At 39.8% G+C, this 117,730-nt stretch overlaps 2 protein-coding genes and 1 long non-coding RNA gene across 4 annotated transcripts; 1 reads left to right on the top strand and 2 right to left on the bottom strand.

The window, feature by feature from the left end:
* Positions 1-12,267: 12,267 nt before the first annotated feature.
* On the bottom strand, positions 12,268-25,366 carry LOC130594252 (uncharacterized). The gene is made up of 3 exons (XR_008971030.1): positions 25,148-25,366; positions 19,398-19,521; positions 12,268-12,470 (listed from the first exon to the last, which is right to left on the bottom strand). It is a non-coding gene; the product is annotated as an uncharacterized LOC130594252 (long non-coding RNA).
* A 12,165-nt stretch (positions 25,367-37,531) lies between these two features.
* LOC130594310 (E3 ubiquitin-protein ligase SIAH1-like) lies at positions 37,532-58,774 on the top strand. 2 transcript variants are annotated; one of them, XM_057400108.1, is made up of 2 exons: positions 37,532-37,695; positions 56,424-58,774. In XM_057400108.1, exon 2 carries the CDS (start codon positions 56,426-56,428, stop codon positions 57,272-57,274), a length of 849 nt encoding a protein of 282 aa, XP_057256091.1. In that variant the 5' UTR covers positions 37,532-37,695; positions 56,424-56,425; the 3' UTR covers positions 57,275-58,774. The 2 variants fall into 2 exon arrangements, with proteins under 2 accessions (XP_057256091.1, XP_057256084.1); XM_057400101.1 differs by lacking the exon at positions 37,532-37,695 and adding an exon at positions 52,931-53,188.
* A 2,771-nt stretch (positions 58,775-61,545) lies between these two features.
* Positions 61,546-110,068, bottom strand: LONP2 (lon peptidase 2, peroxisomal). Its single transcript, XM_057400122.1, has 15 exons — positions 109,774-110,068; positions 108,613-108,847; positions 107,713-107,844; positions 106,560-106,682; positions 104,803-104,966; positions 104,033-104,127; positions 102,028-102,286; positions 93,438-93,579; positions 87,300-87,450; positions 86,674-86,800; positions 84,901-85,031; positions 69,732-69,874; positions 64,126-64,333; positions 63,203-63,393; positions 61,546-61,882 (listed from the first exon to the last, which is right to left on the bottom strand). The coding sequence occupies exons 1-15, from the start codon at positions 110,004-110,006 to the stop codon at positions 61,661-61,663; spliced, it is 2,556 nt and encodes an 851-aa protein (XP_057256105.1). The 5' UTR covers positions 110,007-110,068; the 3' UTR covers positions 61,546-61,660.
* Between the last annotated feature and the right edge of the window lie 7,662 nt (positions 110,069-117,730).

The raw sequence follows: 117,730 nt of genomic DNA on the forward strand, positions 1-117,730 counted from the left end.
CCAATTTGGTGGCCTATGGAACTGATGGACAGGGGTAGAGCAGCTGATGTCGTCTACCTGGACTTGTGCAGAGCGTTCAACACTTCCCTCAACGACATCCTTGTCTCTAAATTGGAGAGACATCAATTTGATGGATGGGCCACTCAGTGGATAAAGAACTGGCTGGAGGGAAGCACTCAAAGAGTTGTGGTCAATGGCTCAATGTCCAGCTGGAGACCAGTAATGAGTGGTGTCCCTCAGGGATCGGTGTTGGGACCGGTCTTGTTCAACATCTTCGTCGCTGACATGGACAGTGGGATTGAGTGCACCCTCAGCAAGTCTGCTGATGACACCAAGCTGTGTGGTTTGGTTGATACAGGGGAGGGAAGGAATGCCATTCAGAGGGACCTTGACATGCTTGTGAGGTGAGCTGATGCCAACCTTATAAAGTTTAACCATGCCAAGTGCAAGGTCCTACACCTGGGTCAGAGCAATCCCAAGCACAGCTACAGGTTGGGTAGAGAAGAGATCCAGAGCAGCCCTGCAGAGAAGGACTTGGGGGTGTTAGTTGATACAAAACTGAACATGAGCTGGCTTCAGTGTGTGCTTGCATCTCAGAAAGCCAACCATATCCTGGGCTGCATCAAAAGGAGCATTACCAGCAGGTCCAAGGATGTCCTTTCCAACCCTAACTCTTCTATGATTCTACGATTATTTTGGATTTTATTATTGAAGTGCAAAGGCATTCTTAATAATGCTGAATGTAAATCCATGGTTTTTAAAGGTTAATAACCACAGTTAAATCCTTCATGAGAAACTGCACATCTTTGATTTGTGGCTACTGAAAAGGCAAAATATGTATCATTGCACACAATCTGGCTATTCTCCGCTAACAGCCCTAGTGTTCCACCTATGAAAAGCTGGAACCCAATGAAACATTCTGTTTATGCAATCTATGTTATTTAATGAAGTACTAACTCCAGGGTTATTTGATCTTTGACAGTCTGGGGACAGGGATTGGAGGTAAAGTTGCATCCTTACAGGCAAAATCCACATTAATTTTAGTTTTTAACTGAAAAGTGGAGGGTCACGTCTTGTATAGCAGTGCATTCATGAAAGTGTGTATGATTGCTAGTCCAGTTCTTAAAGTAAAAACAATTGTAAGTAAAGTTATGTGAATGCAATTTTTAAATTTTCATGATCTGAAAGAGTGTGCAATGACTAATAATGAAACCAAAACCTAAATCTGAAATTTTGAATTGTCAAATAAGTTTCTGTGTACTCACTGGACAAGAGAATTCTCAGTTTTACCCCTTTAAAGCCCCTCAGCTCTGTCTGACTAGCCCTTTAAGTATAAAATTAATGAAAATTCCCCCCATCTCTCCTTGAAACTGTTTCACTGATGTTGGAAGCAAGTCCAGACAGAATGTGTACAGCTCTAGGGTTATTTCAAAGTTGTGACTTAAACTAGAAGCACATTATTGATATAAGAATATTTATATGCTGTACTAACATGCAGGGTTTTTATAGATGCTGTAATATTGATGACTGCAAAGTCTGGATTTTTTTCCTGAGATAGACCAAGTAAATATATCTAGAAGAGTAATGCTAATCTGGAGCTACACCTGCACAATGAGGTTGCATTGATGTGTTCCTGAACGTTCAGCTGCCCAGCTACCAATGTGCCAAGTCTGTGCTATAGATCTGTGTTAGTATAGTCCCTTGAGCATATACACCTACTCTTTTGATACCTAAGATATATTACTAACATATAAATCCGTCAAAAGTATAAGGTGTGCTTACTAAAAAATCATTATATTCTCACTTTACATTCATCATTGTATGTAGTGAATGCTTTGAATGAAGGTTATTTGAAACAAACAGAATTTGTCTTATCAGATTATCTAGTTATGTAGCAATCTGGGATAATTCATTGCAAGCAGAAAAGCCACATAATGGTATATATAATGGGGAAAGTTTTCTGTTTATTGGAAAAAATCAAATTAGCAGCTTCAAACATAGCCCTGAGTCAGACAGCTAGCTCTGTTATTATGTTACTTAGAAGCTAATGTATTATGAACAAGTGCCAAATATTTCTGTGTAATGCAGAAGAGATTAAATGGAAGCTTCTGTTTTTGAGATCCGCTTTGTAGCATACATGTGATCAACAGAAAGTCCTAGATAACAAGCAGTACACAGATAGTCCTGCTAATTATGAATAATTATGTAAATGGTTCTAATCTGAGCATTGTACTTATTTGAGGGATTAAGAAAACATACATATCAACAGAAAAGTTTTGAAAATGAACTTATAAAAAGTCAAATATAATTCATTTTTAAATCATGTGGAAGCATAGCTCAGCTGCGTAGTTTTGTTTAGAGTCACATTCCTAGCACGAGGAAAGGAGAACTCCCTGACAGGGCTAGACTGCATGAGTGTATAAGGTTTGAACCTGTTCAAGTAACTTACACAGTACTTGGATGTCAGAAACGACAAAAATTGTGGGTTTCTGAATAGGTTTCTGTGCTATTCTTGGCTAGTTCAGTGTGGGTTTATGCTTTCTTATTATTTCTTTACTGGAAAGGTAAGTGTGTAGGGTTGCAGAGTTGGACACAGTTAAGAGCAGTTTCTCCCCTTAATACATTGCAGTGGCAGCTCCAAAACAGTTGCTCATGCAAATATTCTTGTTTCAGAGACAAATGCCAAAATTAATTTCAAAGATCTGTGTTCTAGAAAAGTTCAGATCTAGTTAGCCTTATCCATACTGTTGTCATTGTAGGTATTTAGACTGATTTGCTTTATTTTGAGATAGGATTTGATATGACTTATTACTGTTTATAAATATTTAGGACCTAACAGAAGTATCCAGGATGAATTTCACAAGAATGAGCTTATTTAAAATATTCTTCTTCAGAGCAAGTGGATGGCCTAGCTTTGAGTGAGAGGAAGCTGCAGCAGGAGTTGACTCACACAAAACTGACCTACTGTCTTTCTAATTCTGTGTTTGTGGAGTCAGGGCGTATAAGACATCAGGGAATTTACACCTCTAGCATGAACTTAGAGGTTCTGAATATATTTGTGTTTTCTGAATCATTATTACTTGTTTAGTCTTAGGTGTGCAAAAATGTTGCTGAATTTACAAATGATAGTTTAAACTTTTGTGAGTAGCAATAGTTACTATCTTGTCTGTTTTAAAATGCCTATTGAGGGCTCCAAAGAACTTACTTAACACAGTGTTATTTTAGTTCCATATGGCACTGTCTTTAGAAGAGGATCCCACTCCACAACAGTCTCCAATGAAAATCAGAATGGATTGTTGTGGTCAGTGGAGGAAGCAATAATTAAGGCCCTGGGAGAAGTATGCTTCACAGCTACCTGGCAGAGCAGCAAGTTGGCACGTTGCTGACTCCAAGAGACCCCTAAAGGCAATTACTGCTACCTCATTAAAGGGATTAAAAACACCTTCTGTAATACTTGGAGCCTTTTCTATGTTGGCTCTGTAGACTTTCTGAAAGTGGTTGAATAAAAAACCAAGTTTGGTTTGCTTTTGTAAGAATACCATTTTAAAAAACCCTTGCTTCTAAATCAGAAGCTAGCTGTCTTTTCAATAGGTATTTATTGCTAATTCTTAAGTAAAACTTAGAGACACCTTGTTCCTGTTGACTTTCAAACTTTTGCATGCTATTTAAGAAAATGCTTCTTAGTCTAAGCAAGTTCAGTTAGGGAGACTTTGAAAGAATTTTCCCAAGATGTATTTAATTTACTGGGGATTTTTTTTTTTCCCTTATGCTATCAAATAAGTTGTTCTTCATAAAAGAATATTTTTGTACCTAAAAACAGTTCTTTATGGATTAAGTCTTAAAACTTTCACTTGGGCAAGTTAAGTTTGTATTTTAATGATTAAGTAGCTTCAGTTTAGCTTTTTAAATTTTGAAATTCAAAACACAACATATTAAATGATGAGGTGGTAACAGAATTATCACGTATATGATATTTTTAAACATTTTGGTTTTGAAATACGAAAGTTCTGGAGTTTTTCCTTCTAACACATATTCTCAATATTAGATACTCAGTATGCATTTAATTGTTTTCTTTAAGCAGTATTCATCTGAGTAATCACTGTCTCATTTGAATGATACATAAGAATTGCATCATTCTGTCTCTGTTAAATTTTGTAGAAGCTGATATTAATTTTTATTTAGCTCCAAAATTCTTACCAGCTGATTGCACAAGGTTTATTTTTATTACCAGTCTGTTCATGACTAGGCAGTACTCATGTGAACACTATGTAGTGAAATTCTGGTGTATGGAGTATGCCAGAATTCATCCATAGCATCCAACTGGGAGCTAAATAGTATGTGATAGGAACTGAACATGCCTTAGAGGAGCTTATGAGTTAACATGAAATTAATGCAATGAGAAATGGTAACAGGCAGAAGAGGAGGATCAGAGGAAAGTCACAGAAATTAAAATATTAATGCTAAGTAACCTTTTTATACCCATTTCAACTGCTTTCTTTAGCCAAATGGGCTGTTATTTATTGGGCAAATTTAGGTGGATTTTTGCTTCCTCTTTGAATGTAGTAATTCTAGAGTGCATTTCTTGAGCTATCCTCCTACTGAATGAGTCCTTGTATCTGGTTATGAGGCTTCATTTATAAAGGACCACTAATAAAGATGAATATTCTGAAAATTAGACTTTTTCTGTAGCCACCTCTTACTCATTTGTTTGGGGTTCTGGGAGGTTTTCCATTTCTGATGTCTTCCAGGGAGGCCCTCCACTCATCCCAGCACATCTGTGAGAGGGTGTGCTGATCTTTGTTTAGACACTGATAATATCTGACATTTTACTGGCTCACTGAAATTCTCCAGGGAATTTCCAAATGGTAATGTACTCCTTTAGCTGCCTAGTTGTCTCAACACAATGACTAAATTTTATCGCTCCTGTCACTGAGGCAGCTACTGTGGTGTCAAGCCAAGAAGGACCATCTGGGATAACTTTGCAGATAAGTTCCAGTGTTTTGCTTTGAGACTTGTATCGACCTTAAAGCAGCATTCTTTGTTGAGGCTGTAAAGCACTGCGTAGAGGTATTTGCATCTGAACTTGTTGTTTCCTCTTCTGTTTAACATACTGTATTACTTTAAGTTCAAACTGCTTGTGACATTGATTCGTCCCTTGTGACAAATATACTATTACAAACTGGAAGTTTGCCTCTTGTGTGATTCTTATTTACCAGCATGATTTCCTTCTCAAGAGGGCTGTACGTGCTAAACATAATCTCTAGATGTGTCTCCTGTCATCAGTCCTGTGCTTGAATTGTTCATTATTCTGTCTCTTACCCTTGTCTTATGTAACTGATGTGGCTGTTCAGATTGGTTCTAAATAAAGTTCAGAACATCTTATATTGTGGCAGTTGCAATTAGTGAAATACATATTTCTCCAGTAGTAGTGTTTGGCAAAATAATTCTGCTGCTAAATTGATTAAATTTACATATCATATTGTCTTCCAAGATTTTTTCATTAATTTGGTGACAAGACATAGTAGTTACTAGATTAAACCACAGCTACACTGAAGATGGAATTTCAGTCTCTGAAATGCTAAGACAACAGCTGTGATCCCTTGCGACAATGTAGAGTAGATCATAAAGTCCTGGGTGAAGTTTTTTTGTTTAAGTGGTTCTAGTTAGACACATGCTTCCAGGGTAGATTAAAGCCAGGCACTGAACTTCTTTGGGAATTTCTGTAAAATTTTCGTCACAGAAAGTCTTCTTACTGTTGAAATTACATAAAAAATCTGGATACCAGCTTTAGTGCTAGAAAACCCAGGCAGCACCCAATAATTATTTTGATTTAAAATAAATAAAAAAAAAAAAATTAAGTAAAGATGTCTCAAACATTCGATTTCACAAGTAAGAGACACAACAAAGGTTTTATGAAATATGCTTTGGACTTTACTAATTTATATATAGAAAGTATTCAACCACCATAATGGCAGGTGAAAGCATAGGCAGATTTACTGATGGGTCCTAAGCAAGTCACGGCTGTTTAGTCATTTCAGGATCTGTCCCAGCAAAGATTGCAAACCATTGTGCAAACCAGAACTTTGATGTTAGAGCTGAATCAATCTGATATCCTTAATTTTCATCTAAGGCTAAGGGTCTTTCTGATTGGTGATAACAGCATTTTGCATTTAATTTGTGTGCAAGTGTACGCACAAACCTGCCATCTCCTTTTTGCTAACTTCTTTGCTTCCCTTTCCTGTTTTCTGTGTAGTAACAAAAATACTGCTGGGTGGTCTAACCTCCAGATATTTTTCCTATGTGACAGTACCAAGAAGTATTAAGCAAAACAATAACCCAAAACGAGCTCCAGCTAGAAGGAATATAGACGTTTACAGCTTCAAGCATGTTTCAAATACAATCTAAGTAGGAAGCTACTAACTTGAGTGGTACTATGACTTTTCCCAGCCATTTCACAGAAGTAAAGTTCTGTCACAGGAGGAAGTTGTTTGGTCTGATGGAAAGTTTCCTGAAATATGGAAAAATTAGGCTACAGGGGGAAGTAAAATTTATTTTTCTAGTCTGTGCTAGCAAACTAAGCTGGGCTAAGGCACAGGTTCACATGCCAGCCCTTAGTCATCCACGCTGTTGAAAAGTTAGCATGCTCGCAGGGGCAGTTCAGGCCTGCCAGAGAGTGCTTACCCAGACAGCGCTGGAGTAGCACAGGCCAGGGGGAGGTAGTGCAAAAAATGAAAGTTCAGCCCTCCCAGATGTAGGCTGGCTGAGTACCATTTGCCCTGAGTCAGAGACTAGGATCTGGCTGATCTTATTTACTTGCACCTGTAGAGCCATGGAGCTCAAGAGGGGAAGAAAGAATGGAGATCTTTAGTGGGATCAAGAGTCTCTGACATGGTTGGGAATTTTGTTTACTGTCTGTTCCTTATAGATTAATTTAAAGTGACTTGACTACTTGTGCTCATTTTCTTTAAAGACTGCAAATGCTTGCCTATACCGAAAAGTCTAAATTATGATCTCTTGTTACTTGGCTCCTTCATTATTAAAGGTGCCATGAATTAATGGTCGGATAAGATATGTTGGCCTAAAAAAATTATGCTCTTTTTCCTACCAAAGCACCTGAATAAATATAGACAGATCCAGAATCAACATAAGTTATAAATGCCATATGATGTGACTCAGCAAAAGCAGAGATGTCTTCATCAGTAAATATTTTGATTTCAACTACTTTTTGTCTTTCATATAGATATAAGTGCCATTATTAGCAAAGTCAGAAATTGGCTGCTTTTCCCTTCTTATTACTTCTCGTATTTTCAGGTCAGTTCTGAGTAGCTGTAAAAATTATTCATATGTGAAAGTGCAGGTATGTTTATGCTACATTCCTGTTACTTTTATTCCATAGCACTTGCACACCATAAGTATAGTTAGTATGCTACTTCTTTGCAATTCTTAGCCCATTATTTAAGTTCCAAAGTGAAACATTTCAAAGATGCTATAAATAATTTTCTGAAACTGAATATGAATGAAGATTGATTAAACACTGAGGCTTGGCATGGCCACCTCATTCTCTAAGCTCCCTTCTTCTGATTGCATTGTAATGTGAAACTATTAAGAAAATATTATAGGAAAGATCCTGTTTCTTTTTTTAAAAGGTATGTTATCTGAAACAAGATTTGATAATTAGGAAGTGCAGAATAGCTGCAATTTAAAAGAAGTGGTGTTTTATGTCTCTGACTACAGTTTTGCAACAGGTCTAAGAGAACTAGCTAACCCCATGGAAATACATTGGGATCCTGAGCTCATGACCACCTTAATCTAACAGGCTAGGATCCTCAAGGCAGAAGAGAGGCCTGGAAGGAGTGAACTGTAATCCAGTTTTTATAGGTTTGTGTGCTACAGTTATCTCTGTAATGTCTGAGTACATTCCTGGAAGCTACTGCTTTTCTTTCTGTCAACTAGTAAGTAAGAAGAGTCTATCTTAAATGTAGGCCTAAATCTTGTTTTCCAAATGGTATAAAGATGGAATATTTTCAGCCCAGTGTATGTAGAAGAGGGAAGAATACACTCTGCGACATCTCTTCCATATATCAGTGAATGCTGGACTTTCAATTGACATGCTCGGTATCTCATTTCGGTAACTGATACGAATTTCAAGTAAAGAAGAGAAGGTAGTAGCCATATGCACATCTAGGGGCATGAGGCTTGGCAGCTTGTTATACCAGTACAGTTCTGAAAGAAATCCTCAGTAGCAAACTTAAAAGCAAGGCCAGAAAGTGCACTTCTTGTATTGTTGTCTTAGTGTGCTTAACTGTTGTTGTAAAGCAGATTGAGGAATCTAGATTCCTCACGTACTTTTAGGCTACAAAATTCATTTGATACCTTCTCCTGCTTTTGACACCAGATAGGGTCCAAAAACGGCTTCACCATCTGTGTTTGTGTTGGCTTGGTCTTTGCATATCTAGTGGGCAAGTCCCACAAGTATTTCTCTGTGACTTAAGAGTCTCAGCTGATGCATTTTTGCATGTCCCATTTTCTATTCACATGTCAAATGCACTGAAAGCTTTTAACATGCCCCAGGTATTTCCATCTCTTGTTTCAGGGAAGTATAAAATAGGATGGTTAAACTCTCCAGTGTATCTGTTGCTCTTGAGCATTCTTTGAACTTAATATTCCTCAGAGTATTTATATATAAATATGTTCTAGAAATGTCTATGTCTTACATAGAATTTCAGCTTTTCTATCAATATATTGCATTTTAACAGGCACAACGTAAACTTTTCCTGGTGTCGCGGATTAAGCCCAGCCATAACTCAGAATCACGCAGTCTCTCTCACTTCCCCCCTTCCTCTCCCCACGCTCCACCCCCCCCCCCCCCCCCCCCCCCCCCCCCCCCAGTAAGGAGAATTGAAAGAATGTAACTCCCACGGGTTGAGATAAGAACAGTCCAGTAACTAAGGTATAACACAAATCACTGCTGCTGCCACCAATAATAATAATGATAAGGGAAATAACAAGGGAAGAGAATACAACCAATCACCACCCACTGACCAATACCCAGCTTGACTGAGAATGGATCTAGACCTTCCAAGTAACTGCCTCCAGTTTATACAGTGGGCATGACGTGCTGTGGTATGGAATACCTCTTTGGTTAGTTTGGGTCAGGTGTCCTGTCTCTGCCTCCTCCCTGGCAGAGCATGAGACTCACAAAGTCCTTGGTCAGACTAAACATTATCAAGCAGCAACTAAACCCATCGGTGTTATCAGAGCTGTTCCCAGGCTGAAAGTCAAAAAGATACAGCACTGTACAAGCTACTAAGAAGGAGAAAAATGATTGCTACTGCTGAACCCAGGACACCTGGTCACAAAAATACTTTCTTTTGAAGTCTCTGGGACATGTTTGAAACCTAAGAAAATGTAGAATGCGTTTTTAATGATCAAAATACTCCTTAGTACTAAAATGGACCATAAGTTTATTTCTTGCATATTCCAAGTTTCAAATCATAGAATCATAGAATAGTTGGGGTTGGAAAGGACCTTAAGGTCATCTAGTTCCAATCCCCCTGCCATGGGCAGGGACACCTCACACTAGACCATTTCGCCCAAGGCTCTGTCCAACCTGGCCTTGAACTCACAGCCAGGGATGGAGCATTCACAACTTCCTTGGGCAACCCATTCCAGTGCCTCACCAACCTCACAGTAAAGAACGTCTTCCTTATATCCAGTCTAAACTTTCCCTGTTTAAATTTTAACCCATTACCCCTTGTCTTTCCACTACAGTCCCCCAAAAAGTAAATTAGGCCAAATTACTCAACAAGGAAGTTGAAATGTAAATAAGAAACTTGCACTACCTTCCTGTATGCTTGAATATATTGAAAGTGGATATTTGTTTCTTGACATACTATTGAGTTCCCTCAGGTCAGCTTCACATTGATTTCTATGAAATCTAGAATTTAGATTTGCATGTGTATGCGCTGTAGACGCAAATAAGCAATATGTTTCTTTAGACAGTGTCAAGTAATTTTCCCAAGGCATGTAAAGAAGAAATGTCTTTCAAGGAAATTCCTGTTAAATAATAGCCTTTCTATGAATTTAATCTTCAAGAACTGGAACACTGTTGAATAGTACTATATTGTTATAGGCACAAGATGTTGGGCTATTGAAGCAGTTTTAAAATGTAAATACAACTTTAATGCCTAGATCTCTCTGTCAAAGATATATGATTTGTGTTACAAAAATAAAAATACATGTATCTTAGGTTTATAGGAAAAAAAGAAAAAAGAAAAACAAAATTGGAACCATATGTTTAGAACTAACTTATTACTACTTTCACAAATGGTTTGTTGTACAGCTTTTTCAGAATTATCACAGATAAGTATTTTGTTAATGACAAGCTGGAATTAAATTAAGATAAGACACCCTTCATCATTAAAAAAATAAAGTAAAATAAACAAAAGTATCTTTCTGGCTAAAGGCTAATTGTCACCTTAAAGAATTTTTGGTTTAGGTTATTAAAGCATTCAATAATAATTGGCTGCCCTTGGGACACATTTGTTAATATTTTATTCCATGTAAACATCTGGATTCAATTTAGTTAAAGAACATTGTGAGTGAAAACTGGCCTCTCTCCAATGCACTGCAATAGGTGTCTGGAGGTTTGAATACTTTGCTTGCACCACTTTTCTGAGATAAAATTTACTACCAATACAGCTAATTGAGACTTAGTAAATGCCCTTTAATACCAAGTATCTTAAGAAAGAAACAGAAAATAAAATTCAGGTTCATGTGCAGAATGCTGCTGCACTGTAATAACCATAGGATTTGTAATAAAGGTGTGCAAAAACATTCAGGAATCACTTTGCAAAGATACAGCAGTAAAAAAATATCTAATCCTGGGTAGTGGAGATTTCCACTCTGAATTGATTTTTATTGTTTGCCATTTGATGTCATAACAGAAATATGATAAACTGCTCTGCAATACTTTTGCAAGCTTCCAGTTTATTTCCTCCAAGAGTAAATTAATTTGTACCCTTATGACTGACTCAGAGAAGTACCAAGCTTCTCCCTTCGAGGTACTGAATACTACATGAAACAGCAACACTGTCATGGATCCATGAAGAAAATATCCCTTGATGATCATAATATTTATGTTTTTGTCTTTGAGCATTAGGAACCATGAAGAACATCAATACTGTTGATTAGTTAGTGAACAAATTTAATTCCTTAAATGTAGCTGTAACTTCAAAATGACGGGCCTTCTTGACTGAATTTAAGTTGCATGGTCAAGTCATGTTCATTTTGCCATTTATAAACAACATGGGAAGCTGTTGCCATATGTACTAAAAGCCTTTTGGGGAGTAAGAAGATAGGGAGAGGTCTAGTGGAACATAAGCACTACAGGCTGTATTAAGCGTCTCTGGCTTTGAGTATAAACCACCGCAGTCAATTTTCTATCCTGATGTCTTACAACTCTGTAGTCATTTGTGTCAAGAAAATCAACTAATTGTATTTCAATTTGTAAAATTATGATATGCCAATAACTTACAGATAATAAAGATTAATTTTGTAAAGTTTTTGACTGTGGAAAGTGTTAGCTAAGGTTTAATTAAACACTGTTATGTTCTCATAAGCTATGCAGTTAGTATTATGCAGCTGTGTAGACTTAGACATGGCAGATTGGGCACAAATCTTGCATGCTCTATCCTACTTCCTCTATTTTGGGGGATTTCATTTTTGGGGCATGAATCAGTTGCCAAAACAGAAATGTCAATTGATCTAAGGTATTTCACTTCTACTCTGACTACCCATTCATAAGGGAACAGATAGCCTTTATGTTCTCTGTTATATCTAAATAGATTTTTCCAATAATTTGAAGCAGTATATAAATAATAATCATTCTAAATACTAAATGCTATAAGTGTGATCCTGACACCCTACACCTTAACCATGCTAGAATGCCAGAGGGATTCTTCAGAGCCAGCTGGTGAATCAGGCCAATTTCTGACACAGTTGCTAAGATGTGCTCTCTCTCTTTCACCAAAGAAGTTCCAGTATTAGGAGGAAATGTAGCATATTTACTAACCGGCAGGAGAGAGAAAATATAAAAAACTTCAGAAATTGAACACTGAATACTAATGCAAAGGCTCCATATTATGTTTTTCATAGTATCTTTAAAAATTTTATGGTATAGCAATAAAGGTGTGCAGAACATAGATACTGGATACATTTTGTATGCATAAATTATGTGAATATCGCTTGTCATGGATCTTATCAGGGATTTTCTTTGAGACTTTGTTTACAAAAATAATCAGTGTCAATTTTTTTAAAAACAGAAATACATTCACTTTTTGAGTATCCTTTTGCAATTTTCCTTGGCTTGATAGAAAGCACAGCCATCAAAGGCCAATGAAAAGGTTGTTCTTGGCCTCCTTCCCAGATTGTAGTAGGTGAAGGTCCATGTGACATTGGTATCCACATCCCTGTAGGAGGATGTGGGTGTACACATGGACTGTGTAAACCATAATAAATCACTTGTTTCAAATATAGTTGATCTTTTTTCTTGGTGTCTAAATGATTGAAATTGTGCTGTATTTATTTTATCTCCTAAATGTTGTATTGAAAAGGAACGATTCTTCCCTGCACATTTACTCCTTTGACTCTTTTGAATTAATTTCTGTATTTTTATTTCTAAGCCTTTTTCAGTTTATTCAGAGGTATAACGGACTAAGGTTCCAAAGTGGTGTGGTGAACTTGGCAAGACCAAAGAACCATTTCAACAGAACAGCATCAAGAAGACAGATATCTGTGCACCCCACAGATATTTAGTTGAAAAATAAGAACAGGAAGGTTAAAACAGTGCATTCCTTCTCTATTAATAGCTCTCCTAAAAAAAAAAAAACAAAAAAACGAAAACCAACAACAACAAAAAACCAACACTTTTCCTGCTCTCATTTTTGTTGTTTTTCTAGTTGGGTTGTTATGGAGTTTCAGGTTTTACAATGTCCTTCAGAAAGCTGTTAATAATATTGGCACTGGTAATATTTCAGAGATAAAAGTAATTTCAAGTTTTATGCATAGATTGCATTTTTTTCCTCCTCATATTAAATTGCAGTGTGGGGCTTTTTTTCTTCCAAGTTATCTTAAAGCATTTCAGATGAAAGCCCTTTTCCCAATAAATTTCACATGATGGTATTATATAAGAGCTCCACCAATTGTATTGATCAGCAACCATAACAAAAGTCTGAAATACTGGCTATGCCACTAACATCTTATTTCCCAGAAGTTAAGGGTAGGAAATAACAATGTAAAGAATCACAAAATTTGAGCTGCAGAAAACAACGCCAACTGCTATAAGTGAGTTTTGAATGTGATAGGATGACTGGCAATACCACGGTAAATGAAAAAAATTACTCTTTTGGGGAGAAAGAAAAGCAGGAGAGCTGGTTGATGATCTTGAACCACTCACTACACGTAACAGTGGAAGTGACAACATTTCTGATTATTTTCTCAAACATAAATGAAAGCAGAATAAACGGACAGAGATTCTTTACGAGTCAGATCACTTCCAGCTGTAGTCTTCCCTGTGTTTTGCAAAAGTACTTAAATTCATCTGCTCAGGGGCTTGCCCCAGTTATGCAAGTACTTGTTATGGAAAGACAACACTTTTGTTTACACTGGTATGACTTTCAACAAAGGTCAGATGATTCCATGAGACCTGTAGGTTTTATGTGTACAGTTTACAGGAGGTCTCTAACTCATCACTGCTAACAAGAAGCCTCAGCTATTTGCAGGGGGCTGAAAATCTTACCCATTGGTGGTTAAACTCTTTGAAGAATCATACAAAACAAACATAAAGAATTGTGTTGCCTACAGACAGAGGACCTAGCTGGATTAGCTCTCACTTCCTTCTCACTATATAAGCCACTGTCATTTTCAGGTTTTATGGAACTTCCTGATTCCAGCACTCTCCCCTGACAGTGAATAAAACAGTATTTAGCACATGATGTCTGAATACCTCAGTGTCTAATTTTAAATATGTTTTTCACTGCCATCTTTGTGTCTCTGTTGTTGCAGTAGCTTTTAAATGAGGTCAGAGATACTGTGCCTATAATGCAGGCTAATGTATCTGAGTAATCTAGTCAACAATTTCATATGGGATTTAAGGTGTTCAATGCCCATTTTGTCTCCAGGTATCATTTGGTTTAAAATAAACCCAAACCTGTTTGAAAGCTATGTTATTAGCTGAGTGCACATTTCAGCAGGCTCCTGATTTATTTATTGCACGTGACCTGGCTGTTGGAGCTATGGAGATCTGAGTGCTTCAGGAAACCAACTGGAGAAAATGTAAGGCATTCTGCTAGTATTAGACAGATGCAGGTGCAGTATTACACAGGGAGCTATGCAGTGTTTTCTTGGAAGGAAGCAGTGCTTGCCCCAGCACACGAGCCCATTTGAGGCCAGTGCCTTGCCTCTGCTCCCTCCATTTGCACATGCCCCACTGGAACCATGCTTTGCATGAGATATGCTATGAGCAAAAGAAAGTTTGTTTTGTTTGTCTTTTATCAATATTAACCAAAAGAAGGCTGATGTTTACACCAACTAGTTTTTTTGTTGTTTGTTGTTTTTTTTTTAAGCACAGAATCTTTTATTATCCTCTCATGGCATTTTTGAGGTGATGTAATCCCTGTGCTGTTGTTTTTCTATATATGACCAGCACTTTAAAAAAATCATTCTTTCTAAAAATGGGACAAGGTGTCACTTTAAGATCTTTGCAAGATCTGTATTTTGGGGGTTTAAATTTAGAAACCTGTTCTGTCGTTAAAAAAAATAAAAAATAAAAATGTTGCTTTTCATCAGATTCCCTCTGGCTCCAAGGAGTCAGTCTCAATGTAGCAGACACTGCATTGCTATTTCCTTTTTAAATCTAGGACAGCAAAGCTATGACACTATTCAAAGTCCCAACGTCCTTGTTAATATTTCTTTGTACTGTGAGTGAAGGTAAAGCTTACGCAGGAAGTGTCCTAGTTTCCAGTTCCTAATTCCAGCAGAAAAAGTTTAGAAAACAGAAGTTTGGCAAGCCTTTTATATTTATATATATATATTAAGTCATGTATCTTGTAGTGTGTAAAAGCTTTGTGAAAGATGGAGGGGATAAAATGCAAAAGTATGACGGTTTATTATCCACTTGTAAAACATTCTACTGCTAGTTTGGAAAGAATTTCAAAGCTTTCACAGTCATTTAACTCAGATGCATCTGTTTGGTACATGAGTGGCAGTAACCTTTTAATGGCTCTCCAGTACCAGAAAGACATTGAACATACTACAGTTAATTCAGCAAAAAGCCTCTAAGAAAACAGCGGGTTTGAAGTAAATGATACTCAAGGACAGGCTGAGAGAACTGAGTTGTTTGAACCTCAAGAAGAGAAGATGAGGGGGAAATCTTACTGCTCTCTGCATTTATTTAATGAAAATGTAGAGAAAAGATAGAGGGTGATTCTTCCCAGGGAGTGTGCAGCTACAGATGAGAGACCATGAATGCAAACTGGAACACAGGAAATTACAATTATATGATCTTTAAGGTCCTTATAACCCACACTATTCTATGATTCCATGAAGAAAATTGCTTTCACTGTGAGGATGATCAAACACTGCAACAGATGACTAGAGAAGTCATGGGATCTTTGTCCTTGAAGCTCTGTTCCACCAGATCTATTGTACTTGTTTTGAGCAGGGGACTGAACTGAAGTTCTGTGTTTCTATGACTGAGCAAAGCCACTACATTCGATGCCGGTTTTGCCACAAGAATAGAAAGTATATCTTTCATATAAAAAGGTTAATTATTTTTATAGTTTCTCTACAAATGTCTGACTCCAGATGTACCCACTATGGGTAGTATTTCCTTGTCCTCTCCCTTATTCTCTGTACTCATGCAGCATTAGTAGAAATTGAACAAATAATTCATGAACAAACAGGCTAATACCATAATGCTTGTGCAGAGGGTTTGAGCTGGCCAGTACAGCATGCAAAACCCCTATCTGTGTGTGGCATAAAGTGCATGGTGAGGAACATTGGGGTCTTAATGGCAATGTTTTGAACTCAGCAGAGGAAAGCACCAATGAGATTTTAACCACTGATGATAGGAATGTGTACCTCACCCAGAAATTCTTCTCTCAGCTGTTTCATATTACCCAATTAAAGTTTCTCACAAATACAAATATGCGCATACACACTTTTTTCCTGACTTTAATCTAAACAATGTTTTTAGCTGCTGCTGCTGTAACAGTGACCTAATTCAAAAAAAATGAAAGTGAATACAAAGGAAATAAAATCTGACATTCTGATCCCTGTGCTCCTGGTTTTATTCATGTCTGGTCAAAACCAGATACCAGATACTACTGATGTGAGAAGTAAAACTGGGATAATGTTAGTCCTTTCCCACTGACTGCAGTTTTTACTATGTTTACAACTCAAGTTAGAGGCAAAAAGTTTTGTAAGAATCTATATGCTTATAGGTATTGCTGTATGAAATTAAAGATTAATAGTTCTTACTTTCTTCCCATAAATCACCCCTTTTAACTCTTTTCCAATATAATAATTTTCTTTGCCTTTTCTACCACTTAGCATTACGGAAGGTTTTGGACAGTACCTGCAAGCCTTCTGGAAAACCAGCAGATCTTACAGAAATGTTTCTACTGAAAACTGGAAGTATAAAATGTTCAATAAGACTCTAAGTATCACCTACAAAAAGGTATATATAATTGCCATGTATCTAAAATTGCCACCCATTCCCCCAAAAACAGGTAATGTTGTAATAAATATCAGTGCTACATTTGAAGAGGAAAATTTTCAGCTCAGAAATTCTTTTTATTTATTTATTTTATTAGATTGGGATAACATTTTCAAAACTGTTTTACTAATACAAGTACTAAATCTGGAAGCAGAAACCAAGTAATTGGCAGCTGTTAAAAATATTTGAAGAAAACTGAGTGGCTTTTGGAAGTTTGTCTGTGCCTAGTGGAGACATTTTTATTACAGGTCAAATGCTGTTTTCCTGCATGTTCACTGACCTTGGTGGGACTGCAAGGGTGTTACTGAATTCTTCAGGAGATTATTTTATTGCATATTGATGTGATCTCTAATTGCTGTATATATGAAAGGTTAGAATCCAACGTCTGTACTGTGATTATACTCTGTCCTTATCTATGTAACTTAGTAAGTTAATATGGGGGTAGAAACAGAAGGAGAAGGGATACCTGCTACACTTGTTTCAGAGTATACCACGTATTTAGAAGACAGCAGTGTTATTAAAAATGAAAGTACAAGAAAAAGAGCAGAATGCCTGCCTTTGAAGCAATAGTATATGGAATGCTGAGTTTTTGGTTTTCAAAACTAATGTCTGCTAGAATACTAGCAGTGGGGGAAAAAAGAAATGCAGCTTATTGGGTAGTTTCTGGAGAGTTTTCTTTCCCCTGTACACTTTCAAAATAGAGATGAAAATATTGCTGAGTTCCACAAACCAAATACATCTCTATGCAATCCTACTAAATCACAGAATTGCATCATGATATAGTCATCCCTGCAATTTGGACTACATAACATTGAGTTCAAGGTGCTCATATATCGGGGAATAGATATGTGACCCTTGAAAGATACTGGCATGTCAGCGAGTTTGCTTCAGGATCACAAGTTGACGTGGAACAATATTTGGAAGGCCTTCCTTTGGAAAACTCCCTCCTGCGCATGGGAGTTCAAGAGGAAATATTAATAAATACATGTATTAGAGAGGCATATTCTGCTGTTCTGCAAAATGAGAAATAAAGGGAGATCTATCAGTTGCTAAGAAAGCATGTTTGGAGTGACTTCACTTTTGATGTTTTTATTTCTGCACATACTAGGATATTAATTCTAGATACCTTGTCAAAGTTATATACATGTGCATTAGAAATCATTTGCTACTACAGAGGCTAATAATAGTATATAACTATGCAATGTTACATTCCCCTTAGTATATATTTTTACGCACTGTTACATTGCACATTAGACATCATATAAATAACCCTTCTTTTAACCAAACTTTACTCATGTTCCTTGGATCATATGCTGAGGAGAAATAATAAATAATAATTGTGGCTAAAATAATAATTGTAAAGTTCTGAAGGCAAAATGTACAGAGCAGAATCTATTCAGACAAGAGGGTAAGTGGGATTGACAGAGCTTTTGCTGTGATTTGGGATAGAATTTATGTTAAAGCACGATGCAGCTTGAGTTAATGGCCATGCTCACTTAAGAGTGATCTCAATGCCCAGATTACCTCTGTTACTACATAATAACATGTTACTACACAATGTAGCTGGTGAACAAAGTTGCAGATGGAGAATGAAGTTGCTAAGCCACTGGCCATCGTATTTGAGAAATCATGGCAGTCAGGTGAAGTTCCCGACAACTGGAAAAAGGGAAATATAAACCCCATTTTCAAGAAGGGGGAAATGGATGACCCAGGGGATTACAGACCAGTCAGTCTCACCTCCGTGCCTGGCAAAATCTTGGAGCAGATTCTCCTGGAAGGCATGCTAAGGCACATGAAAATCAACAAGGTGCTTGTTGACAGCATGACCAGGGAGCATGACCAGCAGGTCGAAGGAGGTGATCCTGCCCCTCCACTCTGCTCTCGTGAGACCTCACTTGGAGTATTGTGTGCGGTTCTGGTGTCCTCAACATAAAAAGGGCACGAAACTCTTGGAACAAGCCTAGAGGAGGGCCACAGGGACTGGAGCACCTCCCGTAAAGTTGGGGCTGTTCAGGCCAGAGAAGGGTAGGCTGTGTGGAAACCTCATAGCAGCCTTCCAGTATCTGAAGGGGGCCTATAGGGATGCTGGGGAGGGACTCTTCATTAGAAACTGTAGTGACAGGACAAGGGGTAAGAGGTTAAAACTTAAACAGGGGAAGTTTAGATTGGATCTAAGGAAGATATGCTTTCCTGTTAAGGTGGTGAGGCACTGGAATGGGTTGCCCAGGGAGGCTGTGAATGCTCCATCCCTGGTGGTGTTCAAGGCCAGGTTGGACGAATCCTTGGGTGAGATGGTTTAGTTTGAGGTGTCCCTGCCCATGGGAGGGTGGTTGGAACTAGGTGATCTTAAGGTCCTTTCCAACCCTAACTGTTCTATGATTCTATGTTGCTCTTGAAAGGAAAGCGGAAGAAGAAAGTAGATATGGTTCCACCATCTATTAATGAGCTAATTTCTTAGAATCGACCAACCAATGGCAGGGACTTCTGCTCTGTGTGACCTTTCTCTGATAACGTAACACTGGAATTGCAACTTCCTGTGCAAACTTCTATCCCTGTGCATCAACATATCATTGCTGTATGTGTGAAGGGGCTTTGACCCACCCATGCTTTGCATACTGACCTTTTTCACAAGCTGACTAGAAAGAAATAAAAATTGTCTGGTGTATTCAGTTCTTCTGGTGCCTTCCATGGGTCAAGAGAAGTTTAACTGCTGTTGCATGCTAAGCTCAGGTTCTGTGAAGGGGCTGTAATGCCAGCAAGGAAAGAAACAATGGTTGAAAACATTCAGCAACAATTAAAGCACAGTTCATTTATGCATTTCAAGATAAATTAAAGGTATTTTGACATCATCTGGAGGTCCTCTTAGGAGCTCCTAGAATCTCTGCAAAATAAATCTAAGTAAACTTTAGGCTTTAAGCTTTCTCTGCAGTGGGCTGTAGAAGTGTAGCATGTTAAAGATAGCAGGCATTTTCATAGTTCTCCCTTATTTTTATCCTGTGCGTATCACATTATACAGCTGTCTGTAGCTAGTGATACAAACAGAATATATTGAATATATTTTCTTAACTATTTTATGTGAACATATTCTATCTCATTGCTAACATTTAACATATTGTTTTCATACTTGCTAGAAAGCACTTAATACTAACTTAATATGCAGATTTCTAAATATTATTGCTGTTCTTAAATCCTGATTCATACTACAATGGTGTAATAATCTAGATTAGATACTAACTGCTTGGCTTTCCAGCCAAAATAGTTTTATGAGATTCTATACTCTCTCAGCTGCTGTTGAAGTTGTCAGCTTTCACACCACTGCGCAGTTTATACCAAAGGGTTGAAGGTAGTCATGTCTGAGGTTTGGGGGCCTTTTGTATATTTGTATTTGTGACAGTAAGTGTTCAGATGCCACAAGTGCTCAAATTCCAGACAGCTGGATTTGATTGGTTTCACTGCTCACAGAGTGAATGTCTGTTAGTAGTTATGTTTTCTTCTCATATCAAGAAAATACCTACTCTAAACACAGTTTAACAAGTGTGGAAGTACAGCAAATATAACTTTCAAAATTACTATATAACAGTCCTTTCTAATGAACCAAGCCTTGCCAGGACTAAATCTTCACAAATGACATAACCTTTGCTAATGAGGCTTCAAAAATATCTAGCCAAATAATAGTGAATAATCTGAGGTAGCTAACAGTTCATTATGGTGTGGAGAAGCTTGACGGAGTGCAAATGGGAAGCAAAAAAGAGAGGCAACATTTCCAGAAAATGTGAAGTGATGACATTGTTTTCTATTGTGGATTTGACTCAGAAGACTGGAACTTGACTTCTGGCCTTCGCGTTCAACACTTGTTGGCAGCATATTGCTGTGTGTAAATAAATCTATTTAGTTCTTTTGTTCTGGTTACTTTCCCAGATCATGTCAAAGTACATGAAACACATGCTAAAAGGAAAATACCTTTAATCTTAATGATAACAATAAAAACTGCTTTAAATATTCTTCAGTCTGACATATATAAAATGAAGGAATATGCATTTGATATGACTATATTTAAGCAAACAGTACTTTCTGCGGGAATTAATGGGAAATGTTATCTGTATCAAAACACAGATGAATATGTTTCTGTTTTACATAATGTTACAAGATTAGATGCCTTTATGGTGTACTTGAATCCATCCTGCCTTATGTTTTGAACCCTTGGCACCCCATTACCCCTTGCAAAAAAAATCCTGGAAAAATACAGAGGAATATAAGTTGTATTTTGGGAGAAAATTAGAATTATGAGATGTGATTCCAAGTATCTGATGACAGAGGGGCAGATTAAGTTCACTTGTAGGCATTTTCTTGCACTACAAATTGTTACACAAACATTGGTAATCTCTTAAATTTTCCCTATAGAGGCAACATATTAATTACAGGATGTGAGCATGTTCACTTGTAACTTGACTGATGACAGAGAGAGGGAGAAGAAATGGTGATTCTAACATCAATTTAAAGTGTTAAAATAAGATAATAACAAGTAATATAATGCTTACAAGGTCTTGATGGATACTGCCTCCACATTCCCTTCAAGTTTAAGCGGGTTCCTTTCGTTCCTTACATTCAAACTCTTGTCTTACACTTGAAGATTTACGTTATGGCCATCGTGTGTGGGAGGAATTTATTAACATGACACAAACGTGTTCTCTGAAACATCACAGAGTTGTTACCCAAGAAATTACCAATTTGTATTGTGAGCTGTTCCATTCATGGGGGCTGCAAGCACAATGTAGCTAGAAAACTCTGGATCTGTTAAACTGAAGACCACTATTCAACAGAGTTGGGAAGTGATTACATTTATCATTATCTCAGCTTCCCACGTAAGCTACAGGAAAACATTCCCTTCATCCCTCATGGTTAATTTACAGATGTGCAATATATTTTACCTCTCAAAAAAAAAAAGCAGAGTTTGAAGTAACAAAATTATTTCAGATTTTACTGTGGATGAAATTAGACTGTGGTCACCGCAAAGGAGACCCCATTCAGATTATATGAAGTCCAGAACCTCATTTGATCATTTGTAAGTTCTTCAACTGTATTTTTAAGAAAAGTATTATCCTCCCATTTAAATTCTGCTCTAGGCATGGGATGTAGACACAACCACTGTTCTCTATTTCTCAAGTGATGAACCTAATGCAGAGTTGCACCACTCTGAACAGAAGTCTTCAGACTATAGACAAAGCCTATATGGTCTTTCCTGTACAAGGTCTTGCTCTAGCTTAGAAAGTCCCTTCTTACCCTGTAAACTCTTATGCTCTATTCTCCAAACTGGAATTTGCCTGCAAAATCCCTAAATAAAGGTTAGTAGGGTAAAAAAAAAAATAAAAATCTCTACATTCAGGTTAATGAATATTGATGATGATTTTAATTTCCTTCTGTGCATATCCAGATATGCAGATTTTGGATACCAGGAAGAAGTTCTTTACTGTGAGGGTGGTGAGGCATTGGAATGGGTTGCCCAGGGAAGTTGTGAATGCTCCATCCCTGGCAGTGTTCAAGGCCAGGTTGGACGAAGCCTTGCGTGAGATGATTTAGTGTGAGGTGTCCCTGCCCATGGCAGGGGGGTTGGAACTTGATGATCTTAAGGTCCTTTCCAAAACTAACCGTTCTGTGATTCTACATACATGTTGATGGTCCTTTCTGTTTCTTCACAAGTTCTCCTCATTTCCCCTTTATCTAGTCAGGCTTTTCAGAAATATGTAGAGGAAAAGAGAAGTAAAATTATGAGAGCTTTAAGACATATTATTCCACTTCTTATCCTTTACAAAATTCCTGTAGAGAATTAAGGGTATGTGCACAGTTCATAAATTAAATTACAGGTAGCAATCTCTTTTGAGTTGAGAGAGTCAAATACTTGAGCAATTAGTCTGCCTGTTAAGTTCAAATCGCTAAAGCCATGGAGATTCTAACACAGGCTTTGTTAGAAATTCTCCTGGAAATGGAAAATGTTTGAAGCAGTTCTCTTACTTATGTTTTCAGTAAAGGAATATAATAAAAAAGAACTTTTCCTGAGGACTATCAAAAAGTAACAGGGGAGTTCTCTGAAGATCTGATGGCTGACAAATTGCATCTGTGCTGATGGAGATCAAACAGGGTTAATGCCCCAAACTACTGATGTAAATTATAAAATAGCTTAACACTTTCAGCCCTTCTCTACCAGCAATTGAAACCTGGGGGAATTATACCTCAGAATATGTTGGCAGATATGTACATAAGAATTATGACAGCAGTTTCCATTCTATCCATGAAACTGCAAATAGGATGTACCCATACAGCTTTTTCTTTACCACTGCACCATCACCACTGAGACAGAATACTAATTTTAAATGCAATGGATGAATTAGCCTGGGAGATCCATTTGGCTACAGCTCAGCTATTCATTCTTGCCCCCAGATCTTACTGCATATCTGTTGCAGAAAGATACTTTACTGTCTAATGGTTCCCATAGCACGAATGGGGTACAAATGGTTTCAGCCATTCGCACAATTCTAATACTGTGGGAATTTCAAGGCCCTTATAAACCAGAATCAGTCCTGTGTATGCTCATAACGTAACTGTTATTCAGAAGCATAAACATATGGAGATCAGCTTCTTTGGAAGATGAAACTCAAGGTAGGCTTTCAGCAGACAGGAAAGGCCAAATGCAGTTTCTTCATGAGGCCAGAGATATAACAAAAGAAATAACCTAACCTTTTTCCAAACCAGAGAGAGGTCTCTAAGATGGATCTCTCCTAATGAAGGTCTTACACCAAGCATGAAAATTACTCCTTACAGCCAGCAGAGGAATACAGTGAAAGGCAGCAGATGTTCTTCTGTGCCTTGGGTTATAAAATAACAAAAGAGAAATTGTAGTACCCTGTCCTGGGTTCAGCTGTAGCAGTTATTTTTCTCCTTCTTAGTAACTGGTGCAAGGCTATGTTTTCGACTTTAGTCTGGGAACAACGCTGATAATACACCAATGTTTTTAATTGCTGTTAAGTAATGTTTGATCAAGGACTTTTCAGTCTCAAGGTCTGCCAGGGATGAGAGGCACAAGAAGCCGGGAGGGAGCAGAGATAGGACACCTGGCCCAAACTAGCTAAAGGGGTATTCCAAAGCACAGCATGTCATGCCCAATATATAAACTGGGGGGAGTTACTGGGAAGGCCCGCGTCAGGCTGGGTATCAGTCTACGGGTGGTGATCAAATGTATTGTGCAACATCTGTGGTTTTTTTTTTCCTTTCCCCTTTTAGTTTTATATTCTTTCCCCTTGCTATTTCCCTTATCATTATTATTATTGATGGTAGCAGTAGTGATTTTGTATTATACTTTAGTTACTGGACTGTTCTTATCTCAACCTGTGGGATTTACAGAAACCTTGGGAAACAGAAGCCTTGTCTTCTTAAAAAACAGTGGAGAAAATCAGTAAGGCTTCTCTGTAAGTAATGTTATATGGCTGATGTGGGCATCTCATTAAAAATGGAGTGTGTGTAAGTGAATCTGTGTGTAAGCCAGTGGTGATGCCAGGGGATTCTTCTGTTTAAACAGGTAGCTGGTGAATACGAAATGCTTTCCAAAACCACACTGTGATGATTGATTCTTAGTACCATAATTCATTACTTCTCAACAAATACAGTACATCAGTGGGGGGGTGGAGGAGGATGGGGAAGGAGAGAAAGAGAAAAAAGCTGTGTTTCTAAGATCCTGTATCTGTGCTTCATAGTAAATGAATGTATCCTGATACTTCTCTCTGTTGATGTCTGTGTTGCTAAAACATTTTTTCTTCTAGACAGTAACTTTGAGAATATGATCCCTTTCTGGGGTCATATGCTTCTGGTTTCTATACGGCATCAAGCAAACCAACAACCCCCTTCCTAGATCCATTCACAGCCTCTCTGTTAATGTCTGTCACCTCTGAACCGTACTGAATGGTTAAACCATTCCTCCAATAACCTAAACACAGTAGGATCCATGACTTTTTAGTTAATTACTCAACAAAAATACGCACATTTTTCTATGCCACTTCTCATGCTTTGGGAGAAGGTTTTGCACAACAGCAAAACTCTTGCTATTTTCATTCAAATTCTAGTAAACATTTTGTCCCCTTTTTTATGGCCATGCCTACAAAACAGAGGAGAAATATCAGGATGTCAACATATTGTAACTACTTCCTATATTGCTAGCTTTTATTGTCTTGCCACTCTCTTTTGTTCATGTTCTCCCATCTTATACAAAAGTCTCTGGAGTAGACTTTTTAACTTTATGTTTATTGAACAACTGGCATTCTGAAGCCCTGGCATATGAAAAGGATTTACAGGTATGGGTGCATTTAATAAAAGAAACATTACCTGTGTAACTTAGCCTGGTGTGAAATTGGACTTATTACTATTAAGGCTATGTAAAGGGACCTATGATCAATCAAAGATTTCTGAAAATCCAATTGACATGTATTTGTATTTTTACCTAACATACTTTAGTATCATGTAATCTGAAGAGGTGGCCAGCTGCAGTTTGAATAGAAAAAAGAATTAAATTCAGTCTTCCATCACAGAAACTGAGACAACTGCTCAGTGTTGGCTGTGCATGGACACGTTAGCCAGCAGGCTTGCATGGAGGTATCGTGTGACATCACAATGATAAGCTGTCTGTTAGCATTCTAATATTCTGGTTGTGCAGGAGAATTGCTGGATTCTGCTGCACCAGAAGTGCTGGATTTTTCCCAGTCCTCTTGTAGGTAGTGCAAATATAGCGTATCAAATACACCAGGTGTCTTTGTGTGCACACATGAAGACAAACTGGGGAAGTGCAGTGACTAGTCTATCTTCTACCAGGACTCAGAGAATCTCCTCTTAGGAAGAGACACACAGGATTTCAGGTACTAGCTTGCTTTTCTTGTTCATTGTCTGAATTCAGGGTATCCTAGAATATGGAAGACTGGTACTGTTTGTATCAATATGTACAAAAGAAGACGTATTAGGTTATTCCCAGATTATGCTTTTTTTAGGTGAATCTTGGTAGACTACTAACACAGTATAATGCAGACATTATTCATAGTTTATGTTGTAGTTAATATAATCATTTTGGTGTCAAAAATAACATCTGTTGGCTCTTCAAAACAGTAAATGATTTTTTTCAGTTAGCCTTGTAACTTGTCCAAATGGGTAATGGCATGTAGTTATAGCACCTGGGCTAAGCTAATGCATTCAGCAACTGATCTGAAAGGCAGAGAAGGCTGCATTTCTTAGTCTACTTGCTGAAATTAGTTAGCTTTATAGTGCTTTAACATTCTTAAATCAGATCACAATATTTACATCTCAGTATAATTACAACTGCAGTCAAAACTTGAAGTAAAAGCATGATAAACTGGAAATATCTTGGCAAAGTGTCTTGCTTGGACCAAGAGTTTTAGGGGCAAGATTCACTTTTTGCTTGCTTTTTAAGTCCATCAGCACAAGAGACCGCAATTTATAACCTTTTTGCTTAATTTGTAGTGATAATCTATAGAGATGTATCTCCTTTCTTGGATATGGTGTTTTCACCATCCTCTTTGGGGGAGAGTATTTTAAATATGGTTACAGGTTTGACACATGCAAGCTTAGGCTGCTGAGACCACATATTTAGCCTTACTGACCTAAATAGGTATTCCCCCACCACCCAATTCTTATTTGTGCTGGTTGTCAGTTTGTGCTGTAAAAAATGCTGTTGGAAAAAGTTTTGCATAGTAGAAGGATTTTGCTGTGGTTTCATTAAGGGTTATAACAAAGTTACAAACTAGAAAACTACAAAGACGAATTTTAAAATAGTTTGAGGATTTATGATGAGCATGTACACACTTCAGAAGGCTTCTGGCACTAATAAGCCCCAGTGTCTATCCTCTAACTAGATCAAATTCATTTCCACTAGAACTCAGCAGATACAGAAGCCATGGGTTGTTTTTCATTCCCAAGGGGTACTTTCTCCTTGATAGAAACTCCAGATACCCTTTTGCTTTTCACCATCTAATTATTAGACAGCAATCAGGAAGGTGACAATAAAATTGGGAGCTTATAGTAAACACCAGTCAAAAGAGGAGGAAAAAGTTAAAATACCCACGGCTTAAAGCAGTTTCTTAATGCATGTCCTTCCTAAGGAGAAAAATGAAATATGCAACCCTGGAAAACAACACACAGTTTGAAAAGTTGAAGCTGAATAGTGGAATAGAACTTTTCAAGAGAGAGCAGTGATTGTAAAAGGGAACTAAATTGTCAAAATGAAAATGGAAATGAGAAGGGGATGGCAGATTTGGTAGTTGGAATCAAGACATTCTTTCCTGTTTTCCAGGAATACACTGAAATTTATCACTGCCTCAAAAAAAACCTTCACAACAACACCAAAGCCTAAACTTTGGATGCAGCACTAGAGGAATTCTACAGTCAATGACTGGGAAAAAAACTGATAGGGTAAATTAGTTGGAGTTTTTTGAATGAACTCTAATTCCTTGCTATAAGCAGTTTTCCAGCTGCTTTGATGTGCAGCTGCAAAGATTCTGCTTTGGTTAGTTACTAGGATAGGTCACATTCCAGGGCTTCCCATTGTAATGCACTTCTAAGGAACATTTATTGGAAGCTCATGGATGAAATTTATTGATTGTGAAAATTGGCTGCAGTGTGATGACTAAAGGAACAGACATGTTTGTTTGAAAGTACTGGAGTCAATTTATTTGAAATTGGTCCCTGAATTGTGCAGTTTAGGATACATACAAAGATGACTGATTCTACTGCTGTGGCAGTAGCTTTCCCTACCACACTTTCAAACTTTCTAAATGTGTAGGATGCAAGAATAGTTCTGCAGCAAGAAAATCCCATGTTCTAGAGCTTATGTTCTTCTGAACAAACTAGGATTGTTTTGTTGTTTGTTTTTTTTTTTCCATTAGCACTCTCTTCATAACTTTTTAAGGAAAACTGTATTACAATAATACATTAAGAAACAGCAAGACTGAGGTTGTGGCAAGCCCCTGCTTGATACGATGAACCTTCAATTGCATACTGTTTACAATAAGAACATGGTGTCTTTAGGATCCCTAATACCATATATAAGGCATTCAGGCAGACAGGGTTATAGTATTTTATCATATCTTGAAGTGCCTCTCTGGGGTGTGCCTGTTGGAATCCAACCCTGTCCGCAGGATCCCTGTGGTGAGGGATGCACTATGCAATGCTTCTCCTTACCCCCTCTGGGCCAGCCAGAGCAGGATTTGCTCCACAATTATGAAAAAGGATGCATATTTCACTGTGCAGATGTTCAAATGATGTGCTTGCTTTCTTCCATTTAGAGAGAAATAAATTTTTTTGCATTATCACAGTGAACACAGGCACAGCTTGCACAGAATTTTTGTTTAACATCTTATTTAATGTTGTTACCATGTCACCCAAAAATACTTTGTAAGATGATATCTTTATGCAGCTGACAAGCTATAAATTTTCTCTCAGGCAGCTCTGCAAACGTGTGATCTTCCCAAGAGCTTTTCATTTTAAGCAAATGTGCAAAATAATCAAAACAAGCATGGATTTATTTGTAACTACCTAAGAGATTTTACATTTAACTTTGGACTTACTTTGGTGTATACACTTAATCTTTAATGAATCAAGACTAATAGTTTTTAAAAAGAGGGTGCTTCACCTTAGCCAGGGAGCTGTCCCCTCCACACCACTGAGAGAACTGAAACAAAAAAGCCCAACCTCCAAGCCCAAACCACCAAACAATAACAGGAATTAAACCCCAAATATCTTTAGCAGGGAAAATCACAGTGATATTATTGATAGTCAGTGTCACGACGCTAACTGGGATGGCAAACTTGTCCTGGTCATATTACATTCTTTGAATTATCCTGTTGCAAACCAGGCTGTGTTGGTTTTGTTGTTTTTTTTCTCTTGAGACGAGGTATAACACATACAATGACCTCATTGAATAAAAGGAAGCCTGTGACTCGAAAGCTTTCCTGTGCAGCACTAGCAATCTAGGGGGAGGGCTGGAAACAAGAGGTGCTACAATGGTAAATGATATTACGGTAGGAAGTAAAAAAGATGTGTGCACTATGAAATAGGCATTCATACCAAAGAACATTATAACACTCCAAGTTTTCTGGGTACTCAGGTGTGGAAAACAGAATGTTGTCTTTTGCAATTTTCCCTCTTCACTTGTAAATCAGAAGTGTCAGTGATAATGCATGTAATCAGATTTCTTTGTGGCAGACAGCTTCTTCAGTGAGGCGCCCCTCTGTTATAACCCTCATTACACTCCTAGTGTTTGCTCAGACTAACTCCCAGTACCATTAACAGGATGTTGCATGACAAAGGATATCTGATAACAAATTTCCTTACTTTGTACTGTTCCCAGAACACCTAACATAAGGTGTTATATCTAACCAGTATCTGATTTGCTGATGTATTTCTCATCACAAGAATTTGTTGACAGTGATAATGATTTTTAAATGCATTTTAAACATAAATAGGAATATGAATGAAGCAGACCCTTACTGTACCTGCTGTATTGACACCTTGGTGACCACCAGGACTCTACTTAAAAATTACTGCAAGAAGAAAAATGAAAACTCCCCAATCACCCTTTATTTAAAGCTGAATGCAAACCTTGCTCCTTTGTCCAAGCTTCCCCACAGTAGTGCTCTCATTCTTACTGATTCATGCAGAAAACGAAAATCAGGAGACTGTCCCAGTTTGTATGGATAGAGGAAGGAGAGATAAAAAGGGTGGAAGCATGACCATTTTCTTTGGAGACGTTCTCAAAATGCGCTTTTTTTTGGCAAATGTTTGCTACTGTGCTCAGTCACAGGCCTGAGTAGTACAGTCGGTAAGTAAAGGCTGAGCAGGAGAACAATGAAACATTCATATGTACTGAGAGATCTACAGCAGTGAGAACTGGCAGATGTGGCAGGATCTGAGCAAGGTGTTAATCATGTATCTCAGGAGATTGGTTGCAAGTATAGAAATGGGGATTAGTGTGAGTTTTCTCATCAGAAAACTTGAAGAACAGCCATGAGCCTCTGTCGGAGGTATTTCACAAAGGCAAAAAAGGGATCTTTAATCAAGGAAGGTGATACCACTCTCCTTTTTCCTCTAATATGTTCAAGGCAACTATTTAATAAATAATTAGGCTTATGCCAAAGACATACTTACATTCTACAGGGGCCTCCTCCTTGATTTTAAGAAGACTCAAAATGTTGGTTGTTTGCCTGAACCATGAGTAGCAATACAATGGAGCAAACTGTTAAGAATTTAGATAGGAACTACCTATAAAGTGCATGGTATAGAACTATGTTTGCATACCTCTGGGAAAACTAACTTATTTGTGCCAGCTACAGGTGTTTGCATTCACTATTTGCTGTTTGTTTCTGTACGAAAATAAAGATGTGTTAAGGCTGGTTCAGAACTTTATATATATTGTTTGGGGTTTAGCTCACACCTGATTATTTGTGTATACAGATTATCTGAAGGAATAATACAGATCTAGTCATAGTGTCTGACTTAAAAAAACTGGATGACTTATTACTCGACATTGTTTCTAATTATCTGTCACTGTCCAGGAATGTTGTTCTTCAGGGCTCGATGTTAAGATAAGTTTCTTCAACTCAGACATAACCTGCCAAAAGAAACCCCTCAAAACCACCTTCTTATTTTGTTCAACCTTACAGACATGCAGATTTCAAACCTGGAAAAGTTATTATATCTGTTTCACAGTATTTTTAAATGACTTTTTTCATATCACAATTACTGAGTTGCCAAGTAGTTGTGAATTTATTTCTGTAGAGTATCATGTGCTACATGTCCACAGAATCTTTCCAGTGTTATACCATTATAATGTCATATAATTACACATCTAATTTTTTTACTTAGGAGTTAAATGAAGACCGTATATTTACATAGTGAGAAATGGATGATTCAGGAGATTTTAATTGGTTTTAAAGGTTTTTAAATTTAGTTAGAATATAGACTAGGTCAGGACTGACTGGAATTGTATTTTGTCTAATGGCTTGTTATGGATTCTTGCAAAATAACAAGCTTCTCCTTGGATTCATACTGATCCTCAGGAGGACAGAGCTTGTGCCAGCTCTTTCTGCTGCTAATAGTATGCTACTTGAAAATCAGAGCTTGGTCTAAACCAGAATTTAGATTAATTATTTCACCTGCATTGGTAGACAGTCACTTTCTTCCCTCCTAAAACTGCAAGGTAATAATTGCCTAGAAATACGCTGACTATAAGTATTTCTGTGGAGCTCCATGACCTATCAGATAGCGTACAACTGGTTGACAGGTTACTTGAATGTATTTTCTAAACAATTGCTACATAGAGAAAAATATGTGCAACCTAATCCTGTGATTCCTGTATGCTGGGATACCTAAAAAAATATCAAGGTGCTGGCTGCTGTCAGAAAGAATGAAGCTAGAGAAGTACATTTAATTCAACAGCTTATATAAGAACTTCAGCATACACAAAAATGCTTTCTTGTAGAGCTCTTCGTACCTCAGAATTTTGTTACCAGATAAAATGTGTGGTCCAATGAAACATGAAACAGCTATTGATGCCTACCTGAAAAAGTAAGATTGTTTTTTAATGAACTCCTTTAAGTAGTTGTTCTGGACTTTCTTGCTGTCAGAAAGCCCTGAAATAAACTGTTTGGAAAGAGAGATGTTTAGCAGCGTAGGAAGTGAAGAATATAGATTAAAAAAGCCAAACTCATCCTACTGCAGGACCAGTAAAGATCAGCAACTGATGTTGCATCTTCATATTATTAAGAGCCCTGAATGTCCCAGACAAACTTTTGAAAGTCTGTCATCTTCCTTCCTGTGATACTGTGAATTGTGGGCAGCAAAAACCTCATTCGTACTGCATTCAAAGTGCTAGGACGCATGGGGAAGATACTGACTGAATAGAAAATAATAGGGTTAAAAATATTTTTATTTATATTTTGATAAACAGGATGTATCATTTTGCATGTGAAGAATAGCCTTTTTATTTAGTACCCTGAGGAATGATCATCTTCAGTGTCCCTTTGTAGTTTGCGTAATCGCTAATTTGTAATTAGTGTACTATGTTACCTTCAGGTTCTTTGTTTACTCAAGTCTCAAAATAAGTGTGTTTTCTTGGACACTTATGTATTGAATTTTCTTAAGGGCTTAATGTTCTCATTTTCACAGAATCATGGAATAATAGAATAGGATTGGAAAGGACCTTAAGATCATCTAGTTCCAAGCCCCATGCCATGGACAGAGACACCTCACACTAAACCATGTCACCCAAGCCTCTGTCCAGCCTGGCCTTGAACACTGCCAGGGATGGAGCATTCACAACCTCCCTGGGCAACCCATTCCAGTACCTCACCACCCTAACAGGAAAGAATCTTCCTTATATCTAATCCAAACTTCCCCTGTTTAAGTCTAAACCCATTACCCCTTATCCTGTCACTACAGTCCCTAATGAAGAGTCCCTCCCCAGCATCCTTGTAGGCCCCCTTCAGATACTGGAAGGCTGCTGTGAGGTCTCCACGCAGCCTTCTCTTCTCCAGGCTGAACAGCCCCAACTTCCTCAGCCTGTCTTCATACAGGAGGTGCTCCAGTCCCCTGATCATCCTCATGGCCCTCTGTTGGACTTGCTCCAACAGTTGCATGTCCTTTTTATGTTGAGGACACCAGAACTGCACACAATGCTCCAAGTGAGGTCTCACGAGAGCAGAGTAGAGGGGCAGGATCACCTCCTTCGACCTGCTGATCACGCTCCTTTTGATGCAGCCCAGGATACGGTTGCAAGAGCACACAGCCTGCTCATGTTCAGTTTCTCATTTCGACACCAAAAAAGCAGTTAGGATACTCAAAACTGGGTGAAAATTATTTATTTTTTTTTCTTCTAGAGACTTTAAAATGCTGTAAATCAAATTCATTTAAGTGCGTGTATTTTTGTTAGCTTCACTGTTGTTACAGACAAGCTTAGAAACTAGTTTATGTTTGGGAGCTTTGCTGAGGACATACAGAATCATAGAATCATAGAATAGTTAGGGTTGGAAAGGACCTTAAGATCATCTAGTTCCAACCCCCCTGCAATGGGCAGGGACACCTCACACTAAACCATATCACCCAAGACCTCATCCAACCTGGTCTTGAACACTGCGAGGGATGGAGTATTCACAGCCTCCCTGGGCAACCCATTCCAGTGCCTCACCACCCTAACAGGAAAGAATTTCCTCCTTAGATCCAATCTAAACTTCCCCTGTTTAACACGTTACCGCTTGTCCTATCACTAAAGTCTCTAATGAAGAGTCCCTCCTCAGCATCCCTATGGGCCCCCTTCAGATACTAGAAGGCTGCTATGAGATCTCCATGCAGCCTTCTCTTCCCCAGGCTGAACAGCACCAACTTCCTCAGCCTGTCTTTATACGGGAGGTGCTCCAGTCCCCTGATCATCCTCTTGACCCTCCTCTGGACTTGTTCCAACAGTTCCATGTCCTTTTTTATGTTGAGGACACCAGAACTGCACACAATACTCCAGGTGAGGTCTCATGAGAGCAGAGTAGAGGGGCAGGATCACCTCCTTCAACCTGCTGGTCACGCTCCTTTTGATGCAGCCCAGGATACGGTTGGCTTTCTGGGCTGCGAGCGCACACTGAAGCCAGCTCATGTTCATTTTCTCATCAACCAGCACCCCAAGTCCTTCTCCTCAGGGCTGCTCTGAATCTCTTCTCTGCCCAACCTGTAGCTGTGCCTGGGATTGCTCTCACCCAGGTGTAGGACCTTGCACTTGGCATGGTTAAACTTCATAAGGTTGGTATCAGCCCACCTCACAAGCATGTCAAGGACCCTCTGGATGGCATTCCTTCCCTCCAGCGTATCAACTGAACCACACAGCTTGGTGTCATCGGCAGACTTGCTGAGGGCGCACTCAATCCCACTGTCCATGTCAGCGATGAAGACGTTGAAAAAGACCGGTCACAACATCGATCCTTGAGGGACACCGCTCGTTACTGGTCTCCAGCTGGATATTGAGCCATTGACCACAACTCTTTGTGTGCTGCCCTCCAGCCAGTTCTTTATCCACCAAGTGGTCCATCCATCAAACTGATGTCTCTCCAATTTAGAGACAAGAATGTCATGCGGGACAGTGTCGAACGCTTTGCACAAGTCCAGGTAGATGACATCAAGTGCTCTACCCCTGTCCATCAGTTCTGTAGCCACATCATAGAAGGCCACCAAATTGGTCAGGCAGGATTTCCCCTTAGTGAAGCCATGCTGGCTGTCACCAAGCACCTTGTTGATTTTCATGTGCCTTAGCATGCCTTCCAGGAGAATCTGCTCCAAGATTTTGCCAGGCACAGAGGTGAGACTGACTGGTCTGTAATTCCCTGGGTCATCCATTTCCCCCTTCTTGAAAATGGGGGCAATATTTCCGTTTTTCCAGTTGTCGGGAACTTCACCTGACTGCCATGATTTCTCAAATATGATGGCCAGCGGCTTAGCAACTTCATTTGCCAGCTCCTTCAGGACCCATGGATGGATTTCATCAGGACCCATGGACTTGTGCACGTCCAGCTTTTTAACATGGTCTTGAACCAGATCCTCTCCTACAGTGGGCGCAAGGTCTTCATTCTCACAGTCCCTGCGCCTGCCTTCCAAAACTTGGGTGGTGCGGTCAGAGCCTTTGCCAGTGAAGACCGAGGCAAAGAAGTCATTCAGAACCTCAGCCTTCTCCAAATCCTGTGTAGCCAGATCTCCTGTGTAAAAATAAAATACATGTCTAAGACTTAGAGAAGAAAGATTTTATTGCATCTTAATATGAAACTGAAGACTTACATTGACTAGTATGGAAATACAGTAATCTAATTAAACTATAGGACCCCATACATACATAACTTTTATCACAGTGGTATTATACACTTCTGTAGTGACAGTAGGTACTTTTCCTAGTAAACAAAGCATACAAAAGTAACACTGATAAATTAATAATTAGTAAAACTTAATTTTAAAAGGACCAACTTCAATTTAAAATTACCATATTGACAGATACTGCTAATTTAATGGTATGCCTACAGAGTCAGCCTTTATTACTCAGCTTTTAGGAGGGCCTCATTTGGAGTTCTGTGCCCAGTTGCCAGAACAATAGTCAAAAAAGAATAAAAGGAGCAGTTGCAAAGTATGCAGAGAGAAAAGACAGGAATGATCAGAGGCCTTGCAGTGGTGACTTATAGATGGAAAGGAACTGATGTAATTTACTGAAGATTAAATTCTTCAAAATCTGGAAAGGGAAAAAAATGCTTCTGTGTTCACTGGAGTGTTTCAAGAATGGATCAAAGTTATAGTGGGAGATTTAGATTATATATCATGGGGAGCAACAATGTAATGATAAGGACAGACAAACACTACTTTCAGAGGATGGTTTTAGAATTTCTACTGCAGGAGGATTTTTATGAATGTTTAGACCAACATCTGTCAGGAGTAAGGAAAGCATAATCAATTCTACCTTGGCGCAGGAAGGTGGATTAGGTGATCTTTTAATGTGTCTTTGAGACCTTCTAACCCTCATTTCCTACAGTAATAAAACTTGTGCAACCTTGCTGTGAGGTCTGTCCCAGGCAACCCCCTCTACTAACTTTTCAACCCATGGGCTAATTTCACCCGTTTGAAGGAGGAATAAGTCTCGAAGACGCTGAAGTTCATGTTCTCAAAAAGTCTGATGATGGGTAGTGGAGGACTCTTTGGTCTGCCAGCTGGAGAGTGCACACTGAAGATGTGAACGGGGTGATGGAGCACTGCGTGTGTGCCCACAGCTGGGAAGCAGCTGTGCTGGGCATTCTCTCTGGGGCAGCAGCTACAAGCCAGGGAGCTACAGAGGATTAAGGCACGTGGGCAAGCGGGAGGCATTGTAGAGGTGAGGCTGGCAAGAATACAGGGAGGTACTTGTGGTGGGAGGTACTTGTGGTGAGAAGAGAGACCAGAAAAATCCATTAGAAAAAAGGCTCAATGACTTTCACTGCTCAAGGACTCAAGGAACTAGTTTCTATTTAGTGAAAGGCAAACGCTTAATCATACTGACCATCTCTGAATGGGCTGATCTGAGTAGGGCTGTGAGACTCTGTCAGTTTGCCCTTTTTTTAGCAAGAAGTTAGTGTGTGTTTGTAGGATCAAGGCCTTAACCACAGAGATACTTTGCAGAGACTGCTGGAACTGATAAGCATTCTGGTTCTCGTATCTAAAAATAATAACTGATAGGTTTTTTTTCCTTGCTGTCTGTAGGAACCTGCCTTTTTTGAACTATTGAACAGACTTCCGTTTGTTTAAAAATACATCAAATGATTGGTCCTACTCTGTACTAAAATCACAGGTGGTAAAACCCCCCTCTTAATATTTATAACTATCCAGGACAAAAATAATACTTAATTACAATGTATTTCCTTAAGTATTCAGGAAGTCAACTGACTTAGGAGTTGGCACCCCTTGCCAACAAGGAGCATGTGCTGCTCCTTATGAATACTTAAAGGAAAAGGTTCAAAAGCCACTGCATAGCTACAAGGAGTGCAGCTAAAAAATTAAGTGCAATGAAGTTGTTCCCATAGCTGTCATTCTTCAACAACAAATAACTCACGTTATCTACACTTGGGAGGATTCCTAAATAATGTGTTTGATACCTATTGTACGGCATCACTACATGGATGTATTATTGAGAAGCTGCCTTAAAACTAATCCTCCAAAATCTCTGAATAAGAGCAGACTTGGCAGGTTCAACACAAGAATGTTACACAAAAAGAAATGCTTTCTGGTCATCAGAAGGAATGAGGACGATATTGAGAACCATCTGGATAACCAGTTAAACTAGCCAAGAAAATGCTTCAGTCATTCAAAATTGAAGTAGGATAGCAAATACATATTTTTAAATAATTTACAGAAAATAAACAGTGGCTCTCCTCTGGCAAACCTGAATAATTTCAGTAGATGCTCAGTGTCCTAATCCAAGAAAGCATATGTAAACACAGCAGTAGCTATACTAATTTCACTCAGTTTATGTGTTGAAAGTTACATGCCCTAAATAAAGGCATTGCCGGATGGGGACCTAACCTGAATTATGCAAGGCCTTTAAAGAGACTGGAAGAGGAGTTTGTACGCAGTCCCTTAGAACCACCACCATGCTTCTGTGCTGGATGTTACCGGCCTCTTTAAGACCTCGTTTGGAGGCTTTTTGAGTTTTTTTTTTAAACAGAATTAACAGCCCTCGTGTCAGGGAGCGCCCTGTCGCGCCTCTAAGGCTTTGCCGCCACCAGTGCTGCTGCGCCAACCAGCTCTTGCTCTGGGCGCACGAGTGCTCACGCCGCCGCGGCCCACCGGGTGCGGGGAGGCGAGGGCCGCGCGTGCGGCTCCTCTGGACTCGCTTGCTTGCTCTCTGGGCCGCGGGGGGAGCCGGGTAACCCCGGCGGTGCTGGGTAGCGGCGCAGGTAAGGAGCGGCCTCTCCCCAGGCCCGACAAGTGGGTGGGAGCACAGCGCGGCCCGAAGGCCCCCGGCAGCCGGGCGCCAGACGTGCCGCTGCCGAGCAGCCTTTGTTCGCCGGCCCGCGCCGCCCCAGGAGCGGGGTAGCCCGACCTGCGTGCCGCTGCTGGGTGCGCGTGCGCGCTGCCGCCCGCCCGCCCGCCTCGGGAGCGCGTCCGGCAGGCGGTAAGAGCTCGCTCCGCCGCAGCTGGCGCGCTCTCGTGGTGGTTTGTCCTCGGCCGGTAGGAAAGCAGCACGCAGCGCGCGGTCGGTTCAGGCGGTTGGGGCCGGGCACTGAGCGTCTCGGCGAGAGCGGCGCAGCCAGTCGCCCCGTAGCCCGCACGATCGGGGGAGCCAGGCCGCCTCAGCGGGGTCTCGCCCAGCCCAGCGCCCACAGGTGAGCGTGCTGCGGGGAGGAGGCCGAGGGACCTCGCAGGGGCGAGAGCGACCGGCCTGACGGGGCCCTCTCCGCGCCCGGTCCCCAGCGTGGGGCGACCCCTGCTCGGTTGCAGAAGGCCCCAGCGCGGCCTCAAGGCCGGCTCGGCGGCCGCAGCGTAGAGTCGGGACAAGGCCCCGCCGCGGCCTAAGCGCAGCCCGGGCGTCCGGTTCCCTGCTGACGGACGGGCCCCGTGCCGCCGCCCGCGACGGGGTTTGAGGCAGCGTGAGCCGGGGAAGCGACGTGCGGCGGGACCTTCTTCCGTGGCCGAGCCTGCGGGTCCCGAAGGGAGGAGGGACGGGGCCCCGCGGCGGCTGCGAGCCCTTCTGCTGTACTGTTGTGCGCCAGGCTGAGGCGGCGGCCCGGTCCGGCTGTTGCGGAGGGTCTGGGCCGCGGGGCTGCCTCTTTGTGGTCTCGGGCTCGGCCTCGCCTCGCTGTGCGCTTTGTGCTCGCGGAGCGGGCCCTGGCGCGGCCAAGGAAGGGCGGCCAGGGCGGCCCTACCACTGAGGGCCTCGGCGGCGCCCCTCTGCCTGCGCCCCGGCGGGCCCCGCCGCCGCAGGAAACAGGTTGCCGGGGTAAATGGGCCGCTCGGTGCTCCTCTGTGGTATTTCTTGGGAAGACTGCTGTCTCCTTCCTCTCTAATCCGGTGGGAGCAAAGACGGGCGGGGGGGGGGGGGGGGGGTTGGAATTCTTACTTATCCCGCGGCTTCCCCTGTAAAATTAAAAGGCTGGAGTTCTCTTACCTTCTCTATGGATTTAAAAGGACAGGATACAATACCGTTTGTAGTGAAAGGCGAAGCGTCCTAAGTATTTCTTCAGGAGAAAAACTAAGTTTTTTTTTTCCCGATAGTGAACTTTTGGCACTTTTATTATAAGCTCATGTTTCGTATGTAGCACCAAACATGCAATATTTCTCCAATATTATCTCTTCAGCTTCTATTTCAATCAGTCTGGAAGAATACTTCCTTTCCTCTATAATAAACGGTTTACTCATATGCTAAATAAATAGATAAAGTGGCTTAATTTGTTTAGTGTGGCAGATGAGTGGATGTTAGGAAGCTCATAGCTAATTGGACTAGGTCATGAAGGACATGGGATATTCCACACATGGAACATAGTTTCACTTTTCTGTTTAACTCTGAGGCTAGCACAGTGCGTTCTAGAGAGGGAGGAAAAAGGGAAGGGACTCTTCTCGAGCCTGAGATATTCGAGCTGATCTTCAAGAAGATTTGGGGTATTGGAATACAGGTGGACTAATAGAGGCTTTTAGGATAAAACATGGATCTCTGGGCCAGTAGTCTGTTGTAGAAAATAACTTTGGGGGGCATACCTAAAGAATAAATTGATTAGTTCTGCTTTTATAATACATTCTACACCATAACACTGGTGTAAAAAATGAGTGTTAGAAATAATTGTGTGAGCTTAAATAGAAACTAATGTTCTCCTATAGTTTTAGCACTTTTCACAGCACTGAAAAAATACATAGGAAAGCACAAGGAAAAAAATTATCCACTAGTTTTGGGAATCTGGTGTGACCCAAGAATTCTGAAAACGATGGAATAATGAGCATTTTAGTCCTGACAGTGCATGTCATGACAAAGTATCTGGTCCTTTAACCTGCTGTTTCTGTTGGTATGCTTTTAATGCTGTAGTTTAATTAGACTGTAGTAGAGGAGTTAGCTCAGAAATTCAGTGGCTCCAGCTAAGTAGGTGTGAACTAGGGAAAGTAATATTTTAAATAACACAAGTAATTTCCATACTTAGGTTTGAGCATAGTTGCTGCTGTCTGCTTAGTGTGAATTGTGAAAGAGGTACTGCTTAGACATCAGATACCTGCCTCTGATGTTGAAGAGTGGGAGTATGAGTATGCTTGCATAAGAAGCAACCCTTTTTGGTCTGAAAGCTTCAATAAAGTAGGATAGTTGTATGAGCTCTGATCTTACATGAAGCATTCTGGAAGACTATACATACAACTCCTATGAGAAATGTGATGTTAAGTTAGAATCACTTTGTTTTTCTTGTTTTTTCACGCTTGTAATAGCGTTTGTGGTCTGGTAACCATCAGTTTTAAAAGTTGGACTGAGTTTTGCCAAATAGACTATTTGTGTGTGTTTTGCTTTAATGGTTGTCTTATTTTCAGGAGCTAATCTGATCTAAATGAGTTAAGGCAAATCAATGGTATATGAAATTCTGGACACATGTGAGGAGCTCAGTTCAGCAGTTGTGATGCGTAAACTCAGTCTGCAGAAAGCCGAAGTGAAAATTGTCTTTCCAGCTGCTGACTGTGGTTAGCCAAGTCCTGGTTGGTACTGTTAATACCACCTGCTGCAAACAGCAGCAGCAGTAAAAGTGCTGGCAGGCTCTAGTTCATCTCAGCCATCGCTTGGGACCTACAGCTTAGGATCTCTTCTCTGACGTTAGCATTATGAACATTGTAGATGCAGAAGATAATTTTACTTGATTTTTTTTTTGTTTGTTTTTTTAAGGAAAATCAGTATTAAGAAAAGTGGCAACTAGTTGTGATTACTTCTTCACTATGAGGGTGGTGAGTCCCTGGCACAGGTTGCCCAGAGAAGCTGTGGCTGCCCCGTCCCTGTCAGCATTCAAGGCTAGGTTGGACAGGGCTAGGAGCAACCTGCTCTAGTGGAGGTGTCACTGCCTGTAGCAGGGGGTTGGAACTGGATGATCTTTTAGGTATCTTCCAACCCAAACCAGTCTGTGATTAAAAAAGAATAGTAAGATGTACCCTTTTTGATTCTAACAAAAATACACGATGGGTAGAGACATACTGTTATTTTAATATATATGCTTTGTTTCATTAGTAAGAGAATTTGGTGTAAGCAATTTACTCTTTTTCAAAGTGTGAGGTAGTTTTATGTTATGCTATAGTGTGTTTAGCTGTTAACTATACTAAGTAAAGAAAGAAAACAAACCCTAGATTAATACCTCATTAATATTCCTAAATTTTATGCTATGCTTCATACACATACATACTTTTTAGTTCTAGTCCAGACTACATACTGTGTTTCTATATAATGACCAGGACAAGAAGAATAGTGATTCTTTGTGTTATCACAGGAATAATGAGAGATTTGGTTACTAATTCCACAGAACTTTAATCAGCTAAAGTGCTAGATAATTACAATTAACCAAATGGTGCACTTCTGATTTTGATTTGTTTCTCTTTTTAGAAGCTGAATAGGGAAGCTGAGGTTGGCTTTATTTTCAGTGGGGAAGTAAAATATTATTTCAGTGGTAAAGACTGTATTTGTTCTTCTGCATCTGGAAATACCTTTTTAAAAATCACTGTGGATATATTCCTACAGCGAAATTGATATAAAAAGAGCAGTAAATTTATCTACAGGCAGTTGTTGACCATTTTCCTTTGGAACAGGTTTGTATCTTTTCTTGTAACAATTGATGACCTTGCCTGAAACATGAAGAAAAACAAGGAGAGTGTAGAGGTAACTTCTGCTGCTTAAGGAATTAGTCATCAGGTCCCTTAAAGTGAAACAGCACTTACTTGAACATTATTTTGGATGACATGAAGTCTTTAAGTTAGTATTTTTAAGTTCTTGCATACAGTGCTAAATGGAGTGAAAATTCATTTAGTCCTTGACGAAAGACCACAGTGACTTTTCAGTATTTTTTTTTTTGAATGCTGTCAAAGAAGAGCATTTAGAATGCCACACTTTTTTAAAGAGTTATTTTCAAGTACGTGTTCAGATGAAATATGTCAGAGGAAAACTACATGTGAAGTAAAATTGTGTGTTAAATTTTTCTAACATACAGATTGTCAAAAGGTTGAAGAGGTTTTAACTGGAGTAGGAGTATTTTAAAACAATTTGGTATTAAATTGGTGGAGAGAAATCTTGAAAATCGTTTCCTTTGGGTAAAAATTGCTAGAGCTGGTGTTTAACTTAGAAATATAGTTGTGTTAAGAGGCTTATCTTTGTTGTTTTTGTTTAGTCTGTATTACAGGTCTTTCATGAGGGAAGATTCTGTGTCCTCTATATTTTGCAAGAGGATGACAGCTGAAATACAAGGTTTCCAAGTTCTGTTTTGTAAGTCTTGGTACACATTGCTTTATGCTGAAATATGATGCGGGTATTAGTTTTCCTATGGTGTATGATTTTTCTAAAGGAAGTGGTTAGCTGCTGTTAACACACTGGTATTAGGAAAGAAGAAATAACAGAAGATGTAGCACTGCACAAGCTATAGTTCAGCAGTAGCTAAAGACAGTTTCAGTTCAGACTGCTAGTGGTAACTTGCAATATTGCTGTCACCAATGTGAATGTGAAATGGGCCAGTTTTAGTTCCAAGTTTAGTTGAAAACTAATTACCTGCGAGGAATGGGTAACTACTACCTGGTTCACTTCCCAGAGCAGCTTGCTCTGGGTATGGCTTAACATGGCTCATGTGTTAACCTGTGAGCCACTGCTGCTGCAAGAGCTGTCATCCTCTCTCATTGTAGGTGCTCTTGGATTTAGTCTAAGCGTAGTTTTACAGCTAAGAAAGACTGGTCTGGCTCTCTGTTGCCAGCTTGTTTTCAGTGTCTTCCTGATGTCCGATGTAAGCACTCCTGTAGATGTGGAAGACTGATCTAGCTGAATACATTACCTTAAAGAGAAAGAAAACTAATAGGTAAAAGGCACTGCAACCATTCAGTTTGGTAGCAGCTTGCTTTTGTTTGTTGTAGAAATGGTAGAATTGCACCCAGACATACTGTGTTTGTGTGCCTGGAGGGAGTCGTGGAGCCTCTATCTGGTGGATTGTTCTTTGTGCTGTATATATTTTCTTTGATTGTTTGTAGTGGTATCTGAAAGTTCTGAAGAAATACTAGAACTGAGCCATTCTTAAGTGCTGTTAAGGTGTTCCAGAACCATTAAACACGTAGTGTTGCTACTTTTCTTTGAAAGATAATCATAGAATGGTTTAGGTTGGAAAGGACCTTAAGATCATCTAGTCCCAACCCCCTGCCATGGGCAGGGCTGCCTCGCACTAGACCATGTCACCCAAGACTCTGTCCAGCCTGGCCTTGAGCACTGCCAGGGATGGAGCATTTACCACTTCTTTGGGCAACTTGTTCCAGTGCCTCACCACCCTAACAGGAAAGAACTTCATTATATCTAGCCTGACCCTCCCCTGTTTAAGTTTAAACCCATTTCCACTTGTCCTATTGCTACAGTTCCCGATGAAGAGTTCCTCTCCAGCACCCTTGTAGGCCCCCTTCAGATACTGGAAGGCTGCTCCAAGGTCTCCATGCAGCTTCTCTCCAGGCTGAACAGCCCCAACTTTCTCAGCCTGTCTTCATACATGAGGTGCTCCAGTCCCCTGATCATCCTCATGGCCCTCTTCTGGACTTACTCCAACAGCTCCATGTCCTTCTTATGTTGAGGACACCAAAACTGCGCACAGTACTCCAAGTGAGGTCTCACGAGAGCAGAGTAAAGGGGCAGGATCATCTCCTTCAACCTGCTGGTCATGCTTCTTTTGATGCAGCCCAGGATACGGTTGGTTTCTGGGCTGAGAGCGCACACTGAAGCTATCTCATGTTCAGTTTCTCATCAACCAGCACCCCCAAGTCCTTTTCCACCGGGCTGTTCTTAATTACTGCACCACCCAACACAACTTCATGCAGCACCTTAGAACAAAGATCTTAATCCAGTTCTCAAGTCTGTGAAAATGGGCTCTAACTTTTTGTGGTTTTGTGTTTTGAAACCTTACAACCTTCTGGCATTTTTTGACCAGGTGTAGGACTCAGAATTTGCTAGTCTTGTGATCAGATGTTTTAATATTCTTAAATTACCTCATATTGGTTTGGAAATCATGTTTGAAACATGCTTTGATATGTGTTTGTGTGTCAATACATATATAATCCCACTTTAAGGTGTACAAGATAAGCTTCTTATTTTTAATTGAAGTTAGTTTTTAAATTTGTGTAAAGTTGTTCACTTTTGCCTATATAGGAGCCTCAAGTCTTGTTCTCTTCCTTCTTGTTATGTGCATGTGCAGTTGTTTTCCTGTAAAAGCTATGAAAATGCTCTGCTTATCTCTCGATTTCTGTTTGTTTTGAAATACATATGCATACATGTGTATAATATATATTAATCATTAGAGGCACAAAATTACTTTGGTTCACATAAATTCCCCCCCCCCCCCCCCTTTTTTTTGTGCATAAAGGTGTCAATGAAGTTGAATTAATTTGTGTAGGGTTCATCACTACATGGCCCATATCTGTGTGATTATGCAAGTACATTAGGGATGTAATTTGAAGACTGGTTGCACAGGTGTGACTGGGGAATAAATTGGCTGGCAGATGTTGGTGGTGTACTATAAAATTTTAGTCTGGCTTTGTGCTAAGTCAAGTATAATCATTAGAAAGGAAATTTTACAAATAAAATGTATGCATTCCATAACAGAAATTGAGATAGACATTCTTTTAAAAGAGCACCTGTAAACAGTAATTTTAAGGCGCTTTTATGGGTATTAAAACCAGCTGCTTTGCATAACAGCTTTATGTTAAAATCTAGTGTTCCATTTAAGGAAAAGTTGTTCCTTGTACAATCACAATTCTTCCATGGATGTACAGGTGCTCATCTACTAGAGGAGTTAGGAGGTTTTAGGAAAAAAGGTTATTTAATAAAGGGAGTTCCTTAATAGAATATGAGGAAGTAGTCTTAGGGTTGCCTGTGAAACTTTATTTCTTAATTTTTGAATGCTTGATCTTCCAACTCAATATATTTTTGTAAAACTTCTGTAACAGAAGCCAGCTCAAAAGTACTTAAATTTACAGTTGTCCTCTGGATAGTGAGTCATTGTTAACAGTTGATGTTTGATATTCACCGCTGCAGCATAGGCTCAAGTTTTGATTTAACTGGATACCAGAAGAGAGGACAATATTTTGCAAAGAAGGACATAGTCATGGGTGTTGAATTTAGAAACTACTGATAAAAAGAGCATCAAGCAGCAGAAAGATAATCTATTCCTGTCACTTCAAAACCGTTTATAATATCTTGTATTTGTTTTCTGATGCAGAGTCAGGCCTGACTTCAGAGCAGTTACAGTTGAATTTTCATTTTGCATGCCATGAACCATTTCCCAGGCAATACAAATATGTGAAATAGTGAGTGCATTCTACTTAGCATTTGAGATATACCTAGTCAGAATTCAGTGGCCATTAAAGAACATAAGAACACTGAGAGCTGCTCTTCTGCTGATTTTGAATCACTTGCTTCAAGAGTTGGGTAGTTGGATTTTCACAAAGAAAGCTGAGGCACTTTTTTTTTTTTTTTTGGTAATACAAGGATCCCTCTAAAGAAAGATTACTTTATTTGCTTTCTGTAAAATATCAATGTGGTATTGATGTCACAGAAGCAGGCCTTCAGATTGGCCTAATGCAGTAGAATTAGTGAGAAGAGAGCTGCCCTGTCTCCCTAATTTGTCTCTTTGATGTACAAAATACTAGAATGAGTAGAGGGCAGTTACCCGTATGCAAGGAGTTGGAAAGTAAATAGTGATTGAAGTTTGACTATTTCTAACTGTAAAAACTGAGATGTTAAATAATTTAATATGGTGTCCTTTAGTGTATAATGATATTTATTTATTACTAACCTTGAGTAGATTTAGGTAGGGTCTACAGAGTTAATTTAGTATCCTTATCAAGTTAATATGTTCTCTTCTGCATTAATGTCTGAAAAACATGTGAGATATGTTTGAAAAACCTGTAAAAGGCAGGGAAGTACTTGCTTGTGGTGACTCAGAAACTTGTGACAGAGCAGGAGCTAAACCCATGTCGCCCATGCTACACAATAACGCTCTATTACCACTAAGCCTTTCATATGTATATATTATTATTGTTTTTAGGTTTCAGAGAATGCTCAGTCTTTTCATGTGACATGGTAGTCTGTGGAATGATCAGTTCAACCCATTCTGTGTCTCAGGCTGATAATGCTTGCTGGAAGAGTGCTGTTATTTCTGAGATAAAGCCACATTCTAAAACTTTCTCATGAAAAGTAGTAGAGCTGTTGCTCTGTGCAGGAGTACAACCATGGTAGAGTTGTCGGTAGCCAAGTTTAGGAATCTGAGTAACACTGTAGTAATGATTTTTAAAAAGATTTTTAATGGTGGCAGTTGAATCCTTGTGCAACAGTACTACAGAAACAGTTGATTCAGGACTGAGGAGTGGGGAAAACAAGTCATTTCAGGAAACTGGATTGGGTTTAATGGAAGCATATGTAATTCAAAGAATGGATGTTAGAAACACAAGACATGCAGCAAATGGGAGTTCAAAGAAATGAAGTGCTGGTAAGTCTGGAACCATCAGAAATGTGAAAGCACCACTCTTTTGCATTTATGTTACTAAGGTCTTACATTTGTTACAGTGTAAATAGTATCAGTGCTCTTTATTTCCTACCCGAATTGGGTATCCACAGTAGGAAAATCTTTCTTCCAAAATGTAGAAGTTACCATTTAAAAATACATACTTGATTCTTTACATTTAAAATGTTGTGTGTTTTATTTTTATGTTGTGTGTCAGAATGGCTAGAGGTTCTGTGTAGGTTAGTACAAGAAGGTCTGAAAATTTAATAATTTCTGATAAGTTAGGTTAGGCTTCCAGTGTCACTCTGTGTGCTGCTGAAGGTACATGTGTGCAGATTTCATGTTTGTCATACCTTAGGGCACCCAGATCTGTACTCTGGAATTAGTTATCTCAGTTCTTTATGCCCACCCCTACATGTTTGCCCTCTACAGGTCATATTACCATTCTTCACAGGGTTCCACTGTCAACAGGACTGCTTACAGAAATACAGAACAGATGAAGCATGGCAAGAATAAATTATTATTTATGATGGAAATATGTATGGACCTAAGCAGTGCGCTCTTGTGGGAAGATTTTAATAAACATAGTCAATATGCATAAACTTGTCCTGGCTGCTCCTACAGAGCAGCTTTGTGTGTCATGATCAGTTTCTTTTATAGGCCAGGTCCTCCTTGATCAGGTCTGGTTATTCTGATGGTCTACTCACTAACTGTTTAGTTATGCAGGAAGAATATTGATCATAAAATAGGTCTTGAATTTGAATGGGAGTAGTTATCACAGAAAGACTTTGTATGTGAAGACACATCGAAGTACAGGTTCTTCTTATAGTGTTCAGCCTTAGTGAATTAAGGTAGGCACTTCCACGTCGTACGCCACACCCTTCCCTTGTCTGCCACAGACAAGGGAATGGTGATGCAATATTGCATGGAAGTTACAGTATGCAGTGGAGAATATAGGTTTTACAAAATCAGACTGAGGAAAGAACCACAGCCCCCAAACTGTCACACTCGGTAGGATTTGCTGTGAATATTTACATAGTTTTGGTTGTTTTTTTTTTGTTTCGGGTTTTTTTCTTGAGCTAATAGAAGTTGTATACAGAGCCCATTTGTGATACAGAATAGAATCAAGTGCTTCTTGCTTCACATACTTCTGGATGGTAGTATATGTTTCAGCATGAAAACTAACTTGTTGGGTTGTTTTTTTTAGTGCTGTTACTAATTCACTTTGTAGCCGATCCTCCTGTATGCCTGCCTGCCATTTTATTGCAGCATTCTATGTCTGGAACTTTTTAAGAGGTAACTGACTACCTGTGTTTATAGAAATTACTGGGCTGAGCTATTGTTGGAAGATGATCCTGACGCAGCTTAGTTCAGTGTGTTCTGTGCACTGTGAAAGGAAATCAGATATTACTAAAAAATAAAACCCATTGTCTCTGGTATTTACTGTTTGCATAGAGTTGTCTGCATTTTCATATGAAATTTTTCTTACTTTGTTAGATTCGGTGGTTTGTGCTATCTTTATTTTGAAACCTTAACTTCTACTTTATCTCAGTTAGCTTTTCTGTGATCAAACTACAGCAGGCTGCCAAAAGGCATGTTCAGTTTGGTATCTGAGAAGGCTAGTGTAGGACAGCTGCTGGTTTGAGTTCATACCATAGTTTTTCATGGTATAGGTTCTGTTTGTAGGCATGCTGGTGGTTCAGGTGTCCTGTGTAAAAGGAAGGCGCTGACCATCGACTGACTCCTGGCACTGAGGATACAGAACTAGTGAATGGAAAGAAGACAAGGCTTTTGTCACAGAGCCCAGTTTCAGTACACTGCTAGAGTGTGCACTTACACAGCTTTGAGTGGTATTTCTGTAGTACCATCATCATGCCTCTATAGTAGATGGGATTCAGCAGTGTCAGTGAGATAAATTATTTGCTTGTTTTTAAAAGGGAAAAAAATGGTGACGTCCAATTTGGAAGTGGTCCATGATCTTTCTAATGCAAGTGTTTGGTTTTGATTTGTGTTTAAATAATGATTCTTTTTCTCTATATTTTTGTTTATATAATGAAGAAGGTTGTTTCACTGGCTAGTTTGTGGCTTAACTTTCAGACTGGTTTGGGTTGGAAGGGACCTTAAAGCTCATCCAATTCCAACCCCTGCCATGGGCAGGGGCACCTTCCACAAGACCAGTTTGCTCCAAGCCCCATCCACCCTGGCCTTGAACACTGCCAGGGATGGGGCAGCCACAGCTTCTCTGAGCAACCTGTGCCAGGGCCTCACCACCCTCACAGGGAAGAATTTTTTTCTAATACCTAATAAATTACCACATATCAGTAATTTTTGCTATTATTGTTTATGCCAGTTTCTTTCATATATTGTTGCATTTTCTTTCCCTAGTGGTGGTATTTGATAAATTGTTTTTAGTATAGCTAGAATTTTAAGGAATTTCCTTTATAGTTCCCCTATCTTTTGTTTTCTGTCCAGCTTCCTCTCCTTCCATCTCTGAGAAGATGGGAGAGATGCACATCCTATTTTGCTTTATTATTTGTTTATGGTCTGTGTTCTTATAATTGCAAGACATATGAAAGCTGAGATGTTCTTTGATAGTACAGTACAGAGTGAGTAGTCCAAACTCAGTTTTTTGCTATTAATCAGACATTTCTAGTGTTCATTCTAGAATGAAATTTGGGGGTTTATCAGTTAGTTGTTCTTTCTCTGAACTCTGGTCTTCAGTTAGCCTTTCTCTACCAGACTGGAGTGCCATAGCAGTATAGTCTCCAATATTCCATGCCAGCTTGGATCTTGATTCTTTAGAGTATGGAAAATTCTGGTTGGCTACAGTATGGGTTACTGGCTTTTTTTACATTGATGAAATTACTTGTTGCATTTAAAACTTGCATGACTACCGCATTCAAAAGTTACATGATGACTACATTAAGCTGTAGTCATGGTAGTAGTGGCTTGCTCATATGGATTTTATGTAGTGTTGTATGTCTTTTATAGGGCACTGTTCCTTCTTAATTTTACATTTTAAAGTTGTGGGAAAGAAAAACTTCAGTACCTAGGAAAACCGTCTTGGGTTGGTATTTTATATTCTGGCATTGATAGGCAGGAGAAATAGTTAGTGGTGAAGCAGAAGTCAAAGGACACTAGCCAAGACTCAAGCTTTTGTATTGGATTAGAAACAGGTCACTATAATTTGATGGACGTAATATTATTGTTTGTGTTTACATAGTGCTGTCTGGATCTGCATCTGCCATGCAGTATGTGTTGAATTTGGAGAAGACCTGGATTGCCCACTAGCAGTGACTCAACTGGTTATCATACTATGTACATGAGAATATATTTGATAGCATCAGAACACTGAGCCTTAGGGTCTGGTGGCTCACTGCAGAGGTAGCCACAAAGAGGATGACTGATTCCATGGTTATAGAAATCCATTGGGATTTCCTTTCCTGATGGTTGGGAAGAGGGGTTGGTAGGGAGTGTCTTCAGATGCAAGAAAAAAACTACCTGCACTTCCAGGCAGGCTAGGTCACTACAAGGTGATGGAAACTGTTGCAATTTTGTATACAAAGGAAATGAACTGGACAGGTGATGTTTTGGAAAAGGAAATCATCTTGTGACTTGCCTCAATTTTGTAATATTTTGAGGGGCTTGCTTTATTATCTGTTACATTGGATTGCTCTGGCTTTTGGCTGTTATGCAGGAAATTAGAAGCCCTGAGATGCCTGAAGTAATAAATAGCATGTAGTTAAAGGGCACTAAAGAAAACAGTGTCCGGAAGAGTTGAAAAAATTCATAATTCATGAATCAAAACCAGAGTGTATAGAGACTAAATCGTGTTTTGTAGTTGATTAATAATTTATGTCAGGAACTGTCTTCTGGAAGTTTTGAAGTAGGCCAGTAGGTAGAGAGGCAGTGGATAAGCTGGGATGTACTTTTCTGTGCCTGGTGTTAATCACACTTGCAGGAGCAAGCATGCATTTGATATTAAGCATGCCAAGCCTTTGTACTCTGAAATCATCCAAGAGCAGTGGGAGATAAATTGATAAACCTTGGGCCCTCAAGTGTCTTGAAATTTAAATAGAAATTAAAAATATTAATTAAAAAAATACAAGCTATTCACTGGGAGAGTTGTGCATAATGCACTTAATGTTACATGTGTTTGATTGCTGAGGTGTGGGTTTGGTGGTGGTGAGGCTAATACATAGTATTTTCACTAGAGCCTGCTAAAACCCTTTTCCCTTCTGTTTTGCTGATTATGAGTGCAAGAGAGGACATGTAAAGGTAGATTCCTTGGAGGATGACTTTCAGAAATAGTAAGTACAAGTTGTTGAAAAGCTGATTTTTCCGTAGACCTGTAGATGTTACCTCAGCCACTTAAGACTTTTCATAACTGAGCAGCCATGCTACAAAGTTATGGTATCCTAAGAATTTTTTATATGAAATCAGTGCTACTTTAAAATTTGTGAGAAAGCTCCCTACTTAAAAGATGCTGGAGCCCCTTTCTAATCAGAACCAAGTGTGCTTTATAATCACCTTCATTCTCAAGATAATACTCACTTGTGACTTCAGTATCGCTAACACTTGCAGCTTCTTGGGCGTGATATTACGTACTTAGAGTATACTTGTATATGTGCACCCATTCTTGTTCCTAAATATACACACACTTTTTTTCTGTTGCATTCACAAAACCTGCTGCTGCTGCCAAGGAAATATTGGTCACTCTTTAGTATTTTCAATTTATTGTTTATAGTATTTTACAGGCGTTACCAATCTTTATCTTCTTTTAAGATCTTATTTACACCTGTTTAATGAGTATTTTCAACAGGTTAACTTTCAGGTTTTGGCACTCCTTGACTTACATCACATCTTAGAAAAAGTAACCTATCTGTTTTCTTTACAACTTCAAACACTGTCATGAAATGTTCTCATTTGCAGTGCTCAGTAAAAGGGGATTGGTTTTTAAAAAGTCTTATTTTCAAATATGAATGTAGAGTTGAAAAAGTTGACAGATTTTGTCTAACTTTGTTGATGGCTGTAATGCATTAAGAATGCATTTTGAGTGGAAGTCTCTGAATTCAATTAGTTCTGAAACATGATTGAAAAAAAAAAGTTTATTGCATCTGTGAAAAGGCAGATCCTGTCCTTACACCACTCCTCAGCATTACAGAATCGGAGGGTTTTTTCTGTCTTCCAGCCGTTTAGATGACTCTACATCTACGTCTCATGGTTTTTTTTTTTTTCCCCAAACCAATATTCAGATACTCCCTCAAAAGCAAATTAGAATGTTAAATCTAAGTCTTAATCCGTTTGTTGAGGGTGAAGATTTTGGGTAAGTGGGTGGTATTGACTTGAATTTGTCAAAGGTACCTTGTATTTTGGTGCAGGGCAAGAGAGGTAATTTCTAGAGTGGTGTCTGGAGCCAACACCTTTAAAAGATGAGCAGCTGAAAGGGTATCGATCCTTTCCTGTGTACTGTTAATTCTGTGGCATGCGAGGTGTATCATTGTTTTGAGCTTCCTTGAAACTGCTTTCCTATGCCTGCACCTCAGCTGAGCTTTTTAAACAGTGGATTGATTGCATCTTCCTCTTTTCACTGTAACTTTTTTATCTGTCTGGAGTTTCAAAGGCTTTCTCTCTTCAGGCATTGTACATTACATCAGTCTAGCAGAGCATTCAGTAACCTATGGAGGGGCTAGTGATTTGTGTTTTGGGGCAGCTGCTTTACTGCAGAAGGGAGAGCCCAGGGTGTGTTTCACACACTTCAGAAGGCACTCTTGATTTCTCGAAAGCCATTTCAGTGCTGGTTTTCTTCAGCTTTTCTGAGTTGTTTGGAAACTTTCTTGACTCTTAGCAGGGGGGGGATGTTGTATATTGCATGTCTGGGGGAGGCTGAAGCATGTCTTGTACTGTCCTGATAGTTTTCGTTACTAGTGATGGGGTGTTATTTGTATGTAGTGGAGTGCCAGTACAAGGGTCCATGGTCTTCCTTGAACAGGACTTGAATTTCAAGTAGTAGGGATGCATTTTCAAAGATAATTTTCTTGATTCTGATACTGTATCCTTTTTATGTGACCAAAACAATTTACTGCAGTATGTTGTTCTGTTGCCACCACTGGAACTTGTACCTCCATGATCTTGCTATCCTTACGTCTGTATTCTGTAATGCTGAAGGTTTGATGAGCCCAGAGTGTGCATCATGCATCGTGTTGACTTGGTTTCCAGCTCCTTTATCCTTAAACTGTTCTATTTTGTCAACAGTCCACATGGAAATTCAACTGTCACGTTTTTCCAAGTCTGTTGGTCTTTTCCTAGGGTTTAGTATGCTTCTGCTTCATAGAAATGGTGAAAATTCATGTTGAACGGGTACTTCAGTGGAAAATGCTAATTAGAGCATTGAAATAGCGGCAACGGGAAGAGAAATCCGTGTTTTGAATGCAGTCTATAGCTTTTTAGAAGCGGTTATTTGGGGAGGATTATCAGATCCATCTCTGTATGTGAAGAGAAGTGGTTGCGGCACGTGAGAATCACATACCGGTGTTGAGGGGGGCTCTGTGTACAGGTGCTAGGAGGCGGCGGTGTGCGCGGCGGTCCTGGGCCGACTCGGGCCCTTCGGGGTGTCCGTGCTGGGGCGAGGCGCTGCCCGCGGTCCAATGGGTGCCAACGGCCGCCGGGGGCCGCCCGCGCTGCGCCCGAGCCGGGCCGCCGCGCCCTACCCTCTGCGGGCGGAGGCGGGGCGGGGCCGCCCGGGGCAGCCAATGGCCGGTGTGGGCCGCGCTGCCTCTGCAGCTGGCCCGCGGCCGGGCGCGGGGCAGCGCCGGCAGGAGGAGCCAGCTCAGCCCAGCCCAGCCCAACCCAGCCGTTGCCCGGCGCGGCCGGCCCGCGGCGAGACCGAGGTTGGGGAAACCATTTTGGGGCGCTGGGCCGGAGCGTGGGTGCAGCCGTAATGGGGGGGTGACAGCAGCGCTTGGAGCGGAGCGGGGTCCCGCCGGGTATCTGTGCACCCCGGACAGCCCAGCGGAGACGCGATGAGCTCCTCCGCTCCGCATGACGGGGAGATCGGCCTCCAGCTCCCCGCATTCGTGGAAGGAAGTGCTGTGTGCCTGCTTGCCGGGAAGTAACGCCAGCAAGGGGAAAGGTAGCGACTTGTGACTCGCGGTGTGCGCAGGGCTGTAAGCTGTTGTGTAGGAGCTCTAAAAGCCTGTCCCTCTGGAGTGTGCAGCTCACCCCTCCGCAGAACCGTATTGAGGAGTTCCCTCAACAGCTGTGTGCGTTCTGGTGTCAGGGATGGAGTTTTTCTTGCTTTAGAACTAAGAAATCTTAAAATGCACTTTTCACTCTTGATTTTGTTTTGGTTTTTTGTTGTTAGGGTTTTGTTTGTTTTTTAATTTGTACAATCTCTTGAATAATTTATGTTGTAAGAAATAATACTTTGACAATGATGCTTAGCCTTAGTTTGTCGCTGTTGTTTAGAGACTCATTCCCAGTGTATGCAAACAGAGATAGTAACACATATTGCGTATTAGGGGTTTTTACCTGTAGTAAAGCTTTTTTAACTAAAAATGTATTTTATTTCCAGTTCTGTAGTTATTTTTATGTGGTTTGTAATTGTATGGTTTTGATAGTTTAGTAGGTTAAATATATTGTACTGTTAACGCTTGTGTTTGTGATTAACTTGTAGTTTTCAAGAGAGCTATAAGAAATTCTCACTTTTCCATCATGATGTATTATTCATCTTTGAGTTAACAAGTCATGAAAATGTGGGCTTTGGGCAGGTTTAGGCTTGGTGAATTACAGTTTATAGTTTTATCCAGTTTATTCCTTGTGTGCTAATCTCAAAGGCCTGCTTCACAGATTCCTGCTCAGTTTAATTCCCTGCTCGTTTGGACAGTCCTCAGTTGTGGAAGGTGTGTGTGAAGGTTGGTCACACAGAAATGGTGATAAAACAGGGCTGTACGGTTTTCTGTAGTACATGGTTCTTTTCTCTAGTACATTGAGGTTTAGGAGGTTTAAGTGGGAAGTACCTCTGTGCATAAGGTCTCCTGCAAAGTTTGAATGTTGCTTAATTTAACTGTTGAATGGGCCCCCAGAGGTGTAATTAAAGAAAGCAGAGCTCACCCAGCCTGTCAGACTGCCCAGGGAACTGGTCTAACGCAGTGGGTTCGTTCACCAGTTATCTGTGGGTTAGTGGGGATCCCTGCATCAGGACCTGTAAGTACAGGGAAGATGAAACACAAATGTTTCTGAAATGTGTGTGTTTACAATATTCAAGGGAAACATGCTTAGAATCTGACATATGAATATGCATGTGATTCGTGATTGAGCAGCCTGGTCTAGTGAACTAGTGGAACTGCGTGAGTTTTAAGGTGCCTTCCAACCCAAATCAGTCTGTGATTCTAAGCTCTTTCCAAGTGAATACCATGATCAGAATTTGTTCTCCCATGTTCAGTTCCTTTCTGTGTATAATTTGTTCTAGATTTTAGAACTGCGTCATGTCATGAGTCTCCCACCTATAGGTGCTGAGGAAAAAAAACAGCAGTGCTCAGTTCTCACAGAGGCCTTTACCATTTGAATCCCCTAGCAACAAGCTCATGTGGCATTGCCTCCCCAGAACATCTATTTGATTTGTCACAGATCAAATAAACTTTTGAACTTTTCATCTAAGCTGGAATGCCTTACAGTAGGGAAATGAATCCAGAAGATACAAACATTCCTGTCATATCTCTACAGTATCAGTTAAGGTCCAGCATTGTTTGAGTTTGGTTAATTTTTTTCCCCAGAGATGGGAACTGTGTATCTCTAGTCCAAGAAGCCTGAGATGAAGGAAGAGATTTTTGAGGGGTGAGATGATGCTGTTGTTGGGCATGTGACTAAGTACTGAATCTCAGTGTTTTTCTAGCTCTTGACTTGGGAGAGAGGTGCTTCTGTAGAAGAACTTGAAATTGCTTGTCTGTTTACTTTTTGAATGTCAAGGGATAAGTTTATTTTATGTTCAAGTCTCTTAGTTCCTTTGCTGCATGCCCTGAACTGCGCATGTCTTGCGAAAGCATGCACAGTATGCTGCTTTGAGGTATCTAGTCCAAGTATGAGTAAGTTTGCGGGTGAAATGATGCTAAATATGGGAAGGTTGCCTATTGCCTAATATTCCCATGTCATATAGCAGGGTGATTAAGGATGAGGTTTATTTTGAAAGCTTTATACGTATGTGACAGATGCAGAGCTGGTGTACTTGCACGGAAGCAGTTAAGGTGGTTGAGAATTTTACTGTGTAATGGAAGCCAGTTTTGGATAACATTTAACTTCCTTCACTTAGGAAGGTTTGTCTTTTCAAACTGGACTGTTTATTTTTTTCTGGTAGTACTAGTAATTTCTTATGCACGGGAAGGAGGAGAGTTGGGGGGATGAATCCATCAGTACTTTAACTGGCCTGTTATTTTTATTAATGCTTGAGCAAGGTGCTTTGGCAGGCAGGGCTCAACTTTTGTATGGGGATGTTTGAAAGGACAGAACTTTAGTGTGAACTCCGCTGACTCTGAAACTTAATCAACATCAGTGCCTCTTCAAATACTGGGAATGTTTGAGCTCTAAGATGTTAAAATTAATTCTCAAATTCAAATTTCTTTTTAATTTATTTGGGAAATTCAATAAAATTCTTGGGTTTTCTTTTCTTATATCTTCACAAATGGTTTAGTTCAGGAAGCTGAAGCAGTGGATATGCTTTACAAGCCTTAGTAATAGAGTAATGAAAATGAAGATTCAGTGCCCTGTCCTGGGAACAAAGCATTGTAGTGATCTCTGAGCTATGGCTTTCCTTGCTACTGGTTTTCAATTTAAGACAAAAAAAAAAAATACAGTAAACATGGTCACTGAGAAGGTCGTATCTTTTAAGATCATGTCTGGTTTCTCATCTCACTAAATACGAGGGAACTAAAAATTCAGCCTTAGAATTGCTTTATAGTGCTCCCAGTTGTTACACCCAGTGGCCTGGGTGGAGTATTTTGTAAATGCAGTATTAACACCACCCCCTCCCCCTTTGATAACAAAACACCAGCAACAAACTTTGAGGATTTCAGTTTCGTTTTCAGTGTATCTTTACTCATCTCCCTTGGAGTTTCCAGTAAGTAAATTCTACTTCAGAATAATTCTGAGAACTTCTTCACTTGTTACATCTGCATCTTGTACAAGTGTTTGTGTTGTATGGAGCACAACTGATATTCTCCACGTAACATACCCACAGTTTGTTTTACATGGAGGCTTTGCACTGTCATTTGTATCTGGTTTCTTTTGAGATTTCTTTGTAAATCAAGCAAATCTATGCAGAGGAAAATCAAATGGGTCTGGGTACTCATGCTTTTTTCTCTGTTCTGTTGCAGAAATGAGCCGTCAGACTGCTACAGCACTACCCACGGGTACTTCAAAGTGTACACCGTCACAGAGGGTGCCTGCGCTGACAGGCACTACAGCTTCTAATAATGACTTGGCTAGTCTCTTTGAGTGCCCTGTGTGTTTTGACTATGTGCTTCCACCAATTCTTCAATGTCAGAGTGGCCATCTTGTTTGCAGCAACTGTCGCCCCAAACTTACGTGCTGTCCAACTTGCCGAGGCCCGCTGGGCTCCATTCGTAACCTGGCGATGGAGAAAGTTGCCAATTCTGTACTATTCCCATGTAAATATGCCTCTTCTGGATGTGAGATAACTTTGCCACACACAGAAAAAGCAGACCATGAGGAGCTGTGCGAGTTTAGGCCTTATTCTTGTCCGTGTCCCGGTGCTTCCTGTAAATGGCAAGGTTCTCTGGATGCTGTAATGCCACACCTGATGCATCAACATAAGTCCATTACAACACTTCAGGGAGAAGATATCGTCTTCCTTGCTACAGACATTAATCTTCCTGGTGCTGTTGACTGGGTTATGATGCAGTCTTGTTTTGGCTTTCATTTCATGTTAGTATTGGAGAAACAGGAGAAGTATGATGGTCATCAGCAGTTCTTTGCGATTGTACAGCTGATAGGAACCCGCAAGCAAGCAGAAAACTTTGCTTATCGGCTGGAGTTAAATGGTCATAGACGGCGATTGACTTGGGAAGCAACTCCTCGATCTATCCATGAGGGGATCTCAACAGCCATTATGAATAGTGACTGTCTAGTCTTTGACACCAGCATTGCACAGCTCTTTGCAGAAAACGGCAATTTAGGCATCAATGTAACTATATCCATGTGTTAAAATGGCAATCCAACCTCTTGAGGCCAGTGTTTAAATCGTTGCATTTAATTTAGCTGAAACTAGGGTAACCACCTTTGACTGTCGGATGAATTATTTGGTAGATGGAGGCTAGACATATATGAAGGTAAATAAAAGGAAAGGCTGTTAAATTACAAGAAGCAGTTGCATGTAGTAACACTAATATATTTAAAATAAGTCAACAGTAAACCACTGAAAATATATATACACCCAAAATGGGCATCTTTTGTATTAAGAATTGATTCTACAGAAAATGTTGTAAAATAATTCTAAAACCTTGTTTGTAGATTGATTGTACTGTTGAAAAGGATACTGTTTTGTGGTTTTGTTTGTGATTTTTTTTTTTTTTTTTTCCTCCACTCCTTTGACTGACAAGCCATGTTGAGTGGTCTGGTCTCTGGCCACTGCTTCCCTCCCTTCCCATCCCCCCTTTGTAAGTCACTACATAGTATTGCTGCTGTTTGTGTATATTTTTTGTGTATTTGCTAATTTTTATTAACTTCTAGTTTTTCATTAAATAAATATGACTTTCTTTTCTGTAATTCAGGTTTTTCTCTTTTTTGTATCTTTTTAAAAAATAATTACCGGTGTCATCTTTTGATATACACAATTGCTATGGTAAAACTTCTGTTTCTGTATGTTTGGTAAATTTTGTCTCTTTCCAGTAGTCAATTCTTTGGTGATGCTGTTCTTAATTGAGCTATTCTGTGAATGTACAGAACTTGAAAGAAGTAATTCTGTTGAAAGATATATCGGTAAAGAAAGCTCCTCTAAAAACAGGTCAAGATGTTGTTGTACTTCAAGTTATCTTCTACCAAAAAGGAACAATTACTAAGAGTTTTGTGAATTATTATTTTGTTTAAATTCAGGCTTCAAATTTAGAGATGTTTAGAAACATGATTGCATCCTTGTATTTGTTGTTTGCAGTACAAAGAAGGTGTTATCTTAAGCAGTATTTCAATTGCAAACCCAGACCATTTGCTTAAAAAAAAAGGCAGTCAGAATGAGATGCTTTCAGTCTTTTTATGTTTGTCATTAAGAGAATACCTGGCAAATTCAAAAACAAAACAACCCAACTTTTGCTTTTTGCATTAGCTCAAAGTTTGACATTGATACTCTTGCTTAGTTTTTTGTCTTCATGGCTTTTGGTTGTTGCTAAAGGAACTGCCTTGAGCTGATTTCTGTATATTAGTGACATGACGGACGTCACAATGCAAACAGTCTCCTACAGGTGTGACTCCCCAGACAGAAAGCCTTTTGAAGGTTACTGGGCTTACCACAGTCCATCTGTATGTGAAAGACGAAGCCATAAATGTATATGGTATTTGTGTTCCAAGTCATAGACACACAGAATAGACTAAGCTGAAAAGCTGTTTGAAAGAGATCTTTGTCAAACCTGGTGGTGGTGGACATGTGGTTGGGGAGGTAGGCTGGCTATTAACTACTTTTGTAACCCATTAAAATACAGTTATATTTACTGTGCACTGTCTTAACTTTCTTGTCAGAGGTTGATCTATTAAGACAACTCTTGCTCTTACTATTTTGATGCATGATGAGGTAAGTATGGGTAAGGAACTTAAAATCCATCTGGTTGGATTAATAAAGTGCTACAGAAATAGCTGGCTTTCTGTAGTAAAAGTTTCGCTTAAAATCTGATATCTAGGCTGTTGGAACAGCACACAGATTTGATTTAAAAGATGTAGTGATGCCTTGTGACAATAGATAAAACATTTCAGAAATCCAGCAATGTGGCATCTTTTTCTGTGTGAATATACAGTAATTATTTGCAGTCTTCCAAATTCAGTAATTACTCTCACCTAATGAAGCCTGCCTGCATTTACCTCTGGTTTGTCTCCTGGTATTTTGACAGAAACTTGGCTAAACACTTTTTGATATTTTGAGGGATACACTGACTTGTGTGTGATCAGCTGCTTGGGACTCATGTTTGCTTGCTAGGTCAGCTTGTTTCCAGCTCTCTGGTCTTGTTAAAAAATCTGTATGGAATATGGTGTGTTCATCATCAGATGGAATGATTAGAGATTATTATCCTTAGGCCCAGATCCAGATCCTCAAAAGTATTAGAAGCTTCTTTCAGTGGCTCTCCTTTAAAGAGTTTGAGGATATGGTGAGTCAACTACACTCTGAAATGGAAACAGAAAACATACTAGAAGTCTGTACACTGTACACAGTTCACTGCCTTATTTAAAATAAATGGTGTATTAAAGTCTGGCATGGTTGTGACAGTAGCTATTTATTCTAGAAAGCATTGTTTTACTTTGCTGTATTGGGAGTGAGTATTCATATTTAATAGGTGGGATGAAATGCAGTAGATCTTTCGTTTGCTAGCCCTGTTTCCATTGCTTTTCATTGCCCTTGGGGGGGGGGGGGGGGGGCAAGCTTTAAAAGGAAAATTATTGTCAAATGTGGATATGTGGATGTTAATGTTTGGGTTCTGTTTGAGATTTTTTGCTGGTTGGTTGCAGTAGTGCTTTAAATTGCAGCAGCTGAAGCAGTGCATTGGTGATGTTACCTTTGTAGTGTTTCACCAATTGTCTAGTTTCTTTGTGTATTCTGTGTTCAAGTATCTTGTAAGGTGGTTTGAGACTCAGTGGTTGTTGCCTCTTACCCTTGCAAGGTGCCTAGTGAATGACTGAAACAGAATTCTTAAAATAGTGAAACATTATGATTTTATTAGATTGCCTTCGGTGACATTTGTAAAATCTTTTGTGATCAGGTACAGAAATACATAATTTATTGCTATGGTGCTGTTATGTTCCAGGTAAATCAGCTTTCTGTCTACAGAAATGAAAGCAAAACAAATCACTACATTTGATCTATAGGCTACATCTGTACTACCTTTTGTCAGTGACAGAGTTTGCATTTCATGAGCACAGTCCAGTTTGTTTCAGAATAAATGAGCAGGATGAGACTGTAATCTATGGGGCTTCCCTTGTGGTTGACCCTAGCATGAAACAATGAAATACTCAAGGATCTTACATTTAAAAAGTTTAAATTCCTATCCACACTCACATTCAGGGGAAGCCAAGACAAAGCTGTCAGCTGAGATGGGACACTGACAGGCTTTTTCTTAAATATGCTTGATTTTTCTTACATCACTTGCAGTGTGCAGTACCTAATGCAATGTGATGATCCAGTGTTCTCGTGGCATTGTTTATGAACGATTCACTCTTTATAGGCTAACTCCAGACACAGGCACCCCAGGCTCAAAGTGATTTCTGTCAGGTAAGAAAGGCACAACATGTTGTCCCTCCAAAACATGACCAGGTTTTTTTCACAGTCTTCAAGTGTGCTCCATCTCCTGGTGCTGACAGTACAACTGCATGTACCTAGACCTGAGTGCGTCTTCTCCCTCCTCTCATGAGAATTAGAACATTTCAGTTCTTTGGAGTAGGTTCCTGGATTTAGGTTGGAAAAATGATGTCTGCATAGACCTTGCCACAAACCAGAGGTGAGGGTTGAAAGGACTTAGTAACTTAACTTGGACCATATTGCTTCTGTTCAGATCCCTTAAGCATATTTTTTAGATTTCAAACCCCTTATTTTTCCCCTGCTGCTGCTGCTCCTTAGTGTTTTGAATGGTATTTCCTAAATAAGTAAACTGTTGGGCTAAATCAGTTTACTTTTTAGCATATTGGACTCTTGCTGAGCTGAATTTGCTGCAATTTGTGTTCTCTAACTACAGCTCACAGAATTATGTATTGTAGAATCACAGAATCATAGAATAGTTAGGGTTGGAAAGGACCTTAGGATCATCTAGTTACAAGCCCTCCTGCCATCTCACCCAAGGTTCTGTTCAACCTGGCCCTGAACACCACCAGGGATGGAGCATTCACAACCCCCCTGGGCAACCCATTCCAGTGCCTCACCACCCTAACAGGAAAGAACTTCTTCCTTATATCCACTCTAAACTTCCCCTGTTTAAGTTTGAACTCATCCCCCCTTGTCCTATCACTACAGTCCCTAATGAAGAGTGCCCCCCAGCATCTCTGTAGCCCCCCTTCAGATACTGGAAGGCTGCTATGAGGTCTCCACTCAGCCTTCTCTTCTCCAGGCTGAACAGCCCCGACTTTCTCAGCCTATTCCCTGTTTATATACAGCTATGTCAGATGAGCTGAGGATTCCTTCTTGGCAGCCTCAGCTTTCTCATGCTTTAATCTTATCAGTAAAGGGGTATTTTTTCCATGATTCTTTGTTGATGTTAGTAAAATGTGGTTTTAGATTAACTGCTGTAGTAGTACACATTTACACCCACATTTAAACAATCAAGTTTAGCTCACAGTTCTACTTGATATATTGATAACTCTTGATCTCTGAAACTCAATACAGATGTAATCTTGGCCTGGCTGCTTAAAGTTTACTATTCAGAAGCTCAACTCTGGGCTTAACTGCAAAGCCTCCATCAAAAGCTGCGTTAAGAACTTCATCCAGGCAGCTTGCCATAACAAAAGTCAAATCTTGCCGTATGTTCACTGCAATTTCTTCAAGATCCTTTTCATTTCTCTGAGGAATGATGATTCTCTTCAGTCCAGCTCGGTGTGCTGCCAGGACTTTGTCTTTAATTCCCCCCACCTAATGAGAAGAAATACATACATGAAAACATTCATGACACCGATCTAATGAGGTAATCATTGTAACAAATCACATGAGGAGTTAAACTTTAATGAAAGGTTCTCCCTCCCCCAGTCATTTAGGAAAACAAAAATGCAGCTGTAGTTTTAGCTCATTATATGCTTAATGAGGGGAGTATGTTAATATGTTGCTGTATCCTTTCTATAACAGTTGAAAGAAAATTAAAATTTAATCTGGGAATGCAGGTACAAGAGCATCAATAGTGGAAGAGTCACCACTTTTCAGGATTTCTTAAGAAACAGGGCCCGGACTCATTTTTTTCACAGGATATGCTGAAACCCTGTACCTACATTAAAACTGTTCTTATGATAAGGACAGTACCAGGTTTAGGGGGAAAGTAGCCTTAAGGGTGCAATGCCACAGGATTCTAGACAACATATAGAAGGAAGGTAAATCTGGTCTAGTATTTAGATATAACCAATTTTTGCACCAACTGTAATGAGTAGGCAAAATTTGGTCACTGCTATAGTAAAGGCGATTTATCTGTTAAACTGAGTAAGCTGCATCAGGGCAGCCTCAATGCAATGCTTATTTTTCACTACAGCCTTGACCAACAGGCAATCATCGTTATCAGTCTGACTGCCACCATAATGCTGTTTCAGAGACCCTTCTAGTCAGACACCTTTCCATGTTACCTCTGGTTTACTGCATGAAACAAAATAAAAACTATTTCACACTTCCTTTGTCCATCATTTGGTATGAGAGGTAACTCAAATTCCATATCTGCCTAATCACTTATAGCAGGCTCCATTTGATACTGAGAACTAAAACTCTATTGGTTTGAAAACTTGCCTTTGACCTCATGCTTTGAAAAAGCTTCACAGGAACCATTCAACTGAACTATGTACAAATAACAATTTAAGACAACTTCAAAACCGCGCATTTGGAGATGGCTTCAAGAGTAACCTACATTCAGTAACTGCAAGAGCTTTAAGAAACAACTTTTCACATTAAACTGGATTTAGTTCTATATTAACAGTTTAGAAATTGCAATTCTGGGACCATCTTGAATTTTAAGATGTCCAGGTTTCCTTTCTCGCTAAACATTTTGGAGTGCTTTCCCCAAAAGCAGCATCAAGGGGAGCTTTAGCGTTCAATGTAAGGCCATAAGGAATGGTGTGGCACTGCAGCGGGCTGGCTTCCCCTCAGCCTGACAGCGCACCAAAAGAGACTGGATTGCTGCAAATGGCTATAACCAGATTTTATACCCAGAATAGGGAGAATTAATAAAACTTGGCTCTTTTCTGAAATGATGCTTACAGGAAGAACAAGGCCTCTTAGTGTAATTTCTCCTGTCATGGCTACATCTGAACACACCAGCCGCCCGCTGAAGAGTGAGGCAAGACAGGTTACTATGGTAACGCCAGCAGATGGTCCATCTTTTGTGACAGCTCCAGCTGGGAAGTGCAGATGGATGTCAGTGTTGTCAAGGAGATCAAAACTTCCAGAAGCTTAAGGAAAAAAAGAATGGTTTGAATGTGAAAAATCTTAAACCATTTTGTTCCCGGTCTTTATTCTAAAAGCCCACCAGAGAATTAGAAGCCTCAGCACTATTTTTTTAACAAACAGTAGACTGAAAAAACACCACTGTATCGCAGAGGCCCTAGAAAAACAAACAAAAAGACAACTCAATGTGCTTTCTGCATCCAGATTCCCAGAGAAAACCGTAACAAGTCAACCAATATGCTTTGTATTTGCATGTGCTGGGAAATTCTGAGTAGGGAGTAATGTAGAAACCAAGCTAAATCTCTTATTTACATCTTTTTACCTTGCTGAACCTGTAGGACATAACAGTGTAAACTAGAGAGATAAATGTATATGCAGTTAATACCAACAGCATGTCATGCATCAATTCCATTTAGTTTTTTAACCTGTCTAAACTTCCGTAAGTGACAGATACTGGCCAATTACTGACTAGTCAGCAGATGATCCAACCAGACCCATTTACAGAACTTTTGGGAGGTTCAAGAGTTAAAAGTGTCTTGGCTGAAGTCCTACTGCACTGCAGCTCAACAGCTGCCACACACACCCAACTAATTTTCAAGGTATGAAAGCTTAAGACTATGAAAACTGATATTTAGCATAAACTGCATTTAAATTTTAGAGAAAAACTACAGACTTGTCTATCTAGCCAACAGATGCACACCATCTCCATAATGCACTGTCATTTCTTCCCAACCTACCGTTGGTTAGTTGGTATCTCTTGGCATTGCTGCGCAGCCAGCTGATGGCAAGATGTGCTGACTCCTTCATCACATCTCCGAGCTGACCAGTCAAAGTGAGCTGACCTTCTCCATCCATGCGACTGGCTTCTACAAACATGATCTCTCCTCCTAAGGGAGTCCAAGCCAAGCCTATGGCTACTCCTGGCTGATTTAAGCGTTCAGACACCTGAAGGAAAACAAAAGGGAAACAGTTTAGGGAACAGCTGTAACAAAACTATCACAAAAACAATTTTATAGTTCCCTTCAAAACAACTGTACCCACTAAAGCACAAAAGGTAAATCCAAACATTCAGATTTTTTTCTAATGTAGCAGTGTTTCTGCTAATGTGTAAACATCCATTACAGAATCAGAGCTGTATATGGCTGCTTAGCTTAAGGCAATGGCAAACATCTGGGTATATCAAGTTTTTGAAACCTTCCCCACCCCCAAAAGTTCAATGAGAATCTTTCTTTTCAAATGACTTCAAGTATTCTGCCAATGTTTGTATGATCTAGTCCATCTGCTAGAGGTTTGTTTGCGCTGACTGTATCACCTATTGAAAAACCCAGTTTTGCTCCCAAACGTTATCTATATGCCTCTTTCAAGGTGGATACATTGCTAAAACTACCATCAGATAACACTGATTTTGCTCATTGAAACGACAATTCTGAAAAATGCAAACATGACTCTGCTAGAAATGAAAGAAGATGGGAAATCTGACTGAGTCCCATTAGTAATTACAAGTAGTTGAGCAAACTCTACCCACACCAGACTGATCTACTCATCTACAAGTCTGCCCAGGCCCAGTTATTGACAAGAGTAATGGAGGGCTCCGAGTGCCACATTAAGGGGAAGGAAAGACAGGCAAGATGTTTTCCATACAAGTTCCAGGTTTTATTTTTTTTCCTCTGTCAGAGATTCTTTAAGAATATACAGAAAGTCCCTTTGTTTTCTTGAGTTTCAAGATGCAGAAGCCCTGCTGAAAAGATCATACAGCTATTCAGCATGTTCTGAGCTAGTAAATTAGATATTTATTACAAGGCAAAAAAGAAACTGGATGAATTTTTACTGTGTGAGGCAGTGACTGGAGCAAAAGACAAATACTCCTTTGTAAAATAAAAGTATAGGCCCATTTTAAAATAATTTGGTCTCCTATTGAAATGCAGAATTAAAAGTTAATTTGAGTCATTCCTGAAAAAGGGATGAATTCCTCAGTCAACTGTTTAGAGAATTTCAATGTTTAATTTCTTGGATAGAAAACAAATCAAAGGAGCATCACAACAGAACCAAAATAAAAGAATTCCAGTTCTGAACTCTGCATTTTTTTTTTTTTGTCCCTTCTAAGCACATTTAACAACATCACATTTTATACTACTTGCAAATCCAGAGCAATAGACTTTTTTTCTCTCTAGCATCAACTCATTCTGCACTGTGCATCTCACTGTGATCTTAGTGCTTTGATTTTGTTTCCTGCCCAGAGTTAGCAGAGAAGTCAGTTTTTAACCATCAGCCCAGCTGCAAGAGCAGACACATCTGTACAGAGGTCTGGACAGCCCTGGACCTTAGATTCAGAAGCAGAATGACTCGTACGGCCCTGCTGTGAGCTGGCTGCGTAAGAAACACCTCCAGTTCTGAGCTCCAAAGACAGAAGTTACTAAGTATTTTAGTTCCCTACTAAAATGCCCTCTGGAAGCCCACTAGAAATGCTGCTGCAAGTCCCCAAGTAGTACATGGGACTGAAGTTTCATAAATCAAACAGTGTGGATTTGCTCTTACTAGCATAATTTAGATGACTGTTTCTTTAACTTCTATGGTATCAAAATACCTCATCAAGGATTTTAATCTTTTGTTGACATGATTTTCTGCATTCATTCCCTCTAGTTACAGTGACTTAGATTACCTTAGTAATCGCTTAGTAACTCAGGTTAACAAAATTCATCTCGGTTATACTGAGGTCCAACAACTGTGAATCCTTCTCCTTGACACTTGAGACAATGATGTATTTTGGCAGCCTGCCATGGTTTCAAACATTTCAGGTGTAATGAACAACAGCAACTGTCCGTACCCTCTCTCATCCCAAAGCAGCCATCAATGAGGTTTGTTGGTTTTGAGGTTTTTTGGGGTTTAGCACTGATTCTAACTGTGTATCAATTCCAAACAGTTACAGACTAATTCCACTGTTTGACCGCTCAGGGGCAGAAAACAGCAAACATGACTGAAGATCAAAAAACAAATGGTCCTAAAGACTCTTCAGTTATCTCACCTCAGTACAAACTCCTTTTATCCTCAGACTATGTAGACACCTCCTCCTATTTTCACAAGTAATTTGAGATCTGGCAAGAGAAACTAGGTGTGTAGTAAGTGCTAATCTCCTTTCAACCATAATTCTTGGCACTAAGTGGCAGGCTCAAAGGCCAGCAACTTCTCTTGCTGCACTGGTAGAGACTGTATTGCCTGTTCCGCAGCCTCTTCATCTCAATGGTAACTGATGTGTGTTGACAGGAATATGTCTAGAAAATGCCCTGCCAGTTTGGATAACTGTCCTCAGAAAAGAACCTTGAAAATGCCTAAACATACACACACACATATACAAACCTGGCACCTCTGAATGCATAATTTCTTCTCACAGCAAGTCAGAGGAATTTAAATTAGAAAAAAAATCCTTACTTACACTTTTTAAAGAGCTTCAGTTAAAAATACCATTAGAATGACTGGTCATGTCTGTTAGATGATGGAAAAAGAGCTACGTATCGGCCTGTTCTTGAAACTTTGTGTAGATGAGACCTACAGTTTGGCTGTAATCTGGGAGGGAGGAAGGAGGGAATGAAGGCTCCAGAGATGTTAGAAACCCCACACTTGTAACTTACTGTCACGATTCTTCTTTCATGTGATTTATTCCTACATTTGTTCTGTAAAGTGACACATAAGACTATTTATTTGTAATAAATCCTACAAGTATGAGCTGAGTATTCTGTCCTGCTTTTCTGCTGCGAGACCTCTACAGAAGATAGATACACAAGCAGTGCACTGAAAAGACTAATCACTTACTTTAAGGTATTCTCTGAAGGACAACAAATCAATTAAGTCATGTCATGTTTTCAGTTCTATTTGCTTACGCTCATCCAAGTACTGACATGCAGCTGCCTCCATTGTATCTTTGTTCCAACTAATTACAAATGGCAAAATGCAGGTCAAAGGTGAAGCTTTAAAGGCTAGAGAGAGACACACCACAGAATACAAGCCAGAAAAAACACCTCTGGCCAGGCTGGAATGCCTGTCATTGACACAGGAGCTTGAAAGAATCTTGGGGGCACTTGACAAAATTCAAAGGCATAAGGGGTTAGCTGGGAAAATTCATTAAAGCAGGAATTATGTGGCTGTCTGAGCAATTCACATTGAAAAATCATAAAGTGTACGGAAAAATATTTGCTTATTAATAAATACAACAAATAGCATATGAAAATAAACCCTGAGCTGCTCTGGGAATTGATGCTGTGTGGATTCATCTCTAGTTCTATTTCTGCACTACTCAATTTGCCTGCTAAATACAGAAACATCTAAAAAATCTTTGATAAACAGGCCAATAGCGATAAACTTATTTCAGCTTATACAGGCCAGCGGATCCATGAAATGCTCATATGCATATTCATGGCAACTGTGCGTGCAAAAGACCCGAGACACAGCATTCTTGTATTTGTATCCTTGGAATTAAGAACCATAATGTAAGAATTTTACTTGCATTACCTACTCCTGTAGGAAAAGAACAAACCAGCAGAAATTATTTTCCAACACAGTCATGCTAAGAATCAACTCCAGAAAAGTTCTAATCTAAGCAGAACCTCTAAGGAAAGTCACATATTAGCATATTTCTTGGCCTCCAATCTAATTTTTAATAAGTGTGATAAGTTTATATTTATTTGAATTAATTCTACTCTTGACTGGGAACTGGGTGTACAACTGCAACTGACCAGAATTTCTGTACAAATTTACAAAATTCAATTTATTTTTAGCACCTTTATGAAACTAATAAACACCATTTGTAGAAATCAGAGTACTGCCTTGAATATTAAGTTCAATTTACTACGATGGCTTAATGCGCACCTGCAATTCAAGCACTAAAAAGCCAAATGATCCTGCAGCGCTTTAGCTCCAAAGACCAGATTTCTGAAGTATGTAACATACTTCAAAATGAAAATTCAGATAGAATGTTTTATCTCTGAAAAAAACCCCACATGCTGTTTTTCAGTAATTGTTTCTAAAAGTCAGGTAGTGGATAGGCTAGTAAAAACTAACCATAGGATTATCACAAATGATCCGATGGCCACAGTCATCCCAAATCAAGCTGAAATATAGCCACACTTTCTTCTTAATTAAAATGGCCTTGAACTGTCTTGTGTGATTTTATTACTGGGTGTAGTTTTATATATATAAAACTACATACTGGATAAATATATATATATAAGTACATATAGAAAGAGTTACCATTATAATCATTACTGGGTATATGTATTACTAATGTCTTCTTCCAAAGTGTCGCCTCATTTGTGTCTCCATTAAGAAGCGCTACTGTGATAAAATCTTCGTATCAGAAAACCTCAGTTCAGGTCTAAAAACTGACTTGTTCCATAACAATCATTCTCCTGTTTTCCGTGCATATCTTGTTCCCTTTTTGTCCTCCAAGTCCCACTAGAGTCTGTTTCCCTCATCTAGGAGGTAATTATCACAGGAAAGTTCCTAAAAGTTTGAATTTTTCTCTTTTGGAAGTTTTCCCTTCATTTCTATTTTCTCTATAACTTACTGGTTTACTGATCTTTTCTCTTGCATAAAGACAGAAAAAATTAGCTTTCCATCAGCAACTGGTTTCCTGTCCTAGTGTTCTATATACTACTTGCCCTTTATTAGTTCACCTGCACCTGAAGGGAATAACTGCAATATAAATGGTGAAAAAGAGAATCCCGAGACAACAAACTACTTTATTGGTGTCATTTTCATAGACTGTGGCAACATACACACGGGTGAAAGAAAAAGTTCTGGAACATGCCCAGTGAGGAACAAAGCTAGTACTAGGAAGCTGGAGGTGCCTGGCTGATCATAAAACATTTTTAACAGCAAAGCATCACGTTAATCTAAAGAATGTCTGAGAAATTCTGGTGAAAACAGACGTGGTTTTAACACCCAAAACTGCTGACTGGCTTTAAGGAGGTATATGGGACAGTCCTTAACACAGCTGCTTCAGAGACAGGATTCCTGGGTTCTACTTTTGGTTTGTTTCAGAAGACCATCAAACACCCTCCAGACAAAAGCAAAGTTGTTATAAGCACCACCACATTCTTCAGCCCTGCTGCAGGCGTCTTTGCTAACAGAAAGTCATGCCATTGTGTTATTTACATATCCTGAATTAAACCAAAATGAAAACTACTTTAAGTGAAAAACACACTTGCTAGAACACACAGAGATACAGAGCTGTTACTAATACATTTTTTTAAAAGTTGGTATTGTATAAACTTAGTCAATAGCAATAAAATAGACAACTAGTCAAACCAGACAGAAACAGCAGCCAAGCAGAAACAAATGAGGATGTTACCTCCATTTCATACATGGGTGGCCCCAGGATGTCTTTTAAAGCATGGAAATCAATTAAAATTGGCATTTCAGGTGGCAGAGCCAGGTCAGCCGTGTCACTGATGGATTCTGATTTTGCATCTTCTGTGACATGCTCTTTGCAATCTAAGAGAAGAAAATCTGATTTAGGATTTGTAGCAGTATTTCTTGATGCAGGTATTAAAAAAATAATGACAGAGAAAAATAAAATATTCAAAGAAATGCTCACAAAATTCATAAAGTGTGCTTAAACCATCTTTACAAAAATCTTGTCAAACTACAGATAATATGGCATCAAACTCAATTATTAAACATGTTCTAACTGTTCAGCAAAGATGTTAAATCTAGAGCACTGACAGATGTGACTCACTTATAAACAAGATCAAATCGTAAAATGCACTAAGTTCATTTTCAACCTTGCACTTTTCATCAGATTTGTACATAAAAACCGTATGTGTAGGAGATGATCATGTTTAATGTAATGTGTAATACAGAATATGGACCTCAATGTGGAAATGCTGATAGTTCAGTAACTACCATTATTTTTACACGTTTACAGCAGTGTGTCTGTGGTCTCCTTATGCAAGGACTCCAGTGCTTAACTTCTGATACTAGTAATTAAGATCTGACAAATTAAGTAGGAGCGCTTTGGCCAGATTTACCTACACTGCTTTGCCACATGGCCTCATTGCTTACAGCTAGTCTGCATTACATTCAGTAACATCTCCTTTCACAGTGGCAAACACTACAGCTCTGGCCTCCCTGCTGCACACCCCAGTCCTTGCACACATACCCTCAACACCAGCTGATGGGGGGGGGGGTGCAGGAGAAGCTGCTACTTGTAGACCAGGCAGAAACCAGCTCCACTGGAAGTCTAACTCACCCGGCCCCAGTGTGCTGCCTCCTTCTGGGCTGTCAGAGCCACTACCCCAGCACAGAACAGCCCACGTTTATTGCAGCCGGTGCTGCAGATACTCTGACACACTTCTTTAATTCGATTTTTGTCTGTTATGACTATTATGGCTTTACTCAATCATAGAAATATAGAATGGTTTGGGTTGAAAGTGACCTTTAAAAATCACCTAGTCCAGCCAAAGGGACATCTTTCACTAGACCAGGCCTTTGCTTAATTCATGAGATCAACATTCCTTGTTTGCTCAGCAGCCAGTTCAGAACACAGAATATACAGTCCTTGTCCAGTGGTAAAACCTCAAATAATATTCATATAACAACTTCATCTATGGCTTTTGTCTCGAAATATTATATTTACACAGGGTTCTGCTCTTTCCTTTGTCGGATGAGATACTGATAAGGTGTCCAGACCAATAACCACTTGCAGCAAAAAATACCTCAAAGATCAAATTATTACGTATTTTCAGAAATCCCTACCGGTGTGAATCATATATCATGAAGTGAGAGAGATATATATATAAGTATGTGTGTATATATATATACACATAAGTATATTTTGTATCGATATGCTCAAGCATCATCAAGAAGGGACCACATAATTAAAGCAGTATTTATGGATTCAAAAGTGTGCTCCTTCATTCCTCCATTTATAGTATGATTGTATCTCCTACCTGTACAATTGTTTCCTTGCAGAATTTCCTTAAAATTTCTGTTTTCTCCACAAATGTGTTTTCCATACAACTGAACTATAATGGGGACCATATAAATATCAAAGCCTCAGGATTGTTTTAAACCAGACTACACAGCTGGTTGTTTGCATGAATAAGCTCAAGAACTTAAACATCATTTGTAGCAGGACTACACTGCACATTTACTTATGTGACTGTATATAGAAGAAGAATGTAAACACGGAGTCATTTCCCCACAGAATCTGATCCAGATGCAAAAGGCTCATTACCATTTTCGAAAGCCCAAAGCAGTATTTATGTGAAATACTTAACAGAGAAATGAAAAATACTGGAACAATCCAGATGTTCCTGAGGTTCTATGGCAGTTTTATGGCAGTGCCTCCTTGCCCTGAGGCTGCCATTAAGAAAAGCATTGTACACATACATACAGCGAAAATACTTCTTCCCACCCCCAAGAAAACAGGCCTAAGATACATTTATAGAATCACAGAATCATAGAATCACAGAATAGTTAGTGTTGGAAAGGACCTTAAGATCATCAAGTTCCAACCCCCCTGCCATGGGCAGGGACGCCTCACACTAAATCATATCACCAAAGGCCTCATCCAACCTGGCCTTGAACACTGCCAGGGATGGAGCATTCACAACCTCCCTGGGCAACCTATTCCAGTGCCTCACCACCCTAACAGGAAAGAATTTCCTGCTTATATCCAACCTAAACTTCCCCTGTTTAAGTTTTAACCCGTTACCCCTTGTCCCCTGTCAATACAGTCCCTAATGAAGAGTCCCTCTCCAGCATCCCTATAGACCCCCTTCAGATACTGGAAGGCTGCTATGAGGTCTCCACGCAGCCTTCTCTTCTCCAGGCTGAACAGCCCCAACTTTCTCAGCCTGTCTTCATGCAGGAGGTGCTCCAGTCCCCTGATCATTCCTATGGACCTTCTCTGGACTTGTTCCAAGAGTTCCATGTCCTTTTTATGTTGAGGACACCAGAACTGCACACAATCCTCCAGGTGAGGTCTCACAAGAGCAGAGTAGAGGGGCAGGATCACCTCCTTTGACCTGCTGGTCACGCTCCTTTTAATGCAGCCCAGGATACAGTTGGCTTTCTGGGCTGCGAGTGCACACTGAAGCCAGCTCATGTTCATCTTCTCATCGCCCAACACCCCCAAGTCCTTCTCCGAAGGGCTGCTCTGAATCTCTTCTCTGCCCAACCTGTAGCTGTGCCTGGGATTGCTCCAACTCAGGTGTAGGATCTTCCACTTGGCATGGTTAAACTTCATGAGGTTGGCATCAGCCCACCTCACAAGCATGTCAAGGTCCCTCTGGATGGCATTCCTTCCCTCCAGCGTATCAATCGAACCACACAGCTTGGTGTCATCAGCAGACTTGCTGAGGGCGCACTCAATCCCACTGTCCATGTCATCAACAAAGATGTTGAACAAGACCGGTCCCAACACAAGTCCCTGAGGGACACCACTTGTTACTGGTCTCCAGCTGGACATTGAGCCATTGACCACAACTCTTTGTGTGTGGCCATCCAGCCAGTTCTTTATCCACCAAGTGGTCCATTCATCAAATTGATGTCTCTCCAATTTAGAGACAAGAATGTCACGTGGGACAGTGTCGAACGCTTTGCACAAGTCCAGGTAGATGACATCAGCTGCTCTACCCCTGTCCATCAGTTCTGTAGCCCCATCATACAAGGCTACCAAATTGGTCAGGCAGGATTTCCCCTTAGTGAAGCCATGCTGGCTGTCACCAAGCACCTTGTTGTTTCTCATGTGCCTTAGCATGACTTCCAGGAGAATCTGCTCCAAGATTTTGCCAGGCACAGAGGTGAGACTGACTGGTCTGTAATTTCCTGGGTCATCCATTTTCCCCTGCTTGAAAATGAGGGCTATATTTCCCTTTTTCTAGTCGTTGGGAACTTGACCCGACTGCCAGGATTTCTCAAATATGATGGCCAGCGGCTTAGCAATTTCATTTGCCAGCTCCTTCAGGACCCGTGGATGGATCTCATCAGGACCCATGGACTTGTGCAAGTTCAGCTTTTTAAGATGGCCTCAAACCGGATCCTCTCCTACAGTGGGCGCAAGGTCTTCATTCTCACAGTCCCTGTATCTGCCTTCCAAGACTTGGGTGGTGTGGTCAGAGCCTTTGCCAGTGAAGACCGTGTCAAAGAAGTCATTCAGAACCACAGCCTGCTCCAAATCCTGTGTAGCCAGGTCTCCTGAGAGCTTCCTGAGGGGGCCTACATTCTCCCTAGTCTGTTTTTCATTTGCTATGTACCTGTAGAATCCCTTCCTGTTATCTTTAATACCTCTAGCTAAGTTTAATTCTAACTGAGCCTTAACTTTCCTAACCTGGTCCCTAGCTTCTCCCACAACATCCCTGTCATGCCACCTGTCCTTGCTTCCACTTATTATAAGCCTCTTTTTTCAACTGAATTTTCCTCAGGAGCTCCTTATCCACCCAAGGAGGTCTCCTGGCCCTCCTGCTGCACTTCCTTCTGGTTGGGATGCAACACTCCTGAGCTTGTAGCAGGTGATCCTTGAATATCAACCAACAGTCTTGGGCCCCTCTGCCCTCTAGGGCTGTATCGCATGGAACCTTCCGAAGCAGGTTCCTGAAGAGGCCAAAGTCTGCTCTTTTGAAGTCCAGGGCAGTGAGCTTGCTGCACACTCTTCTCACTGTCCTGATGATCTCAAATTCCAGCATTTCATGATCGCTGCATCCAAAGCTGCCCTGGAGCATCACATTTCTAACAAACCCCTCCCTGTTGTTGAGCATGAGGTCAAGCATGGCACCTCTCCTTGTCAGCTCCTCTATTACTTGCAGAAGGAAGTTGTCTTCTACACGATCGAGGAACCTCCTGGATTGGTTGTGCCGGGCCGTACCGTCCTTCCAACAGATGTCAGGGTGGTTGAAGTCACCCATGAGAACAAGGGCCTGCGAGCGTGAGGCTTTTTCTATCTGTCTATGGAGTGCTTCATCCGCAGGTTCTCCTTGATCAGGCGCTCTGTAACAGATCCCCACAGTAATGTCTCCCATAGCTATATTCCCTTTAACCCTGACCCACAAACTCTCTGTTATCTGCTCACCTGTCCCCAGACAGAGTTCCATACTCTCCAGCCTATCCCTAACATAAAGGGCAACTCCCCCTCCCCGCCTGCCAGGCCTGTCCTTCCTAAAGAGCCTGAAACCTTCCATTCCAACACTCCAGTCATAGGAGCCATCCCACCATGTTTCTGTGATGCCTATTATATCATACCCCCGTAGACGTGCCCACATCTCTAATTCTCTTGTTTGTTCCCCATGCTACGGGTGTTTGTATAGAGGCATCTGAGCTGAGCTCCAACTGAAGCCGGCTCATTGGCTGGAGCAGCTGGGATATCTCTACAGTGCTCCAGGCATTTATTATTCTGGCAACTGACTGGGTGTGTTGGGATGGAATGATGCCCCCCTCCCCCAACACATCTAGTTTAAAGAGATAGTTTACATTATGCAGGAATGTATACTGAGCTTCAAGACTTCTGCGCCATATTCATTTTACTTTCAACTAAGAAACTCTCTTCCTTTGCATATTGATCCATGCACGATAACTGAATCTAGTAATTTAAACAATTAGAGAAAAACGCAAATCATTGATTTAATCTATTTAATATAACATTAAGGGGTGTTCTGTGCTGCAAAAGTAATTCTAAGAGTAGATGAAGAATGAATGTCTTCTTCACAAGCTACAACTATCCTTTTATTAATCATGATATATAAAGGCCTTTTTACAGTTAATTTTGCTGCAGTGCAATTCTCACTAATGCCTTCACACAGTATCAAGGAAAACATTCTACATCACTATTACCATAATAACACCAACTCAGCTTTTATTCAGGACTCAAATCTAACAGTAATTATCCAACAGCCACTAATCTTTCCATTGTACAGCTCATGGCTCCATGAACAAATCCCATTCCTTTACTATAAACTCTATTTTAGTTAGTAGACCCTCCTGTTGTTCCAGCATGTCTCTTTTTTTTGTTGAATTACTATTTCTGTACAGAATAAAATCAAATACATAAATGCTAGCAAGTCTAGGAAACATAACCCCACACGCTATTCTTGCAACTCAGATTGCAATTTCAACACTATAGATCTTCAAAACCAGAGCAATCTGACAGGACAATTCATATCTTACAACAAAATGGACTTTAAAACCAAGTGCTTTTGTTCTATACCAAGATTTCACCATCTAACAAACACTGTTTTCCATTTCTGCTTGCTCTTATTTCCCTAATTCTACATATACAGCTGAAGGAGAGAGACTTCTCATAAACAAATCAGCAGGTAATTTTGAGGCTGCCTGCCCTATTAAAAGAATCAGAAACTCTTTGCATTTACATAATCTAATTAATACACCCCATTTTATAATTTGTAACAACAGGAAACTCCAGACTTTTTCTGAAAATATGAAAGTAAATTCTGACATTATCTAGTTTTCTATAAAAGCATACAGTGATGTTCCAAAATACCATTACAGAATACGAACTTTTTGAAGGAAAAAACATTTTCATTCACAACCTTTACAGAATTGCTGACTACAAAGAGTCTATAAAGATGCAAGTAATTAAGATTTCCATTAATGACGACAAATGTATGTTCCCTACCTATCCCAGAAGAATAAACAGAAACCATAGCAGAAGTTACATGACACACTCATCTAAAATAAGAGAGTTAAATTCAAGTTTCCAGAAACAGACCTTTTGGTTAAGAACACAGCTCAATCATCTTACATTTTGCATTAAGGTAGAGAAATAAGCTAAAGAGTCAAAGAAGTGCCCTTAACAGAGCTCTACAGTGCACTGGAGGAACCACCTGCTGATTGACTATTGTTTTGCTGCTTCAACAAAAGCAGCACGGTACTGAACTGTTTAAACATTTAAAAACTGAGGGGGAACAGAATAAACAAAAACTCCCAAACCACCATCACCCCCCAAACAACAAACCAGCAAACACCCCTCCTGCCAAAAATAAACAAAAAACTCCCATCCCCCCCCCCCCAAAAAAAAAAAAAACAGAAACAACAACAAAAAAGGCAATGTTTGTAAAATTTTTAAAACAGACTCTGCAGCTGCTCAGCAAAGGTCACAGCAATGTTCCTCAGGAATCTGCCTTTGCAAGTTCCCAAAACAAATCGGTCTTGGATGTAAATACTGCATTTGTTGGAAAGTGGACTGCTAAGAAAACATTCTATCTTTGAGCTACTATATATAATTCAAGATTTAATCTAAAAAGGAATTCCATGGTACAAATATTTAAGAATTTAAGACTGCTACTTTCTCCTAGAGATATAATGGAAATGAGTGAATGGGAGAGCCTAAAACTTCCTCAACATGTAGCAATTTCTCAGCTCCTCATGAATCATATTTAAACTAATCACTAGCAATATATAAGTCTTAAAGCCAAAGATTTCTAGCCATACTTGCTGGCCAAGATAGCAGAATATAATAGAAACCTAAAATTTTTTTGCTAAATTGCTATGAAGAGGTGTAAGAAAGAACGTAAGCATGAAAGAAGTAAGTTTCAAGTTTATGGGCAATTAGAGGGAAAATAGCATGTTTTTTTTCTTAGCTGATACAGTAGCAGATGTTCCAGCACATGATAAACAGATCCAGAATTCTTTTAGCCCCTCCAAACAAACAAACTCCACAAAAACTACATTTAGACAGGACAGGATGGGATTGCCCTTACTGACAACAGTCCACATTCAAAGCCAGGGCTAACATGAAACTACATCTTAAAAGCAACTTTCCCTTGCCGAACTAAATCTCACGCACTACATACTTGCGAAGTGTACTTCCAAAAGACATTCTTGTGGAAAGAAACACCTTCCCGGGACCCTAATCCTACTAACACTTACTTGTATACTTCAATTTAATGCTATATGCATTTTTCCCCACAGGATCAGAAGATTTCTGTTTTCACAAAATAATTATAGTCCATCAATTCTCATACAGAATAACAACATGTACTTGAAGCACTTGATTTTGAGATTTTGGGGTTTTTAGATAAATTAACATGGTAAAAAAATAGTTTTTATATAACCCAACTTTACATAACATTTATGTCTCTTTGGCCTAACCCAGAAACATCATTCCAAGTAATTTTTAGAAAGAGCCACATATTACAGTCTGAAGAGCGGGTAAGCATACTAATTCCAGCACAGCTGAACTCAAACTTGAGTGTCTACAGTCATACCACTGCGGGATTTATGCTGCTCAGGTTTCATACACTCACTTCCCAGCGCTGTTGGAGATCCTGTGCTGCTGGAACTGCTGTTTTGGCTAGAATATTGAACAGGTCACATTTTGCAGGAGCAGTGATGACAGCCCAGCTCTGTTAAGGCTCTGTAAAACCAAGCAAACACCACCCCCACCTCCCCCAAGTCATGCATAACATTTTGCAAATTAAATGTATCATGCTCGAGTTGAGTAAGGGAACATAGATAAAGACTTCATGTTTCACTTCAAATTGACCACACTGACCACTTCAGTCAAACTTACATTTAAACTCACAACCAAGTGTTTCATTCACAAAGAGCAGAACAAACTGTATTGTATTAACAGGTTATTGAAGTATTTTTAAAGCCTTGGTTTCAACATAGATCGAATCTTCATTTAATCACTTGTAGTTATTAAATATTACCCACCCTAAACCTCCTTTCAAGTCTGAATTAGGCAAATCATTTTTCACTCTGAGTTTCAACTGCTGCATCATGACATGATGCCCTAGTGCACAGTTGCTGCATTGTATTCTCAAGGTAGTTGCACTAAAATAGGAAGCAGAGTTTCACATCTTTTTGTGACTCCTAGAATTTCTTCTAGTGTCAAAACCAAGATGAGTGTCTCATAAATCTCAGTGTTTCAGTAAAATATCAGATAGTGTTACTGTACACAAGGATGACTCCCTGGAGAGGTCTCAAAAACTGACTCCATTTGCTTTTGCTGAAGTTCACTGTACAAATTCAACAACTGATGCAAACTAACACTCCTCCACTTGCCAACTTCATCATACAGCTCAGGAGTCAAAGGAGCCAGAAAGGCAATATAAAGCTGCCAGTGTATTTCAGTCATGCAGTTCTGGAAGGTGCTAAATGCAGTTTGACAGTGTATCTCCTAACATCAGTTCTGCTGTGGCAGGTATCTTCCATTTTTAGACCCTATAAATCAAACAACGTCAAAAGCCCAATATTTATTAAACCTCAAAAACACATGCTCCACTTTTGAGTTCATAACCTGATCTAAACAATATAATGATGTTCTATATAATGATAGTTCTACCACCTAACGTCTTTCAACTTCTATTACAAACCAACAAGACAGAAGGCACTCAGCTGAACAAAATAGGCACCATGTTACTACCCTGATATGCTACGAATCATACATAAATTATGCTTTACCAAGTAGGAATCTACAAAGCAAGCCTGTAGTTTGCTCTCACATATTCACCACTCACGATATATGAATGAACTAACTGTACAGTATCGATCCCACATCAGTAACTGACAAATGTGTAAAGTAAAAACGGATTATAGGTCTTTTTATGCAGAAAAAAAAAATAATCAAGAAACAATTCTAAGAATTGAAACTACTAAGAGACAACAACTTGATTACCAATTCTTCCAAAGTCGTTCATTATATGAAATAAAAATGCATCATCACTATGTACAACTGCACAAATGTCCACTAATCCAGGGGAAATAAAAACCCAAAGAAATAAATTTAGGTTACAAATCCCATTATTTGTATCAGCTCACAAGCACTTGGGGCTATTTCTGAGCTTTGTTTTAAATACTTCATTGTTTACAACAGACTGAATGAAAACTAAACAAAAATATTTTTAACAGTGTCCTACTCTCATACACTCCCAACAACTGACATATTCAGCTAAAAATACAGCAGGGTATAAAGCATACTACTAGTACAAAAGAAAACACATTTTGCAGACTGTACCATTCTATACATGTCTTCTTAATGCCAAACTTTATCTATAGAGCCACCTGTCCCCTGGACTCCTTTTTATTAATGCAGCTTTTTCTAATGGAAAGTTTCAATTCCAGAAATACAAAAGCAACTCTTCACAGTTCATTTCTTCTGGGTTTACTCCAGATTGTGTGTCATCCAAAAAAACTAGCATGTGCCCTCTTTTGAAGCATTTAGCTTTCTGTTTTCACTTTGCTTTGGTAAGTTCCAAGTCCAGTACTAATTTTAACAGAGTATAATTTTAACAGTGTAAACACCTAAGTTGCAAGTACAGTGCTAATTTTAACATTGTAAATACCTCCCTCACTGGATTGAGAAGTCTAATACAGTTCTTTTTTGTTCTTTGCTTTAATAATAAAATGTTTCTTCTTATAGTATCAGGAGCTGTGCTCTGAAACTCTTCCTTTATTTTACCAGAAGGGTTGAAAAGCAGAATGACACTTTTTATAAATTTAGCAACCATGTTAGACCTTTTAAGCCCAGTTTAGACATAGATACCCTTCCCTGTAAAGAAATACTTTAAAAACATGACTTGACGAAATTACTATCAAAAAAGTGACAGTAGCAAAGACACCTGATACTGCTCGATGCTAGCAACCCTGGCCATCACAGCCCAAAGGCTCAGCTCAGCATTCTGCTTCAAGAGCAAATTCAGGTATCACAGAAGAATTGACAAACTGTGTTCGACTTACCCAGCACAGAGGAGAGAAGGTTGACAAGATGTACATGACATATATAGAAAGCATTAAAGATGTCTTAAAAGCTCTTCCTTTTAATGTCAATGGGGCTTTTTAAACTGCAGAGTCATCACACATGCACAGCCATAGTAGGAATTGACTTTCCTTAAGCCAAACATTTACAGAAAGCTGAGCTGAATCCACTTAAGCAGAAATTGCTTTGTAGACCAAATTCCATCTTCCAATATTACACTTTCCACAGGTGTTATCATGGTCTTAGAAAACTTAACAAGATAAAACAAGATTTAATTTTCAGAAGGGAAATATCGAATGAGGAGAAAAAAGGCATGGTAAAGCTGAATCTGTCAATAAACAGATTTCCAGAGACAAATTACAAAAGCTTTTACTATGGGTAAAACTCTTCCTATACTCTAATTAATACCCCTGTTTGTACAAGCAATAGTAGTAGTAATAATTGTAGTAATACTTCCTCCCCCAGGATTTACTCTCAGGAGGCACCATTCAGATCTACGACCTGCCTTATTTCAAAGGAACAGATGAGTCTCCTTATTTTTGTCTCCTGTATCAGTCCAGAACTATTCTAGCCATACATATGTGTCCTGGATTCAGCAGTAGCAGTCATTTTTCTCCTTCTTAATAGCTGGTACAGTGCTGTGTTTTTGACAGCCTGGGAACAACGCTGATAACATCGATGTTTTTATTTGTGGCTTCAACCACCCTGACATCTGTTGGAAGGACGGTACGGCCCAGCACAAGCAATCCAGGAGGTTCCTCGATTGTGTGGAAGACAACTTCCTCCTGCAAGTAACAGAGGATGCGACAAGGAGAGGTGCCATGCTTGACCTGGTGCTCACCAACAGGGAAGGGCTGGTTGGAAATGTGACGCTCCAGGGCAGCCTTGGATGCAGTGATCACGAGATGCTCGAATTTGAGATCCTCAGGACAGTGAGAAGAGTGTGCAGAAAGCTCACTGCCCTGGACTTCAAAAGAGCAGACTTTGGCCTCTTCAGGAACCTGCTTCGGAAGGTTCCATGGGATATAGAGGGCAGGGGGGCGCAAGACTGTTGGTTGACAGTCAAGTATCACCTGCTACAAGCTCAGGAGTGTTGCATCCCAACCAGAAGGAAGTGCAGCAGGAGGGCCAGGAGACCTCCTTGGATGGATAAGGAGCTCCTGAGGAAAATTCAGTTGAAAAAAGAGGCTTATAATAAGTGGAAGCAAGGACAGGTGGCATGGGAAGAGTACAGGGATGTTGTCTGGGAAGCTAGGGACCAGGTTAGGAAAGCCAAGGCCCAGTTAGAATTAAGCTTGGCCAGGGATGTTAAGGATAACAGGAAGGGATTCTACAGGTACACAGCAAATAAAAACCAGACTAGGGAGAATGTAGGCCCCCTCAGGAAGCTCTCAGGAGACCTGGCTACACAGGATTTAAAGAAGGCTGAGGTTCTGAATGACTTCTTTGCCTCGGTCTCCACTGGCAAAGGCTCTGACTGCACCACCCAAGTCTTGGAAGGCAGATACAGGGACTGTGAGAATGAAGACCTTGCGCCCACTGTAGGGGAGGATCCGGTTTGAGGCCATCTTAAAAAGCTGAACGTGCACAAGTCCATGAGTCCTGATGAGATCCATCCACGGGTCCTGAAGGAGCTGGCAAATGAAGTTGCTAAGCCACTGGCCATCATATTTGAGAAATCATGGCAGTCAGGTCAAGTTCCCAACGACTAGAAAAAGGGAAATATAGCCCTCATTTTTAAGAAGGGGAAAATGGATGACACAGGAAATAACACACCAGTCTCACCTCTGTGCCTGGAAAAATCTTGGAGCAGATTCTCCTGGAAGTCATGCTAAGGCACATGAAAATCAACAAGGTGCTTGGTGACAGCCAGCGTGGCTTCACTAAGGGGAAATCCTGCCTGACAAATTTGGTGGCCTTCTATGATGGGGCTACAGAACTGATGGACAGGGGTAGAGCAGTTGATGTCATCTACCTGGACTTGTGCAAAGCGTTCGACACTGTCCCACACGACATCCTTGTCTCTAAATTGGAGAGACATCAATTTGATGGATGGACCACTTGGTGGATAAAGAACTGGCTGGATGGCCACAAGCAAGGAGTTGTGGTCAACAGCTCAATGTCTGGCTGGACACCATTAACGAGTGGAGTCCCTCAGGGACTGGTGTTGGGACCGGTCTTGTTCAACATCTTTGTTGATGACATGGACAGTGGGATTGAGTGCACCCTCAGCAAGTTTGCCGATGACACCAAGCTGTGTGGTTCGGTTGATACGCTGGAGGGAAGGAATGCCATCCAGAGGGACCTTGACACGCTTGTGAGGTGGGCTGATGCCAACCTCATGAAGTTTAACCATGCCAAGTGCAAGGTCCTACACCTGGGTGAGAGCAATCCCAGGCACAGCTACAGGTTGGGCAGAGAAGAGATTCAGAGCAGCCCTGCAGAGAAAGACTTGGGGGTGTTGGTAGATGAGAAAATGAACATGAGCTGGCTTCAGTGTGCGCTCGCAGCCCAGAAAGCCAACCGTATCCTGCGCTGCATCAAAAGGAGCGTGACCAGCAGGTCAAAGGAGGTGATCCTGCCCCTCTACTCCACTCTTGTAAGACCTCACCTGGAGCACTGTGTACAGTGCGGGTGTCCTCAACATAAAAAGAACATGGAACTGTTGGAACAAGTCCAGAGAAGGGCCACGAGGATGATCAGGGGACTGGAGCACCTCCTGTATGAAGATAGGCTGAGGAAGTTGGGGCTGTTCAGCCTGGAGAAGAGAAGGCTGAGTGGAGACCTCATAGCAGCCTTCCAGTATCTGAAGGGGACCTATAGGGATGCTGGAGAGGGACTCTTCATTAGGGACTGTAGTGACAGGACAAGGGGTAACGGGTTAAAACTTAAACAGGGGAAGTTTAGGTTGGATATAAGAAGGGAATTCTTTCCTGTTAGGGTGGTGAGGCACTGGAATAGGTTGCCAAGGGAGGTTGCGAATGCTCCACCCCTGGCAGTGGTCAAGACCAGGTTGGACGAAGCCTTGGGTGACATGGTTTAGTGTGATGTGTCCCTGCCCACAGTAGGGGGGTTGGAACTTGATGATCTTAAGGTCCTTTCCAACACTAACCATTCTATGATTCTATGATTCTAAGTAATGTTTACTCTGACCAAGGACTTTCTGAGCTCTGCCAGGGAGGAAGGGAGGCTGTGAGGAAGCAGACCCAAAATAACCAAAGGGTTATTCCATACCACAGCACGTCATGCCCACTATATAAACTGGGGGCAGTTACCTGGAAGGGCTAGATCACTGCTCAGGTCGGGGTTGGTATCAGTTGGTGGGCGGTGAGCAGTTGTATCCTCTTCCCTGGTTATTTCCCTTATTATTATTGGTTGTAGCAGCAGTGGTTTGTGTTATACCTTAGTTACTGGACTGTTCTTATCTCAACTCATGGGAGTTACATTCTTTCGATTCTCCTCCCCATCCCTCTGGGAGTGGGCGGAGGAAGAAGGTGGGGAGTGAGCAAGCGGATGCGTGGTTCTGAGTTACCGGCTGGGCTTAAACCACAACAACATGTTAAAGGTTTTTTCCACACCAGTTACGTTGCAGAATCTTTCACAATATCAGACCAACAGGGGTCTGTTCAGTGTTTTGTTTGTGAGTATTGTGGAGCAAAAGTAAACAGCCATTCTGCAGTTTCTGCTTTCCAGTGTCCTCTGGTACACTGTTGTTCTCTGACAGACTGGCAGTATTTCTTGTTAGGAAGTATCAACCGGAGTCACTGCAGTCTTTGAAAAACAAACAAACCAAATATCTGACACCCTGCTCGCTAGATTTTATCGAGACTAACAACTAGGCACATTTTAAAAGCTCAATTTCAGGTTTGGATTCTGTCCTTTCACATTTATCATCACCTTGAACTGAGGGCTCCTGACAATACCTGGTGCTGCAGTGAGCACCCTGAAGCCTTCAACATAAAACTGCTGTGCACAGCAAGATGCTCCATCAGCAACTGGCTGGAATAAAAGCACAACAGTCTCTGCTCTGTATGTTATGTTTCCCCAAACACAGTAGGTATGTTGGTTTTTATAAAAGAGAACACTAATCTGAGGATGAAAAGAGAGCAGTCACCAGCTGCACATTGCACATGAACTGGATTATGGGCCTGATTCCTTCTTTCCTCCCTTCTATTTCAAGAACAGAAAGAGGTCTACCTTTACTGGCAAAGAAATCACCTGCGTATCTTTACTGTCTAAGAATTCTATGTTTAGTTTTCATTCAGTCTGTTGGATGACTGGGAATGATAAATCACTACTGTCTGTATACATGAGAAATCAGCACACACACACACTGAAGTAACCTACACCTTTCTAATTCCAAAGCTCTTCAAGCAGACATTTAGAGTACAACAAAACAACCTGACTGATTTCTGAGCTGGTAGACCATGCATACCACAGTTAAAGAACTGCTTTAAATACAATAACTAAAGCCATGCTTAGTCTTCTATTAAAGAAAAAAAAAAGATATTGAAATATTTGTGTAAAAAAGCCTAGGAAGTCAAAACCATACACAAATCATGACTGCATACCTAAGATATGAAACAGACCATTGTACTTCCCAATTACCAACCTGGCAGGTTGAAATTAATCCCAAGCCTTAATTTAGGACTACTTGAACCCTGTTTAGTAAGAATGTCCCTCTAGCTGCATTTTGAAAACAGAGCCCTTAAGCATAAAAAAGCAGAAAAGGTTGATAAATCAGCATCTTAGTGACTATGTTAGAAGTATCCTTTTTAATGAAATATTCAAAGACACCTACCTTCTTCACCCACTTCAGCACGATCTGGCTTTGTTTCTTTGTGCTGTCCTTCTGCCACTTTCACTGCCACTGCTCTGCAAATAGCTCCCAGCTTCCGATCCAGAGAGCGGACTCCTGCCTCTCTAGTGTACCTAGCAAGAGACAAATGTTTTACTGGTGGATGTGCTTTGTAAGAGAGAAATCTTTTAAATATAAACATGATTTCTTTTTAAAAAATATATTCAAATAAAATGAGATGTGAAAGGCTACTCAGGAAAACCAGGATACTCAGGATAAACAGGAAAAAATATCACGTGCTTTTATCAAAATAATTGTGATTTGCTGATAAAATTGTTAAAAAATACAAAGAATAGGAAGAAGACAGGTCGGCTCCTGCCAAGTGAAATGCTAAACAATGCTCCAATAGCACTGAGTCCTTCTCAGATCTTTTTCAATTCTTTTACTCTATGAATTAGAAAGAAACCCGACAATAACACTCACTAACTGCCAAAATGCTGTTCCTGGTCATAAAATACTTAATTAATTGGAAATAAGGTAGTTATTATCTAAATAGTTTGTATGAATAGTCTGTATGAATAGTTTCTATACAGTTCCAATTTTTAGACAATTGTGGCCCATCAAGTCACAAGAAACAAAATAGTAACTTCAATACTTTCTATGAAAATGACATAGATCAAACTTCATTGTTTAAAATAAAGACTGCTGGCTGTCAACACCACAGCTTCACACACTGAACACTACAGAATACTAGCTTCAAGCATTGCTGTTTATTCCTAGTGCCTTGCAAATTGTGTCAACACAAGTGATTGTGAGCCATGCCCTGAGAGCCAGAACAAGGAATTCTCTGGAGAGGGAAGGATAATTCAGTTTAGGCAGCAGGGCCAGACATTGCTCAGGAACAGCAATTCTATAAATTACCAACTGCTGAACTTCTGAAGTTATTAAGGACAACAGATCTTATGAAATGTTTTGTGTTACCCTTTATAAATGATTGTAATGGATGCGAGTTCATTCCCTCTCATGAATGAGAAACGTAACAAACGGCTTTGTTTGACACAATGTATTTGGCAGCCTATATATGTTTGTGTTCATTGTGACTGTTTGTCACAAAGAGGCAGAAAAACATAGGTGTGCAACTGTCTTATGACCTTCATACTTGGCCGCACTGGGGCGCCTGGCCAGCGCTCTCAGAGTGGACAACAGTAAGCTCTTAAGAAACTGCACAGCCCCACAAGTAAATGATTAGAATCTGGCATAAAGCTGGTTGTTTTGATAAGGGTATAAAAGCGGGACTCTCTTGTCATCACAGAAGAAGCTTCACCTATGGGTGAACGCATTGCACTGGAATTTTCCCAATTACCTGAGACTCCTGGCACTGGCTGCAATGAGGCTTCCCAGCTGGAAGTGTGGGCCTGGATTATGATTCAGTGGTAACTGATGATGTATTTCTTCTTAATCTCTATTCTCTCTATACAGTAATGATCTAATGCATTGCTAACTTTCTTTGGTACTTTACTTACATACCTGTATCTCTGATTTGTCTAACTGTACTTATTCACTATATATAAAGAGATATATTTACCTAATTCACATTAGTGTGCTTGCTTTTAGTGTGCTTATTGGCTTTAGAATGCTTGTTTAATAGACTCCACATATTATACAGCTAGTGTGCGGTCACTTTGCAGCATACCCTGTCTGTCAGCAGAACAATGATTTACTAGTTACTAGAAAAAAGAACATACTTAAACTTAAAGCAATGAATAATAGATTTACCTGGTAATTATGTCCAAAGTGGTTACTTGTGGAATCTGTATTTGCTGTGGAGTCAGGCCATGTTGTTCAAGCTGTTTAGGAATCAAGTGTCTATGTGCAATTTCAATTTTTTCTTCTTGTGTGTATCCTTCAAAAGAAAAAGCATATGTTTACTAATCTTTTTTGCTTATACACTACTATAATCAAATTTCTTACCATTTATAATTTTACCTGTTTCAATTTAACAAAAAGACCTCAGCTATAGTTTAAAAGGCTGTTGGTATATTTCACGGTTATTCGTAACTTCATGTGAACATAAGAACAGAATTTTAGTGTTACAACAATCCCTTTCTTCATTGGAATCTTGAAAAGATGCATTAGCCAATAGCCAGTTAGAGTACTAACACATTAACTAGTAAAAATATTGTTAAAGAATGTATCAAAGTATCTCCATACACCTACAACTGAACTTCCTTCTCACAACAGAGGCCTAACAGAGGCATCCTGACTAGTCTCTTCTAATGACTCTGGCCAGCCTAGATTCCTGGCAGGCTTACTTTAAGGAACTGCTTTCATTTCAGAAAAAATATCCCAACATTATTTAAGGACTTGCAACAGCCACTTTGATGAAAACACTGTATTGGTACCTGGAACTTGAATAACTTCCATTCTGTCCAGCAGAGCAGGTGGTATAGTAGCTGTGGTGTTGGCTGTAGCTATAAAAAGGACTTGGGACAGATCAAAGGCTACATTTAAGTAGTGATCAGTGAAACTGTGATTTTGTTCTGGATCCAAGACCTTAACAAGAGTGAACACAAAACTGATTTAGTTGCTGAATTAGAAGTAAATAAAATATGCACATTTTATTACATTTCTTTCAGATATGTCAAATCTGACTTCACATTCATAAATATGTTATGAGCATTACTAAAATCTGACTCTCGATATCCTGCCTCACTCTGATTACTCTGTAACAATATTCCACACCAAATGAAAAAAAAAAAAACTGTCATTTTCCCATTCATTCTTTTTACCCTTTTCTAAAGATGGCTGCAACATAGCTCCAGTCACCTCCTGTAATCAACTCCATGGCCTTTCACAGCTGGTAGAGAGTGGCCTTTCAAGGACACTCAGCATCCTCGGAAAAGCAGTCCATGTAGTCCCATGGACTCGTATCAGTAGAACTCTCTCAAGAACTCCCTGACTCCAATCCTCGTCTGCTGCTGTAGCTCTTCTTACTCTAAGCACACCAGCTTGAAATCTAACTGTGAAAACCAAGGGGAAGAATATCCTTATCTGCTGCCACTAAATCACTCCTTCAGTTTTGTCCAGCCTTTTACTAGTAATGCAGTACTAGGAACTTTTCTTATTGCCCATGACACTGCATGAAAGCCTTGACTCTAGGTGAGCCCTGGCTTTTTACTAACACTATCTCTGTATTTTTGTTTTTTCCCCAAATGAAAATGGAGACAGTATTAGAAAATGGAGACAATATTAAACAAGCACGGGAGTATAACAGAGAATAATAGAATATACCAACCAGTCTGACCAACCTCAAAAATTTACTCCACAAGTAGAACTATGGCTTAAATAATAGTATTGTCTTCCCCTTGCTTTTAGTACCACTTTTGTATGCTAAGGCAACACTGGCATGTATTTAAGCTCTTACTCAAATAAGCTGATCTTCTGCATTAGGTGATAACTATAGACATCAATCACAGGTGCTCTCCTGTAGGTTCTTTAACAGTGCTGAAAATTGGAAGTTCATATAGCAATCTACATTTGGTTTCTGTATTACCAACTATGAACCACCTTCATTCCACCCCTCTTAAAGTACTGTCACACTTTGCCTTCCCAAATGACGAATTATCAATGCTACACTGACATGAATAGTTCTCATGTTACAAATAATGGGACCTATGCATCTCCTGAGAAATAACACACTGCTGTCAAAATAATTTATCTGCCTATACCCAAATGAATGCACCCCTTGTCTTAAGCAACTTGAATTACAGCTAACAACAGAGCTGATAATTCTAAAAAATGGAATCTGAGCACATCTTAGCTGGCTATCAGACGAACTATCCTGAATTTTCATTACTCTCAAAATCTGCTCAGTCTTTGAAAAGTTAAAAATCTTTAGAATAGAAATGTTTTCTACTCACAAAAAAATAGTAAAAGGATTTTTTTTTATAGAATGCCAGAAACACAGCAGAACTTCTTTTAAAACAGAACAATTTCTGATTTTATTAGAAAGTACTGCATAGATTTAAGACTAATGCTTGAAAGTGTATTTCAACTGTAATAAAATACAAGTTATATGTTCCCTTCATAGTGAAATCTTAAAACAAATTGAAGCATATGCCTAAATTCTAAAACTAAGGTTGGAACTCAGTGAATGCTATTGCTCATTAGCTATAAACTATTCAAAAGCTTCTTATGCTCTTCAGCAAGCAGATGGTATCATTTACTCCCTTTACTCATGAAGGCAAAGGCCTTGAAGTATTCTGACCAGTCAAGTACACTGATGCATAATTCAGAGTTATAGATGTCTCTTACCTCAACTAGTCCTACAGTCTAGCCCTAAAATGCATAAGGACACAACAGGCAGTGTATCTAATCACAGCATCTACAAACTGTCCTTAAAGAAAGTAGACCTATGCCAAGTGTTAGTCCCACAGCCAAAGTCTACTCTCATAATTTTTTCAAAATTGATTTAAACAGCAAATCCTCATTAAACTTACCCTCCCCTTCTTTTATTTTGCACTGATAATACAGTATTTCCACAAAATTCCAGTCTATTAGCTGATGTATTTGCAACTACTTCCAAAGATCCTGAAAAAAACAATGTATTCTGGCAGACCAAGCTGGAGTTTTTTATCACATTTATCTACACACATTTATCCCTTTCTCCTTCCAGTCTGCAATCAAAAATCCTTATGGATTCTATTAAGTGCTGAGCTGGTGATTATAACAGCATTTACAAAGATACAAAATACTGATGCTGTAATCATGTGCAAACAATACTATCAAATAAAGGGAAAGGAAACACTAATCAAAACCAACACATATTATACCTAAAAATGTCAATTATCTGAGATTTTCTACAAGGGTGAGAGTCTGTCTGGACTAATAACTCTTTGCCACAGCAACCATTTCTTAGAATAAGACATAAACCAGTATCATGCCTAAGCATTTAAGAGATTTTCCAAAGCAAATAGATCTGCTCGTGAGTTAGGTATCTGTGCTAAAGTTCAAGATCAAAAGTTTTCAAAGAAATTAAAGTAATACAAAAATATTAGAAAAAGAACATTGAACGAATGAAATATCTTGGTTAATTTATGGCCAACAGCTCACATGCATACAAAGGCTTCTCTGTTCCAGCTTTTTATTACCACGAAATCCAGAACAAGTTCCATGAACATTTAATTGCCTGGCTATGCTCCTGGTCTTGTTTCCCTGCATACAAACACTCACTATCAAGCGCTTGGATCCATTTCTGGCTTCTTCTGTTTTAAACAGAGGTCATCTAAATTTAGGCTAAAATATTCCCTTGTTGATGAACAGTAACTGGAAATAGGAAGACATTCTGCTTTGCTTAAGCAACAACTCTGCAGAAGCACTAGAACTAAACACATATCCAAATTATAAAACATCAAGCTTTGCTTCCAAGCTTACAGGATATAGCAATGTTCTTGAATATATCCCACTGTAGACAGTCAGTGAGAATTTAACACACCAAATATTAAGCAAAAAAGGATGCTCCTTTTATGCATTATAATGGCACTTATCAAACAAGAAGCTGCATTCTGAAAAACAAACATGTCAGTTAGGTGACCGCTTACTATTGTTTGTTCTCCACCTTTGCTCGTTCCAGATGGACTTTCCAACCACAATGTAAACCACAAAAAGCAGATGAAAATTAAGCTGTTATGTCCAGGCATGAGTTGTCCATTAGAAGAGGTAAAGCACCTGCTTCAGGATGTTTAGGCAGCAGTAGAAATATACAGATCTTACATGGGAGCAGCCCAGACACGGTTAATAGAGCAATTACTTCTCCAGATTAATCTAATGGTCAATTAGCAATGACCTACATACAGACTGCAGCCCAACCAGACAGTTGGAAGCTAACCTGACAAATGTCAGCTGGAAAAATTCATGGCAAGAGCTGAGCTGAATAATCACTGAAAGTGTGGTTTTGGAATGTGGGAAATGGAAACATCCCAAAGCAGCAACAAAGTATCAAAAATTCAAACACAGATAATTTAAAAATAAATTAATTTCATTTACCCTTATACACTTGACATGATAGAAGAACAGAAATACCAATTCTCTACTGCAAAACAGGGAATGAAAAATTCATTAAAAGAAACAGCAAAGGTTGAATAAAATTAGCAACATTAATGTACCAATCTGGATTCACAATTGGAAAATTTAAAAAAAAAAATTCTCTTCCAAGAAATGCCAAATCACTGCTTCATTATGGATTTTGATTGCCTACAAACAACAGGCAGCCAACAAAATTCAATTTTCAGCTATTTTTTATCCATGCACTGACTAAATTTAGGCCCGCTTAGTTCAGTATCTAAAGGGAAATGACAGAAGAAATACCAGCAAACTGAGAAACAGAGCTCATTACCATTGACAGCAAAGAGTAAATAATATCCCACAAGTGAAAAGTACAAAGAAAATGTATTTGAGTATTTGTTACACTGACCTGTTTGTTTTCCTTGTACTTAGAGGCTCTTCATGTACCCTTGAAATGTGTTCTACATACTTATAAATATCCAAGTAAAGAACCATAACTGTTATCTTTTAAAAGCTAGAAAAATAAAGCCATGCTATTTTCTAGCACACTTAAATTATTACTTTCATGTTAACATGCAAAGATCAAAACAGAGCTCTCAAACCATAGCCTGTTCATAAACTGACTTTCAAAGAACTAGTTGGCCTTGTCAAAACAGTAATTTTACACTATCTAGTAGGAAGAAAATAATGACATTTGTAGAATGTGAATTGTCATTTCATTTGCAGAAAGTCATACAGATGAGCTCATGACACCTTAATGTAAGTAGCATTTTTCATATTCAAATCACTATATTAAGTACTGTCAGTCAAAAAGAGTCATTAGGATGACTCTGTAGGCAAATATTACCGGAACCACTTTTATCCCCCCCTACAATCACCCAGCTATATAAGTTATCACAAGTCTAATAACAACTGAGATGCTTCAAGGATTAAGCCCTAAATTATTTCAGTGAAAGTGAACCAGACTCACTCAAAACAAATGGATAAATATCTTCTACTAAACCAGCTCCTTTTGACTGAAACATGTCATTTGAACAACTGCATAAGCAGTTGAACTGAAACACTGATAGGAAGGTAGGCCCTATAGCCAGAGAAGACATAAAAGAGAGATATTCAGTATAAAAATGCAGCAATATGAGGAAATTCTAAATGTGCACAATATCAAAACCATTAAGTGCACTTGTGCTACACCTGCTCTGGACAGCCTCAAGGATTTCAGGCTAAGCCAGTCTTGCTATGTCATGACCTTCCTCATTCCTTCCTTTCCTCATCATCAGTGCTAGCACAGGAAGACGTACACAGTCTTCTGCACTAAGATGCTGGAGATGGGTAACGCTCTCTTTCTTTTCCCCATACCTGAGGAGATGCTCTTTCCTCCCTCTAAGCAAACTGTTAGAATAAAACCACTCAACATGCAAGTCAGTGGAAGAAGAAATCGTATTGGGATATCTTCATGTATCTTACTCCAGGGAAAAACAGAAGGCAGAAAGAAGGTTCTGGCAACTCATTACCGCTCTCTGCTACAGACTCCTCGGACACATGAAGTCTGCAAGGCATAGATCTCAATTCATCTTCTTTGTAATCACTTAAGTTTTAGCCTCCTGAAATGCCAAGAAGTAACCTACTCAAATAACCTCACAACAGTTGAGGGACTTACAAAATATAGCAACAGTACCTCATTCATCAAAGTCTTTATTTGTATCTCGGAGATTTCACTTGACTTTAAGCAAGTCAACTTTAACACCTCTAAACTCTTTGTGATAAAATGACACCACCAGATACTTCAAAACTAGACTCATCCACATTCTCTGTCAAAGTCTCAGAATTTCAGAAAAAAACACACTGTATAGCTGAATCTCATGGAAAGCAAACACCACATCGTAATCAGTCAAGGATGGGGATCCATGACTTAAATGGAAAACTTCAGAAAGTTAATTACAACACTAATTCAAAAAATACTGCTAAAAAAACACACATCTAGTCCAGACTACATGCTAGATAAAATGCTTGGCTCCAATATAAGTTTGTACCATCAAAAACTTCAGAAATACATTACAATTGTTCCAAGAAAGAGAGGGAAAGCTTGAAAAAGTCCAGCTACCATGTGGCTGCTCTACAGCTCTTTCCTATGGCTAACAGCACTTGGTCATTAAAAATCAATGTCTTGAAGTCCCACAAATAAATAATGTTTGATTTGAACAGTCTTTAAATATACAAAACACTCAGCATAAAACACTTCTTTGTGTTTAAGCACAGATCCCTGAGACTAAAGATATTCAGCATACTATCTAACAAAATTTTCATTGTGCGCAAGTAATTGACAGAAATCCAACATTAAAATATAGTAACTGGTATTTGACTAAAGAAGCTGACACTCTCATGCTATCTTTTGTCCAGTGAATCCTTCTTTCTGAGCCCAGTATTTCAGTTCTTTTTAATTACAAATGAAACCGTGCTTGTGATTTAACATCTCTCACCTCAAGCAAGGCTGCTGCAGGATCCCCCTGCAAGCTCTTTGCCAGTTTATCAACCTCATCTAATAGGAATACTGGATTGTTAACCCCAACAGTCTTCAGTCCATTGATTATTCTGCCAGGCATACTTCCAACATAGGTGCGCCTGCAAGAAATAAATGTATATGGGGAAAGAGGGAGCGGCCATGTGCAACTGGGATAGAAACATCCAAAATAAAACTCAAACAAAAATATAAGAATAAGCAGCACTGTAACAATTCTTGCTGTTTTGCAAAACTTTTTGGAACAAGTTGATAAAAACACAGAATATGCAACTGAGCTAATATAAGCAACTACATCAGTAGATGAAAATTCCAGTGCCACGGTGCACTAGCCAATCTGGAACGATAAAGATACACATTAAAGAATATCCAAACTTTATGGCTTGTAGGCATTTAACATGATTCAGTATATGCACCCTTTTATGGTATGAACATGGAGAAGCAGATTTGGGAACGTCAGTAACATTTTACTAATGATGTGAGCAGGTTTTTGTCACAAGAATCAAGTTCACACAGCACATTACAATTTACTTCAAAATTCCAAATATGCTGAACTGTCAATGTCCCCTGTATAAAATGCATGCTTTAGTTACTACTCACAGAAAATAACTGAATTTACTATGTCATTTCAACATGAAATAAAAAACTAGAACAATGCAACAGAACAAAAATGAGTTGAAATTCAGTAATAGTGGTAAAACCTATTTTTCACAACGCACAGAGCAACTACATTTTACACGTATACGTATCACTTGTTTGCTGCATTTATCGAAGTTTTTTAAAAGTATGAAATACTGGTCATTGAAGAAGAAAGAGACACATGAAGTGCTGAATTACAGTACCTATCTCATGACCCTCACAAAGCAGATACACAGAACAGACCTGCTTTGCCATATGATGTAGTGTAGTACAGTCCAAAATAAACAGGATGACATTTAGAAAGATAAAACCAAAAATACCATGGGAGTAATTTCAAAAGATACTAGAGAAAACTTTAAATATTAAAAAAACCCAAACTTAAACCACACAGCAATAGTTAGTTCCATGCCATATTCAATCATTGAGAAAACAAACTGCAGTTACTGTCTTCAATTCTACATCTGAGCAAAAGTAAGTGTTTATCTAAATAGACAGAAATGCAGCAGAATTTTAGTTTGCCTATTACCACTTTCATGAGACAGCTGCTAAAGACTGGAGCAGCCGGCATGCAATAGTTCGTATCTCTGCTTTTGTGTGGAGTCTTACTCCTCAGCGAGTGGATTCATCTCCACTGAGGGCTGCACTGTGTAACATTCATTACAGATTAAGAATCTGCATGGGGGTGCTATTATATGAGCACGCCACTTCATTCTCCATCTGCACACAGGCAACCTTGCCAAAAGAATGAAAGGATTCTATAAAATCCAATCAGAAAATTACAAGACTGAAGGAGAATTGAAGTTCACAGAAGTGAATCATTTACCAGTGCAACCAAATTAATGATTGTAGCAATCTGGAGATTTCTTTTTCATTTTTCTTGGGTTTTTTTTATTTTATTTGTAGTTTTAGATTTTGCTTGGTGGTGGGGATTTTGTTGTTTTTGAGATTTTTTTTAAACAAAAGGTGATTACCGCACTAGTAAATAGTTTTATATGCTTCAGAGACAATGCAGCCTGTTTCTAATACTTAACAGATAACATAATTAGGTAAACTTTAAACGTTGTTTCTTGCTTAGTACATTATTCTCAAGTGCATGCTTAAAGACATTATACTTTTCTAATGTGTGTTTGTGATTTTCTATATACAAGTTTTATCTGATCCTTTTAAATTATATAAAGTCCTGAGATACCCATGTTGCATCTAGTTTTAAGAAACAGCTTTGGTTTATAAACTAAATGAGGGTAAACTGGGTTTCTCCAGTCACGGGAAAGCACTGTGAATAACCACTGTTTCTCTCCCTGCACCATACAATTGCAACACAACTCAAAGAATAAAAGTGTTAGGTACCAAAATGTTTTCTGAACAATAGATGTTTGTTTATATTCATGCACACAGATCTACCACTTTTAAAAACTTTATATGAGATTTTCCAAATAGAAGCACTTTAAAAAAAAAAAAAAAACACAGCAAAAAAACACCCAAAAAAACACACAGACACACACAGACACAAAAAAAAAAAAAAAACAACAAAAAACAGGAAAAGCTTCTTCTTTCTTGTGATACAAAAAAAGTTGTTATTAATAGACTGAAATACCTTTTTTTGCCCTCGAACAACCCTGAAAATAGACTTAAAGTCACAGTCATTGCAGATTCAAGTCCATTTACACTTGTGGAAGATTCTCCCAGATACAGCATCTTTCAGTAAGATTTAACTGCTGCACACAATCAAGTTTCTTGACATTTTAAAATAAGCCATAATACTAGGTAGGTTGAAACACAGTGTATCAAGATTTGTGGTGAATTAAAACTGGAAAAAAGCAAATACACTCAAGACAACTCATGACAAGTCAAGTGAGATCAATACCTTGGAGTACTACAGTTTTAAGAGTATAATAATTAAGTGGCTTCTAAAGCAAGTAATAAGAAAAAACATTCTAATAGTGACAGAAAATCAATACTTTTTTTTCATGTACCCTGACCAGAGTAAGCCTTGGGTCATGAGCTATAACTTGAACAGAAACCACAGTCCAACCAAAATGAGTCCAATGTTATGAAGAGGATTAAATTGTTCCCTATACAACCCAAGAGTTTTTTCAAGAAACTCAAAAGGTCAAAATTAAAGGAACTATTGTTGGAAATATAAGTAGTTCTGCAAAATACTCAGTCTCCACAGAATTAGGTTTTTAACAGATGAGAAAAGCACACGGTAGGTTGAAACATTCTGCTCTTCCTTTCACTATCTGACAATTGACTACTCTCACTCTTCTCTCATACTGTCTTCTCATTTGTCTTTTCAATCACCTCTAGACAAAGTAAATCTAAACAACAAAGTCCAATATAAGCATTTAATTGATATAAAATATTTCAAATAAAAGCATGATTAAATTTATTTATATAATTTGATCAGGTATCATGAAATAGAAACTTGGACTATAAATTTTTGGGTAACAAATACCTAGGTATCAATTTGCTTTTCCCATGTGTAACAGCCTAAATCTGTGATACATCTATTAGAGATGGACCAATACCTATTATACTATTTATCAAACACTCAAGATCTCCAAGGCAAGAAAACAATTCTAATGCAAATGTCATATGTATGACGTCAAAGAAAAATAATATGGTATTTTACCTTCAAAACAGAAACATAGGTAGCCTGGTTTTATTTTTAAATAGCTATTAGGGAACACAACACAAAAGTCCTTGGTAAGACAAACCCTGCAGATATTTATATATAAACCCATTAGAACATATTAAAATGACAAGCAGATATGGCCATTTATCTGTCTGTACGTAAACCTTTGCCTTGTAACCTGTGAAACTGAATACTGTTGTTTGTGAACAGCAGCCACCGAATGTGATGCTATTTTTTATTTTTCATTGTTCTAGCTAGGGTTGAAAGGAGGAAAAACAATATTCTGCATTAGCACAAGGTGGCTTTGCTCATTTTTTGATGCACTGTTTCTCTCCATGCATTAAACCTAAAGCTGCTTCCCATACAAGACAGAGTATATATGAAGTTTCCTGGTTATCTCACTTGTGTAGTAACTGTTGAAGAAACCTCTTAAGAGCTCATGCCACAGGTGGTCTGTAATTTAGTGATTTTTAATTTATTTTAAAATCACTAAAAAGGTACATTTAAAAAAAACACTAGAGTTGTACAGCATGTCATTAGGAGCTATGTATCCTAGAAAACGCAAGAAAAACATCTGGGAGGTCTGACCTTGTTGACTTTATGTAAACTGGGAATGTGTCTGAATCAGAACTTTAAAGCAGTACTAGTATTATTGATAAAAATGTGACTCACTCCCTTCACAGTTTTATAAAGACAAAACATTTTAACTTGTTTTTAACTACAGTAGTTTTCAAACTTCAGACGAAGAAACAGACAACAACGTTAATGCCACCAAACAAACTATTTCTGAACTTAGTTCACAAGGTCACAGCTTATTTTCTTGCAAGGACAGAGGATGCATGTACTCAAGTGCTTTACCAATGTATCTCTGCTTTGTACTTATATGATAAAGCTATTCCTCTCAAAGTTGCATGAGGTTTGTTTTTCTCTTGTGCAGCAAGGTATGTGTGGTGAACTTCTGCTAGCCTGGCTGTACTAGTGAGCAACCACACCTTTTCTCATGCACATTCACCTGAACAAGTCTTCAGCACAGGGCTAAGCTATAAATAAACTACCCAAACTTCCAGAAACTGAAAAGCAATGGTAATGTAAGGAAAAGTGCTCCACACAGAGGTGAGAGAGAGAGAGAGAAAAAAAAGAGCTTCACAGTGATCTCACCAGCACCATTATAGTTAAATGGCACAATTACGTCTTTCGTTTTTAAGAATAATAAAACCACACACATGGAACAGAGATCATATAGTTCCTGTATAAAATAAAGTATCAGTACTGAGAAGACCTTAAATGAAGTGACCTTCTTGGAAAAAAGTGCCAAGTCATTGTCATGGTTTAAGCCCAGCTGGTAACTCAGAACCACACAGCCACTCACTCACAGCCCCCTCCCCGCTTCCTCCCACTCCACCCCCCCCCCCCGGCTTCCATGAGGTGGGATGGGGAGAAGAATCAAAAGAATGTAACTCCCACGGGTTGAGATAAGAGCAGTCCAGTAACGAAGGTATAACACAAACCACTACTGCTACCACCAGTGATAATAATGATAAGGGAAATAACCAGGGAAAAGAATACAACCGCTCTCCACCCACCAACCGATACCCACCCCGACCTGAGCAGCAATCTAGCCCTTCCGGGTTACTCCCCCCACCCCCAGTTTATATACTGGGCATGATGTGCTGTGGTATGGAATACCCCTTTGGCTAGTTTGGGTCAGGTCTCCTGTCTCTGCTTTCTCCTGACTTCCCCTCCCCCCCTGGCAGAGCATGGGATTGAGAAAGTCCTTGGTCAGACTAAATATTACTGCACAACAACTAAAAACATTGGTGTTACCAGCACTGTTCCCAGGCTGAAAGTCAAAAACACAGCACTGCACCAGCTACTGAGAAGGAGAAAAATGACTGCTACTGCTGAACTCAGGACAGTCATCCTTCAGTGTGGTTTGTTTGTTTGGTTTGGGGGGGTATTTTTTGTGGGTTTAAGGTTTGTTTTTTTTTTAATACAAGCTAAAAAAAAAGTAAACCAGCAAACTTTAACATGTAATATAGATGAGTGGTAAATGGGTAAACGCAAACAACAGCTGGAGGATGCCTGATAAAGCAGTTCTGCTTTTGTACCAAGATGATGATTTCATTTTGGGAAGGCAGAATGGCAGTTGCTACTCTGCACTTGATCAAAAAAAATAACTCACAAACCCCAGTGGCGAGCACATGATCTGCACTGAGATGGCAAACCCTGGGCATTTCCAACTGCCCTAGCTATACACCAAAGAAGAGTATGTTTACTGAAACTCCACTCCCCACCCTGCTGCCATCTCATATATTTCGCTTGCTGAATCTGTCATTCTGCATCCTTCACATAAAACTGCAATAAATGGCCCAAGTGAACGCTATTTCAGGTTATATTTGCTTGCAAGTGAAACTGAATCAGAGTTTCTTTTTTAATGTTATAGTGCGTTTAGTACATTAGTTGGTACACACAGTTGATACAGACTTAAGCCTTCAAGCTTAATAAAGAACTTTCAGGAGAAAAATAATGGCTTCTAACACATAATATCAGAAGATCAGCCTGTTTACTGGACAGTAAAACTCAGAGAACAGCAAAACTCAGAGAACAGCACCCTCTGTCCCTTCCAGTTCCAGAGCATCTCTGTAATTACTCTCTGTGACTGCCACCAGATGCACAATGTGGATTCACTTGACTGTGAATAACTTGGAATGACTTATTCACACAAAAGGACATTACAGAGACAGTTCTCGAGAAAAGCCAGAGTTTTTAATTTGATTAAATCTTATCTTGATAAGCAGAAACAGAGGAGAAAAGAAAAAATGAACAGAATTTAAAAAATCAGTATGCAACAGTCAGTTTTAACTACAAAAAATTTGCAAAAGCACTCCTTACAAAGGACTCCTTGTACGGCTGCGAAGTTTGTTGTTAAACTATACACTTGTTTGTTGAAGAGTAACCACATGATATGGTTGATAATACTAGATGGTATCTTTTGCTTGTGAAAAATACACTGTGTTACCAAATATGAAATTTAAAATGGTTAGTTTCTAACATGCATTAATTATTTAATAATTCCCTCAAAAACACTACAGTGACAGTCAAAAACACTTGAATGTAAAAGTTTTAAAAGCCTCATTATCAGACACCTCTTTATTCTCTGTTAGGCCTAAGCACAAGATAGAAAGCCAAACAAAAGAAAACTCATCAAAATAACAACAAAAATGAACACAATAAGGAATTTGTGGCAATTGAGGAAGAGTTGATGACAGCTTTACTCTTATTCTTAATGTTAATTTCCCAGACGTGGTTTCCTTGTTACAAAGGCTTCACCCCTGCTCTGCCCCGGAAAAGTGACTGATAACTATATTGCTTAGTATTGAATACCCTCTAGTGGCTTCAGTTTCAATAGCAACGTGTTGCTGAATTACATTTTAAAATTGCTCTTAGGATCCATATCATAAGTAATCTAAAACATCAGAATTCTGAAACAGTGACTAGCACTGTTAATGAACTACAGGAATAATATGTAGTGCAGGAGGAGAACAGTTTTGCTTCTTTTTCCATTACTGTGTAAGTAAACAGGGGAAGGCCAGTTATCACAAAGGTTTCCAAAACAACACACATACATGCACAGAGTGCTGCTATGTAGTAAAAACCAATGCATCAAACCATATTTACCTACAAACCCACAGTGGCTGCATGGTATATTGGCATAAGTAAGAAAAACCTAAACTAAGAAAAAATCCACAAATAATTCTTTCAGGCTACAAACTCTAGGTAAGTGTCAAACACGCTGGAAAACTCCAGCAAATTTGCCACAGAAGAATACATGCAGAAATAAAGGCATATTGCTTGTTTTATTGAGAGTGCTAAAGTTAAAGTTCATGAAAAAAAAGAATTTTCAAGCTGTCATCAAGCACAAAATCACTGTTTTGTTGCTTTTTCACCTCTCATGTTCTAGTCTAAGAAGTATCTTATGCTCCAGATTCATAGAAATACCTCATATTCCAGATTCCTAGAGATTTATATGTATGTTCAGCATAATATTTCCCACTGAGTTTCCTGCATTCCTTCCAGTTGGGATTGTGAGTTTCCACCACTGTAATGTATTCACACATGCAACTAGCTTACAGTCAGAAGTCTTAATTCTGATATCACAAAATGAACTTTTAGTGGGGCATTTATTTTAGGTTATCATTAAAATTTCATAGGGAAGTGATACAAATACCAAGGTCCTTTTTATGCTTTGAAAAGAAAGAGAAATTACAAAATAACCTATAACTCAAGACAGAATGATGGTCTATTCTGATGTAGCCGCATAGCCATTGACCAAAATTAACTGCTACATGGCATCAAAGAGATAATAGCTTTAATTCATAATAATTTACATAATGTTGTAAGAACTTTTATTTAATAATGTGACTTAAAAAAAAAACCCACCCAAAACCGACATGCTTTTACAGATCTTTAGAACACTGACAAATCTATTATACCAAATATCCTATGCTGCATGCAAAAAGCATAAAATATGTTTAACAGAACCAAAAAGTGCTGCACTGATATTTGGCACCTACTTATCTACCTTACCTATCGTATTTCCAGTTGCAAGGAATGGGAAATAGATTAATACATATAAATGGTTTAACAGGCTAAGAAGTATATACATAAAGAGATGCAAGATCATAAAAAAGTCCTACAGAAAGTCACCCAAAAAAACCTCCTTTGACATGATCCAGCTTAGGTGTCCTTGTATAAACTTCCATTTGAAATGGGAAAAGTACTACACTAACAAGTCTGAGATACTAAGTAACTCAATTGCAACCTGTAAGTATCCCTCTCAGTTTCTGTTTTATCAACAAACATGGTTTTAAAGTAATGCATTGCTATACATAGGCTATTTTGTATAACTAGATCTTTACATCCTTCTTAAAAAGCAGAAAAATCAGATACAACATTTAAGAGTTTGCATTAGACTTCCTACTGAATTTTACTTCAAAGAGCTAACGTGACTGAACATGAAATTCCGTTCTCCCCTATGACAATAAAAGGCAGTAGCGTATGAAAGAATAAAGGCCTTATCTCAACACTAAACACCCATTCAAACTACTAAAATTCTCTAACCAAATAACACCACTGAATACCAAGAAAAAACAATTAATAATTACCATTGTTTGAAATAAGCAAAACAGCTCTGTATTAGCTAAACAAATAAAATAATACCTACATTCTGCACCAAACAAAAGCAAAAAATTCAATTAGGAAAGGAAGAAGTAGTTACCTGTGGCCTCGAATATCAGACTGATCACAGACTCCTCCTAAAGCAATTCTGTGGAATTCTCGACCCAATGTCTTCGCAATTGATCTTCCAACACTGGTTTTACCAACTCCTGGGGGTCCCACAAAACAAAGAATGGGTCCCTTGAGGTTGTTTTTAAGCTGTCGGACAGCTAAGTACTCCAAAACTCTCTTCTTCAGCTTCTCCATAGCATAATGATCATTATCCAAAACAATTCGAGCTGCACGAATTTCCAGGCGATCTATCAGTAATTGACAACAGAAAAGATACGAGCACATTTACCTTTAAAAACGGAAACAATTCATTCTCAAACATGTTCATCAAAACAATCCCACTGACACACACACACACACACACTTTTTAGACATTTTCCTAAAACAAAGGTATTATAATTCTCACTTAGTTAAACATAAAATAGACAGATTACAGTAATGAAATTTATTAAAAACACTGGTTTAAAGCATCACAGACCAAAATCTGGTTCGAATGAATTTAGGGAATGTGGTTCAAATGAACTACTCTGTAACAGCAATTCAGTGATAAGTAAATTTTTCAGCATTTACCTTTTCACAGAAGTAAGTTAGATCCTGTAAGGTCTTCTCAAAAGACAAATTCATCCCTATGTCTTCATCATCTGCTTATGATAAGAGCCTATAACTATCTCACAAATGCAGCAAGATCTCATAGGCCTAAAGGGCACACTCTACTTGCTATGCAACACAAAGTGATTTAGCACTGTATAAAATACCCACATGATACCACAGTTGGAAAAATTAGGATTTTGCAATTGCTGTGATTTGTGATAAATGGTAAGACCCCACTGGTGGACATTAACTAATGCTTTACAAAAGGCAGGAATTTCTGGCAGCTGTCTTCTCCTTTGCTCTACAACATAAAGATAGCAGGCAGGAAGCAGTGAAGTCTATCAACTCCGCACACACCCACCCTTCAAATCGTATTCATCCTACATGCAGACTCCTCATACTGTAAGTGTGCCTATTTCACATACAGACAATCATGTCTCATCATCAACAGTGCAAATTTTTGTGATGAACCACTAGACAAAAAATTCACTAATGATCATAATTTTCTATTGTATTTCTATCTTTATATTCACATATATTCTTATTCACTGTAGCTATGGATTCCAAAGCTTCAGCCACATGAATGCGAATATAAACTTCAAAACTTTGCTTAAAGTGAAACTTCACACTACATGTGACATGGCATAATTTTACAAGATTAAAGAGAAAATGTAACCAAAACATCATTCTTCTAGGACATCAGTATCAAAAAATATTTTACTCGGTTTGGTATTCTTTGAATAACACCATAGAGATCTGCAAAGATCTGCAGGCAGATCTTTTTACAATTTAATGATTAAAGAAAATATTACAAGAAGATCTGTAAACAGTCAAGGCTCTAGTTCAAAATGGCCAAATTTCATCACCACGTTTACTAAGACGGCAAAAGACAGACATTTCTGATGGTGTGTTACGTTAAATTTCTTTTTAAAATCACATTCAAAAGCTTCATTCTTCAGTAGCTGCTAGAAAGTATTAAAATCATTTTCTCCAGCAGAACACCTTCTGGAAAGTCATTTTGCCCATTTAATCTACGTGTGTTGTTCAGCAGGAAGTCATGTCTGGTTTTCAACTCTACTTGCTCTCCATTTTTGTACACCATTCCCATATTAACAGTATCACTCTACGCTCAACATTTGAAAATAAAGAGTACAAAGCTGACATGACATTCAGTTTTTCTATTGTACCTGATGTTGCAATTATTAACTACAATTGTGCTTTTTCATCCTTTTGTTCCTCACGAAACTTGAGTAACTTAAGACACAGCAGAACCTTCTTTTATTAATGACATTTTTATGGTCAGATAATGAGACAAGACAGAACTAAGTACACAGTGTTTACATGATGGTTACCTATCCTAAAATGTCTGTGTAAGAAGACACAATCAACAATAAAAGGGTTACCTTTTGTACTCTTATTCCATGGCAATTCTACCATCAGTTCCAAGTAATTTCTCGTCAAAGCATATTCTGGCATTGACTGAGGCATCTTCTTCAATCTGGAAATATATGCACAGAATTCATAAGGCTAATCAGGAATTAACTGCAAAGTAAGACTCTTCTGCACCACAAGATGGACATTTAGCAAACACTTTAAAGAACAGCATATCATCTTACTTTCTGACAAAGCAATACTAAAAGAGCAAGTCACTACTCCACCGATCATGAGCTTGTCTTTGCATAATAATAGGTTATTTATATGATACAAAGAGAAATTAAAAAAAGAGTCCATTTCCTATGCATACACTGCATCCTCAATGCATACATCACTATCTACACATCCTCACTGGAAGAGGTTGTAATCCATCATGGATAGCACAGTTATCCAATCATGAAAGAAAAACAGAAGGAAAAAGACTCAATAACTGGGTCAGCTTTAATTAAATAATTATTAAAAACTGGTATTATTCAGCTGAGGTTTTTTAGCTCTTCACAACATAGGGGCTTAGAGCTCACAGTTTAATGCAATATTAATGTATAAACCATATCTAGAAGACTTCATATTTCTTTGTCATCACTTCTGATGCTCAAAAAAGATGATGAAATGTATAAGCAAAAAACAGCACTCTACTAAATTTTTAAAAAATAATTTCCAAAACACAGCAACACAAACACACAATCAAATAAGGGAAGGTTAATGCAAGAGAAGAAACCATCATATGAAAGTCTCCTACCTCTTTATTTCCTTAAGACAAACTTTAAGAGCTTGTTCTGACATACTGGATGATCTAATCTTTTTTTCCAGCATGACAACATCATCATGATCTTCTTCCTCCTCCTCATCTTCTGTAGTGCTGGGAATGTGATTGGTTCTTCTATTAGGACGGATAGCTACAACCTATGAAATGGAAGCCAGATTATAATATTGTTTTTTAAATCAAGTAGATACTTCGGCTTTGAATGGAAACCATGACAAAAATATACAAGGTGCTGGGAGAACCTCCATAGAAAAATTCAGAAGACTTTAATCCAATAAATAACTTCACAAAGTATTACTGGTACTACTTTAAAAAGTTGTAGTTGTTATATTGCTGTATATTGCTGTATACTTAGGAAATACGTACTTCCTAGGTGCATCTACCTGCACAGAAAACAAGAACAAAACTGAAAAAGTTATTCATGAGTTCTTGGGCATCGCATCCCAACATACTAAGCATAATAAGCCTTATTTTTACAAAACAGGTGTCGTGGTTTAAGCCCAACTGGTAATTCAGTATCATGTAGCAGTTCACTCACTCCCCCCACCTTTCCTCCCCTGGCTCCCAGAGGGATGGGGAGGAGAATCAAAAGAATGTAACTCCTACGGGTTGAGATAAGAGAGGTCCAGTAATGAAGGTATAACACAAACCACTGCTGCTACAACCAATAATAATAATGATAAGGGAAATAACCAGGGAAGAGAATACAACCACCCACCAACCATCAACCGATACCCAGCCCAACTCAAGCAGTGATCTAACCGTTCTGGTAACTGCCCCCAGTTTATATACTGGGCATGACATGCTGTGGTATGGAATACCTCTTTGGTCAGTTTGAGTCAGGTGTCCCGTCTCTGCTTCCTCCCAGCTTCCCCTCCTCCCTGGCAGAGCATGAGGCTCACAAAGTCCTTGGTCAGAGTAAACATTACTGAGCAGTAACTAAAACTATTGGTGTTATCAGCGCTGTCCCCACGCTGAAAGTCAAAAACACAGCACTGCACCAGCTACTAAGGAGAAAAATGACTGTTACTGCTGAACCAAGGACAACAGGTAAATCTCTTTTACCTTTTTTCATTTCTCAAGTACTTGCTGCTTACTAAACTGTGTAAGTATAGGTAGATGCAGCAAAAGTCTAAGGTGCCCTAGTTTAGCAAGCTACATTTTACAACACACATATTTTATTTGTATTTCAAAAGCTATCATTCACCTGCAATGCTATTAGCAAAATGTACAACTTTCACTCCACTGACCAAAACTCAATGTGCGCTTGCCACTGGGCATCAAATGAATCTTTGAAGGAACCCGAGCCTTTATTCAATGTCATAAAGTGCTCAGATTGAAAAAAAAAAAAAAAAAGAAGAAAAAAAAAAACAAACCAAAAGACCTACCACCCAAAAACACCCAGCATAAAACCAACCAACCAAAAACTAACACCACCACCACCACCACCACCACCCCCCCCCATGAAAATAAAACCGAAATGATAAAATGATAACAAACCAAACCCCAAATAAAACCTTGGCTGTTTTAAAATTATATTTTATCTTTTAGGTGCTTAAAATACCAAAGTTGCCAGTGGGGCGTTCTCTGCAGCTCCAGACTGACCATGAAACATTACTGCTATAAATTAAAATTTTGCACAGATTAAAATTAGTGAATAAGCATTAGTATGCTTAAGAGTGTATCTTCCTACTTATTTATGATGTTTAATTATCCACATTTAAAGTCCATACCCTTTTATCATCATCCTGTTTGGGCTTTCTTGTTTTCTGAAGCAGCTTCAAGCCTTCAATCTGCCTAACAAGCAATGGTATAGTCATCTTGAACCGTTCTTCCAGCCTAACAGCATCTAAAATCTAAAAGCAAGGAGTTACAAGTTGCCAGTGAGTTCATTCTGATGGATCATCAGCTTCAGGGAGGGGAACATAAAGGACACTATTGCTGTCTTCTGTTATACAGTTATACAATAGATGGTTTAGGAAAAAAAGCAGCAAGAAAAGCAATGAGAATACAGTCCACAAACCCCAGCCTCAAAGATCTGGATGCCAAAACTACAAAGCACTCCAAAACAGAAAAAAAGTCTTTTATCCTCTCTGGTTTTAAACCATCTTAATATTTCAGTTGTATTTTCTGTGGCAGACATCTATCAGCATTCTGGTTTTCAATTACTGAATCGAAAGAGTTAGACCTCTCAGAAAGTTACAGCATGATCACCTTGATTAACCCAGAAAAAAAAAAATCACCTTATGCCTTAAGGGGTTTCTTGTCTGTTTGTTTAGAGGTTTTTTATTTTGTTTGTCTTTTTAAAATTTTATATGCTATTCCATTTTCATGACTAATGAATTTGCTATGTGGAAATGGGTAGAATTTGGCTCTTCCTTTTTCCACAGATTCCACTGGCTGCTCTTTTCTTTAGCACTTCTAATAAACCAAAAGGACATGGTAAATTTATTATGTACGTTCCTCCAGCAGGACATTCAGCCCAGCACACACCTTCACTTCAAATTAATTTCTGCATTAACTTCTACTGTGCTTTGAAAGAAGCTAGCTTATGCTGTCAATTCAAGGTTGAACATGTAGCACTGACAGTGACAAAAGGAACAACAAAACTTCCAAACACAGCAAACAAATACAGAAATCAGACTAGTAAGTCTTAAGCCATAAGCATCATTTTTGCATAAAGTCACCTGGACACAACAGTGTAAAACCTTTTTACAAATATTCATGCTCATGTGTAACACAAATAACTTCTGACACAACATTATCGCTGTACAGTCTCAAGTGTAAGCAACTTCACAGTTATCTAAAAAAATTAATTAACTGAAAAATAAAACCCAAACCAGCAAACATCTAACTCCACTTAAAAAAGGTTTAAGGTCATAATACCTGAAGCTTCTCTTGGTTGGAGGTACGGATGATAGAAGTCAGTATATCTGGCAAAGCTTCTCTTGGCAGATTGTCCAAAAGACGTCTCAGCTTTGCAACTGCAGGAACGGACATATCCAGCATCTCAACCAACTGCAAGGAACACACAATAAACAATATTCATTGTTGTTATGTTTCTTTTTCTCTGACTTAAAAAAAGTTGCATCTTTCAGCATGAAAGATGTCAAGGTTCTTTTCCAAAAAGCTACTGAAATAAATTTTTAAATGTTCACAGCAGGCACTAACAGCACAAGGCAACCATGATTTTTGTTTTTCAACTTGTGCAAGTTGTTAAAAATATCATCATTTGAGGCACTTTTTTCAGTGCCTACATCTCTTATTTTCCACACACATGCTGAATAAAACCTTCCCAGTTACCTTAACACTACAATGACTCTTCTTCTATACATCCTTTAAACTCAAACTCACACCTGGGGACATCTGTTTACAGTCAAGGTTCTAGAGGGGTTTTTCTCCTTTAATAATTAAAAAAAAAATCAAACCAAACCACAAAATTTCAACCCGTTGTGTATGTTTATACATATACATATGTAATTCAAGAACAAAAAATCAAAAATATTCCTTTTCTTAGTGTATTTACAGTAGTACTATATATAAAATACAAACTTTGCACAGTGCTAACATACACAGTTAGACTCATACTGCAACAAGCTGTATAGGCACCCTGCAACTCAACACAGAAACCTTAACATGTAACAAAAATATTTATTTTGCAGAAGAAATACTGAAATTCTAACAGTCACTGAAAAACATAAGAACTACGGAAAGAGGAGGGAAGATAAGAAACAAAGAAAAAAATGCATACATTGATATATGATACACAGGATTAAAACAGTTCACCTGCACTGCATACTTGTAGAATTGTTCTGACAGCTCTCCAAGCTCCTCCTCAGATTTATGCTGATTAGTAAACTGCTCAAGTCGATCTAACTGCTCTACTTCCGCCACAGGATATGGCTTCTCTTTCAGCAACTGCAGGATCTGGAATCGGCAGAGGCCTGTAACCAGCAATGTGTAATGTGGCTTGGGCCAGTTGCTGCCAACCACCTGAACTGCCAAGGCAGCAGTGCCAATCCTAAAAACAGACCAAATATCTGTGTTACTTGTCACCTTCCACGGAACATTTTGTGTGCCCATTATTAAGCAGCAATCTTACTAGAGGTTTCAAGAACCTTCTGGGTCATATTTATTTATCATGAAAAGCAACCAAATAACATAGATTACCTGAAAACTAATGAGGTAACTGAAAAACTAACTAAGAAAATATAATACAGTCACCCAACTTAGAAACATATTTTTTTCATAAATAATTTAATGAAGCTTGCTGTGGACAAGAACACTGACATTTCTGCTTAAACTAACATGCTGGGAAATTGAGTGTAATTTACAGTCCTTCAGTGAAATTGTCAGCCTCATTCTTACCAGTTTCAGATAACATGTACCTGTTTAAGCAGATTTAAACCAGAAGTTACTTTCTTACAAAAACCTTACTAAGTCCACTGATAAGATAATTTTGTGAGTAAGGGTTGCAGCATATTAATTTTACTCATGCTTTACCCGACATTAACAGGATAAAATTCTGTTTCATTTTATGTGAACTAGGTCACTCTCCATGCTACTTGTTAGGTGAGAAACGCTAGCGTTAACAACTGCGACAGGCTTAACGCTCCTGGCCTGCGCTCTTTGATCCTATCTTCCTAGTCCACCTTGGTCTCCTCACTCAGACCCTTCTTCCCCAGATGCCAGCCTGACAGCCCCTGCCGCCATGGCCCCCTCCAACAGGCGCTCCTCCGGGGCACCGAGGAACGCCCCCCTCATAGCGGCGACGCGGAGCGGACTCGCCCCCGCGGCCAGGCCCATGCCCGCAGCGCGACGCCCCGCGAAGGTGACATCAGGGCAAGCTCGTCCCGGGGCCGCGCCGGCCCGGCCAAGGAGGCTTATGGAGAGGGTCAGCCGGGACCAGCGAGCCGCGAGGGCGAGCCGGGCCGGGCAGGGCAGCACCTGTGAAGGGAGGGCAGGTCGTCGCAGTCGGAAGTGGGGTCACTGGTGTTGGGGATGACGCCGATGATGGTGCTCCTCAGCGAGGTGCCCTTGAGGAGCCGGCTGCGCACCAGCTGCATGTTGCGCGGCGAGTCCACGCTGGTCCGCATGGTCGAGCCAGGCAGCAGCACGCCCTCATGGGTGAGCAGCAGCGGTAGGCGGCTGGGGATCTGAATGGCGCTGCCTGCCGCCATTGCGACCCGCTCCGCTCCCGACCGCACACTGGGGAGACAGGGCAGTCTCTGCTCCGCCCCGCTACGGGCGCCGGGACGGAACAGTCCGCTCTGCTCCCGCCCCGCCGGGGCGGTCTCATACGACGGGTCCTCCCCGGTGAAGTCACTTCTCGCTCCGTGTTTGCCTTTTTTCTTTTAAAAGAGAAGGCTCACTGTGGGGCAGGGCCCGCAAAGTGCTGGGCCCCGCGCCCCGAACGGCGGCACGGCTGCGGAGTCTGACACAGGAGAGGCAGAGTGTGACAGATTCAACATCGGTTAAATGTGACAGTTTCCAAGTTGAAAACCATTTTGTGCTTGTTCTTACAAAAGCCTGCTCTTCTGGGTCCGTACTCATGGATAAAGGATTCAGGGCCCTGTTTCATTAAGTAGAAGTCAGTGCAGGGACTCTTCAGAGTGCTCCGGGCAGCCCAGTACAGGAGGATTTGTAAGACAACAAGATGCAGGAGACCCCCCCCTGCAGTCCCGTGTCCAGCTCTGGGGCCCCCAGCACAAGAGGGACACGGACCTGCTCAACTAAGCCCAGAAGAGGCCGTGAAGATGATCAGAGGGCTGGAGCACCTCTGCTCTGGAAACAAGCTGAAAGAGCTGGGCTTCTTCAGCCTGGAGAAGAGAAGGCTCCTCCAGAGAGACCTTAGAGCAGCTCCAGTGCCTAAAGGGGCTGACAAGAAACCTGGAGAGGAGATTTTCACAAGGGCCTATAGTGACAGGACAAGGGGGAATCACTTTAACCTGATGGGGGGGGAGACTGAGATTAGACATTAGGTGGTGAGGTACTGGCACAGGTTGCACAAAGAAGCTCCATCCCTGGCAGTGTTCAAGGCCAGGTTGGACGGGGCTTGGAGCAACCTGGTCTAGTGGAAGGTGCCCCTGTCTATGACAGGGGTTGGAACTGGATGAGCTTTAAGGTCCCTTCCAATCCAAACCAGTCTGTAGTTTTACAACATCTCTTCTGCAGGGCAGGGGCCCAAAGCCTGAGCCTTCCCCAGGGGCTGGGTTACAGTGAAGATCAAAGCACCCACTGGTGCTCCTCTTGCCCAGGCCAGGCCAGATGCCAGCAGAGGAGGGACAGAGGCCCTGGGGCCTCACCCTTGCTGGGGAGTCCTACTGCAGTACAGCTATTTTCAGCAGGCCTGGAGTGATTAGCCAAGGTCACAGCTCGCTGTGATCAGTAACATTCCTTTGCCTAGTCGTGCTAAAGCCTGCCCAGGGGAAAAGGCTGGACCACTTAGGCCCTATGGAGAGTTCAGATGAAAAAGCATCTTTTAGAAACTTTCTTTTCAGCCCCTCTGGTGAAAAGAAGTGCAATATCAAAATTGCATAATATAATGAGACACATTAGCCAGTCCCTTGTTAATCAGTGACTTGCACAGTATGTTTTGAACAAAGGTAATCCTGTACAGAGGGGAAATCTCAGTAGCAACAAAAATGACAATTTGAAATGCACAAGTGTAGCTACAGTAAAATAATAGCTCAATTGTTCAGTTTATTAACACCTTAATCTGTTGGCCTACTGGAGAACACAAGGTATCAGGATGTATGGAAATACTAACAATGTATTTAAATGCAAAAATTTTAAGAAGATATTACAAATATCTTCTAAAGACATCAGAAAAATAAAGTTAAACATCTTCTAGGGCAGCCACCGAATGTACCTTAGAAAGAAGCTGGAATTTGATATACGATTCAGCATGATGTTTAAGAAACATTAACGCAAAAGGACACATAACAGGAATGGAAAGCGTTCTTCAACTTTCTGATGTTAACTATAATTACTCAGTAAACATACATTTAACACTCACAAATGTTTAAGTGTCTCTAACTGTATTAGTTTGTGATATGAACACAAACCAAACCTAAACTTTTAACATTTGCTCAATACGTTTATTGATTTCTTGTTTTCAATCTGAGTTTTTTTCCTATTCCTATCAATGCAATGCCTTCCAAACCTTCAACACTGCTAGATGTTGTAGAAGAGCTTCAGAATTTATTAGGACATGAAGGTTGGGAAGATTTGGCAGATAATACATGCTAACTAGTTTTCCTTTAAGAGAACTGATAGCTTCTTTCTTCTTCTTAATCTACGTTGTGTTTCTGGAAATTTACATTGTCAAGTACTAAAAGCTCTCAATAGAAACAGATCATACACCTGCTGTGTACCTACCTATTTTCATTTGAAGTACATTCTTATTATTTTGCACCCACTATTATTGGAAATAATATTATCATTACTTTAAAGAGGAAATAATTTAATACAAAAACAGAAAATACAGTTATAGCAAATATTATTCTTACAGATGCATAGGAATTTTAAACCATTATGCATTTTGTTTGGTTTAACTAAGACTGTGCCATCTCTGATGTGCTACAGATTTTAGAGCTGATAGATCCCTAACTAGCTCTCATTTATCCCAACGTGATGGATTTATTTTTTACCTACTAGATATCAATTATTAGTACTAGTTACTAATGCTAGGGAAGGGCCATGGAGTGGAGGTCTGGGCAACTCTGGGCACCATGCTGGAGGCATACGGCGGTGACAGAGAGCTCCCAGGGAAGGGGTGCCTGGGATAGAATAGGAGCTGAACTGGGGTTGCTCGCAGGTGTGCCACAGTGCACCTCTCCAGTGCACCACCTTCCCCTTTTCAGGGCCATCCCTCACCCCAGCGCAGCTCCGCCTGTCCCAGCATGCTGTTGCTCCACTGTTTGTTTCACATTGCCCAGGACATTCCCAGTTGCAGGGACACCCAGCTCACCTTCTCTGTGGCTGTGGTCACAGTTCTGATCTCAGGGCAATGCCTTCATTGTCCCAGATAAGGCCCAGCGCAGCCACCGCAAGCTTCACCTCCCCTGCTCAACTATACCATATCGGATGTAGAAGGACCATTGCCATCAACACCACTAGCTGCACCAGGAGCTTTCTGTCCCCAGCCTCCCAACATGCAGCAGTGGTCCCATGGTCAGGAATAGGAACATGGCAGTGTTCATCCCACGGTCAGGAACAAGAGCCATCACCACCAGCCCCTTCAGAGACAGTGGACCCTGGCTCCTGAGAGCAGCTTGCCAAAGAAAAAGGCAGAAGCCCTGGGGTGCACAAAAAGGAAAAAGGATTAGTTTTAAGGGAAAAAGAACAAAATGAGAGCTATGGGGTATAATGAAAATAAAAACACTAGAGGATGATTAGGGCAAACTGATGACTTTGTGAGGCACAACCAGAAGAAGAAAGCCCAGTGGCATGCAGCATCCTTATCTCCCAGTGCCACCAGCATATGCCCCACCCCTCTGCCCCCAACACACTAGAGGCATATCAGGGTGCTGTAGGCAAAGTTGGGAGCAGCCCAGGGGCCTCATTTGGAGCTGGCAAGGCCTGGCTGTCCCTAGGATAATGGAAAATGCCACCAACAGCCCTGAGAGTCCATAAATCCCCAGCAGCGCTGTGAACAGCGCTGCTATAAACCATAAACTCTAGCTGAAAAACTGCAGATATCAGAACCCAAATGGTTGTTTGGGCTTTACAACTTATGGATAAGATTAGATTTTAAAAAAACCCTGCTCTGAGTGGTAAATGTGTAAACTGAAAATCCTAACTGATAAATACTGAATCCCACAAAATTAAGAAGAAAACCACAATACCTGAGTGAGAAAACCCCAGCAAGAAATTCTAAGCAAAAAAAAAACTGCACAAGAAAACCTCCACACCCAGTTTTACACAAGAAAAATGAAAGCACGTGCAAGCAGGAAGAGAGTAAAGAGAAGCCAAGGTTTTACTGCCCACAGCTTAAAACATTTCCCCTTCATTTCTGAGTGCAGCAGAACCGTAAGACACATCACAGACACTTTACAGTTGCTGTTTATAAGCTTGGTTTCAGCCACAATTCAAGTGTGACAATATGCAAGAAGCAATACATAGAACTTTTCCAAGCTGTCCTTCCACCGAGCCTGCCTGCCACACTGTGAGCCGGAACTCCTGCGCAGTAACAACCGTTATGCGTTACCCCGGCTATGCAGCAGGTGGTGCAGAGGGTCCAGAGTGAGGGTAAAATACTGCGGATGGGGAAATATTTATGATGTAAACTAGACATGTTTTTAGCCCATTAACCACATTTCTAGTCCAGCACATTTCTCGTCCAAGCTATACCTAATCACCCGGCTGTCTTCAGCCTTTAGCAGATGGTACTCCTCAGGGAAACTGCAGCACAGACAGACACTGCAATGTTACAAATGGCACGAAGAACACCTAACATAGAAGGGGGGAACAAGCAGTCCTCCCACCTACCCATTTTCTCATTCGACAGAGGCAGGAGAAGGAAAGCTAAGGCCTCTCAGACTCCCAAGACACCATCCACCACCATGCCCCAAAGCACTGCCTACTCAGCATGCTGCCACCAGGAACATCCTGCTCACTGACCTGAGAGCAAGGAAGCCAGCCTGCACTCCATCCCTTGACTCCCACATCCCACATATGCTTCTCCACTTAGCATTGCCCCAGCTCTTCTCCCAGAGACCAGGCATACAACACCCACGGCACCCAAATTTTTGGTCTCCAGACCATTCAGAAAGCAGCCTCTAAAACACCAAGTACGAGACAGACTAAACTAATGGGAAACAGACTGTAGCAGGATAACAAGAAAAGCCAGGTTTTGCATCACTTTCATAGACTGCCTAATGCACACAAGTAGCTCAAATTGAACAGACCCTGCTAGAAAGCCCTCTGGTTCAACCATGTGCCTGAAAGGCTGAGTCAAGTGCAAGCCACTGCTGTAGAGGTGCAAGAGGAGCAGAAAGAGGCTGATGCAAGGAAGACACCTCTTTACATAAACACATATCCAACAGGAAACTGGGCTATGTGCTGGCATCGCATTCATGAGTCAAGTTGTACCTCGTGACAGCCCCATCTGGACACAGGCAAGCAAAAGGCACTGACAGCCTATGCAGAGGACAACTTGCACACTGATGTATGAGACAGATGGTAACAGCAACTCCCAGGCTAACCTACTGTGGGCACCTGGCCCTAACACCCAAGTACTAGGAGACCGATCTCTCTCTTCCTGACACCTCCACCACAAGCCTCTTCACTACCAATCATACTGCCCACAAAGCATGTTGGCTCAGTGGTGCTTTCCCAGAGCACATCCACAGCCCTGTGACCCAGCAACAAAAATCTCTGGAAAGGTGTTACACATATCTGAACAAAGCAGATCATTCTTCCATTCACTGCTGATCAACATCACAGAGCACCCACCAGGCCCTGATGAAGGCCTGGCAAAACACAAAGGAATGCCAAACCTTCAGATGATAGAAGACAAAAATACAGAAAGGGCATAGGGAGGAGAAGAAAAGAGGGATAGGAAGACAGAGGAATTAAAAGAGACTTAAGGTGTCTTTGAGGAGTGCTTGGGGTCAGGAGGAGCTTTCAGGAAGGGTTTGGCAGAGTTTGAGGGCTGCTGGCAGCTTTAAGGCAGCATCTGGTGGGTCTGGGACAGGCTTTAGGGATACCTGCAATCTCTAAGGCCATTGCAGATCCATTGCAAGTAGCAGCAAAAACAACAGTATAGTGTGAGGTCTGCCCTAGTCATCATCAGTATCCAGCGATGCTGATGGCTGTAGTCTCTGTTGTGGCATAGCTTCATCAGCCAGAGCTTTCTGGAGGAGGTACAGTAAAGTCCATCATGCCCATAGGATCTGTAACACTGACAGCCAGGCACAGCAGCAGAGGTACTGGCACCCATGTGCGCACAGCACACCAACAAGGGCAGCCCCCCACCAACTCTAGCCCCCTCTTCCCTGCTTCACTCCCCCCTGCAAGGCTTTTTAAGACACCCTCTCAAACTCTCCCTTCAAAACCCCCTAATCACTCAACCCTACCCTAGTGTGAACACTGAGCCTTAAAAGCCATGGTACTTGCAAAATTACCTGCTCCTCTTCTTCATGAGCACTGAGGCTGGAGTAAAGCAGCAGGCACTCCGGATGCCCTCAAAGCCTGGAGCAAGTTTCTCATGCCTGTGGTAGCTAGGGGCCCTGGCTGTGACAGTAGCAACTCCAGAATCACAGAAGGGCTGAGGTGGCAGGTGATCTCTGGATGTCATCTGATCCAACCCTCCCTGCTCAAGCAGGGCCACCTACAGCCAGCTGCCCAAGACCATATCCAGATGGCTTTGGAATATCGACATGGTGGCACACTCTACAACTTCCCTGGCCAACCAACCCATGCCAGTGCTCCATCACCCAAACCATGAAAAGTGTTTCCTGATCCTTCAGTTTATGCCCATCACCTTGTCCCGTCACTAGGCACCACTGGAAAATGTCTGGCTGCATTTTCTTCACACCCTCCTTTGAAGTGTTTATAGACATTGATAAGATATTCTCCCTACCCTCCCAACCTGCACCTTCTTCTCTCCAGGCTTAACAATGCCAGCACTCTCAGGCTTTTATGCAAGAGATACTTTATCCCTTCATCACTTTAGTGGCCCTTCACTGGACTCTCTCCAGTATGTTTGTGCCTGTCTTGCACTGGGGAGCCCAAAAGACCTCCTGCGCTACCGACAGGAGCCCAGATACCCTTCCCAGCACAAAACTCCAGATTCCCTGAAACAGGGAAAAAGCCCCAGATGACCTGAGTAAGCAAATGGCCCCCTGAAGAATGCACCACAGATGCCAGCATACTTTCATAGTCCTTGGAAAGGCCACCAAGACAAAAAAATATGGCTCCACAGACCCCATGATAGCTCTGGGAGCACTTTGGAAAATTGCCAGAAGCAATGGGTATAGCCCTAAAGAACACTCCTGAAGAGATACAGCATTGATGGGGCCACCTCCCAGTATCTAAAGCACTAGGAACATCCACCTCCTACAGATCCCAGTAGTGGCACTGAAGTGCTTACCCTAAATGAGCTATAGTACAGTATTCATCAAGTAGCCCTAACAGGATTATCTTGTACTGATCAAACAGGTACTGTCCATCCTGTGATGTTTCTGACACCTGATTGTTCCAAGATGTGTAAATAAAAGGTAGGCAAGCCTGGCTTCACTATTTTCATGATAATTTGCAAATCATAGGTTTAAAACCTCTAGCTGGAAACATTGGTGGTGTTTGTTTTTTTTTCATAGAAAGAGACCAAGAAATGGCATAGGGTGACAAAGAATACAGAGCTAAAAACACTGGATGGAGTTCAGACTAAGTAATAAAGGGGAGTCAGTTTGTAGTGGAAACAAATCCTGCAGGGAAAAGCTGCAGGTATTCACTGGTGTGACACTCACTGGTAATTCTGTGCATCATCTGCAGGCTTCTACTTTTCTCAGGAAAAACATACTCCAATTTTGATAAAGACTGCATGTGTCACACTAACCAACTTAGGCTATTGGTCCCTCTCCAGCACTTTTTCTTTTCTCCTGGTATTTATGAAGCTTTTATAAAAGCTTTAGAGATAATCTTTAACATTCTACAAATAAATATGAGGTGGTCCCTGAGAAGTGAGCAAAAGCCACAGGATATCATCTAAAAATTATCAGAATTTTTTACTCTCCAAGGCAAATGGGTGACTGGGAAACACTGAATTTGTAACAGCTCTTAAAACAGCCCAGGTCTACACTCTGTCACGTTTCTGTTGGTGCACATGTGCAAAGAACCAGCACACATGACAGAGCTACTGACAGTTTTGCTATCAAATAACATCTTTGCTTATAATTCT

The sequence above is a fragment of the Pezoporus wallicus genome, unplaced genomic scaffold, assembly GCF_028554395.1.
Source record: "Pezoporus wallicus isolate ANWC-B61680 ecotype Strahan unplaced genomic scaffold, APGP_CSIRO_Pwel_v1 contig_13243, whole genome shotgun sequence".
NCBI lineage: Eukaryota > Metazoa > Chordata > Aves > Psittaciformes > Psittacidae > Pezoporus > Pezoporus wallicus.

Coding starts and splice junctions, on each gene's coding strand:
- LOC130594310 (XM_057400101.1), top strand. CDS start 53,098: ATGACGGGGAGATCGGCCTCCAGCTCCCCGCATTCGTGGAAGGAAGTG. Junction 53,189..56,423: donor TAACGCCAGCAAGGGGAAAG/GTAGCGACTTGT, acceptor GTTCTGTTGCAG/AAATGAGCCGTCAGACTGCT.
- LONP2 (XM_057400122.1), bottom strand. CDS start 110,006: ATGGCGGCAGGCAGCGCCATTCAGATCCCCAGCCGCCTACCGCTGCTG. Junction 87,451..93,437: donor CTGCAGCAGCCTTGCTTGAG/GTGAGAGATGTT, acceptor ACTCTTGTTAAG/GTCTTGGATCCAGAACAAAA. Junction 86,801..87,299: donor GGAAGTTATTCAAGTTCCAG/GTACCAATACAG, acceptor TTTCTTTTGAAG/GATACACACAAGAAGAAAAA.